General features: G+C 43.4%; 2 protein-coding genes across 3 annotated transcripts; one reads left to right on the top strand and one right to left on the bottom strand.

Annotated features, from left to right (window-relative positions):
• Nucleotides 1-22,292: 22,292 nt before the first annotated feature.
• On the bottom strand, nucleotides 22,293-86,272 carry LOC146074627 (chloride anion exchanger-like). Of its 2 annotated transcripts, XM_083182951.1 has the most exons (19): nucleotides 86,154-86,272; nucleotides 83,791-83,901; nucleotides 81,575-81,747; nucleotides 81,322-81,486; nucleotides 70,355-70,507; nucleotides 69,906-69,988; nucleotides 67,536-67,683; nucleotides 62,262-62,375; nucleotides 58,537-58,614; nucleotides 54,896-54,991; nucleotides 54,104-54,210; nucleotides 52,819-52,888; nucleotides 49,851-49,943; nucleotides 49,659-49,754; nucleotides 40,201-40,437; nucleotides 31,009-31,063; nucleotides 30,421-30,566; nucleotides 25,548-25,607; nucleotides 22,293-24,055 (listed from the first exon to the last, which is right to left on the bottom strand). In XM_083182951.1, exons 1-19 carry the CDS (start codon nucleotides 86,230-86,232, stop codon nucleotides 24,032-24,034), a joined length of 2,088 nt encoding a protein of 695 aa, XP_083039077.1. In that variant the 5' UTR covers nucleotides 86,233-86,272; the 3' UTR covers nucleotides 22,293-24,031. The 2 variants fall into 2 exon arrangements, with proteins under 2 accessions (XP_083039077.1, XP_083039078.1); XM_083182952.1 differs by lacking the exons at nucleotides 22,293-24,055; nucleotides 25,548-25,607; nucleotides 31,009-31,063 and having other exon boundaries at nucleotides 30,426-30,566.
• Nucleotides 86,273-88,371: 2,099 nt separating this feature from the next.
• LOC146074628 (uncharacterized) lies at nucleotides 88,372-93,957 on the top strand. The gene is made up of 2 exons (XM_083182953.1): nucleotides 88,372-88,653; nucleotides 92,206-93,957. The coding sequence occupies exon 2, from the start codon at nucleotides 92,225-92,227 to the stop codon at nucleotides 93,614-93,616; it is 1,392 nt and encodes a 463-aa protein (XP_083039079.1). The 5' UTR covers nucleotides 88,372-88,653; nucleotides 92,206-92,224; the 3' UTR covers nucleotides 93,617-93,957.
• The last annotated feature ends 19,171 nt before the right edge of the window (nucleotides 93,958-113,128 follow it).

Below are 113,128 nucleotides of genomic sequence, written 5' to 3'. Positions count from 1 at the left end.
TATTATGTTATATTATCTTTGTATTTTTTTGTATTTTTTTTAAATCAGTTATGACAGGTGAGGCTCTGCCTCCCCTGACTGCACGTCCCTGGTGTTTGAAGGGATGTGGTATAATACACCGACAGTCGGGATTCCGACAGTCATTACGCCGACGTCGGAATCCCAATTGCACAGCGAGGGGAGTGCAACGAAGCTCATTGCAGGCCCGCTGCGCTCGCCACCTATTTTATTCTCCCTCTATGGGGGTCGTGGACCCCCACGAGGGAGCAGTCGGGATTCCGACGTCGGAGTCATGACTGTCGGAATCCCGACTGTCGGTGAGCCGCCCGGCATCCGTTTGAAGAGAAACGGGCATGTCCAGGTGTTTTTGAGAAGGGACTGTGACATCAGTGCTGACCACTTCCATCCGGTTTCAGTTGCATATTAACAGAATCCTTAGATCTGCTCACATTTGCACAGATGGGAAAGTCTCTACAGTGTTTTGGGAATTGTGGATGGATTTACGATTTGCAATTTATTCACAAATTTGAGTTTTCCTCTTTCTGTCTGGGCAGCGGCTTTCTCTTTACAGCCTACTGCAAATTCTCTGTTTAGCAATCCATGTTGAATTACTGGCTCTGGTTGATAGATATACAGGGTGAAATTTAATAGTATGAGAGATTCAGAAAGTGAGAGATTTGGTAAGAAATCTCCAGTTTTTTTTAAAGCAGCAATCAATTACACTGTAAAACCAGTTTGCTTTTGAAGTGCAAATGATTGCCGCTTTAAAAAAACCTGGAGATTTCTTACCAAATCTCTCACTTTCTGAATCTCTCATTCTATAAAAATTCACCCAGTGTGTCTAGATAGACAGTAAATAGGTCTACCCCAAAATGTTGACAAGTAATCAGTTGACAGGGTCAAAATGTCAAAATGAAAAAGGTCGACATGTAATACTATAGGTGAACAGGGTCAAAAAGGTCAACATGGTCAAAATCCCTGAAGCATGGCAAGGGAAGTGAGCACTAATCAGGGGATCCAAGTTGACAGTTGTCGACATTGACACAAAAATTGAGAAAAACTCATGCTGACCTTTTCATGTGTCTACCCTTTTCATGCCAACATTTTGACTCTGTCAACCTAATGCATGTTGAACTTTTTCATTCACTATCTGCACTTTATATACATATATTGATATTCCTGAGAATTAGAGAACCCACATGGTTCTCTGAACTACAGGCTCTTTCAGCGGGCTGCTGCCATAGAAAAAGCCCACTGATTGGCTGAGAGTGGTCTACCTCTTAGCCAATTACCAGGTTGGCTGCTCCTTGGTCTGGTGTGGGTTCTATCTTGCAGCTGTGCAATTCCATACAAAGGATTAAAAGTTTGAGAAGAATTTAGGTAAAACAAAAATTCTGACCATATTTTTGCTTGTCTAAAACCCTAAAATACATATATTAAATCTCCAATGTGCTGCCAAACAAGCCATATCTCTTCCAAAAGCAACCATATAATTATTTTTTTTCAAATAAAAGAGTACCATCAGATCTAGTTCTGCATGTCCATTTGCTAAGTGTATTTTGCTTGTTTTCACTCAGCATATGCTCTGGAACAAAGCATACGCCACTATGGGCAATACAGAGCCACAGTTAAATCAAATGTGTCTTCGCTTGTGACTGTAGTAGCATATCTGTGTTGTGAGGGGGCATTCTCAAGTAGGCTAAGGCCAGTGTTGTTGGTACATGTAATTACACCTGTTTCTGATAGATCATTTGCAGCTTGTATAGAGTTGGTTCACTTATGACGATGATAATGACGATGATGATGGCTATGAAATCAAATGCACATATTGGGGCATATGTACAGCTTTGCATAGGGCAAATATAAAGTGCTAGTGCGGCTGACTTGTGTTCAACTCTGCAACAGCCCCATTGCTTTGGTCAATAAGATGCACTACCTGTGGTCATGAAGGAGTTAAATATCATACCTGTATGTAAGACTTAAATCTAGTTTGCGAGAAGAATATTTACAAAGCAATAAAGTAAGTGTTACAGATTAGGAAGCAGAGACCAGGTGAATGTCTCGCTGGTCATCTTGTTACATAAGAAAGAAAAGATAGATGGCTGTGCGCTTGAGAGGCCGCAGTGTGAAATATGTAGTTATTCCTATTAAAACTTCAATGAAATGTGGCCACTACTCCACATAAAAATGGAAAACAAGAAAAAAACACTGAACAATGCACCATGATAGAATTATTTTTTAACAAAATTAGTAAAAATTATAAATTGCTATAAATTGTATGGTAATCGATGACAATTAGCATGGATGAAGTGTTTGTATTTACCAGCGTATAGCAATAATTAAAAAACAACAACAAAAAGACATAAACATTTATGTGACCAATTTAGCACAGAAAAAAACACATTTAGCCAAGCATATTACTATTGCCAATAAGTTGTTAATAGCCAGTGCGGTAGATTTGCAATATTTGGCACGGTCATTTAGCATAATGAAAGAGAAAAAAGTTCCTGTCAGAGTTCATGCAGACATTAAGTCCTGCCAAGCAAGAAGGCTTTTAGTATTAATAGAGCTTGTTAGTAATTTTGCCAAGCCAAGTTCTGTGGTTAGTAAAGCAGTTTTGAGCAAAGAAGAAAAGTTTGTTTAAGCAAACAGCTGAGGGGTATAATTACCAAATCCTTGAGGCAATATTTGGAATTTTTCTGTCCATAGATAGTTTTTATACTGATTGACAGGTGACCAAAGGGCTAGCATTCCAACTTCACCATATCTGGGTCTGCCCACAGCCAGGTACATCCAAATGTAGAAATCTGGTACCAGATAGCTCTTTGTCTTGATATATAATGCCCCCCTAGTGCCATATACATAATGCCCCCAGTATTTACGCAATGCCCCGGTATTGCAATATACATAATGCCTACCTGCAGTGCCATATACATAATGCCACTCAAAGTGCCATTTACGTAATGTCCCCAGTAGTGCCATTTACGTAATGTCCCCAGTAGTGCCATTTACGCAATTATTTATTTATTATTTATTTATTAACACAGTTTCTTATATAGCGCACACATATTAGGCAGTGCTTTACAGAGCATAGTTATGAGCAAAAACACATACCGAATTACAGTACAAGACAGTTGTACAAGTACATGGTCAATATGGATAGTTGCATCAGGGGACAGGACACTGAAGCAATCAACAGGGTGGCAGAGGTTTATATATTCAAAGAAAGGCACAAGAGGAGCGAGGGCCCTGCTCGTGAGAGCTTACATTCTAAGGGTGCAATGCTCCCATAGTGCAATATACATAATGCCTAGACATAGTGCAATATTGAATGCCCGCAATTAGTGCCATATACGAATTGCCCCCCCATAATGGCATTTACATAATGCCCCCAATAGTGTCATTTACGTACTGCCCCCCATAGAGCCATTTACATACTGCCCCCCCCCCCTTAATGCCATTTACATACTTGGGGGGGGGGGGGGCGTAACGCCCCCCCTAGTGCCATATATGTACTGCCTCCGTAGTGCCGTATACATAATTCCCTACATAGTATTATATACTTACCACCTCTGCTTCTGTGGATCTCCTTCTGCGCAAGGAGCTCCATTCTCTCTGCCGCTGGTAGCTCTGCTCCCTCTGTTGCTGCTGCCCAGGGCCGGACTGGCCATCTGACAGTTCTGGCAAATGCCAGAAGGGCCGATTTTCTGCACTGCACCGGGTGGCCGTGTCATTTGCATATTGACCTCATAACACGACCTCCGCACATCTGATCCGCCCCCTCCAGTCTGAGCAGCCTGTGTGGGGGGAGCTGAGAGGCCGGCCACGATGCAGCAACTTCATAACGTCAGAAGCGCGCCACCCACTGTGTAGATAGACAGTACCAGGCCTCATAGTACATGCTGCTAACATGCAGGTCACTCACATGCCCGAAGGGAAATTCTGGAGCAGGGGCAGACTACAGAAGCAGAGAATGGTGCCTCTCCTGTCTGGCGGCGCCTCCTCTCCTTGCTGCAAAGCAGCTGTACTGTACTCCGCTGTGCAGGTAGCAGTGCCGGCTCTCACCACCATTTTTGTGGGCATGCCCATGAAACGCTGGGTGTCCACCACGGGATGCCCCCTGCCTGTCAATGTGTGTAAGCGACGCTACTTCTGCGGGTATAATGTGTGTAAGAATCACTACAACTGCGGACATGATGTGTATAAGCAGGTGTACTGAGTGCATAATGTGTAGCATGATGTGTGGCATAATGTGATTTGGGAATTACGGTGTGTTTGGCATATTGTGTAAAGGGCATTATGGTGTGTGGCAGCTACATATGTAATGGGCATTACGGTGTGCGGCATAATGTTTAATGGGCATTACTGTCTGCGTCATATTGTGTAAGGGGAATTACAGGTTTATACTGATTGGACTACAGTATATGTCACGAATGCTGTTAAGAGCTGGCTGTGAAGAGGGATGGATCAGCTGGTGTTTGGGGACGCCCATTGAGTCCCAGGTGAAATTGCCTTCTACAGTCCCCAGCAGCTCTGTGGCCTGTTTGCACCATTTGTGGTCCGAGCAGAGAGGTGGCAGGTAACATGGGGGTTGAATTGCAGGTATAGGCTGGGTGGCAGGGGGATTATTAGGGTGGATGACGTGTGGCAGGACCAGCAAAATAAATATTAAGGCCTGATACACTAATATATACAATGGGGTACACCTCCTTCACCTCCTTGCACAGCTGTCCTGATTGGCTCAGACACTTATGGGGGGGATCACCTACCCCCAAAAACAGCAATCTCCAAATACAGGTATAAGTGGAGTCTACAAGGCGCTTATGAATGAATATAATACATGCAAACTTAACTTCCCTTTTGTTACTGTTGTAATGATTCATGCAATTCTGGATGTTTCAATTATTCTCCAAACTCGTATTCATGTAGAACAGGGGTGGCCAGCTGGTCAGAGGTAAAGAGCCGAAAAATATCGGCAGTCAAGCCAAAGAGCCAACATCATGTGCGCCGAAGGCGCGCCCGCCAAAAAGGGGCGTGGACAGGGAGTGACCAGGAGTGTGGTCATATGACACAAGGGGGAGTGGCTACATGACAAAACTTTATGCCCCCAGTGCCAGATATGCCCCCACAGTGCTAGGTATGCCCCCAGTGCCACACATATACGCCCTACAGTGCCAGATATGCCCCCCACAGTGCTAGGTATGCCCCCAGTGCCACACATATACGCCCCACAGTGCCAGATATGCCCCACAGTGCCAGATATGCCCCCACAGTGCCAGATATCATATGCCCGCACAGTGCCAAATATATGCTGGAGGGCCCAGCTTCCTAACTAAAGGGCCCACCTATTCTCTGAGGGGCCAGGAGGGCCCAACTAACAAATGAGCCACAGGCCAAGAAAGCCCGATTAATGCGCCCACAGGCCGGAAGGGCCTGAATGTGCCCACGGGCCTAGTGTCCGACACCTGGTGGTCTAGGGTGGATGGGGGGTAGGTGGCCAAAGGCCCCTACCTGGTGTTGGAAGAGGCGGGGGGGGGGAGCTTCGTCAGCTCTATTGCATCCCACCCCCGCTGGCCTCTCCGGCCGCCATCTTCTTTCTTCTGGCCAGCGGCGCCGCCACCGCTTGTTTTCTTCTTGCAGAAGGCGCCGGATATCTTCTGTCTTGATCCCGGCATCTTCTGGCCTCTTCAGCGGCCGCCAGACCTTTTCTCCCCACCGTCGTCTTCTGCGCCGTCCTCCGGTGTCTTTTCTGCGCCAGGGGAAGCTGTGTCCCGTGGGGGACACAGCTCTGTCTCTCCCTGTCCCTGCTCCGGTGCTGGGAGCAGGGGAGCTGTCCCAGCACCGGGGCACATCCCTACACAGGACACAGGAGCCGCACATTACAAGAGGGCGAGCCGCATGCGGGTTGGCCACCGCTGATGTAGAAGGTCATGGAAATACAAAATGAAACAACATATATTGTATCAGATTTCATGTAATGTGGCTACAATGAAAAAAGTCCCCATGGTGAATCACTCCTAGGAAGAGGTGTTCTTATAGATATCCTTCCACCGTTGAAGTATGTGAACGATGTCGTACCGAGGACTCACATCAGTGAAATGAAAGATCCCACATATAAAGGTATCTTTGATCTTGGAGATATCGTACCCCCACTCACAGTGTGAACAAGAAGATCTTTCTCATAATGGTATCTTTAAAAGAATTCCCAAAAAGGGGGGTGTACCCCAACTCACTGTGAGGGATGAAAACTCTCACCAAAATATCTTTGTGACACATGTGTTGCGTCAAAAGGTTGTTTATTCAAAATAACTCCAACATATAAAAGAATAAAAAATTGCAATATTGTGATATTCAACAAATGTGATGTTATGATATTAGTGTGATATTCAATTTTTCCCCGTCTTTTAAAAGTTGACAGTTTTTTTAGCTTATTATTCAAATGTTTGGTGATAAGTTTCATACCTTTTTTTTTTTTTATACTTCTTTTTATTAAATTTTGCAAAAAAAGACATTTACAGACAATTACAATTACAAGTGATACAATAATAAATATAAGCTAAACATTACATTGGAAATTGGCGTTTTTTCATCGAAACCGACTTTCTATATCATTTATCCAAGTTTTCGATAGCCCTTAACCGTAGAATGTCACTGTATCTTACAGTAAAACTTACATCACATGCATACACAAACAACAGGCGTCCAGTGCTGATTACCTTTATACCATATTTAATAGCCATATTTATTACTCCTCAATATCTTATACATTCTATATCTAGGTGCTTAATCAGGAATCTATGAACCTGGGAATTTGATAGCTCCACTGTGGCAAATACCGCTTAAGTATCCTTGTAGAGCACAGTCGGTAATGTTAAAAGGTTCACTGATTTTTCGTTATGGATTATACGGTCTTAAATTATGATTAATAACGTGTGTGACCATTATTTTATCAACAAATGTGCATTGTATATATTCTTATTATATTCTCCAAGTGACTACCACTCGATCTCTTTCTCCTCCTTACCCTCACCCTATCCCCGTGCCCACCCCTTCTTCCCTTCCCTCACTCGGCCCTCTTACAACCCCCCCACTCTCTTCCCTCCCTCACCTACCCTCCCCACCCATTTCCCCCACTCTCCCCACTCCTATTTCCCAACCTCAACTCTCCCTCCCCTTCTCTTGTACCCATTCCCCCTACTCCCGCCCCCCTTCCCTAGTGATATTCCCTTTTATAGTATTTATCCATAAATTTTAACCCAACAAGTGCCCATCCCCAAGAGGAAAAAAAAAAGGAGGAGATTCCCTTTCTTTCCCCCTTTCTCTCCACTCAGTGTTCAAGTAAGGATTGTATTAATAGATCATTTCATTAACCATCTGTGCCATATTTTATAAAATTTATTTATTGTGTTTCTATTATTGTAAAGGTGTTTCTCATGTGATGCCGTATAATCCATCAATGCCTTCCATTTCCCATGCTCCGGAGCTTCCTTTGCCATCCACGTTCTAGCTATTATAACTTTGGCTAGTGCACAGGAGTTCATGACAAACACCCTATCCTTCCATTTTGTTATGCTAGCGGCGTCTATGTTTAACAGACAACATCTAGGCGTGAGGCTGTTCTCATTTATCCCCAGGTTCACCAGGGTAGATTTTACTTTATTCCAAAATCTTTGTACAACATGACATTCCCATAGCAGATGATAAAACGTGCCCGAGGCACTATTACATTTCGGACACTTATCCGAGGTTCTTCCCCCAAATTTCATCAGCTTCTCCATTGTTAGATAAACTCTGTGCAATATATACAATTGAACTTGCTGTACCCTGATTGAATTCGTGCACTGATAGACTGAAGACACTGCATTGTCCCACTCTGTACCCTCCAAGGGGCCTAGATCTTTCTCCCATTTTTCCCTTAATTGTGGAGGCTTCCCTCATTCTTTTCCCGCATGAGCTGACTATAGATTTTAGCAATTTTACAGTCACTATTACCTGCTACTAATATTTTTTTAACTGGGGATATCCCGAATTCCGGGGGCTCTCCTCTAAACTGTGTATACAGGGCCCTTCTCAATTGAATATATCTGAAAAAATGAGTTGAGGGGACATTGTACTCTTCCTGCAACTGACTAAAGGGCTTTAGATCTTTATTTACGAATAGTTGACTCACCATCGTGATGCTATATGGTCCCCACACCTTATCAACCTGGAGTTCTTTTAACCCATCTAGCCTTTTAAAATCGTTTAATGGGTGCTCCACCTCCATTATTTGGAATTTAAAAATTTGATTTGCTTCTTTCCAGACTCTGACGCCTGAATGGCCGAGGGGGGATCCTGTTTACTCGTTGATTTACCGGGCATAAAACCCGTCTGGTCACTATGCACGATTTCTTCAATATGACGGTCTTATTGCCAGCACCTTGGCCAAGATTTTAGCTTCAACCGAGATTAGTGATATTGGACGGTAGGAGTCCACTAGCATGGGATTTTTTCCCTCTTTCAAAATAACCACTATTTTTGCCTCCTGCATAGATGCAGGGAGTTTATTTTCTGTAAAGCTATAGTTCAGTGTATCCAATAACATTGGCGCCAGCACCGCAGAGTATTTCTTATAAATCTCCCTGGGTATACCATCCAGGCTAGGAGCTTTGCCATTTGTCAGGGAGTTAATTGCCTCTTTAATCTCCTGTAATGTTATTAAGGCATCCAAGTCCTCCCTGCCATCTGCGGATATCGTAGGGAGATTTATGTTCTTAAGAAAGTTAATGATATCTGATTGATTGTGCTGTGGTCTAGATTCATATGTCTTAGCAAAATAGTCCCTAAAGACGTTTAATATATCACCCCCTGCATAGACTATTTTCCCCGAGGAGTCTACAATTTTTGTTATCGTAGTTGAGGGGCGGTCAGCTTGCGCAAGATACGCCAGGAAACTCACAGATCTATCCGAGCTAGCATAGGTTGTAAATGAGTTGTATCGTAGCATTCTGGAATTTTCTTCCTTCAGCCCTTCTAACCACTCACCCTGTACTATTAACCATGCATTTTTATTTTCTTCTGTAGTGTTGCCCAGATACACTATCTCCAACTCTCTACATTTTTTTTCTAGGTCGGTTATTTTACTCCTACCTTTCCTTTTTACACTACTAATTTATTTCTTTAATAGACCTCTCAAATATGCCTTAAAGGCATCCCATACAACATTCAAGGGAGCTGAGCCCTTGTTTAATTCCCAGAACTCAAGCCATTTCTCCTTCAATCCATCCAAGATGTCTATTTTCTCCAGCCACCTGGTGTCGAATCTCGAAAAGACAATACCTATTTCTTTGTCATCAGACAGTTCTAACATTATTGGAGAATGGTCTGATATCCCTCTAGTCAAGTATTCAACATTTTTAACTCTGGTTATTAATCTTTTGGAGTTCAGCACCAGGTCGATCCTAGAGAAGGAATGGTGTGAGGCGGAGAAGCATGAAAACTGCTTTTCTCCTGGATGCTTTTCCCTCCATGCTTCTACCCAACCCAAATTTTGCACATATGAATCAAAGCCTCCATTCCCTCTACTCGTCCCCACCGGCGATCTGCTCCACCTGTCCAGGTGGTTATCCATAATATTATTAAAATCACTGATGCAGATCACCGGTCGGTCCGGGGAGACGGATATAAAGTCTACCCCTTCAGACAGTACAAGTTTCATACCTTTTAATAGTCGTTTAAACTTGGTCATTTTCTTGTCCTTTTATTCACCTGGGTGTCAGGTAGTGATAAAAGTGTTATTTTTGTAAAAAAAAATGTAAATTAATGTTTTATTTATTGAGATTTCCTTTTTTTGTAAGGAGTTAAGGATAAACTTAAATTTTTTTTAATGCAATAGAGCAGGGGTTCTCAAACTCCCCAGGACCGCACACAGCTCACATTTTCCAGGTCACCCGGCAGGTGCACAGGTGCACTCATTACTCATGGACACATTTTAAAAGATCCAAAGGTGGAGATAATTATCTCACTTGTGATTCTGGGCCTTATTCTAGTTCACTCTTTCTGACAAATTCCTTCTTAGATAGACAAACCCATGTGCACTGCAGGGGGGCAGATGTAAAATGTGCAGAGAGAATTAGATTTGGGTGAGTTATTTTGTTTCTGTGCAGGGTAAATACTGACTGCTTTATTCTTACACTGCAATATAGATCTCACTTTGAAGTAAAACCCCACCCAAATCTAATTCTCTCTGCACAAGTAACATTTGCCCCACCTGCAGTGCACATGGTTTTGTCCATCTAAGAAGGATTTTGTCAGAAAGAGTGAACTAGAATAAGGCCCTCTGTGAGGAGACCTGCAAAACATGCACTGTGTGCGGTCCTGAGAACCGAGTTTGAGAACCTGTGCAATAGAGTATACAGTAGGCACACATCCCCCCATAGAGTATCGTCTCCTCTCAATTAGGTAAATATACAGAATAATTCCTTTTTGTAAAATTGCGCTGGTCAGTAGCTGCTTGAATGAAAGGTTAATGATATGTGTAAAGGCTGTGTAACCACAGTCTATATCCTTGATGGCTAACCTTGACACTCCAGCTGTTGTTGAACTACACATCCCAGCATGCTCTGCATCAGATTAAGCATGGCCAAATTGCAAAACTGAAGCAGAGCATGCTGGGATGTGTAGTTCAGCAACAGCTGGAGTGTCAAGGTTAATCATCAAGGGCCTATATCAAGCACTTGAAGGGTGGATAGACTTAGGAGACAATGGGAGATATAGAGGGTATGAAGTATAATGGAATTATGAGAAACAGCAATTAAGGAATGACTATAAAAAAAAGGAAAATAAATAAGTAAAAACAAAATAAAATAAAAAATAATATAAAAAATAAAAATAAATAAAAATAAAAATGAGTAAGTATCACTTTAATTGTTTACACTCCTTGTGGAAATTTTTGGTTGGGAGCACAGGCTGACCAGTAATGGTGCTCATGCTTTGTAAAAAAGTGTCCCCTGGCTGTGGCATGACACCACTGGCTGTATGAGCCTGGTGCTGGTTTCTGAAAATGAAATATGGGGGACCCCTACTCATTTTGTCCTCCGTATTTTGGGGACCAGGACTGGGCCGCAAAGAGCCTGGTGCTGGTTAAAGAAATACACAGGGACCCCATTTAATCCCCCCCCCCCTGTTTTTCTGCAACCAGGACTGATTATGCTTGTGGGGGGGAACCCACACCATTTAAAAAAAAATATTTAATTATTTTTGTTATTTTTACACAGAGAAGCCTGCACAGATCTAACTGATCTGTACAGGCTTCAACCAAATACAGAACATGTGGAGTATTTTCCAGTAGTATTTTCTGCTGAATTACTGATCGAATTCAAAAGTATGAGTGTTAGTAAATGAGCATACCACTAGATTTATTTATTTCAAGTTATTTATATAGCACACACATATTCCGCAGCGCTGTACAGAGAATGGGGGTTATTTTGGTTAATTCGCAATCCTGCCTGGCGAATGCCGGTACGCCTGCCCCCACCTTGGGGGGCAGTGTGTTCGCACGCACTGACTGCAAATGGATGTTTAACAGAAACATACATTCAAAGGCTTCAAGGGAACACCCACATCATTTGATGGTCGGCAACCATCAAGTTATGGCGAAGGTGCATGCATATAAAAGTGATTCTCGAAAGGAGCTAATTTCTGCAATTGTGTAAGAAATGAATTTTATTAGCAGTCACTTAACTTTTTTGTGCCTCCACAATGCTGCTGAGCACATGCAGTCTGCTGAGTGCTCATACTGTATGGCAGGGGCGCTGATTTATGTTCTTGATGGTGGGTACTTAAGGGGCCTGTCCTTCAGGGAAGGGGTGTAGCTCTGCAATGGGCCCCCACAGACCCCCCCCCCCACCCCCAGTCTGGGATGGAGGCAGCTGGGGATCCGGGCAGCGCTGCAGCGGGATCTTCGCAGCGCTAGGGAGGTAGCAGGGTCCTAGCAGCGGATGGGCATTCAGCAGCAGGGTCCCTGCGGCGGATGGGAACTAGTAGCGGTATTAATACTACTAGTTCCCATTTGCAACAGGGACCCTGCCCAACCGCTGCAGGGACCCCGCTTCTGACTGAGTTTTCAGACTCAGGTTTGGTGGCGAGCGGCGGGTGAGCCCTGGCCATGGCCACTGGGTGCTCATCACTTTTCATGGCTGCTCGAGCCCCGAAGCACCCACGGTATCGGCGCCTATGATTGCTGGGGTCCTGTAATAATTATTATTGGGGAGACAGTGTTAATATCATTTGAGTGATTTAGGGACCTGCGGACCCTTTTACCTCAGATAGTGGCAGGCTACTGGGTTTTTTTTTGTATAAAGGGCAGAGTGTTCGAATATTAACCGAGTACATAGTTAAGCTCTGCCTTCCTGATGATATTATAGTACCAGTTAGGGTAGTATGATATGTTGGCCTTGACATATTCTGAGCAAAACAGGAATACTATAAGTGGGAACAATTATATACTCTACTGGAGAGTATATATGGGGGCGCCTGTTATATGAGAAGTTCCTCTAGGCAGCTGCTTGATAACAGGGGTAGTCATTCCCTGTTGAGACTGTCACTAGGACTGGTGATTCAAAAAAGAAAAAAAGAGAAGCAGCGCTGGTACTACAATGAATGACTACACACTCTCAATGAAGTTAAAAATATGCAGGTAATTTTATATAATAAAAAATATATTAAAACATTGACATATACAAAGACATTAATGATAAATGAAAAAGGAAAATAAGGAGGGGTATCTCACTCTCAGGATGGATGCTTGGTGTAAAGTCCAATACAGGTTGAGTATCCCGTATCCAAAATGCTCGGGACCAGGAGAATTTTGGATAACGGATTATTCCGTATTTCGGAATATTTTAATATTTCAAGTATGTATTTTGAAGTATCTTGCATGTTTGCTGTATAAACACATAAAATACACACAAATATATTTTATTACCACATAAAATACACACAAATATATTTTATTTGTTAAAAAAACAAGGTTTCAAAACATGAAACAAAATTTGTGTACTATCTCAGATATTGAATTTGAATGCCAAGCAATCATTTTCTTGCACATATATAGTGCCAGTTACATATCATGTCACCAGTAGTGCTGTTACAAATGTCCCCAGTGAGTTTTTAGCAAAAAAAATATTTTTTTTTCACTTTCTGGAATGTATGGTTTTCGGAATAATTCGGATAACGGATACTCGGATACGGGATACTCAACCTGTATAGGGTAAGTGCACTTAGCCCAAATAGCTGGTGTTGGGGTCACTGTACCAAGGTGGATGGGGGACCAGTGAGGACCATTTGGGCATTCAAGAAACCTGCAATCCACAGAATCCTCCAACGGCAAAAATGATACAGCTCCGTGTTTGAGTGAGGACTTGTGACGTCATTCCCCCATCCACCTTGGTACAGTGACCCCAACACCAGCTATTTGGGCTAAGTGTACTTACCCTACATTGGACTTTACACCAAGCATCCATCCTGAGAGTAAGATACCCCTCCTTATTTTCCTTTTTCATTTATCATGAATGTCTTTGTATATGTCAATGTTTTAATATATTTTTTATTATATAAAATTACCTGCATATTTTTAACTTCATTGAGAGTGTGTAGTCATTCATTGTAGTACCAGCGCTGCTTCTCTTTTTTTCTTTTATACTATGAGTGGGCCCTGACAATGTTCATGGTCAATTTTCACACATAACACATCATAATTGACAAAGACTACACTTGCAGCTCACTTACCTAGTGCTCCTGATATGTATTTATAGGGTACTACAAGTGAATAGCCTGTCACTGGTTACTAACCATTGCTTTGTGATGGATATGAAAATTGTTGCCTATAGTGTGCATTGTGACTATGAGCTAATCTCCTGTTTATGTAATTCTTTCATTAATGACTGACCTGTATATCATTATTTGGAAGTTACAAACTTTCTTAGTCAGACAAAAGATAACTCCTTTCTCCCCTGAGATTAGTGCGCCATAATAAAAATTCCACTTCTAGGTAATATCTATAGCTAGAAGTGTTCATAGAGATCCATTTAATCAAAGTTACCTAAGATGTTCTCAACTTATCAAAGGTTACATTGATTCTAAGGTCCTTAAACGTAATGGAAAATATAATTCTCTGTATACTTGGAAAGGAACAAACATATGCAAATACTGAGCAGAACAGTGCAAGTTTACTTGAATAAGGGCAACTATTCAGCCATCAGGGCCATATTAATGTCATTGTGGACCCCAGGCAAGGCAATGCAATGGTGCAACTTCTTCCATTCAGCAATTAGCAGGCTTATGGCCATTAACTGTTTGGTTGCAGGCCGGTAGAGAATGTTTCCCAACTCTGATTTTGTGTAATTCACAACCAATGCAGCCAAGTAGCAATCTCTGCTAGTCTCACAAGAAACTCTGGTCACCAGCAAACCCCCGCTCTAAGGCCCCTAGAATTGTGGGGCCCTATGGCATATGAGTTAAGATGGCCCAGTTGGCAATAAAAATTAGATCAGGTATTACAGTGTGTTAAAATTCTATAACAGCTGTAGACTTTTCATGAAAAAGCTTAACATTAATGGATCTTATTGGCTCAAGTATTGCTATTTGACAAAATTTTAAATAATTATTAGAAATACATAATTACATTACATAGGCCCTTATTCTGATCGGTGCGGATATTCCCGCTTGCGTACGGGCCGCCGATGTTTATCGTCTGCGCATGTGCAGAGGTCACTCTGCGCATGTGCAGGTGGTTTCGCCGCATGGATTCTTTATACGCCACACAGGGGGCGTAGAGGGGCGTGAGGGGCTACTTAGCCTCATTACCCTATGCATACGCCCCGTGTTTCATGGGCGTTCCCATGCAAACGCGGGGCGTATGCATGGTAATGAGGCCGTGACGCGTGGGTACGGGGCGGGCATCTGACATCGCCGGATGTCAGCTGCCCGCCCCCATACAAGATTTTACACGGACAAGTGTCCGTGTGGTCTTGTGTTGCGGGACCTGGTGGAGCGTGCGGCCCTGCATTCGATGTTCAGCGACCATCGAATGCAGGGGCTGCTCCCACCATGGAGGAGGCGTATCCCCGTCCACATTCATGCGGACCGCCACATATCCGCATACGGACGGAGGTGGCGATCCGTATGGAAGGCGGGGATTCGCCAAGACGGACATCACCGCATATTTCTGATCGGGCCGCACCGATCAGAATAAGGGCCCTAGTTATGTAGTAGTTAAGGCTGAAAAAAGACTTGCGTCCACCTAGTTCAACCTTAGTTTATTAGCTTAACCCTTGTTTTATGTAGCGAATACTGATATTTTATGTTAAAGACAGATTTTTATTCTTATTTGTACACCTGGAGGTTTTTAATCAGTAAATGTTTGTCCAACCTTATTTTAAATGTATTTATTGTGTATGCCGAAACCACCTCACCAGGAAGAGAGTTCCATAGTTTGGTTGCCCTGACCGTGAATTTTTTTTTCCTTCTAAGGGAACAAAATCTTTTCTCTTCTAATCTAAACTCATGCCCACTAGTTACAAGCCCACCAACATGGTTGAGCAACATAACGTTAATGTCCGCGCTGACAGCTGTGTACGGCCAATCAGAGCATTACCTGATTTGCTATATCAGGCACACAAAACACTTGCATTTCCCATATAGGGGCAAGGAGTAACATTAGCCTTTTATTACTATTTATAGGATTAGCACAGTTCTATACATGGTAGTCCCCAACACCTGGAATAATTGCTTTAGCAGTCATGCAAACAACAAATGCTGTTATATCAGCTTTTCTTTCTTCCCTATAATCAGGGCTATTTTTCAGCAGGCTCCAGCAGGAACTGAGGCCCTTATACTAGTTCACTCTTTCTGACAAAATATTTCTTAGATGGACAAAACCATGTGCACTGCAGGTGAGGCATGTGTTACTTGTGCAGAGATAATTAGATTTCGGTGGGGTTTTACACCTGCCTCACCTACAGTGCACATGGTTTTGTCCATCTAAGAAATATTTTGTCAGAAAGAGTGAACTAGAATAAGGGCCTCGGTTCCTGCTGGAGCCTGCTGAAAAATAGCCCTGATTATAGGGAAGAAAGAAAAGCTGATATAACAGCATTTGTTGCTTAAAATCTAGTAGGTACACACTTAAGGATAATAACATGACAAGTAACAGTTATATTTGATTGTACAAACAAAGAGAGAGAGGGAGATGTTAGCAATCTATTCATGAAAGTACTCTACCCTGTGTGATGGGTGATGCAAATGACGTTATTAATGTGTAGATTTTGGTACAGAACTCAAGAGAATACCTAAAGACAAATGCATGGATTAAAAGGTAATGATGGCTGGCCAGCAAAAAGTTATTTATTGAACAATGTTTGTAGCCAGTCCACAGTGATGAAAACTATCTAGATGTCTAGAAGTTGCCATCCAAGTTTTAGATAGATTTTATGCATCCACTGTTGAAGGATAGCTATACACTCCCATTGCTGGCAAGATTCGCAATACCATTTTTCCCCTCTAGGAAGGCTGGGTAAGTCTTTAAGTTAGCTAATGTTTGTTCATCGTAGTGTGTTGGTGACAATGATGCCCAAGTCGGCGACCATCGAATGATATGGGTGCCACACCGTAGAGTGCAAATGGATGTTTTGCCAAAACATCCATTCGCAGCCGTGCAGGCAACCAGGTGTGTGTGTGTGTGGGGGGGGGAGGGGGATAGCATAGTTTGAAGGCCACTAATGGATCTGGATGATCTCAATGTCAGTTTAGTTCAGTTGAGGTGCAGTGGAAATCCTACTGTACCGGGGAGCCTAAAGGATTAGTCTAAACTGGATTAGGGAAATCTGCATGGCTGAAAATCTACAGTATGTTGATGGGAAAGTAAGCCATATTTTGGTTTGGGTTGTTAATCCTATTTTGAAAATTGATTAAATGTAATCCAACTTCAGTAGGTCTTAATAGCAGACAAACAAATGTGTTAAATCTACGCTGAGTTGGATGGAGGAGTGGGTTCCTAGCCCAACTCAGACTTTTTTAAAGGCTTGTAAATGACAGAATGCCCAAGTTCGTCCAGGAATTTGCCCCTTCAGGGACATTACTTTTTATTTATACCTGTTCTGCTAACAGAAATAGCTCAGTTAATTTTTATTTTCACGGTCCGCATTATGCCCCCACACTGAATGACTAATCCTCACTTCCCCCCCATCACCCCTGTCCCCTTTCATGCAATCCCCCCAACCTGCTTAAATCATTTATTAGCCACTGTACTAATACCCATGGCTGGATTAACAATGGGCCTGATGGAGCTAAAGCTCCAGGCCCACTCTCCAAATATGAGATGAGGACTGTGGCTTTCCAACGATCCCAGCCCCGCGTCGCTAGCCCCTCGGGAACCGGAGATACCGCCGGGCAAGGCTGGAACGTTTTCCCCATAGGATAACATGGGACCCACTAATTCCAACCCCTACCCAGGTCTGATGGCTGCCAGTCCCCCCTGTCCCCCGCCCATGGCATCACAGAAGCTCGAGGTTCATTCGAACACAAATCGATGAGCCTTCAATCTGATACCAGGCTGGTTCATATGGGTTAATTGGTTCCAGAGATATTGCGGATAAACCTAATTTTTTATTTCTGAAATGTAATTTCATGTTCTTTGTATATAGGGTATATGGTGTGGTCAATTTAGGTGACCATATAAAAGGTGCTGAAATGTTGTCTACAAGTTTTGGCTTTCAGTATTTTTTTATGACTGGAGTGCCGCCTCACCCCACAAGTATCTTAGCACATCGGCGTCCTGCAGGTGTCGTAATTTGTATATATGAATTAAACTGCACCAGCACTTTTCTTAATAAATTTGGAGCCTTATGTGTGCAGCCTACTTTCCTGCAACCGTATAGAAAGGACTCACCCCTAAGGGGGTAACCCAGATTATATATATACATTGCACTCTTTGGCTGGACATATATATCATCCGATGCTCTCAGTGCTGGCGATACATGGTTGACACTGAAGCCCAAAGTCTGCAGCTGCTGCTGGAAGGTAAGTATATCTGCAGCTTCTTTTTTCCCTCTTTTCTGTGCCAGGCCCTTGCATATGCCAACCTCTTTGCCATTTGCCCCCTGCCTTTTCCAGCATGCACACACATATACACACATTTTATATATAATTAGTTGAAATTATTTACACAAATAGAGACCCACCCATGAGCAGACCACCCAACCAGAACACTGGTCACGCCCCCCACATTATTAGGTGCTGGCCACAACCCCTATTATTGTGCATAATAGGCCCTTGATCATTTTCAGCTCCAGGCCCATTTAGACCTTAATCTGGCACTGCAATTATCTGACACTCTTCCTCAAACACTAAAACTAGATATTGGTCTGCTTGCTTATTAGACTTGGCACAAGTTATATACGTATGTGCATCTGGCTTTATTACATTTTGCATGAGTTTCCATAACAAACTTTTATATATTTTCAAATTATATTGTCCAGCCAATATTTTTATGATTATTCTATCTAGCACCAGATATACATTTTTAAATCAATGCAAATGTAGCTTAATCTTGTATATTTGGCAGAGGCGTAGCGAGAGTGGTTCTGGTGGAGCTCAAGCTCCAGGCGCCGGTAGTTTGTAAGGCGCCGTCAGTGGTAAAAAAGTAACTTGGAGAGCACTGTGTGAATCGCGCTATGCACTGGCTGCTGAAAACTTACACCTCAGCCAGGGGAGCCCGGCCGCAGCAGCAGCGGAAGCGGCATACACCCACGAAGAGGGGTGTGCAGGCGGCAGCGGCTGGTCTGTATCCCCCTATACACGGAGCCGCTGGAGCTATCAGCCAGGACTTTGCAGCGGAAGTGGCATACATCCTTGGAGAGGGGTGTGAGGGTGGCAGCGGCTGGCCTGACCCCCCCCTTATGTACAGAGCCACCGGCTCAGCTGAAGCCAGGAGCCCGCAGTAGCAGCCGCGGCAGTCATTGACATACTCGCTGAGGTGGGGAGGCTGGCCTGTCTCTTCTTCAGCCAGCGCGGATCACCTCACGATCATCAGCAGCAGTTCTTCACATGGCACTTTGCCTGCTTGCAGGGGGAAGTTCTCTTTTCCTCTGCAACAGGTAACCACAACAGGTAAAGACAATGCAGGTGGGGTGTGGGAGGATCCGGAAAAAATGTGACAGTAGGCATCTGTGTTTATGTGCATACATCTTTTTAAGTGATAGAGGGGAAAGGAGAGTGTGTTTTTAAATGTGCGCGTATTTGGTGAAAAAAACTGTGTGCGTGTGTGTATATTCTAACATGTGACTTAAAATGAATAGGAAACACTATCATTTGATAGAATGTGAAAAATGTTGCAGAAGTGAGTGGGTCATTTGAATTGGGGGTACTATTGTGGGGACACATGCCTATCTAGCAAGGACATGTCCCTTTTTGGTTCTTGACAGTCCGGTGCGCACTGTCCCTATTCTCTTGCTGGCATCCTTTGCTAAAATTTTCATGCTGATATTTGTGAGTTTATATAAATATATATGGGGGGGGCACCGTGACATGAGCTTGCTCCGGGTGCCCTGGCTGCACCCTACGCCTCTGATATTTGGATGTAGATACACTGTATGGGCCAATTTGTGTTCTGGGCATCAAAAGTAGCTCAGGAAATTGTACTACTATACTGGATACAAGGATGTTTTACTGTACTTTGACTTGTGTACTTGGCACCATGTATAGCTCATCTCAAAATCCTACTAATAGCCTCAGCTTTTTCCACTGCTATGACTCCAGTTGCACAGCAAGGTGCATCTGGTAGAGTTAAAACATATAAGCAATGTTTGTGACCACATATATTAGCATAGGAACCTCAGGGCTTTTGCAGCGCAGTTTCAAGGTTGTGACACATAAATACTGATTTTCTCTGTAAGGCCAATATGCCTACTGACTGTATTTGTGCCTTCAGGAAGTAGAGGTCTGCACGTGGATGCATACCTCCCAACTTCCGTCCGGAGGAAATAGGGACACTCGCGCGGCAAAGCCGCGCGAGCGCCCGAAAAGGGGGCGGGGCGTATGCAAATGAGGGCGCGGCTTATGCTAATTAGCCGCAACCTCATTTTCATACGAGAATAGACGCTGTGCGCATGCGCACAGCGTCTATTCTACTAGATTGGGGGGTCTCCCAACTGCCACCCCCCGCAGTGGGACAATGCCTGCCGCGGGTGGGACGTCGGGACAGGACCCGAAAATCGGGACTGTCCCGACGGAATCGTGACAGTTGGGAGGTATGTGGATGACATGTTGATAAAGCCGTAATCCTCCAAGACATTGGCATGGGGTCCAGGAAATGGCACAATTATACGCATCCTTTCATCAGTTATGGCTCAGCATGCAATGACTGATTTTCTTAGACTTTTGATATATTTCATGAGATCTTTTGGTACTTATATGTTAGTTGGGCGCCCCCTAAGCTATTTGCTTAGTTTTACACGCCACCTCGCGGGGCTCGCTGCGCTCGACACGCTTCGGGCTCAATGGCTCGCTGCGCTTGCCACACTATATAAAGTCAACTCCATGCCGACATACTTATATACTTATATACTTACTATAGTGGGTGCCCAACTAACATATAAGTATCAATCTTTTCATACAGTACTTCAGAGACTTTTGTAATGTCTTGCCTGACATGAATAGTATGTACTGTACAAATAACTAATATTAATATTTAATTATGAGAATATGTGGCTAGCTCAGATTGTCAAGTGGAAAATGGTGAATGTCTTTCCCTCCTGCTAAAGTAATTGTAACCATCCCCTATTCAGCTGGTGATAATATGTAAGAAAAGGATACACTTTATTTTAGCTGGCCATACATTGCATGATTATCATTTCAACCGTGCAACTACTGTTGCAAAAAAACAACTTGTTCGTTAAACCAAGCATGTTTGGTTTAACCAACCCAACCAGACAATTATTGTTCCAGTGTAGACGGAACAATAATTGAACATATTTAATGTCTCAGAAGCAGGAGGACACTGTCCACCATCTACTGCAGGGGTGGGGAACCTCAGGCCCTGGGGCCGTATGCGGCCCCCGTAGCCGGTTTGAGTGGCCCTCCCACCCATTCCCAGGAGTCAAGTACAGGGGAATTCTCGCAAGAAGTAGGCAGTTCTTGCGAAATTCCTCTTAATTAACAGCAGCCAGAGACTGTCAGTCCTATTCAGTGGCAGCTGCCAGAGTGTCAAATGGCTGCAGCAGGACAATTTGTAAGAGAAATTTTTACATATGGCCCCCAAAGGATTTTTTCCCCATACAAACGGCCCTTGGCACAAAAAAGGTTCCTCACCCCTGATCTACTGTATGCTAAAAATAACTAAAATGTGTGCAACCCCCCAAAACCACACAAGCAGGATGTATACCCCAAAATCAGGGTAAAAACTTATGTGCAGTCCACCCTGGTTTCAATATAACCAGCACTGAGTATTGCCACCCATACACCCCAGTGCCTCTAGTTTGTTAAGTTCAGTGAAGTGGTGTTTTTTTGTGTGTTTTTTTCACAGCTTCAAATTGGAATATTTAGGACCATTGGACTAGGCAATTGGGCAATGCTGAAACTAGTGGATCACTAGGGACAATATTTACATTTTTGTTTACAATATTAATCAATATCGGGTGCTGGAAGAACAAGTTACCCTCTTTCCCCCGTGTTCCAGCATCTTTGCCTTTGAGGCAAGTGTGTGTGTGTTTATGCATCTGTGGGTGTGTTTCGGCTGCTTGTGATGTAAGAGAGTGTGGGCCAGATGCACTAAGCTTCAAAAGTGATAAAATTGAGAGTTATAATATAAACAACCAGCCAATCAGCTCCTACCTGCCATGTCACGGATTGGGTTTGAAAAATGTCAGGCATTAGCTGATTATTTGGTTGTTTATCCCTCTCCATTTTGTGTGTGTCTCTGCTGCTTGTAAGGTAAGAGAGCAGGGTTGCCTAACCTCCTGGAATGGCTGGGAGGCTCCCTAAAATCAGGTCCCCCTCCCACAGCCCCCCCCCCTCCCCCGGGAAGGTGGGCAACCCTCCCGGATACCGGCGGCACCCCACAAATCTCCCAGGCCGCAGCGGTAAATTACTGTGATTCGTGGCTTTTTGGGGAGGGGGCGGGGCTAAAGATTCAAATACCAAAGACGAAATTGAGACAGTATAAAAGGACTAATGAGAAGGCTGTGGGAAAATATAGGGGTGTATTCAATGCAGCCGGCGAGGGGGTATTTATGGTGAGGATGGCTTGTTTTGGGGAGGATCGCCCAAAACAAGCCATCCTCGCCGTTTAACTCCCACTCCGGCTGCTCACACTATTCAACATTCCGGGGGAATCCTCACTGTCAGAGAACGGCGTGGATTTAGCCAAACAACGAGGTTCGCGGCTAATGCAGGGAACGCGCTGCATTTAGCCTTGCTGTTTTGGGGGCCGCACACGCCGTTTCTACCTCTTTGTAAAAACCCAGCGAGGTGGAAATGGCGGGTGCAGGGGGGTCAGTTGAATACTGACCCATGAGATGTGTCACAGCTCGCTAAACAGCATTGGATATACCTCAAAGAGGGAGCCAACAGTAAGAGACACCAAACCAGCCACCAAATCATATCTGCACTCCTCTCGTGTGTGACTTACTGTACAAGTATTATCGGTTTAACTGACAGGGATGCCCAACATCACGTGTCAGTATCTTTTTTTACTTAATAGTGGATTTAGCACTACCACTTTAGACTACGCGCAGTTCAGTGGTATAAGTGCATGTTGTGCAATCTGCTAGTGGCAATATCTGCAGTGATTAGTGGCATTGTTGTCTCTCAGACATTGCACAGAAATGAACGCTTGGGGGGAAGGTTTGGGAATATGCAATGAACAAAGCAGCAGTACAGTACAGGGGCAGCATTTCATTTTATTAAAGACTGGATATGTAACTTTGGACTACTGACAGCTCAGTGCCACATCTGTATAGATTAGCGGCATATTGTCCAAACTGCTAGCGACAACCTCTGCAGTAATTAGTGGCTTGTTGTATAGCAGATTGTTTGTGCAATATTATTAAAAAGACTAGTTGTGAAACTTATTAGCTGAACAAGCAAAATAAAAACCCTGTTCAAGCAACTCTAATGATTTACAATATGCATGTCTACAATTGTTTATACTGTTTGATTTTCATTGGCCTGTCTGACAGTGCTTGCTACAGTATGTACAAGTACTGCCATCTCCATCCACTGTTATTGTACAATATATTCAGTGGAGCATCTGCCACCCAGTGGTTAAACTGTGTAATGCATGTAATTGATCCTCTTGTTCCTCAGCACACCAACACGTGGTATTTCCATGCCGCAGCCAGGACGCAAGAACGTAAGGGCACATATCTGTATTATGAATGTATGGATTGTAATTATTAGTAATGGTAAGTGCTTTTACCATCCTACTTTTTTTTTTAGGAAAGTTGAATGTTGTATACAATGACTGTAGTAAATATAAAGCAGACAGGAACTTGAACATTTTGCTGCCATGCAATTTGGGGACTAAGTAAAAACCGGACCCGGACAAGGGGTGTCTTGTCCGGGGGGTCCCTGTGATTGTGTTAACCAGGGACAATGCACCACTCCACTGGAGTACACCTTTCCGGGGTACTGTCCGGTCCGGTCCGGTATTTTCCCATACCCTGCAATTTGTCGTTGTGCCTAATGGACTGAGCAGCATTGTCTGCCAGAACAATCAGGATGAAATTAATTTTATTGTAAGTTTGCTAAAAAGAAGTCTAGATGAGCAATAAACTTCTATGCTATCAAGTATCATTACAAAGACCTGTTTTTTGTATTCAAAATATTGTTTAAGGATACAAGTGTCAAAAATATATACAACAGTCTAAAATGTAAAGTCATGGTAATGTTTGTATGACATAGTTTCACTGAGTGATCACATACACATTATAGGGCATCTGGTCTCTGATATCACAATTATCTGTGCAAGATTGCAGTATGAAGTTGAGTCCTCGTGTTAGAATTTTGTTTCAGAGGGCACCTAAAAAAAAGAAATGACATTCAGAAATGAAGATGTACTATCAACAATAAAATATGACCGCCATAACATAATTTGAGTTTCAACTCAATTGGATGCTATATCAGCGTACAGCATTCTGTGTCAAATTACTTTTTTTTTTAACCTTCAGCAGTTTATTGCTTACCTTTGTACCATTTCAGGTAACTTACTGGACTGGAATTGCTTAAATGTTGACAGCATAATTCAGAATGTCAATGTGTTCAGATTGTTGACATTTGACCCTGATATAATGTCTTTAATTAGATTCTCAACAATAGGATTTTGAAGGTAAACCTAACCCTAGGATTAACCCTAACTCTAATTGTATCCTAGCCCTAGCCCTGATTTAACTCAATCCCTAACATTAAACTAAAGGGCCCCTTACACTTGTGAGATTTTGTGAGATTTCATCCAATTTGAGTCAATTTATCTGACGAGATCTGATGTGCCGTCTGACAAAATCTGATGCGCCTGATGTGTAGGACACAATCCACAATCCTGTGCCATTGAGTATAACCAAGAGATTGGAAGAGATTGAACCTCCTGCACATAGGATAAATCTCGAGTCAATCAGGTTCAATTTGTTGAGACAATAAGTTGACAAGTGTAAGGGGGCCTTAACCCTAATTGGGGTATGGTATTCAGGGTCAGTAGGATGACCCAAATAATCGACATGAACAAGTGCAACATAGACAACAGGTCAACATAAGCAAAAAGTCAATATGACAATGAGTTTTCCATGTATTTTTTCTGTCAATTTGTACATTTCATCGTATGGATCCCAGTTGAGTACACCACCTCCCCGTATTCTCTTACCATGCTTTAGGCATGCATTTGGCGCACTTTACCATTACCGCATTGAGACCACATGTATGGTAATGTATGATAAAGTTAAATGAAACCCCAAACAAACAAACCAACAAAAATAGCCATTTCAACCTCTTGCATAGTATGCTGCTGGTTGTGTGTCCACAGGAGTAATACACCTTTTCACCCCCTTGGCATTATTGGGGCATAATTGGGCACAATGCTTGAGGAACTGATTGCAAGGTGCTGACAATCCATCTTACGTAACTTCTGTATTTTTCAGGGCTATCTGTGTGTTTTCACAAGAAAAGTATTTTTTTCTACAGGAGATGCTGGGAGCACTGGTGGCCATGCTGCACTCCACAGCATGTAGCTTGCTAGCGATGCCCTGAGGATGTGTGGGAGTGTGCAACATCAACAATATAGTGGGTACACACTGGACGATGTGCCCAGTATGTCAGTACAATCTGCCGGTTCAGAGGACATGTGGTCTCATGTGTACCCTTCTTTACAGTTGTTGTTCTAAAATCCCTACTTTCATTCCTCCGTCCCATCATTCCACCTAATATTACTATTTAGTACCTTTGTGGTTTGTATTACTATTATATAAAATTGTTTTGAAACTTTTTTCTATATTTTCATTTAGATATTCATATAATTTACTTACTGCGTGATCATTGATGTAAATGGTTCCATTTGTCAATCCATGCATAGAAAAACCTGCATCCTGTTAAAATCACAAAAACTCATTCACTACACAAAAGATTACATAAAATATAATATTATTTACTATTGAAATTTTATTTTCATAAAAAAATGTTGTGGGCCAGATGTTTCAAGCTTCAAAAAGTGATAAAGTGGAGAGTGATAACCAACCAGCCAATCAGCTCCATACTGTTTTTTTAACCCAGCGTGTAACATGACAGTTAGGAACTGAATGCATGCCTCACAACTTTTCCGGCTGCTTAATTTTTACATTGTAATATAGATTTAAGTTTGAACACATTCTGTCCAAATCTAAATATCTCTGTACATGTGACATTTGTGCCCCTGCAGTGCAACTTGGTTTTGCCGAGTTGTGTACTTCTTTGCTTTGCTAACAAAGTTGAATCAGGCACATAGGGCCTTATTCTAGTTCACTCTTTCTCAGGCCTGTAAGTGTGGCGGTACGGGGTGGTACGGCGTACCGCTAAGATATATTTTGCTGGTACCCCGTACCGCCATAAAACTGAACGGAAACGCGATCACTGCGCATGCGCAGGATCGCGGGTGATGTGCCTGCCGCAGCGCAGAGGACTGTCTGTGGCAGAAGAGGAGGAAGAGAACTTGAATGCGGCGCCGGCGCCACGCAGCCCGACCATGCAGGACCGTGGATGGGAGTAAGCTGCGGAATCCTCTGGCTCTGGCAGCAGCTGCCACTGTCTCCGGGAGGACGGCGCGACATGTGACAGGGCGCCCAGTGCGTGCAGGCAGTGGGTAAGTTCTCTCTTACGCTCCTCTGTCTCCAATAGCTGCCTGTCATTTGCTTTAACCAGTCGGCTGGGGGCAGGTGTTGCTGGTCAGTCATCAGCCTGGATGGATGTAAATTAATGTTACTACGCTATCTGGCACTGTAGGGCATATCTGCCACTGTGGGGGCATACCTGGCACTGTGGTGGCATACCTGGCACTGTGGGGGCATATCTGGCACTGTGGGGGCATATCTGGCACTGTGGGGGCATACCTGTGGCACTGTGGGGCATATGTGTGGCACTGTGGGGGCATACCTGTTGCACTGTTGGGGCATATGTGTGGCACTGTGGAGGCATACCTGTGGCACTGTGGGGCATATGTGTGGCACTGTGGGGGCATATCTGGCACTGTGGGGGCATATCTGGCACTGTGGGGGCATACTTAGCACTGTGGGGGCATATGTGTGGCACTGTGGGGGCATATCTGGCACTGGGGGTATATCTGGCACTGTGGGGGCATATCTGGCACTGTGGGGCATATGTGTGGCACTGTGGGGGCATTTCTGGCACTGGGGGCATACTTAGTACTGTGGGGGCATATATGTGTGGCACTGCGGGGGCATATCTGGTACTGTGGGGGCATATATGTGTGGCACTGCGGGGGCATATCTGGTACTGTGGGGGCATATGTGTGGCACTGCGGGGGCATATCTGGTACTGTGGGGGCATACCTGTGGCACTGTGGGGCATATGTGTGGCACTGTGGGGGCATATCTGGTACTGTGGGGGCATACCTGTGGCACTGTGGGGCATATGTGTGGCACTGTGGGGGTATATCTGGCACTGGGGGCATACTTAGCACTGTGGGGGCATATGTGTGGCACTGTAGGGGCATATCTGGCCCTGGGGGCATACCTAGCACTGTGGGGGCATATCTGGCATTGTGGGGGCATATTAGTAATGGGCATCAGTTGTGCGGTGCAATGAGCATTATGGTGTGGGGCATAATGTGTAACGGGCATTATGGTGTGGGGCATATGTATTGGGTGTGTGACGCCTAACAGGCATTACTGTGTAAATTTTGTCCGCACGCCTTAGGCACGTAATATCTCTGTAGTTTATCTGTTCATGTTCTAATGCTTTGTCATGTAGCCACTCCCCCTATTGTCATGACCATGCCCCTGGCCACGCCCATTTTTTGGGCTGCGCACCTTCGGTGCGCAGGACAGTACCACTATGACATTTTTTCTACTTGCACCACTGCTCTTTCTGAAAAAAATCCTTCTTAGCTGGACAAAACCATGTGCACTGCAGGGGGGCATATGTAAATTGTGCAGAGAGAATTAGATTTGGGTGAGTTATTTTGTTTCTGTGCAGGGTAAATACTGGTTGCTTTATTTTTACACTGCAATATAGATCTCACTTTGAAGTAAACCCCACCCAAATCTAATTCTCTCTGCACAAGTAACATCTGCCCCACCTGCAGTGCACATGGTTTTGTCCATCTAAGAAGTATTTTGTCAGAAAAAGTGAACTAGAATTAGGCCCCATGTTCATATTCATATATAATACCAAGCTTCAGTTCAGCTGACGAAAATACATGGTTAATGAGAGAGCGGTCAGGAAGGTGGTGGTAATAGGAATGTCAATACATTACAACAGTGGCACGTAGAAGAACATTTCTGAATGCACAACAGATTGAACCTAAAGGTGCCCACACATGGATAGATATCTATTCAATTTCCTTTGAAATCACACCTGATCATGGAAACACACAGAATGATTGATTAAACAATCAGAGGGATTACTCAATCGTTCAGTGTGGCCATGATCAGGGCCGGTGCAAGGCACCGGAGTGCCCCAGGCTTCCCACGCCGCCGCATAGCCCGGCGGATAGTGCTAGTTATTTCTTATTCACTGCAGGGACCCCCAGCTTTATACACAGTGCCGCAGGTAACCGCGCGGCAAGGACACCACTGCAGGCTCCTGTCAGAAGCCTGTTATATATAATTTACTTGTGTTCAGTGCGCATCAATTGTGAATGGCAGCCTGCCAAGCTATCCCATTTCCACAATACAAGTATCCTGTCAGAAGCCGGCATGGACCCCCCTGCCCGCTCCCCAGACGACGCAGCAGGTACCCCCTTTGCATGGGGGGCGAGGGGCGAACTGCCATCGCACCTCCTCCCCCCTCACTGCTGGGAGACAGAGAGAATTCAAATAAATAGGGCGGCATTGATTGGCTGAGAGAGCTCAGCCCCCCTATTAATTTGATATCTCCTGTATGCTGCTGGCCTCTTCCAGTGGCGGCGGGTGGGCAGTGGGGGGTGATGCCAGTGCCGGAACATGGCAACATTGTTCATCATGCCTACACATGGAATGATGTGGCCATGATCCTGCAGGATGGGTTGTTCATCTTTCCACCTAATGCAAGGATCAGCAGGCTCAATGAACGACCCGCGTGCAGCCGCATATCGGATCGTCATGAAGCCCACACACACAGTAAGTTTTTAAATGATTGACTGTTCCAATCAGTCGGAAATGGCCATATCATTTAAAAGAATCTTACCGTGTGGGCACCTTTACAGTGGATATGCTACAGCAACAGAAGTCACCAAGTTCCTCCATTCAGCTAAGAACAGGAACCTGGCATCAGAATGTGGCATACACAACATAAATCTATGGCTCTAACTTGTCTAATGTCAACAGCTCAGGCTGGTAGTGTAATGGTAGTGTAATGGTGTAATGGTGTGACTTGGCACACATTAAGTCACTTAAAGCTCTGTTTACTAAGCCTTGGAAAGAAATAAAGTGGAAGGAGATAAAGTACCAGCCAACTCGCTCCTCTAATTTTTCTCAAACACAGTCTGTAATATGGCAGCTAGGTGCTGATTGGCTGGTACATTATCTCTCTCCAATGCTTAATAAATATATCTCAGTACTAACTTAATATTGTATAAATGTCACAGCCTACCTGAGTATTGATGCTGAGTATGTGCTTTGCAATATGGCCACAGTGTTTCTATCTGTTAATGGCTGCTTCCAGCATGATAAACCACATTTTATCTCAAGCTGGTTCCATGAACATGGCAGTAAGTTCAGTATAAGTTAACCAGTCACCAGACCTCAATCCTATAGTGTACTTAAGGGAGATCCCAGAAACCTAGATTCTGATTGTGAATATGCAGTTAACAAATCTGCAGCAACTGTATGGTGCGAAGGAACATTCCAGCACCTTGTGGAGCCATGCCATATACAGTAATGTTACTCTCTAGTACTACAGAAGTGTACCTAATAAAATGGTAGGGTACTTGTGTACAATCACGGCTCCCATCGCATGCCATATGTAGTGGCATGCGATGCGATTTTACCGTGTTTTTATGCATTTTTGTTAAAAATCATGTAAAATGCACCCCAAATGTAATTTTTCACACTGTACCACCCCCACTATCAACGTCAACCAGAAGCGAGGGGCGGCGGTACGGGTCCTACGACCTTTTCATACCCCCACTATCCACGTCGGCGTGGAGTTGAGAATAGAAAGTGTGGCGAGCGCAGCGAGCCACTGAGCCCGAAGCGTGGCGAGCGCAGCGAGCCCCACGAGGTATCCTTCACAGGTATCCGCGTCCGCTCGCCGCGCTTCGGGCTCTGTGGCTCGCTGCGCTCGCCACACTTTCTATTCTCAACTCCACGCCGACGTGGATAGTGGGGGTGTGAAAAGGTCGTAGGATGCGTACCGCCACCCCTCGCGGGCTCGATGCACTCGCCACGCTTCGGGTTGGCGTTGATAGTGGGGGTGGTACAGTGTGAAAAATGACATTTGGGGTGCATTTTACATGATTTCAACTCATGTCCATAATTTCAGTGAAAAATGACATCGCATCGCATCAGATCTCATGCGATTTTTCCGTATACGATGCCCATCGTGGGAGCCGTGATTCTACACAAGTACCAATGGTAGGGTACTTGTGTAGTTTTGCGGCAGCAGGAAAATCACATTGCAATGCATGTGATGCGATTTCCCTGCCGCCATGAAACTATACAAGTACCAGTGGTAGTATATTTAAGTCATACCAATGGGATTAGTTACCTTTTCAGAATCATAGTTAAATGCATGTTCCAAGCCTTTTTTTTCAAGGACATGTAAAACTGCATCATGAACAGTAAGAAAAAATATTGACGTTTCTATATCTTTGTCAAAAAATTCACTTCTCTTTAACTTGTCCAGGATAGAACCTGATGAGTGAAAAAAATAATAATATATTACTGTGTATAAGGTTTGGTTTTCAGACGTAAACACCTTTCTACCACCCGTCGGATTTGACTACACCCACAAATGAATATCCCACCACCAAAAAGAGATGAGTATTTGCTTAAATCGTTCTGCAAACAGACAATTTATCTAATGATGTAAACTCCAAATTTGTACAAACTGAAATGAATCTACATGGTGTCCCTAAAGGCTGGACACATAAAAAAATGCATATTTTGAAGAAATTAAGTGAATTAAATATTTAACAACATTTTATTTCATTGGAATATTAGCAAATAACATCTTCAATATGATTTCTTCTTTCAACAAAACCATATTTAATCTGCGGTGGTAAAAATATATAGTTAATAAAATTTCCCATGTGTCTAGACTTTAGGAACACCCTGTACTTGTATTTTTGCTTACAGTCAGCACCAGCAATGTACGTATCAACTTCTATCTTGTAGAATTCCTTTAAAATCTGTATAAAAAAATATATTTTTTAAGTTTTGGAAATGTACTGTACAATAAGCTATTAAATACACATTATGATACAATATTACTACCAAAATTTCAACAAGTCTTTGTGATTATTTATGTAGACAGCTTGTGATTGGGGGTCTGCCGCACAAGACCAGGAGAGTCTCAATGGTCATACAGTATATAAGGGTGGACCCCTGCTAAATATGAATTATAAATATAGATATTAATTGCAGGGGTGTGCTACCATGGACAAAAGTAAGTCACATTTAGATATAGTGACAAACCCTCTTCTCTCCTACTCTAAGTGATTATTTATGTATCTGTATGCTAAAGAAACAGGAAATCTACTGAATGATATACTGTATATCATATGTTGTGTGTGTACCTACCACGCTATTAGGTACAGTAATCTAATTACATGGGCTCCACCATTGAAATATGACATAATATAGGGAGAGAAGCACCATAAGGGAGGAGCGAGCCAGGGTGTGACACCACAATAATGGCTCCTCCTCCTCTGCAGTGACTAGGTGCCAGGTGCTGCACTGTGATATTCTCCTGCAGCACCCATCTCCTGTCAATGCGGAGGAGCTGTCAGTGTGTGCAGAATCTCTGGGGTCAACCCAGCATCTCCAAGAATGCACACCCACAGAATGATGCAATAGGAGGTTCCCATCCAAAACCATGACCCTATGTGAGGTCATACTTTACCTCGTATTGGAGCAAACAGGGTTTCCTGTGAAGCCACAGACCCTCCCCATGAGGTCATGCCCCCCTTTTGTGTAGGGGGTTGGTCATTTACTGCACTGGGAGTCACTGACCCTTGTGTCACCTCTGAATGTAGGCAAGGACTGTCCCATAGGTTAGTACCAGGTAGTAGGTCTAAAAGTGAATATGAATTGCTTGGCTAATTATTTTTTTTCTGTGTGTCTTAATACAATGTGACAAATTGTGCCAGTGTAATGCAAAACACTGAACTTGCTTGAAATGATTCTAGGGAGGACTTTGAGTGAATACAGAGGAATCACCAATCGTTGTGCTATAAATGTACTACAGGTCGGGTCTCCCTTATCCGTGCATTGCAAAAACCGAAATATTCCCCCAAAAAATTGTTTTTGCAGAATATTTCGGTTTCCTCCCACCCCTTTTTTCATACTTACCTCATCCCCTGATGTTCACGGCGGCCTCCAGGATCCTCTGCAGCGGCCTCTTCGGTCCCATGGGTGCATTGCGCGACAGTGCACTCGTACAAAGGGAGCGCAGGCAGCCAAAGATGGCGCCCGGAGCGGCATAGGGGGGCGGGGCTGTTGCGGACGGAGGACCGAACGGCGGGAAGCTAGGGGGGTAGGCAGGTATGCCGACCCCCATTTCACACCTGGCACGCTGGCCAGCCAGTCAGGGGGAGCGGGGGGGAGCCTGGTCGGGAAGGGGTTAAATGCCCGAGCCGGCGGGGGAGGCAGCATTCCTCCACAGAGCACGGCCGGGCAACAGATCACATCCCCAGCAGCAGCAGCACCGCATTCCCGGCAGCAGCAGCAACCAGCTCCGATCAGAGGCAGAACAAAGGGAACACGGAGGCAAGTCCAGCTTACCTGCCCAGCAGCATCCAGTCACCCGGCGGCACATCTTCGTCCTCTCTGCCCAGGACTTCGCAGGGGCTTGCTAGGCAACAGCATTATACAGCCAGCAGCCTTAAGGGTCCGGAAGAGCAGCCACATCCAGGTATCGCAAGGCAGCATGGAGACCCCAGCACCCAGACCGTCCAGAAGCAGGAAGCAGCCCAAGCGTTTCAGGCAGGAAACGGGGGAGGAGCTCAGCAGCAAGGGAGACCAGAGAGCTGCTAGTCGGAAGCAGCAGCAGCAGCAAAAAGGTACACTGCAGGGGGGTGCGCCACCTGGTGGCCGCAATGCAGCAAAGCGGCCAGCAGGAGCACTGGAGAATAATGCTCAAGCACCAAGCCCTGTGCCCAACAGTGTGATTGCCACAATTGATAACGATGTGCCGGCAGTGGCAGAATCGGACAGGCCGGAGTCTGACGGCGGGTCACAATTACCGGGCATCACCTCACACTTGGCCAGCCCCAGCTTACCTCTCACACAGCAGTGGCATCGCATCCGCAGCACATCCGAGGAACGAGCAGCGTGGGTTCAGCAGGCAGCAACGCAGCTATATGCGGCCTTGGCGCAGCCCACCACCACCACAGCCGCATCCTCATCACACCACGACAGGGGGTCGCCACCTTTCCTGCGCATGGCAGGGAGGGACCGGTCACATCAGCGCCAGTCCCCCGCGGCATCACCAACAAGGAGCAGGCATCATCACCACAGGTCCCGCACTGAGCGGACCGGCCGTCGTAGCTGCAGTTGCACACGGCGGCCAGAAAGGCGGGAGCGCACTTGCCACCGCGAAGAGCAGGATTTCCTGCGCGGGGGGAGGGGGGCCAGCAGAAGCCGGCAGAGTCCACAAAGTTCCCACGGCAGCAATCATACACGCAGGTACCACGGGTCAGAGCACCGTTTTAACCCCCGCATGTCACCGCAGAGGAGAAGAAGCCCATATTACAGCACACCAAGAAGGTACCATGACAGGCACTCAAGCAGAAGAGAGCGAGGCCAGCAGCAAAGCACGGGCTCCGCTATGGTCGGCGTGGCTTCTACATTCACGCCCCAGCAGGCGCAACTCGCTCAGTCACCTCCTTGCGCTCTGTCCGGCGCAGGTGACGGGGGACGCGAGAAGAACATTCCAGCTATCAACACAGGAGCGGAGCAGACGGTACATGGGATTGGTAAGACAAATGTCACAAACGATAACCAGCATAGCATGTGTAGTACACCAGGAAATGTATGCAATAGCCAGAATGCTAGCAATGCTGTAGATGATGTTGTTTCACAGAATGTATGTATTACACCAGGGAGGGCTCAGGGAGTTAGCAATGCCACGGGTGATGTCATAGGGGCAACGGGTACGGTTTTGCCAAGTACAAGTATTACACCGGGAGGGGGCCCACACACCAGCAGCGTGTCACAGGGGGACCTTGATTTAAAGGAGGGCCCCGCAGAGTCAGACGAGGACGAGGCGTGCAGGGTTTTAAGGGAACAATTGAGGGCCGCAGTAGCCAAATGGAAAAGCAAGATGGGTAACATCCCAGGGGCGGACGCGGTCAGGGAACAATTGGGCGGGATACAGCCGGATAAGGTGGCATCGTTTGTGCAAGGCAACACCGCCATGGGATACGCATTTGGGTCAGTAGCGGCACACTTGCCAGCCGTGACCAGGAAGGAGATAGAAAAAGGGGCTTTTATAGATATATGTTCGTTAACAGCAGCAGGGCTAGGGGATAAGGAGAAGGCCAAGCCAAAAGGGGGGACACAGGGCGATAGCTACAAAACTTTTGAGCATTGGCTTAGTGGCATGTTCGCCTACACAGCGTGCTATACGGAGGCCTACCCCGAGGCATGGCTAGGCCTATCACGATACACGGATTTCGTCTACAACGCATACAAGGAGCAAGGGGGCTCAGTATGGCGTAGATATGACGAAGACTTCAGGGCGAAGGCTGCGGGCAGGAAGCCCATAGATTTCGGCACTAGGGACGTAGACCTATGGCTTAAGGCACAGTCAGCAGGCCTAGCAGAAAAGGCAGCAGCTCCGCAAAGGGTAGCCGCAGGGAGGCCTAGCACGCAGAAGCAAGACCTTAAATGTTGGGCATTTAATGACATGCACTGCACCCGCACTCAGTGCAAATTCAAACACGCATGCAGCACATGTGGCGCTAACCACGCAGCTAAAGAATGCACCAGGCAAGGGGTAATTACAAGAAAAAAGTACCCACAGTGCCAGGACCTAACAAAAGCAGTTAGTCCTGTCAACATTGACAGGATCCTGGCGTGGCTAGCCAGATATTCTAAAAGGGGGGAAGCCAAAATGCTGCGGGAGGGTTTCAGGGAGGGTTTCAAAATTCCAATCACGAGGGAGGTCGCACCCACGGGCAGCTCAGCAAACCTAAAGTCCATTAGGGAGCAGCCGGGTTTGGTGCGCGAGAAGATTACTAAGGAACTGGCACTGGGAAGGATGGCAGGGCCATTCCTAGCCCCGCCAGTTCCAAGGCTAATCATATCACCTTTGGGGCTGGTCCCAAAGAAGGCAGCGGGTAAGTTTAGGCTCATTCAGCACCTGTCACACCCCGAAGGGGGCTCAGTGAATGACGTGTTAAACAAGGAGGAATGTTCTGTGCAATACCAGTCTTTTGACTCCGCAGTCAAGATGATACGGGCACAGGGCAGGGGAGCACTGATGGCAAAGTTAGACATCGAGTCAGCTTTTAGGTTGCTTCCCCTGCATCCGGAGAGCTTTAGCCTTATGGGCCTAAACTTTGACGGATACTTCTTCATAGACAAATGTTTGCCTATGGGCTGTGCAATATCATGCGCCTTCTTCGAGGCGTTCAGCACTTTCTTGCAGTGGTGCTGGCAGGAGCGCACAGGGTCAGGGGCGATAGCACACTACCTGGACGATTTTCTGGTGGCAGGGTCGCCACGATGCGGGTACTTTCTGGGTGAACTACAGGCAATGCTGGAGGATTTCAGCGTGCCTATCGCGCCAGAAAAGACAGAGGGGCCCAAAGCAGTCCTATCTTACTTGGGCATAGAAATCGATACAATCAGGCAGGAGTGCAGGCTCCCAGGGGATAAAGTTGAAAAGCTGGGTAGGGAGGTGGGGCATTGCATCAGGGCTAAAAAGGTGACCCTGGGTCACCTGCAGTCCCTGTTGGGAAGCCTCAATTTTGCATGCAGAGTGATCCCCATGGGCAGGATATTCAAGAGGCGTTTGGAGCAAGCCACCGCTGGCGTCGCAAAGAAACACCACTTTGTGCGCATTACTAAGGAACTCAGGGAGGACCTGCAGGTATGGGCAGAATTCCTACGGAATTTCAACGGCGTGCGAGTTTGGCCCGACGAGTTTCGGCCCAATCACGCGATGCAGTTATTTACAGACGCTGCCGGGGCCACAGGCTTCGGGGCATACTGGCAAGGGGAGTGGTGCGCCCAGACGTGGCCGCCCGCATGGGAAGCCATAGGCCTAACTAGGAACTTGGCGGCATTAGAGTTATTCCCAATAGTGGTAGCAATTACCATTTGGGGAGAGCGGCTTGCCAATAGACAGATTCAGTTTTGGTGCGACAACCTGGGGGTTGTTCAAGCGGTGAACAGCCAGCGGGCGTCGTCCCCGCCAGTCGTCCGGCTGCTGAGACGGTTGGTAGCAGAAAGCCTGCGGTACAACATTACATTCAGGGCAAGGCATGTGCCAGGGGTTGAGAACGGGATAGCCGACGCACTGTCCAGGCAAAATTGGGAGGCATTCAGGGCAGCAGCACCCCAAGCCAGCCTAACAGGCCTAACATGCCCCTCCTGTCTCTGGCAGGTTGCCAACCCGAGCTAGAAAATCTGGTGGAGAGGTCACTGGCACCAAGAACATGGAAGGCATACAAGGCCGCCTGGGAAAGCAGGCAACAATTCCAAGCGGCGGTAAGCTGCAGGGGTCAAAGGGTCCCGCAACGGATCTTGGGATTCTTAGCAAAATTAAGGAGGGAGGGGGCATCCAAGGCCCAGGCTAGCGCCTTGTTGGCGGGCATAGCTTTCTTCCAGAAACTGGCGGGCGAGAAGGACGAGACAAATTCTTTCATGGTACAGACAATTATGAGAGGTTGGGCAAGGGCAGAAGTTAGGAGACCCGACCCAAGGGAGCCAATCACGCTGGAAAGGTTAAGGACCCTCCTGCGCCATGTCCCCACAATATGCAGGGATCAGGGCGAAGCAAGGTTGTTGCGAGCGGCATTCGCAATGGCTTTTAGCGGGGCATTTCGCATTAGCGAACTCGTTGCGAGAGCTAAGCTCTCGGCAGGAGATGGCCTGCGGTACGGGAACGTGGCGGTAACCAGCAACGCGGTGCTGTGTAAAGTGCATAGATCCAAAACGGATCAAGAGGGTACGGGAAACTGGGTACAGCTGTGCAGACACAGCGAGGCATTGACATGCCCGGTGGCAGCCGTGCGGGACTATTTGGAAGTCAGGCCAGAATGCGGGGAGCAATTCTTGGTACACGGCAACGGGTCACCGCTGACAAAGTACCAGTTTGCAGCAATTCTAAGGAAGTGCGTGGCGGCCAGCGGCTGGGAAGCCGGAAAGTTTAGCACCCACTCATTTAGAATCGGCGCAGCAACATCAGCTGCCGGGGCAGGCCGGGCGCCAGACGAAATTAGGGCTATAGGCAGATGGAGGTCAGATCGCTACAAACTTTATGTTAGGCCAGTCACGAGCAATGCAACAGCAAATTAACATCGCCACCCTCCTCCCCCTTTTCCACAGGGCCCAAAGAGGCAAGGTGCATATGGATCGTGGGCCATTCCTACATACATTGGGCGGAAGTAAGGGCCGCGGTCAGACCATATGGCCAGCAGCTAGGGCTGCCAAGGGAGTTCGGCCGAATCTCCTGGTTCGGAAAAAGGGGGATGAGGTGGGGCGAGCTCAGGGAAGTGCTCTTGCGCGCGGAGAGAACTACGGGCCACCCAGAAGTGTTGGTCATACATTTGGGGGGCAATGACTTGGGCAAAATACAGTCCCTGGACTTTAAAAGAGTAATAAAGGACGACCTAACATGGGTGAAAGGGCGCTGGCCCGAATTGCGCATTATATGGTCCAGCATCATTCCCAGGCTAGCCTGGCGGGGTGCGCGCAACGGGGCGGCAGTGGAAAGGACCAGGAAGAAAATTAACGTAGCAGTCGGGAGATGCGTTGAGGCCTTAGGGGGAGTCGTCATACGACACCCGGATATAAACCAGAAGATGGTGGGTTTATACAGGGGCGATGGGGTGCACTTGTCAGAGGTCGGCATAGACCTGTTCAACAATGCACTGCAGGAGGCGCTGGAGTCATGAGCTAAGGGCAGATGGCAGGGTGGGGGTTTTTCGGCCCAGGCAGGTCAGGGGGGCCTCAGTGGCGGGAAGAAGCGGTGCGCAAGGCATCGGGACAGGAGGAGCCAGCTGAGGTTCGCAGATTCACCCTCGGTCGGGCCGCACGCCAGGCTCTAGCTATCGACGGCAGGCCGTCCGGCTGTGCGCCAGGCAGGGGGTGATCTGCAGGGGCTGGCCCACAGGGGGGGCGTAGCCAAGGGCCTACAGCGTAGGCAGGGGGCACGCCCCTACATCATAAATCAATGAAGGTCATTGATCGGGAGCTTGCCTTGCCCACCGTTCTCTGTCCCTACCCTGCAATATGTATTTAGAGGTATTAATAAACTGTGGCCAATGATTCAATCCCACGTACTGTCTCTGAGCATGATTTCGGTTGGGGGGTTGAGAGGGAGGTCACACGAAGGACACAGCACACAGCCCTCGCACCCTTAAGGGAGCGCAGGCAGCCAAAGATGGCGCCCGGAGCGGCATAGGGGGGCGGGGCTGTTGCGGACGGAGGACCGAACGGCGGGAAGCTAGGGGGGGTAGGCAGGTATGCCGACCCCCATTTCACACCTGGCACGCTGGCCAGCCAGTCAGGGGGAGCGGGGGGGAGCCTGGCCGGGAAGGGGTTAAATGCCCGAGCCGGCGGGGGAGGCAGCATTCCTCCACAGAGCACGGCCGGGCAACAGATCCCACCCACCCATCCCACTTTGCAAGGAATTAGAGGCCAGGACTCAGGCAGGAGCGGGCATCGCAGGGGTATCACAGGTAGCTAAGGGATATGCGACCACAGAATGTGTCAGTAGGGTACATATGAGGGTGAAACAAGTAAGGGTGTGTTTTTCTTTTCTTGTGTGCAAAAAAAAAAAAAGGAAAAAATATATATAAGTAAAAAAAAAAAAAAAAATGGATGACGGGACTATGTATGAATACATTGGAGGGTCAACAAGGATTTGGGAATTCAAATGTGTTTAGGCGGGCGGTTGGTAACCACTGGCGAGGAAATGTAGTTGTAACAATTATGCAATTCTGTCACAGTTGAACGGTTAATGTATGTCGCAGGGCGGGAAGAAGCGGTGCGCAAGGCATCGGGACAGGAGGAGCCAGCTGAGGTTCGCAGATTCACCCTCGGTCGGGCCGCACGCCAGGCTCTAGCTATCGACGGCAGGCCGTCCGGCTGCGCGCCAGGCAGGGGGTGATCTGCAGGGGCTGGCCCACAGGGGGGGTGTAGCCAAGGGCCTACAGCGTAGGCAGGGGGCACGCCCCTACATCATAAATCAATGAAGGTCATTGATCGGGAGCTTGCCTTGCCCACCGTTCTCTGTCCCTACCCTGCAATATGTATTTAGAGGTATTAATAAACTGTGGCCAATGATTCAATCCCACGTACTGTCTCTGAGCATGATTTCGGTTGGGGGGTTGAGAGGGAGGTCACACGAAGGACACAGCACACAGCCCTCGCACCCTTATGAAACCCTGGCACCGGAGATGCCGCCGAAGAGGATCCTGAAGGCCGCCGTGGATGCCAGGGGCCACGATGGATGTCAGGGGACCATCGGGGCACCACCAGAGGACCAGGTAAGTATGGAAAATATTCCAAAAACCGAACAAATCCCTTATGCAAAATGCTTGTGCTTCCGAGCATTTTGGATAAGGGATACTCAACCTGTATTATACAAGGTATGTTTCAATATTAGTATCACAGGGGACTATTGGATGTATAAAATGCAGACAAAGCAACTGCAATGCAATCATAACCAATATTGTCTCAGTCCTATCCTTAATCTCATATTATTGACCAGATATAATTCTATGTCGTTACTTCTGGGTGATAGTTTGTTTGCTGCAAGTCCTTATACTGTATGTATTTCTTATTGCACCTTTGACCCCAAGCTCATCTGATTTCTTACTCTGAACCTTAGATTTATCTAATTACTCATTTCTGCTCTTGTGGCCAGATGTATTAAGCCTTAACAAGTGATTAAGTGGAAAGTGATAGAGTGATAAAGTACTAGCCAATCAGCTACTAACTGCCATGTTACAGGGTGTTTGAGAAATGTCAGTTAGGAGCTGATTGGCTGGTACTTTATCTTTCTTTATCACTCTCCAGTTTATCATTTGTTAAGTCCTAAAACATTTGCCCCTTGGTCCCATGACTCAGTATTATGAGGTGAAGTACTTACTGCTTTCAAAACCTTCATTCCAGACATATCAATAAATGACACTGCTCCAAAATCCAAAATCAGGGTATGAAGATCAATTTTGGGAACCTGGATGTTATTTGGAAGATCTTGATTCCAATCCACAACAATAGGTAGATCATCAGTGTTTGGTCGCTCATCCAACTCTTCTAATCTGTTATTGCTCAGTTCTTCATCATCAGACAGGTCAAAATCATATGAAGTCGATACCAATCCTTTCTTAATAATGAATTTTAAAATTAGTGAATGGAAATTTTCACAAATCAACAACCAAAGAACTATTACTTTATGGAGGAGGGGTATATACATCTGTTGTTTATATTGTAGTGGTCTGTTATCTTTAAATCCAACTACTGGTCCTAATATATATATATATAGAAACATAGAAACATAGAATTTGACGGCAGATAAGAACCATGTGGCCCATCTAGTCTGCCCCTTTTTTTTACCCTTCAGGTAAACTCAACCCTTTTTTAATCCTTATTTCTTTGTAAGGATATTCATATGCCTATCCCAAGCATGTTTAAATTGTTCTACTGTCTTAGCCTCTACCACCTCTGATGGGAGGCTATTTCACTTATATATATATATATATATATATATATATATATATATATATATATATATATATATATATATATATATATATATATATATATATATATGAGACACTTACCCCCTCAGAGAAAGGATGGATCTGGCACACGGTAGTATAGGTGAAGTATATATCTATAGTTCTCCTATGGGATATGAATCTCTGTGCCCGGCACTCACAAACAACCAATGAAGGAGACCTCACTACGGTCAATGGCAACGTTTCGGGAATTTTTATTGATTCCCTTCGACAGGGCGAAGGGAATCAATAAAATCAATAAATAGAATCAATAAATAATCCCGAAATGTTGCCATAGACCGTAGTGAGGTCTCCTTCATTGGTTGTTTGTGAGTGTCGGGCACGGGGATTCTTATCCCATAGGAGAACTACATATGACCCGCCGGGGCACCCTCCCTTCTTGTTTGGTTCAGTTGGAGTACCGGATCGCTTTGTGGCATATATATATATATATATAATGCAGTCAAAATCCCGACAGGGTCAAAATCCCGAATGGGTCATAATACCGACAAGGACAAAATCCCAACATTTAAAATCCCGACAAGGTCAAAATACCGACATATAGAATGTACAGGTGAAACTGTCAACATGACTTTGGGTCGACAGGTTGCGAGATCGACATGGGTTTTTTCATTGTTTTTTGACCCATCATGTGTCGACAGGCGGTATTTCATGCCCTACCATCCACTAGGGCGTGGTGGGAGAATAAAATAGTGTGCCCGAAGCATGCGAGCGAAGCGAGGGGCTGCGGTTCACCTCCAACTGTGTCCATGTCGACTGTGTCAACATTCGGGTAAAAAAACCTTGCGACCTGTCGACCCAAAGTCATGTTGACAGTTTCACCTGCACATTCTATATGTCGGTATTTTGACCATGTCGGGATTTTAAATGTCGGGATTTTCTCCTTGTCGGTATTTTAAATGTCGGGATTTTGTCCTTGTCAGTATTATGACCCATTCAGGATTTTGACCCTGTCGGGATTTTGACCGTCGGGATTTCATACCGAATTCATATATATATATATAGAGAGAGAGAGAGAGAGAGAGAGAGAGAGAGAGAGAGAGAGAGAGAGAGAGAGAGAAAAATAGCTGGCACTTCAATGCTAAAAATCAGTAGCTGCACCCGGTGCCTTCCTCTGCTTGAGCCTGCAGCCAGGCTGGCATATGTATATGGATCTTTAGGCGGCACTCGGATGACTTCTTGAAATAATAGAGACCACACACAGGTTCTTCAAGATCTTTTGGGATTTAATCTCGTCATCAGGATAAAAAAGTTGCATACACACAAGTCATATATAGCCACATCCCTGTGAATCCACCCCTCCCCTCACTGGGGCGTGAAGGATTTTAATTAAGACACCTGTGGTAATCAGGTGATACATAGTGTGTCTGTGTTAGTACAAAATCTAGACAAATATATTGCCTAAAAAATGACATAAAATACATCACCATCACAATTACATTTCAAAAAGTTTACACAAAAAACACATCTATTAAAAAAAGAATCATATACTAAACCAATTTAATTACCGTCATATCATGAAGTTGTTATAGAGCTACCTCTGTAGCATTTCTTAATCAATAATTAAGAAACGAGTATTCAATAACAGAATAAAAATTTGAAAGTGCCAAAAGACGAAAACCCAATATATAGTAAAAGAAGACAGCTAAGGGGTAACAGTCAGCCATTTGTACAGTATCAAGTGAAATAGGTGCATTGCACTAACAAGTAACACATTAGCAATCAGTGCAGGGTTAAATACAATTGGTGCAATGAATCAACAAGGCAGAGAACACATATAACAAAATTTTCAAAAGTAACAGTAAAATATTTTACAGACAATAAGTAGCAGCAGACCAATAAAAAAGTCACAAAAAATGAAAGAAATTAAAGCTTGCTCAGCTCCCTTTCCGAGAAAGTACAAATAATTAAACAGTGACAAGGGATTCTCCGACACCAACTGCCACAAATACCTCATTACATTTATTTTGTTATAATACTATAGAAGTGACTTATGTGATATTGGGGGTAGTTCCTCACAATGTTGAGAATGATCTCTGGATATGTTGAGATATCTTCAGGTCTGTATGCACTAATAATTGTGTTTTAATTGGTAAAATTCAAGTATAATATTAATTGGGGGTACTGTCTCACATTCATAAACTACTAAACAAGACAGAAGATGAATGTGTTGAATGGTGCACAAAGGAACCCAGATAATTTACTTCATCACTAGTTTAATTAAAATTTGGGACCTGGCAGTGACTTCCTATTGGAAGTCCTACCTGCCAGTCACCTGCATGACAGGCAGTCTGATTGTGAGATTTTTTCCTACAATTGGGATTGCGATAAGCAGAGAGCTGGCTTCCTGTAGGAAACCACTCCATGCCTTATCCTCAGTCTTCTGAGTCAACTGGCTTCTTTGGGCTGCAGCCTATACACTCCATAAGGTGCCCATACAAGTTACAATTATTGTATACAATATTGTTTACAATATTGCATCTCATCGCATCTCGGTTTTGCGATGAGATGAGATCTAGTACAAAAAGTATGTGCTCAGATCAGGACTCACATCTCATGGCATGATAGAGGGGCACAATTTAGACTATATAGTGCAGATCTTATAGTGTTGCCTGCCCTCTCTATCTGGCTGCCGATATGCGCTCACACGGGAGCGCGCATCGGCAGCGCATCAGACTCGCAAGCCCTAAAAAAGCATGCGATTTGCATGCGATATGGCTTCCGATGTTCATTATATCGGGAACATCGGAAGCCAAATCTAACCGTCTGTACACACTATTACAGTATACACACACTCTGTCCAAAATAAGAGCTTCTTCCTGGTATCTAGTGCTAGAATTACATTCTTCTTAATACAGCACACTTCCTTTAATGGTATAGCCTTACATCTTTTTAAAGAAACACTAATAAAGGTTATGTATTAAATATAACAGGTGACAAGTGCTAATTAAACCAGTGTTTAACCCCTTAAGGACGTGGCCTATTTGGGCCCAAAGGACGCAGCCCTATTTTTCAAATCAGACATGTGTCAATTTATGTGGGAATAACTTTCTAATGCTTTTACTTATCCAACTGATTTTGAGATTGTTTTTTCATGACACATTGTATTTCAAGTTAGTAGTAAATTTTGGTTCATACAGTCTGTGTTTATTTGTAAAAAATACCAAAGTTTTGCAAAAATGTGAAAAAAATTGCCATTTTCAAAAGATAAAGGTTTCTGCTTGTAAGATAGATAGTCATACCATACAAAATAGTTAATAACTAGAATTTACCATATGTCTACTTTATGTTGGCATCATTTTTTAAACTTCCTTTTACATTTTTAGGACGGTAGGAGGCTTATAAACATAGAAGCAATTTTTCAAATTTTCAAGAAAATTTCAAAATGTCAAAATTTTAGGGACCAGTTCACTATGGATGTGGCTTTGAGGGGCCTGTATGTTAGACACCCCCATAAATCACCTAATTTAAAAAGCTGCACCCCTCAAAGTATTCAAAACAGCATTTTAGAAGTGTGGTAACCCTTTAGGTTTTGCACAGGAATTAAAGCAACATGGAGGTGACATTTTAAAATTTCATTTTTTTGGCAGAATTTCAAGTTTAATCAGTTATATTCTGTAACATAACATATGTTAACCAGGAGACAAAATATAAAATATAATCCTCTGATTCTGCAGATTTTAGAAATACCCCATATATGGTTGTAAAACGCTATTTGGGCAGACAGCAGGCTTCAGAAGGGAAGGTGCGCCATTTGGCGTTTTTGGCGCAGATTTTGCTGGAATGGTTTTCATGCGCCATGTTGCATTTGCAGAACCCCTGTTGTATCAGAGCAGTCAAAAACCCCAACAAGTGATACCATTTTGTAAACTACACCCCTCAAGGAACTCATCTATGGGTATAGTGAGTACTTTGACCCCACTGGTGTTTTGTCAAATTGTTAGGCATCGATACGTGAAAATGAAAAATGTCATTTTTTCCATTAATTTGTAGATTCACCCCATAATTTTATACTTCCACAAAGGGCAATAGTAGAAAAAGCACCCCAAAATTTGTTACACAATTTCTCCTGAGTATGGCAATACCCCATATATGGTTGTAAAACGCTATTTGGGCAGACAGCAGGCTTCAGAAGGGAAGGTGCGCCATTTGGCGTTTTTGGCGCCGATTTTGCTGGAATGGTTTTCATGCGCCATGTTGCATTTGCAGAACCCCTGTTGTATCAAAACAGTCAAGAACCCCAACAAGTGATACCATTTTGTAAACTACACCCCTCAAGGAACTCATCTATGGGTATAGTGAGTACTTTGACCCCACTGGTGTTTTGTCAAATTGTTAGGCATCGATACGTGAAAATGAAAAATGTAATTTTTTCCATTAATTTGTAGATTCACCCCATAATTTTATACTTCCACAAAGGGCAATAGTAGAAAAAGCACCCCAAAATTTGTTACACAATTTCTCCTGAGTATGGCAATACCCCATATATGGTTGTAAAACGCTATTTGGGCAGAAAGCAGGCTTCAGAAGGGAAGGTGCGCCATTTGGCGTTTTTGGCACAGATTTTGCTGGAATGATTTTCATGCGCCATGTTGCATTTGCAGAACCCCTGTTGTATCAGAGCAGTCAAAAACCCCAACAAGTGATACCATTTTGTAAACTACACCCCTCAAGGAACTCATCTATGGGTATAGTGAGTACTTTGACCCCACTGGTGTTTTGTCAAATTGTTAGGCATCGATACGTGAAAATGAAAAATGTCATTTTTTCCATTAATTTGTAGATTCACCCCATAATTTTATACTTCCACAAAGGGCAATAGTAGAAAAAGCACCCCAAAATTTGTTACACAATTTCTCCTGAAAATGGCAATACCCCATATATGGTTGTAAAACGCTATTTGGGCAGACAGCAGGCTTCAGAAGGGAAGGAGTGCCATTTTATCACAGAGTTTGCTGGAATGGTTTTCGGGCGCCATCTTGCATTTGCAGAGCCCATATTGTGCCTGTGCAGTGGAAATCCCAAGCAAGTGATACCTTTTTGTTACTAGCCCCCCTCATGGAACTCACTTATGGCCGTAGTGAGCATTTTGACCCCACTGGTGTTTTGTCAAATTGTTATGGGCTGTGAAAATAAAAAAAAACTAATTTTTTTCCATTAATATGTAGCTTTAGATCAAAATGTGCAATTTTCACAAGGGTTAATAGGAGAAATTGTGTAACATATTATGGGGTGCTTTTTCTCCTGAGTATGGCAATAGCATATATGTGTTTGTAAATTTCTGTTTGGACACATGGCAAGACTCAGAAGGGAAGGTAATGGCATGCAGCTCTTTGTACAAGCTGTGTGGAGTACATCTAAATAAATTTTAAAACATTAAAATTCAAGGGAAGTGTGATATATCTTAAAACAATCTTTGATACACAAGCCGGGTTGTGTGGGGCAGGTTTCACATTGGTAAGTTGTGTCCTTTCTTATCCCCTTTTTGTAGCATACTCTACATCGTTTCTGGGACCTTCCTTTCTTTCCAGTGTGGGGGACTTTACTCGGAAAATGTTGCCCTGGTACAATTCGCGAGGCCTCTCTTCCAGAAGTACTAGGGCCCCCCTGTTCCTGGTTGCCAAAAATAAGGGCCTTTATTACTGCCTCTTGGTACTCCAGGAATGTCCCCCTTTGGCCTGCAAATCGATGTAGTACAAATGCGTTGTACAGTGCCATTTGTACTATGTGTATAGCTAATTTTTTATACCAGAACCTTGTTTTTCTCATGGCACTGTAAGGCTTCAGCACTTGATCTGACAGGTCGACCCCCCCCATGTACCTATTATAATCCAAAATGCAGTTGGGTTTTGGGGTTACGGTACTTGTGCCCCGCACTGGGACAGGGGTGCTGCTATGGCCATGCACTGTTGTCAAGATAAGGACATCTCTCTTGTCCCTATACTTGACACACAGTACATTGTCGCTGCATAATGCCCTGCTCTCGCCCCTTCTAAGTGTTTGCCCAAGCAGCGACCTAGGGAGGCTTCTATTATTTTTACGTGCAGTGCCGCATGCCACAGTACTTCTGGAAGCGAGGCTTTTGAATAGTGGGACGCTGGTATAGAAATTATCCAGGTACAGGTGGTATCCCTGGTCCAGCAGTGGGTGCACCAAATCCCACACTATCTTCCCACTAATTCCGAGTAAGGGGGGGCATTGTGGGGGGTCTATTTTTGTGTCTCTACCTTCATATATCCTAAATTTGTGTGTGTACCCTGATGTACTCTCACACAGCTTGTACATCTTCACGCCATACCTTGCCCTCTTACTTGGCAGGTACTGGTGGAATTGGAGCCTCCCTTTGAAATGTACCAGGCACTCATCTATTGAAATGTGCTTCTCGGGGATGTATGCCTGGGCAAACTTGGTACTAAAATGGTCTATTAGGGGTCTAAGTTTATATAACCGTTCATAATTGGGGTCATCCCGGGGTGGGCACTGTGCATTATCCCTATAATGGAGAAACCTAAGGATCGCTTCGAAAGCGGGTCCTTGACATAGCCACACGGAACATTGGTGTATTGTATAAGATGTCTTTGTTCCAGTAGGACCTAATCGTGGGCTTCTTCACTAGCCCCATGCACAGTACAAGGCCCCAAAATATAACCATTTCATTTTTATGTACAGGGGTCCACTTGCGTGGCTGGGCATAATTAGAGGTGGGGTTTTGCTCAATAAATTGTTGGGCATAAACATTAGTCTGGGTGACCATTAGATTAACTAAATCATCAGAAAAAAAAAAATTAAAAAAGTCCAGCTCTCTGAACCCTGCTGAATTGAATTGTATTCCTGGATTCCCTGTGAACTCAGGGACCTGGGGTACGTAGTTTTCAGTGGTTGTCCATGTGGGGTCAGAGGACTCGACTACTGCAGTGGGAGTCCTGCGTTGCCTCCTTGGGGGTTCATCAGAGTCACTAGATGATGAAGAGGATGACAAACGGAAATTTGTCTCATCCTCGCTAGCAGACTCAGTTTCAGAGGCCAGAAACTCGTATATGCCTCCTCGGCAGTATATGTTCGGTGGGCCATAGTTTTATTGGTGTATGTATTTATGAGGTGCTTCAACACGTGTGGGGTTTTGTAGCACTGACAATTTTCCAGAAAAATTAAGCCACGTAAAGAAAAATTATGGTGTGCGAACGCACTGAAAAATTATGGTGTGCGAATGCACTGAAAAATTATAGTGTGCAAATGCACTGAAAAATTATGGTGTGCGAATGCACTGAAAAATTATAGTGTGCAAATGCACTGAAAAATTATGGTGTGCAAATGCACTGAAAAATTATGGGGTACAAATGCACAGAAAAATTATGGGGTACAAATGCACAGAAAAATTATGGGGTACAAATGCACAGAAAAATTATGGGGTACAAATGCACAGAAAAATTATGGGGTACAAATGCACAGAAAAATTATGGGGTACAAATGCACAGAAAAATTATGGGGTACGGATAAGGTACAGAAATATAGTATGCGGATCACGCACAGAAATATAGTGTACGGATCAAATTATAGTGTACTGATAAAGTACAGAAAAATTATAGTGTACGGATAACTTACAGAAAAATTATACGGATCACAACACACAAAATTAGGTGGTGACCACAGGGAGGGTGATCACAGCACAGATGACCACAGGGAGGGTGATCACAGCACAGATGACCACAGGGAGGGTGATCACAGCACAGATGACCACAAGGAGGATGATCACAGCACAGATGACCACAGGGAGGGTGATCACAGCACAGATGACCACAGGGAGGGTGATCACAGCACAGATGACCACAGGGAGGGTGATCACAGCACAGATGACCACAAGGAGGGTGATCACAGCACAGATGACCACAGGGAGGGTGATCCCAGCACAGATGACCACAGGGAGGGTGATCACAGCACAGATGACCACAGGGAGGGTGATCACAGCACAGATGACCACAGGGAGGGTGATCACAGCACAGATGACCACAGGGAGGGTGATCACAGCACAGATGACCACAGGGAGGGTGATCCCAGCACAGGGTGGGTGATCAAATGTGTATAGGCAGGGGTAATGTGGTGATCGGCGCAATTTTAGTTTTTTTTACACTAAAAACAGCTCTGACACAGCTCTGACACAGCTCTCTCTACGAGTGAGACGGTTAGAGCCCGGGAAGAGAAGCAAAACTTCCTGTATCAATTGAAAGGCTGTGATTGGTTAGTCAGGACTGACTGACCAATCACAGCGATCGGCGGGGCGGGACCACTCTGATTGGTCCGCCGGGGCACTGCAGTGATCGGCTGCTGTCGATGACAGCAGCCATCTTTACTATGTCACCTTGTCACTTGACAAGGTGACATGACACGGCGGGGACGTACCGGTACGGCAAGTTGCGCGAACTACCTCGCTGCAGTGACGTACCGGTACGTCTCAGGGCGGGAAGGGGTTAAAAGGAGCAGTCTAGATGTGCCATGTGATTCTTTCCTGTTGTCAAATTCTATGGAGTAAATTTACGAAGATGAGAGTTCTATTTCAGATGGGATGTTGCTACAAGCAACCAATCAGATTCTATGTATTATCTTCTAGAAGGTGCAAAATAAATAAGAAGTAGATTCAGATTGGTTGCCTATAGCAACAACCCATGTGAAATAGAACTCCCATTTAAACACATTAATTTGTTGTGTTTAGTAGTTTATGTGCAGGCAACATGATACGTGCAGTATGTTACTTGTATATCAACTTTGATTTCTACAAAGTAGAATGTTCTTATTATTGCATTATATTTACCAGTGTCATACGTAATTGTCCCCTTTTCACTAGTTTGGTAATCTTTTGTAGAGCCTTATTGCGTTTACGAAGGATCCACAATGGATTAAAGCCAACCTAAAATAAAATAAATGAATAAAAAAATGTTAGCAATTAGTTGCTTTCAGAAAGTAGGATATCAAAATAAACAAAGGAGTAAAACAATAAACTTACTGAAGTTATAAGCTTTTCTCTGAAGGTGTAAATGTTAGCAAAAAAGATAGGAGATGGACATCTGAATATCTTAATGCCCTCTGGCTCATAAATCTGTGGACAAGGAGTTAATCCATTAAAAAACACGCATACAGGTTGAGTCTCCCATATACAAAATGCTTGGACTCAGAAATATTTTGGATATTGGATTTTCCCTATTTTGGAATATATACATACCATAATGAGATGTCTTGGGGATGGGACCAAAGTCTTAACACGGAATGTAATTTTAAACAATATTTCGAATAATTTTGGGTACTTGTGTATTATCACGGCAGCCATGATCGCAGATCAAATCGTATGCAAATCGTATGAAAATTGCATGTAATATCATAAACGATTTGCATATGATTTGCATACGATTCGATCTGCGATGTGATTTAGCACACCACCACTATCCACGTCAGCCTGAAGCGTGCCGAGCGCAGCGAGCCCCGCAAGGGGACGTGGTATGCGTCCTCCTGACCTGTTCATACCCCCACTATCCATGTTGGCATGGAGTTGGTTCAGTGGCGTAGATAGTGTAAGGCAGCCCCCGCTGCTGCTTGGGGGAGCGGGGGCTGCATGGGCGCCGGGTGCTGGCACCCGCACTGTGTGTGACAGACAATCATCTCTGAGTTTGTCACACTATAAAGAGATGCTGCTGAGCTGGCTCCCGGCTGCAGTGAGCGTGTGCTGTGGATCGTGCGCCGCGGCGCTGAAGAAAACCCAGCACTGGGTTGAATGCAGGCTGCTGTAGTTAGAGCCGGCGTCTGCTGTGCCAGGGACGGAGCCACTGCCAGAGCCAGTGCGCAGCACAGCATGAGGCCCGGCACCGGTAGATACCTGTGATGGAGCAGGAGGCCCTGCACCATCATTATAGGGTGAAGCAGGAGGCCCCGCTGTGGCAATACAGGACGCCCAGCGGAAGTCATGGGGAGGAGACCTGCGGCACAACATGAGAGGCCCGGCGGCAGCAATCAACAGGGAAGGAGACCCGGCAGCGGATCAGGAGGCCTAGCAACTGTGGTCACCTGGGGAGCAAGAGGCCCAGCTGCTGCAGTACAGGAGGCCCGGCGGCGCTGTGATCAGCGGAGGAGCAGATCGCAGGAGCAGCTGAAGGTACACAGCTTTTCATGGCATCGGAGAACAGGGGTGCGGAAGGGGTTCATTAGGCTCTCCCCCTATTCCCTGTTATCCCCTACCCCTCCCTTTCCCCTCCATAAACCCCTCTCCTCTATTTCTCTCTCCCCTGCCTCTTTATTTCTTTTATCACCCCAGTCTCTCTCCCCTTTTTTCTCCATTCTGTTCTCTCCCATCTAATCCCTTTCTCATAATCTCTCTGCCTCTCTCCCTGTAGCCTTTTTTTCTCAACCCACTCTCACCAATTTATCTCTTTCTCTCTTTCTGCCCCATGTCTCCTCTGTCTCTGGTCATCACACTTCCCCATCTCACTTTCTTCCCCCTCTCCCTCTACATTGGCTTCCGAGAGGGGACGGATTATGGGGTGGTTGGGGGTAGACAATTACAAGAAAAAGAAAAGGGGAAAAAAACTTCAAAAGGGTGCAGGGGAATGCCTTGGGCCTCTCCAAGCTGCCGGGCCCCATAGCATTTGCACCCCCGTGCTGACTGTAATTACACCACTGCAGGCTTGTCCATGTAATCACCCTGGAAAACGTGCATGTAATCCCCCTAGGAAATGAGCATGTAATACCGCTGGACAATGAGCATGTAACTACCCCTGGCATCTAGCATGTAACTCCTGGCAACAAGCATGGAGGTTAGCTCTTTTTTTGTGGCAAAATATGTAATGGGCCTTATGGTGTTTGGCGTAATGAGCAATACGGTGTGTGGTATACTATGTAATGGGCATTACGTTATGGGGTATAATGTGTAATGGGCATTACTTGTGTGGGCATAATGTGTAATGGACATTATGGTGTGTGAATGTGTAATGGGCATCACAGTGTGTGACATAATGTGTAATTGGCTTAACCATCTTGACCCTAACCTGGTATACTTACATTCTGGATATCGTCTGTCGGTATTCCGGCATTCGCATCCTGATTTGTTTTGAAGTCCTGGCGCCAGTGTTCTGACAGCAGTCAGGATGCTGGTGTCGGTATACTGAACATCAACATCTTGACTACCCGAATGCTGACCACATCCCATATATAACAGGCATTACGATTTGTGGCATAATGTATAAGGGGCATTACGGTGTGCAGCACATTGTGTAATGGGCATTGCGGTGTGCGGCATAATGTGTAATGGGCATGACAGTGTTTAGCATTATTTGTAATGACCATTACGGTGTGTGGCATAATGTCTAATGGGCATTACCCCTTAAACCGAGGCCACACACCCTTTTTTGTAATGTGCACATTCTTTTTTGTATATCTATTGGAGGGGCACATTTTTAATGGGGGGGGGCGGCAGAATTTTTTTTTGGCTTGGGGGAGCAAAATTCATAGTTACGCCACTGAGTTGGTTATATAAAGTGTGGCGAGCATAGCGAGCCACCGAGCCCGAAGCGTGGGGAGCGGGCGCACACAACGAGCCCAAACAGTGAGCCTCGCGAGGGGACACGGAATACACATCAAGTAATCTGCTGCGCTCGCCACGCTTCGGCCTTGTTTTACGTGTCCGCTCGCCATGCTTTATAAAATCAACTCCACGCCGACGTGGATAGTGGGGGTATGAACAGGTCAGGAGGAAGCGTACCATCGCGGGGCTCAGAATTCATATATATGTATATACATCTTATACACATACAGTAGCAATAACTGAATACAATTTTTGTTAATAATTGTGTGCATTAAACAAAGTTTGAGTTAATTGAACCATCAAAAATCAAAGGTTTAACTATTTCGGTATTTTGGAATTTTGGATATGGGAGATATATCTATAATGATTAGGGCAGTTTGATGATAGATATAGGTATACTTACATCACTATAGTCTTTTCTGTCTTTATATATGTCTGTTCTTCCAATATTAGCTAGCACTGCATACTTGGGACTGTAGGGCAGAATTAAGGAAGCATCAACATTAATGCCTAAGTTAGATCATAAATATTACTGCTGATGTGTCGGAGCTGTGACTCTGACAAGTTGCTTAACCCTTTGAGTGCCAACATCTCAAATAAAAAATGTGTAATATATATACAGTAAGGTAAACATTACAGTTCATTATGATGAATAAAAATGTTTATTTGGCAATTTTCACGCCTATTTTGTCAAATTCACTTTGCACTCAAAGGGTTAAAAATAGTAGTTTTTCTAATACAATACAAATATCACCAGTGAGACTCAAAAATGGGGCGGGTTTAAAGGTCCATACACACTGGGCGATTATGCCCATCGTGTATGGACAGCGATGATCGCTATCATCGCTGGTGGGAAAGCCGCTCAGTGCATACACACTGAGCGTCTTTCCCCTTGCCCAGTGCCGACAGTGGGGGGAGGACGGCTTTGCATAGTGCAGCACTATGCAAAGCCGTCATCAAAGCCACTCATCTGCTGGTAATCCAGCACATGAGCGGCTTTCCTGGTGATGATGCAGGAGCACGCAGCAGCGGTCACCGCTCATCGCGGGACATACACACTGGGCGGCTTTGAGCTGAAAGCCTCTCAAACTTGCTGTTTTGAGTGGCTTTCAGCTCAAAGTCGCCCAGTGTGTATGGGCCTTATGTAGACATTGAAATTGTTGTGAACTTTTTTTGCAAACAAAGTTGCATCTGCAGAATTTAGATTTGATAGAACTGGAATCACATCTATCAGTTGTATTCTTCTACATGGTATGACTGGGGTAGGACTTGGACCACTTACGGCAAAAAAAAAATGAAAAAAAAAAATTCTACCAATGTAATATGAAAAATTGATAATGAGGATCACATTCTGTGGAACAGTTTGGAAAATTGTACTCATTTCTACCTGTTTGTATATTTAGGAAGCTACATTTATTCATTCTAGCTCAGTACAAAAATGCAAGTAGTTTGATCATTACTAATGTTAACTACAGTTATCTGAGTAAACCAGGAATTGACTTGGAAATATGACATTTATTTCTCATGGTATTGATTGAGGTGTTTAATTAGAGTGTTTATTTCTTAATAAAGAGATAGATATCCACTTATGCACACTAGAATAACATTTTGTAAAGAAATTAAAATGGATAAGTAATTGGTTATAAAAATGTGAGCACACTGGTTTTTAGATCCACTATATAACTTACAATTGCACACGGAATACAACTGTTAGCAGCTCAATTCCGACACCCACTGCCAGCCCAAGGTCCAAGCCAAGAATCACTGAACCCAAAAATGTTCCAACCCATACAACCTGTGAAGGAAACAAAGTACATTTTTCTTGTGCTGTGCTATTGTCTTTTATTGTCATGAAGAAAATGATGTACTTCAAAATAGTGTTAAGTCAGTTTATAGCACCAGCTGGTAAAATAATGCCGGGGAAGTTGGGACAAATCTTCTCAAAGCCTCATCTCCATTTAGAGCTTCATCAAAGTAGAAGACGGTTATAGTATAGAAGCAGCCCAGCTAGTTCAGGTGCTTGTGAATTTTTTGTAATGTAATACAATACTGCCTTGAACTCCAAATAAAAAATATCCTTATAAAAATATATTATTAGAAAAACAGAAACAACCAGATGGTTTGTCAAAATGAAAAGTAGTATTATTCCTCATACTGTTCCCTTAGCTGGACTATTAGTAGGAAGACACATTGTTTATTGTACTCTAATAATAGAGGAGACAGGATCAGGATCTACTGTCAACATTTTTTGTATTAGATGTAGCATGCATGTAAAAAAATAAAACAATAGACAAGTTAATAGTGTGCATTAGAAAAGTTGAAATTAATCTTGTTTTGTAGAATAAAGTGAACATATCTCCAAAAACTAAAAACATTTATGTGTTTATCAAAGGAATATATCATTGGTGAAAGATTTTTAGAACATTAATAAAATACTTGGGCATTTGTGTGCAAATATTTTAAGACAATACCGTACTTACTAAATCATATCTGTCCCTTCTGAACAAAAGAGGAAGTTTATTAAAACTCATTAACATTTCTTTCAAGTTTATGATGATAATGGATGCTAGGACAGCCTGAAAGAAAAAAAAGGGGAGAAGCTCACGGTTGGTTGTCTGGGCTTGAGTCCCAGGCACTGAATGTTTACAGAGGCTCTGACTGGGGAAAGGTATGATGAGGCTAATGTGACTCTACTGATCACCATAATACGACACAACAAAATCAGGCACAAAAATAATAATAGTTGTTAGTCTATCTACAGCCCCTTAAAACCAGGGCTGTGGAGTCGGAGTCGAGGAGTCTGAGTCTGAGGAAATTTCGAGTACCTGGAGTCGGAGTCGGCAAACAATGCACCAACTCCGACTCCGAAAATTATAAATAATGACTTCTCTACTGTAAGAATAAAGACCAATGCATGCAGTGCCTCACGTAACCGCAAAATGAACACGTTACGTGACCGTGAAAAAGCATGCTTTTCATGTACTTCACTATATGGCACGCAACGCACAATTCGGAGCACCAATACTTATAAATGTATTCTCCCTTGTAGTTTACAACTTATTTCCAACGTTCAATAAGGTTTTCAATACCTTGTTGGTAGAAATCACCTGGTGTAGACTCAAAAAATTAATTCAACCAAGCTCTCCCACCATACGCACAACATCTTTTTACGCGGATTAAGATATTGTTTCATGCGCGGGGTCGTTTGTTTACCTTGGCTAAGCCATTCCTTTCGCTGGTTCATATTGATGTACAGGCACCATTTTTCGTCGCCAGTAACGATTCGGTAAAAAAATCATTCCTTGTGTCTATGAATTGAACGGTGACGAGCAAGCAAACCAGCGGAGATTGTGGCTCGTTGATTTTTGTTGTCGTCACAAAGCATGCGGAACTCATGCTCCACACTTCTGAACATTTCCTATTGAGTGAAGATTCTCCTCTATAGCTAGAAGAGCTAAGAAGGACTTGATGGAACAGCTTCTTGGATTCAACTGTTAGTGTTTATATATATATTTTAAAACCTGCATGCCTGCTTGTCTGTATGAGGGAAGACATGTGTACATGTTTCTGGAGGAAACTGTCTATCCTAAGTTTTTAAGTGTGGTGCAAGGAATGTATCAAATACATTTGCATATTAATACAGAGGAGTCGGAGTCAGAGTAGATGAGTCGGGGTCAGAAGTACGAGGAGTCGGAGTCGGGGTCGGAGTTGGAACATTTATCTACCGACTCCACAGCCCTGCTTAAAACACTGACTAAGAATACAGTAAATTCGCAGCTCCTATAGAATAGTGTGGAATATTCAGCAATTTTACTAAGGAGTTTAATTCAGATGAATGACAAGGAACGCTTCAATTCATTTAATTTTATTCTAATACACATGAATATGGAATACAGTAAATATTAAACAATGATATATACATAAAAACAAATAATAAAACCTCATATATGACAATGTGCAAATAGCAATTTATGATAGGTAAAAAATTATTATCCTCATCATATAAAAGAACAGTCATTGAACTGACAGAAGTTCAGGTACCCAAGGAAGATTTGTAAGTCTCCACTGAAAATATTATGTCAGGTTTAGCACCTGCTCAATGTGGCAATGATCGCTGTGCTCAAGGGGAGGTATCCACAGACGCCAGTGTCTGTACTCACCGACCGGGCGCCACCAAAGGAGACAGATTCGCAGAGCAGAAGGGCAGCATAGGGCTGGCTGGTTAAGCAGAACTCAGATGGTATGCATGCAGCTCGTTTTCCCGGGAGCTTGCTTTGGCAGTGGTGTGTTAAACAGCAGCAAATAAGAACGCCAGGTTTAGAAGATAGCTGATAGGAGGGAGCACCTTTTCTTTGGAAATAAAGTACCTGGGTCTGGACTCAATCAGAGGAGCTCTTGACACGTTTCTCCCCTGTAAAAGTATAGGGGTTTCAATGAAGATAAATAGATATCCATAATGCTGGATATTTATTTGCCAGCCATCTAATAAATTAATTTCTCCACAGCAGGATCTTGTTTGGATGCAATTAATGTGGGCGCAGATAGACCTTTATTAAATCAGTCATACATAAGATAAAAGCATTAGAAATCATCATTAGTATCGGTACTTGTTTCCTATCTGGGCGCCCAGGTTTTCTACGTACGGCACCGTAATGAAATCGGATCGCATCGCATCGTACACATACACGATATTGAACGATGCGATGCGATGCGATGCGATCCGATTCGATTTCCCATAGGAAACAATGTGAAATGGCTCAATTTAGCCAAATTCTCATAGGAACAATAGTAAATGGGCCAAAAACACCCCTGGACATTGAAATGTCCCCCCAAAAGTAGTTGACGCCACCCCGCCATCAACGTGAACCCGAAGCGTGGCGAGCGCAGCGAGCCCGCGAGGGGCGGCGGTACGCGTCCTCCGACCTTTTCATGCCCTACTATCCACGTCGGCGTGGACGCGTTTACCTGTGAAGGTATCCGCGTCCCCTCGCGGGGCTCGCCACGCTTCGGGCTCGGTGGCTCGCTGCGCTCGCCACACTATTCTATTCTCACTCCACGCCGACGTGGATAGTAGGGCATGAAAAGGTCGGAGGACGCGTACCGCCGCCCCTCGCGGGCTCGCTGCGCTCGCCACGCTTCGGGTTCACGTTGATGGCGGGGTGGCGTCAACTACTTTTGGGGGGACATTTCAATGTTCAGGGGTGTTTTTGGCCCATTTACTATTGTTCCTATGATAATTTGGCTAAATTGAGCCATTTAACATTGTTTCCTATGGGAGATCGAATCGGATCGCATCACATCGCATCGCATCGTTCAATATCGTGTATGTGTACGATGCGATGCGATCCGATTTCTCTACGGAGAATAGCATGGTGCGCAATTAACTTAGCGGGCGCCCAGATAGGAAACAAGTACCTTAGTATCTATTCTAATCGCTGTATACTATATATATAAATTAATTAAATTAAAGCGCTCCTTGTCATCTGACTTAAACTTTTCTGATCACCCATTGGTTTCACCGCACACAACCGATGTTTAGGCACATATGTGAATATGATTTAACTAACTGAGAAGGTAGAAAATAAAGCACTAGTTAGCCAAGGGCCAACCTTTGTTGTATCTCAACTGAGTGTGGGAGGATAGGAATGTATTAAAGGAAACAATTATTGTTGGAACAGTTTGGGAGTAAAGTAGTAAAAAGGAAGACTCACATTTTACCTACGTACAAAGTAAAAAAAAAGCCAGATAGAACAATGGCTCAGTAGGGAGTTACAGTAACAAAGATCAGTCTATTGGACAAAAAGATCTGGTAATTTTAAGTCAAATCAAAGTATATATAGCTGATGGCACAGGAATGGGTCAACATTCCTATTCTTGAGAAAAGCTTATGGAAAAAACTCTTTGGTTCTGTTTTTGTGAATGCAATTTTTCAAAAGGCGGTTATTCTTTCTGTCTGGATGGCAACTTTTTGATCACAGGCAACAGCTATTTCTCTAACTAGTGATCCATAGTGAATTAGGACCATTGTTCGCTAAGAAATAATTTCTTGTGGATGTTCATAGAAAGGGTCACAGTGTATTTATATATATACTAGACAATAAGAAAATAGGGTGAGTCTTACCTTTGGAAGTGGCTCCAGAAGAAATCCAAGGGCCAGTGTTACAATTAAAACTATTACACCGGATAATATACCAGCAATCTGTAATAATAAATAGAAATCTGTACATTACTATGAAATGTCTTCACCATGACCACTTATCCTATTTGGTTTATCAGAAACAATAGAAAGGCACTCATTTAAGTTTTTGAGTGTGATTTTGTAAGCTTCATCACCTGTGACCACAATTACTGTAAAAGTGTACCCTCACAGCCTCACTTCGCTTGCCACACTTTGTGCACGGCGCCTCCCTCTGCTGCACTCGACACAGGTTACAATTCCTAATTGTATGTCACATGGATGGTAAACTGAGCAAAAGTAAAAAAATTGGGGGAAAAACTGGTGTCCACAATTTGTGTGTTTAACACTGATATGTTGACCTTTTGAACCTGTTGACCTTAGATACTTTCAACCTTTTACCTCTTGTACTATTGACCATATTGACATTTTGCAAGTCATCCATATGGCATTGACCTTTTGGAAGTTGGACTAACTGTAGGTTGATGCAGCTCCCCTTTTTTGCTTTTAGACTGCCCTGCAGCTCCACCTCTGCAACTACCACTGGCAAGGAAAATCAAGGAACAGAGCATCTTGTACGAAATGGAATGGGTCATGTTGGAGAGTGTGCACAATGTTATCTGCATGGCATGGCAGTCACATAGAATTCTATGTATGGTGGTCAGTGGCATTGTGAATATTCCTTTCTTTTACACTGGTAAGGAAAATAAATTTTGGTACTTGTGTAATATCTGGGCGCCCGATTATTTGATTGTATGCCTTAACTTAAGGCATACAATCAGATGCGATGCGACGCGATTTTGCGGTAAAATCGCGTTGATCGCATCGAATTGCGACCAAATCGCATGCGATGCGATCAACGCAATTTTCCATAGGATTCAATGTTAAAATGGTCCTGTTCATTTCCCCACTATCCAAGAGGGCATAGAGTTGATTTTATATAGCGTGGCGAGCGCAGCGAGCCCCGCGAGGGGACGCTGATTACTTAAAATGTATTCAGCATCCGCTCGCCACGCTTCGGGCTCGGTGGCTCGCTACGCTTGCCACACTATATACAATCAACTCTATGCCCACTTTGATAGTGGGGAAATGAACAGGACCATTTTAACATTTATTCCTATGGAAAATCGCGTTGATCGCATCGCATGCGATTTGGTTGCATGCGATGCGTTTTTTTCCGACCCGATCTCAAAATCGGGCGCCCAGTTATTACACAAGTACCTAAATTTTAACCCTACCTACAGTATTTTTGCGTTGGAGCCACCTTCAGTTGAGTTGATCCTTGATTATAATTTTTTCCAGCACCACTTAAATTCCCATTCCTTCTCTTGGTCCAGATGCAATCATAAAATCAGAAGTAGCTACTGATCTTAAACATCTTCATCAGTACATATTATGCTCCAATTGTTAAGCACCCGCAAGAGTTAGGCCTTCTGGCAGGTGGATATATATCTGTGTCCAGCTCTACCACTTGCATTTATGTGAATATTTCTTTGTTATATCTGCTTGCCCTCACTTCCCATCCCTATTTCACCCTTATATAGTCATAAGAGAGATATTCTGCATACGGAGGATGAGCACTATTGCAATGGCCATTTAAATCCATTTTTTGTTATGTACTGCTTTGTAAGCACCCTAGTATATAACTGGACTGCAAACGTCTATGTTTTCATTTATTTAGCTGCAAATGGGAAATACTATATATGCAATAAAACATTTTTTTTATGTGTAAATGTCCTGCATGTATAAATACAGAGATTTGCATGTAGCTAACCATATTTTGTTACTTATTATTAAAAACTAAGTCATAGTGATAAATGTGTTTATTTTATTTGCCCAATGGTAATTTTGATAAAAATCAGGGTACTCTTTACTTAGAAGGGCGCCCATCTCGGCCATCTCGGGCATTGAATGCACTAAAAAATCAGGTGCGATGCGACAGACGAGATGCCCGAGATTTCCCATAGGGAACAATGTTAAATGTCTCAATTGACCCGATTTTCCTGTTCAATGCCTCAATTGACCCAATTTTTCCATAGGAAACAATGTTAAATGGGCCACAGAGGCCAAATAGGCACCCTGAAGTGAATAATGGGCACCCGAATTGTTAACGCCACCCCACGATCAACGTCAACCCGAAGCGTGGCGAGCGCAGCGAGCCCGCGAGGGGCGGCGGTACGCGTCCTACGACCTTTTCATACCCCCACTATCCACGTCGGCGTGGAGTTGAGAATAGAAAGTGTGGCGAGCGCAGCGAGCCACCGAGCCCGAAGCGTGGCGAGCGCAGCAAGCCCCGCGAGGGGACGCGGATACCTTCACAGGTATCCGCGTCCCCTCGCGGGCTTCACAGCTGTCCGCGTACCCTCGCGGGGCTCGCTGCGCTCGCCACGCTTCGGGCTCGGTGGCTCGCTGCGCTCGCCACACTTTCTATTCTCAACTCCACGCCGACGTGGATAGTGGGGGTATGAAAAGGTTGTAGGACGCGTACCGCCGCCCCTCGCGGGCTCGCTGCGCTCGCCACGCATCGGGTTGACGTTGATCGTGGGGTGGCGTTAACAATTCGGGTGGCCATTATACACTTCAGGGTGCCTATTTGGCCTCCGTGGCCCATTTAACATTGTTTCCTATGGAAAAATCGGGTCAATTGAGGCATTGAACAGGAAAATTGGGTCAATTGAGACATTTAACATTGTTCCCTATGGGAAATCTCGGGCATCTCGTCGGTTGATCGCACCCGATTTTTTAGTGCATTCAATGCCCGGGATGCCCGAGATTTTTTACTAACGATGCCCACGATCAAAATCGTGGGCGCCCTTCTAAGTAAAGAGTACCAAAATCAGAAATGTTATGCTGAGGCAGCAGGGTTACACTCAGCATCCCTGTAACCCTGGTTTGGATTGCTAAGGGTCACTGGGGTGCCAGATGATGCTCCAATAGTTCCAGAAGATCCATGACCCCCATAGAGGGAAAATAAAACCTGTGGCAAGTGTAGTGAACCACCGAAACCACAGCGATTGCCATGGGCTTCTTTGCGCTTGCCACGCTGTCGAAGTACCTTAGTTATGGTACCTATACCTTAGGGTGATTCACATGCAATTTGGCCACTTTTCATGCAATTGTGGCGATAAATAACATGAAAATCATCCAAATCGCATGTGATTTACATCAAGACCAATGCACATTCTTGTGCCCATAGCATCGGAGTCTGAGGGCTGCAGGTAAAATGTGTTGTATCGCCAGCCAAACCAGGTAGGCTTGACTGGGATTATATGCAAAATGACTGCATAAAGTGTGTCATATGTGGTCCTGCTCAAGGGGGGAATCACGTGCCACTTCTCCCCCTCAGAGAAGTTGCACAAGTGTATGGCCTCCTTTAGGTAGGATAGATACTTTTTTTCTGTTTTTATTACTCCTTCTCCAATCTCACATGTTACTGTGGCTTATTTATTGCAAATTCAATTATTCTTACTTTACCTAAAAAATATATTTGTTTGTATTTTAAAAAATTATCAAATGACCAAAAGACCATGTTTCCAACTATGAATCTGTCATCAGCTTTAATATTTATGAATATTTTTTAATTGTTTCTAAAATACTGTAATTAAAAAATACACCCACATTTCTAAACAGTATTGTCCAGATTTCAGATTGCTAAAAAGTTCATACAGTACCTGGGTTTTGCCTCCAGAGCTTTCTTGTACTGATGACCTCGCTAAGGATGTGCTTGCAGCAAATCCTTTGAATGCGCCACATACTACGTTACTTAGTCCAAATGCTATTAATTCCTGTAACACAGAATACTATGAATATGATTTGATTTCTGAGCACAAGTAAATTGCAACATTCTGTATTGCTTTCTTCACCCATTTTCACATCTACTTGTTAAAATGGGATACATATGGATGACAGCATTAAGAATAACGACATCCTTACAGTGATCAGGAAAGTATAATTATTCTACCAGTACATTTGGTGGATCTGTCCTAATTTTACACTAATTCCCATTTCTAAAAACTCAATTCCTTATATTGTGCTGGAATTCTGAAGGCCTGGTTCATTTGTAAACCTAAGTAAAATAATTAACAATAAAATGTAATGTATGTAATTTTAGGGATTGAAAATGTGACAAGTTAAAACAAACGTAGAATGTAATATAGAAACATAGAATTTGATGGCTGGATTAAGGTTCTCACCGACTATAAAATGTTTTAGGGCCTATTATGAGAAGTTGAGGAGATGAAGCCAATACTATGTATTATAAAGTACAAAATTGCATAATTTTGTTTGGAAAATAGAAATACAATTTTAATTCTTGATTTATGGGCAAACATGTGGGCAGCTGGTGATCATCATGCTGTCATGATGATGGGCCTATTTTCAGGAGGAGGCCTGGAGCTGCAGCTCCATCCACCCATTGTTAATCTGGCCTGCACACATTACTGTTATTTTATGTAGCCATGTTCTGGATTGTGAGATGAATCCAGAGTATCCAGAGGAAGATTTCCTGAGAGACTGTAGAAACTTCACACAGTTCACGGCTTTGGCCAGTATTCAATGCTCCCGATCAGGGCCGGCGCTGGCTGCTCAGCAGCTCCTGCAAAGCAGGGAGGCGCCATGGTGAAAAGGCGCACTCTCCCTGCTCTGCTGCTTAAGCTGCCTCAGCCGGCCCCTCGCCTTCACTGCCTGCACGCAGCGCTTGTCTGACAGCGCCGGGTGGGCGGCAGTAATATGGAGACACAGACATGAGTATACAGACACTCACAGTCACAGCAGTAATGGATGCACCGGGTGCGCCCCGCTGTGTGCGCACACAAACCCTCCAAGTCCGCCTCCTATGTGTAACCCCAGCAAAGAGCGGTCATGTGACGTGACGTCACTCACGGTCACGGCGGTGCCCGGCTTTCCCCCCTGCACCAGTCCTAGTACAGCCTGCGCGTGCGACGCGTCGCGCTCGCTCGGGCTCGGCTAATAATAATGATTGGCTACTACTCACTGCTAGTTAGCTGCTGGCTGCCGCAGCCTGTCAAATATTATGACAGGCAGCCAGCGGCACCAGTAGCTCCCCTCACTCACTGACACAATGCCTGCAGCCCCGCCCCCTACCCATTGCTCCCCAGGCTGTCAATCAAATGAGCAGCACTGCAGAGCCTTCTGGGTCTGTGTGTGGAGTGGCCAGTGTCTACACTCCGCCCCCTCTATCTCCTCCGTCTCTCCCCTCCTTTCCCCCTCAGTCACGAGAGGGGTGTAATGGTGTCCTGGTCCTGCCTGCGCAGATAGAAGAGGAGGGACTGTTCTGCACAAGATTGAAACAGCAGTGAGTCTTTTATAATACATGTTATAACATTTTTTTAATATTCATTTAGACGGATAAATTATGTACTTAAATCATACTTGTCTACCTGAAAATGCTCTGTTCCTGGACTTCCCTGGTAATGTAGTATTGCCATCACCTGTGGTGACACCTTTCTTATCAATTACCTAGCTTCCCACAGGTGATGGCAATCCTACATTACCAGGGAAGTCCAGGAACAGAGCATGTTCTCCCGCATGGAGAGGGTCAGGTAGGCAAGTATGACTTAAATAATGGGCTGGGTTATATTCTAGTCCATTCGTTCCTCTGTGCATTCGCACGGAGGACGGTTGGTGCGCACCTGCGCAGGTGCGTATCTGCGCATGTGCAGACGTAGGGTGCGTGCACCCACGCCAAACTTTCAGTTCGCCGGGTGCACGCACCCATGATGGCGTGCAGGGGGCGGAGATTACCATATGGGAACTCCCAGCATTCCATGGGCGTTCCGATGAGAATGCTGAGCGTTCTCATGGTATTGAGGTGGTGGCGCGGGAGCAGGGGACTGGCAGCTGACATCACCGGATGTCAGCTGCCCGCCCATTTCCTGCCAGCGTGCACGCATATGTAAGTGACTTAAAAGTCACTTATATGTTTGTACCTACCACATCTTTCGATGGTTGCTGACCATCGAAAGATGTGGACGGTTACTCGAGGCATATGAATGGATGTTTATGCTAAACATCCATTTGCAGCCTGTGCGGGCGAACCCGCAGTGCGACGGGGGTGGGTGGGTGGGCGTTCATTCGTCGGGAGGGGTTTAGTGAAATCGCAAGGCTGTGCTGCCTATCTGTAAAGCCAGACACAGACCGGCCATGTGTCGGTTTGTGTGCAATGTCACCCAGGTGTTGAGGCCCTCCCCTGACGTGCCTGAGTTGTCTTGACCGGTCACGTGAAATGCTGAAGCGATGGCCCCACAACAGGCCATCGGTGGTGGGGAGGGTAGGCGGTGACAGGGTTTTGCATGAAATGCTGAAGTGATGCCCCCGCAACAGGCCATAGTCAGCAGGGACGGTGGATGGCAACTGGGCCCAATGGCTTTGCTTCAGGATTTCATGTGAACGGTCGAGACAACGCATGCATTTCGGGGGAGGGCATTGATGGCTGGGTAACATCACACATAACCCAAAACATGGGCAGCCTGTGTCTGGCTTCACAGCTAGGCTTCGCAGCCAGGGTGCAACCGGTACTGTGCACACATTGCACTGTGTAGCAAACTATTCGCATCTCAGTGCTCTGTCCGCAAATTGTTGTAGGCATGTCACGGGTTGGGACCAGGCGAGAGGAACAGCCTTGTCCTGTGCTGGGTATAGTATTATATATGTGCGCATATTATTATGATTAATTATAGTTTTGATTGTATAGATTAATTATAATACAAACTTTGTTTTGTGCGTTGTAGATATTGTCACATGTTGATGACCTCTCACTGTCTGGATGGAGTCAAGTGATTATAAGGTAAGCTTAGGGTTATTTTATTTTTATGTTAATATTTATTTTTCCATTAATGTTAATATTTGTTCTAACAGCCTATCATCCTCTTCCCATTGACTCACACTGCCTCTACCTGGCCATCACCCTCTTCCCGGCCATCACCTTTTTCCCATCTCTTCTCTACTTTCACCCACTGCCCGTCATCTCCCATTGCCGCTCCCAGGCCATCATCCCCTCGCTGTCACCTCTCTTCTGTTATTCTCGCCCTGTCACCACTGACTATCACCACTGCCTTTTCCAAGTTTTACCCTCTGCCAGTCATCTTCTACTGCATCTCTTCAACTGTCTTCTGTCACCAACTGACTCACCCAAGCTTCACCCTCTGCCCAACGTCTCCCACAGCCTCTCCCTGGTCATCACACTCTCCCTATTACCTCTCTCCTGTCACCCACTGACTGTCACTCACTGCCTCTATTCTTTGTCACCCTCTGTCCATCTTCCGCTGCCTCCTCTCTGCCTTCAACCTCTCCCCATAAACTCTCTCACCTTGCCTTGTCCCCCTTATCCTCTCACTCTGGGCCAGATGTATCAAGCTTCAAAAAATGGTAAAGTGGAGAGTGATAAACAACCAACCAATCAGCTCCTATCTGTCAGTTCTCAAACCCAAACTGTAACATGACAGATAGGAGATGATTGGCTGGCTGTTTCTCACTCTACATTTTATCACTTTTTGAAGCTTGATACATCTGGCCCTTTAACCTTTGACTTCCACCCCCTGCATCGCTCTCTGCCCATCCATCTCTGCATCTCTCTGGTAGCCACACTCTACTTCTCTTCACTGTCACTCACTGCCTTTCTCCATATCGCCCACTGAAGTCACTGTCTCCCACTGCCTATCCCATCATAAATATATTATTTTGTGCAATTGTAGGTCTGCCGCACGGTGATTACCTTCTGCTGCTAACTGATTGGAGTCAAGTTATGGTGTGGTAAGCTTACATTTATTTTTTGTTATGTTACTATTATTTTTCTGACTACTGCAGTGTCCCAAACTTACAATTAGCATGCAAGCAGGTGTATGGATACATGCACCAGAGATCCTTCATAGGATTCCATGGTGCATACGCTCGCACAAACTGGCTGCAGCTTGTTGCAATGGCAATGTGAAAGGGCGCAAAATTTATGGTTTGCAGGAGGGCGCCGGACACCCTAGCACCGGCCCTGCTCCCGATTCACCTTTTTTTTCGGTGAATCGGGCTGTTTTCACTCCTTGCAGTGAATTTTTTTCACTGAAAATCTGATTCACCCTATTCAATGTTCCCTGTTCGCCGAAAGCGAACAGTGAATGCCGACCAGTTCTCCGTTTCATGCTCGCTGCAATTCACTGGTGTATTTCAATGGGGTTTTCACTGGGATTCGCCGAGAGTGTATTCAATGCTAGGATGGCGAATTGTTTTTTCCCTGATTTGTGCCATGATTCACCATTTTGCATTCGACATTTTTTTAAGGTGAACTGGAAAGTGGTCTTTTAAAATAAAGTTTTTTTTTTATGTAAAAAAAAATCATTTTTATTCATGTGCTTGTATATATTTAATTTTTATTTAATTCTTTTAAACATTGTTTTTTTTACACTTTCACCAGCAGGGGGCCGGGAGCCGCTCATTAGATATTCATTTATTCACTTCACTCTGGTCCCGGCTTGTTACGTGCGGGACCAGAGGAGCGGCTCCCTACCCCTGCCTACCCCTGTCCCGTGCCAGCATTCCCGGGGGGGGGCAGCCTCTGCTGCCTGTGCCCCGTGAGCCCTCCCCACAAATTCTGGGGCAGGCAGGGAGGCTTACATCTCCCTGCCTGCCTCCGTCCCCCCGGCGAATGCCGCAGGGGTTAAAATTCGCCAGCAGGGGCAGCGAGCCCCTACTTCATTGAATAGGGGACAGGGAGGGCTGGCAGCGAATCCTCCGGAACCCTACGAATGTGCAGCGAATCCTAAACAGGATTCGCTGCACATGGAGAAAAAAAATCATTGAATACTCCCCTTTGTGGGAATTGAATGCATGGCATCAGTGTTATGAGGCAGCGGTGCTAACTACCACACCATATTCTGTATAAAACATGCTTGGTCCAAAATCATTTTAAAATGAAAGAATATGAATAAAATATTTACCTGGTTACCATTAATGGTATAATTATGCTTCACTGCATACATTTGTGCCACAGAAATAGACATAGCAAAACCAACAATAGCAATAGCGATAGAATTGGCAATGCTTGCTTGGAAAACAGCCACACTTGGGGTAATAGGCGGTTGAAAGCTGTTAAATAATAATAATAATAATAATAATAATATTAATAATAATAATAATCACAATAATAATAATAATAATCACAATAATATATCCGACTTGTCAAAATACTTGCAAAAACATAATATTTGCTAAGCTAATAGCAATATGAAATGAACACAACTAATTACCTATAACTTATAAAACAAAATGTAATTTTACGCCTACTGCATAGGTTTATAGAGTACGGGATATAATCCCTGATAAAAGCCCCCTGGGGTGAATGTTATGTTATCTAATAGCCTGTGCACAGGGGGTGATGCCGGCCTCCATGCTGAGTGACACGCTAAGTACAGATCGCTCAGCACACATCGCGGCACACAAGCAATGCTCACATGATGTGTGCTGAAGGATCTGTGCTGAGTGGGGTTTTGCCTATGTCATGCACTGTTTATCTCCGTGGGTGATAGCGGTGCGCAGGGACATGCATTGCCAATGCCCGTGGACATACACAAGGGCGATCCGTGCTTTATTTGTAAGCGATCCAGTCAGAGCCCTGTCTCCTGCGGTCTCCTTTATGCAATCAGATAATTTGCAGATTGTATAATGTATATATGTAAACATGTCCACTTAACTATAACCTGCCCAATGCCTCTTCATAAACTTGTCACATAATCTGTCCTTAATGTACAGTGGATGCTTATTGCCTAATGGAGCTAATAAAAAATGATAATGATAATAATGCTCCATCTGCAAATACTAATGTACTGTATGCATAACGTTTGTCTACAAGCTGGCTGTGGGGCCTGTAATAGTACTATGGAGTGGTTTAGTGAAATGTTTATAAATATTTGCAATTTCAATCTTTAAATTGCTCCTCTCTGGGCTTCTCCCAGAGAGAAGTAATTTGAAGTAGGTAATATGATTTAAGCTAATAACCTGAGACGTTTCATCAGACTTCGGACGGTGGGTCTGGGTGCTCATGATGTCATTGAGCTCTGTTAATCCCATCATCCTGCCCACCTCAATAAGAAGCGTCAGGATATGGTAGAGGAGGCTTCTCTGTACTTACAGTGCTAACCCAGCCTGCATTGTGCTATTGACCTGTGGGGTGGTAGTAGTGCGGGTGGGCAGGTGGGGGCAGGTGGGGGTGCAGCCACCGCTTACCGGCTCCACCGCTCCGGTGCCATGCTCACATGCTGGAAGCTGTCACTGGTGACGTGATGACGTCAACTAAGAGCGACCAGCGGCCGGCCGCGGCCATCTTAGAACTGGTCAAAGCCGCGGCCATATTTACTGTGGGTCAACATTAGTATTAGTACAAGAGTTTGGTGTTGATTGGAAGCATAGAGGTTATTGCATAGTTTCAGGTACACCTAATGCATATTCACAAACTATAATAACATTGATGAAACATAGGAGGTTTGCAGTTATTAATCCTTTCCCTATCTTGCCCTACTAATATGTTAGGTTTAAGATTGTTTTTCTTTTTTGCTTAAATGGTAGACATACATATTAAAGTGGGTATCTTATTAAGTAAATTACTGCGCTAATTGATCCTCTGGTAGCAATACAAGTAGCCCTGACCCCTGGCAATTCTTTGGTAATATGCTTTGCATGCCTCAGGCACATAAAGCAAAATCCCTGATAGCCACTCCTATCAGCATCTTTTCCAGGATATCACATAGGTCTGGGAATATATCTCATAACCAATGTGGTATTGCATGAAAACGGGTAATATACTGCACAGTAAAAACAGGCTATAACTAGATTACCTATTAATACCTTTGGGGTAAAATTGCGATATTAGCTCATTTTTGACATCGGCAATAGGATACCGTTCAAAATGTTTTTTAGACATCAGAGTAAAGGGGTGATTTTGGGCATCACGCAGCGGGATTGAATCGGCATCAAATGCAACTGAAAACAGTTTGATGTCGATTTGAATTTGATTTGATTTTGCTTATATACTGTAAGCAAAATAGAATATAAAAATAGACCAAATCGAACCGTGTGTACGGGGCATACTGTATGCTGGTGCCTTTCATGTATTTATCAATTGCACTGGCTACCTGAATCCATACAGAAAAAAGAGAAAACGCAGATTCACACACTATAGTACTGATCACCCCTCATATACTTGAAGCAATGGTAGAAAACATGACAAAGTATGACAAAGAACCTATATACATTTTGCTTTTTTATACAACACACTTTCTTTCTGTTTAATCTAATAGTGTAATTATACTTACCCTCTCTGAATTGTTCCTACAATGGGTACACCATATCTGTTTTGAAAATCAAATCCATATGAAACTCCAGCGCCAATTATTGTCTGTGATGTAGGAAGAAGTCATAATACACTATGATAAGGTGTGATATATTATCAAACAATACATTCTGTACATACACTTGCATTTTTGCTCAAAGCTTATGCAGGAAAAGATGTACACAAGACAAAGCACATTTATAGTACATATGTACATATACAGTATTCGGTGTAACGCATCTTAGGTTTAAACCATCTTGCGCCTAGATTATCTATATGATCTATATAGCCATAACATTTTCACTAATATTTGTATACAGTATGTCCTCGCAACATAAAATGGCTATTTATGAAAATCCCCAAGTAGGTATTTTATAAATTTCATATACTGTATGTACCATTATTATCACCCTACAATAATATTATACTCACCAATACAATTTCTATTGGAATGGGTACAGGCATTTTTGCTTTGAAATAATCATTGATCTCTTTCACAATATACAGTACAACCATTACTATGATTGATATAACTAGAGTAGCAATATTTGTCATTCGCAAATTGGAGAAAATAGCTTTGAGCGCCTACAATAAATAAAGAGGTAGAAACAAAGATTAAGTCCATTCAAACACTGAAATTCGAAAAAGCAATATAGTGCAATATGGAAAACTAATACAGCACAAAGTTATTGGCAAATACATAATTTGTTTCTGATAATACTTTAGGATTTTTATTAATATAATGTAATTAGTTTAAATGGAAAATTATACATATACTGTTTAAAATGAAATATGCTATCTAGCATCATTTATACACATTTATTTGACAAAAAAATTGACACTGTAACCACTTCATTTGTAATGAGATGAAGCAGTCTCTTGAGGTAGATGGCAATTTTTTTTAAAAAGCCATGAGTTATCAACACAAAATCCAGCAGAGACTGCAGAAAGACTATGCAGTTTGCACTTTATTTGTGTATGATAGATGGTAGCAAACAGCAAAAATGGGTGAGCCTAGGCCTGAGTCTACCTTTCTACTTCTTGCCTAGTCTACTTAAAGGGTGACATTTAATAGGATGCAATTTTTAGTAAGGTTCTGAAATCGCACCTTATCAAATTTTTTCATATCGTAAATTTAAAAAACCCAAAACGATTATTTAATGGGATGCGAATTAGCAGCTGAAAATGCGATATGGTCCGATGTGGTGCGATTTTGAGTCATGGAAATGTGTGCATTTTAGTCATGAAAATGCAAATTAATGCAAATGTGTGAATTTTGTAAAATAAAAAGCGACGTGGGGTCCCCCCACCTGAGCATAACCAGCCCTGGGCTCAAAGAACCGGCCCTGGTGTTAGAAATTCAGGGGTCAAATAAAGTCGAAATATCTCATCCTAAATGTCACCCAAAGTGTTGGGGTTTGTGAACAGCGTTCTTCCAGACAAGCACTGTTTCATATAAAGATGCAGCTGCAGTGCTATTACAGGTTGAGTATCCCTTATCCGAAATGCTCAGGACCAGAAGAATTTTGGATAACGTAACATTTTTATATTTCAATGAGGTAGCTTGAGGTATCTTGCATTTATGTTGTATATACACATCAAACACATGAAATACACACAAATATATTTTATTTGTGAATAAAACAAGGTTTCAAAGCATGAAACAAAGTACTATCTCAGATACTGAAGTTAAATGCCAATCAAACATTTTCTTCCACATATTTAGTGCCAGTTACATATAATTTCCTAAGTAATTGAGAGAGCGCACTGAATTGATCAATTAATTATTTATTAAGAGTAAAAATCGATTAAATTAATAAAGACATATTTAAAGAAATTGCACATATCATAAAATCAAAATTAATGATGTCCAACATTAACCATATAGATTATCGATCTCCGCAGTCTAACATGGGTTGACGGAAGTACTTAGGGAGGGGGGGGGGGGGGGGGGGGGCGGATGGGGTGGGGGAAGGAGGAAGTGTTTCAACTATTTACAAAGGTGGGGGGAGGGTATGTGTAGAGAAAGGGGGGGGAGGGAAGTGTAATTTGCATACATCTTAGGTTTATTCAAGGTACTGTTTTTCTAGTGTACATGTATCTGCAGGTCTGTATTATTTAATCGTTTAGTCCGTGCTTGTCTCAGTAGGAAGGGGGGGGGGATTTGAGGATGGGAGTGGTATTGGGTATTCTAGTGGTCTCCGACTTGCTTAGTCTTCTATGTTTCCTATCCGGCTATTTTTTCATGAGCATCTCTTTATATACATCACAGTCAAGGTACAATAAACAATATGCAAGGTACAATAAACAATAGACAGTATTCAGGTTACATTTTGAGTGGTACGATGTCTGTCAGAGGTCCAGTGCTGAAAGAATGCGTGTTTGGAACTCTGGGGGTTTCGATCGGATAAATGGTTCCCATTTTCTCATGAAACTAGTGGATAGGGTTTTTGTTGCACATAATGAGTTGTATCGTTCATATGACATATGTTTCAGCAGAAGACCCTCCAAATCCATAAGATTGGGGTTGTGTTTATCCAGGATGCTAGAATCACCTTTTTTGCTGCGGTAAATAAAGTGGTTAGAAATGGCATTAGATGACATTGTGTTTCATCCAACTGCCATGCCGTGAAGTCTAGGAACAACATAGGTATGGGGTGTAGCGATATGGACAAATTAAATGTGGAGTTCACATAGCATCTTATTTTGTTCCAATACTTTTTTATGTGCCCGCAGGTCCAAAAGTTATGAAAGTAACATGCCGAATGGTACCCACATTTGAGGCATCGACCTGATTCATCTGGATCGAAGTAGCTGCGTTGTCTTTGCGACATATACGCTCTGTGAATGAATCTAAAATGCACCTCTTGTAACACAGATGATTGAAGTAAGCGCATTGAGGATTTATATCTGTCATACATGTTACTTGTGTCTAATAAAGGGATGTCTTGTAACCATGAGAGTTTGGATTTATTCCATATATTCTGTGTGTCTTGGAGTAATAATGTTTCATAGATGATCTTGTGTTTAAAGGTACCTTTCAGTAGTTTGTCGACCCAAGTGTTAATCGCTGTGTGTGGGTGTGAAATAATTTGGGTCGTGGATATTGATAAGACAAAGTGGTGTAGCTGCATAATCGGGAATAGACTGCTGTGTGGCAGTTCAAATTTTTCTCTGAGAGCTGAGAAGGGGATTAGTTTACCTCCCGAGTCGAGAGATCAGCTTCAAGCCTTTGGCCTGAATACGATTAAAGGTAGGGTTGTTCACCGCTGGGGGGAACATAGGGTTGCCACATATAGGTATCCACTCAGTGTGGGTACTGGAAGTCCCTATTTTTTTACAAATCTGTCTCCATGATAGGTAAATATCCTTAAAAAGGGGGTTGTTCATGATGCTTTTAGGTATGTGCTTGGGGTCGGAGTGTAATAGGGCTTTCGGGGTGTATGGGAAAAACATCGCACTATCAAGTGCGTAGATTGAGAAGGTGTCAGTTTCCGCGAGCCAACCTACTGCAAATCTTGCTAAAAGGGAGCTAGAATACTTTGTCAAGTCCGGCAGTCCCAATCCGCCTCCTTTTTTTGGGAGTTGTAATTTGGGTAGGGATATCCTTGCTTTTTTGTGATTCCATATAAATTTGGAGCATGCCTGGTTTAATATTTTTACTTCCTGGGCTTTTATTTTTATTGGGAGCATTTGTAATGCATACATTAGTCTCGGCATTATCAACCTTTTTACTACTTCTACTCTTCCCAAAAGTGAGAGGGGTAGGTTCTTCCAATCTTGTAGTGTTTTGAGGAGTTTTTCAATTATTGGAGGGAAATTGACTTTGTTTAGGTTTGGGATCTGCACTCCAAGGTATATTATGTGGCTGGAGTTTAGTTTTATGGAATTAAGACTGTCTCCTGTCGGGAAATTTGGGGTTCGTCCCTGTATAGTTAGGAGTTCTGATTTGTCGGTATTCACTTTATATCCTGCAAATTCTCCGAAAGAGTGTAGAATTTGGAAGACAGTCGGTATGGCATATTGCGGGTAGGAGAGAAATAGCAGCATGTCGTCCGCGAACAATGAAACCCGCAGGTCGACATGTCGCAGCATAATCCCCTGGAACTTGGGGGATTCTCTGAGGGTGATTGCCAGGGGTTTTAGTGCTAGTACAAACAGCAGAGGGGACAGGGGGCACCCCTGCCTCGTGCCTCTTAGTATGGGAAAAGGGTCAGACAGTAGGCCATTACAGATAATATTAGAGGAGGAGCCTTTATACAATGTCATTAATAGTTCTATAAACTGTTCAGGGAAGGCAAAACTTCTTAATGTGTGAAAGAGATGGTCCCAGTGTACCATGTCGAACGCCTTCTCAGCGTCCAATGACAGGATAGCTTTCGGGCAGTCCGACACAGCACACTGGGCCCCAGCCAATGCCGCTAGGACTCTTCTTATGTTTATGGATGAGTTGCGGTTTTTAACAAACCCTGTCTGGTCGCTGTGTATGAGGGAGGGGAGCATTTCCTTCAGACGTTCTGCCATGATTTTGGTGAGGAGCTTGTAATCTAAGTTCAATAGTGAAATGGGTCTGTAGGAGCTGGGGGAGGAGAGGTCCCTACCTGGTTTGGGTATTACACGTATGTTCGCTGAATTAAAGTATGTGGGTATAGTTTTGGAGTGTAGTATAGTGTTAAATACTTTTGTTAGCACTGGGGTGATTTTTGTAGTTAATAATTTATAATAATCTGAAGATAGGCCATCTGGCCCTGGTGCTTTTCCTGATTTTAGTCCAGAGATAGCTCTGGATACCTCTTCTAGTGTGATATCCTTTATTAAGGCCTCTGAATTTTCGGGGGATAACTGAGGGGTCGTTAGGCCATCCCAAAATTGCTTCTCAGAGTCTGGGTTAGTTAGTGGCTGTGAGTAAAGATTTGTGTAATAGTCACAAAGTGTTTGCGCTATTTGAGAGTTTGATGTGGCTAGGGTACCTTTGGTGGTTTGGAGAGGGTGTATCGTTGCGGGGGTCCTCTGACCTTGTAGTAGGGAGGATAGCAATTTGCTCGATTTGTTCCCAAATCGGTGAAAGCGGGATGCTTTTGTAAATGAATAGATGGATTCTGATTTTTGATTTGGTGTTCAAAGAGAGCTTTAGACTCTAAGTATTTTTGTTTGTTGGCTGGAGTGGGGGTGTTGTTATATGTCTGATAGGTTTCTGTTAAGGTTGCTTGAGCTTTTATATAGTCGACCTTCATGGTTCGTTTATATGATGACATGCAAGATATTATTTCGCCTCTAATTGTGGCCTTGGAGGCCTGCCAAAACAACAGGGGGTCGGATTGCAAGGTAGATGCATTATTTAGGGCATATTCATCCCACGCCTTCACCACAGCATTTCTTATTTTTGTAGATGTAGCTAATGTTTGTGGGCATCTCCACATTGGTGATGTATTTTGTGAGGGGTTTAGACATAATTTGATGTGGACTACACCATGATCCGAGATAACAATTTCAGCCATGTCTGCATATTCAATCCGGGGTAGCATAAAATGTGATAATAATATGTAATCTATACGGGACATGTGTCCCGTAGCTGCTGATAGGCAGGAGTATCCTTTTTCAGTAGGATGGAGTACTCTCCAGGTATCTAAGAGGTGTAGTGTTTCGCATAATGTGGGAACTCCGAATTTTGGAAGCTTCCTGGGTTGTTTGGGAGGGCATTGCTTATCTAGCTGAGTTGAGGATACTAAATTTAGATCACCACATAGTATGATAGGGTCGTTAGGGTATGACGATAAGAGTTATACTAGCTTTCTCAGGAAGGATTCTGAATATTGATTGGGGGCATATACATTTAGGCACATCAGGTTTTGTTGTCCCAATTTCAGGTGACACAGCACATACCGACCATTTGGGTCTGCAACAGTCTTAATTACATTCACATCTACATGACTTTTTGCTAGGATTATAACCCCTCTGGCCTTTGAATTATAAGACGCTGAAGCTAATAGCTTCCATTTTAGTATGTTTAATTTTGCAACCTCTGAGGGGATCAAGTGGGATTCTTGTAGAAATACTAGATCTAAATTCAATTTGTTAAAATAGATTAAGATCTTCTTTCGTTTTATGGGGGAGTTAATACCCCCCACATTCCAGCTTCCTATGTGCAGTGCCATATCAACTCACGGTTGGAGTAGGGTAGCTGAGGTCCTGTGCTAATCCAGGGGCCTGAGCAATTACACATAATTTAGTAGTTTTCGGGGGATTTACATATCCTACGTAGACAAGTGCATGTAAATTTGAGGGGGAGGGGAGGAAAAAGGGGGGGGGGGGAATAAAACATAACAAAACTGTAATATAACATCTTTGTGAGACTTCCTCGTCTCGTTCCAGGGAGACTGAAGGTCTCTCTCGTGCGTAGTCTTTTCCTAGTGCTCCTGAGCCCTACCGGCTTCTTAGCGGGTTTTTTTTTTAAACTAAACACCTTAATCAAACATACATGTAAACATATTAACTGTAACATAGTCCCATACGACCTGTAACTTGAGTATCGTGATGGCTGTACGGCATTAAAAGGGGACAGGCTGTAAGTAGCCGAGTCTTTGGAGGCTTTTCAGCATGTCGGCGGCAATAAACATGACCTTCTCCTGTTAAGTAGGAATAGTCCATTTTCACCCGATTCTTCATGATGAAGCTCAGAGATCTTCTTAATCCTTTGCGTGGGTTAGGCTGAGTCTGGTGTGGGAAAGTCTGGTCATGTATTCAAACTTGCAGGCGGGAATGTTCTTGGCAGGGAGCCGGGCATTCCTATGGGTCTGTGAAGGCTGTTCATTCGCAGTCAGACATTCCGCCTTGATCATCAGGGGGGGGATTTCCTCGTTTATAAAGCATTCTGCATCCACTGCAGACATAAAGTCTTTGAAAGATGTGCCTTTGTAGATCCTCAATTTAGCTGGGTATAAGAGTGCGAATTTGCGCTCTATCTTAATAAGCCTCGAGTATATTGGGGAAAACTCCTTCCTCTGCTTGGTCAGCTCAGCTGAGTAGTCTTGGAAGATCAGTATGGAGTGATCCTTCCATTTAATATTTCTGTGCTTTCTAGACGCCGCACAGAAAAGTTCCTTGTGCAAATAGTTGAGTGTTTTAAAAATCACTGTTCTTGGTCTGGATTCATTTTGTGGGCATTGGGGGCCGAGTCTGTGTGCCCGTTCAATTACCATGTCGGTGCATCTGTCTTGGATCTCTAGTAGCTCTGGTAGCGTGTTTTTGATGAAGTGGAATAGTTCTGGTCCTTTTATGGTCTCTGGGATACCCACCAGACGGAGGTTATTCCATCTGGATCTGTTCTCCAGATCTTGTATTTTATTGTGGAGAGCCAGGAGCTCTCTGGAGTGCTGGGACACTGCTGGTTTAATCTCTGCCATGTCCTGAAAGCATTCTCCCAGTCTGCATTCGGTGTCTAGCACCCTTTTTTGCATTTGGGTCAGTTGTTGATTTATCTTTTTTGTCTGCTCCAGGAATAGGGGTAATATAGCAGCCCTGATTGCCCCCACCATCTCCCCATAGGTGACCGGTGCGTGCAGGTCAGGTATTACCTTGTCTTGTGACAGAGGTGCAGCTAACTGGATTTCCTCATCAGAGGGACTTGCAGGGGAGGCAGCCTGTGAGTTGGCTGGGGATCCCTTGGTGCTTTGTGTTAGCGGCGTAGACTGGGGTTGCTGGCGCGTGGACTCCGTGATCGGCGCCATCTTGGATGTGGCAGGCGTCGCGGTTTTTGGGCGCTGTGTGCGGGGTCTGGATCCTGGCATGTCCGCCAATAATTTCTCCATGCGCTGCCTGGCGGGTGCTGGAGGGCGTCTGGGGATGTCTTTCTGGCGTGTTTGGAGGCTCCGGTAGCCGTGGAAAGGTATGTTAGGAGCCGGTGGGCAGCGGAGCTGAGGTGCACGCTTCCTCACATCAAGCCACCAGAACCGGAAGTCTTTTACATTTAATAACAAAGGTGATATTATCTAATCTATATCTTGGAACCTCTCTTCCCTCCATACCACAAGTTTAATACATTTGGAGCTCCCCATATCCAATTGGACTTGGACTTCAATCTGCTTTAGTGGATAAGAGCATCAAGGAGCATCAATTTAATACAAAAATGGATTAATTTGTTAGACTGGGGAGATCGATAATCTACAGATGGAGCGCCCCTGGTCCCTGTCCGGGGATCGCCAGCATGCCTACACTGGCAATCGTCGGCGCAGAGGAGCTCCATCTGACTGGGATGTGCGTGTGTCTCACACGCACATGCGTCCCAGTTTCCGGATGGCGCCGCTGTGGGTCCCTGCCCGTCTCCACTTCAGGGAGAAAGGCAGGGATAGGGTGAGGGGCACCAGGGGAGGTGGCGGGTGGCGGAGAAATCACCATAGCCACGGGGCACGCACGAGCGTCTCGTGTGCGTGCACCCCTGGCGAGAGCCGGTCACTGGCGGGGGCTGGCGATAGAATCGCCAGCCCCTGCAAGAACTAGGCCGGCTCCATCTGTATATGGTTATTGTTGGACATCATTCATTTTGATTTTATGATCTGTGCAATTGCTTTAATTATGTCTTTATTAATTTGATCGATTTTTATCCTTAATAAATAAGCAATTGATCAATACAGTGCGCTCTCTCAATTACTTAGTTTTTGTTTTTAGAATGCCAGTTATTCCTTTGTCAGCAACACAATATTTAATTGGAGCTGTGGTCATTATCTACATTTATTTATTTAAATAAAAAAAAAAAATTTGCGCCCGATATAAGTATAGTATATTTGTTTTCCACATATCATATCCTCAGTAGGGCCAGTTACAGATGTCCCAGAAGTGGTTTTAGCAAAAAAAAATAAAAAATTACATTCTGAAAACTATGGATAAGGGATATTTTGGATAAGGGATATTTGGATAAGGGATACTGAACCTGTAGTAACTACCTTTAAATCAAGCCCAGTGTACCATACAGTATATCTCATGTACAGTACACTTACAGTGTGACAATTGTGGTGTGCAAAACAGTAAAAACTACAGAATCAGATCTTGCAAATCTGCAAAAATATGTTAAGACAAGCACCAACGCCATCTCCGATCCTCTACTTGCACCATCGGCCCTCTGAATAACGATATAGTTTCTCAGAGTGTCCATCACAACTAAGCCACTGTAACCTTTATAACTGCATATGAAGACAAATTGTCACAACAAGCCTGTATTGGAGTTGTTACCCCTATAACCTCCCACAAATGCTCACTACCGTTCATTCACTAATCTATCATCACACATACATCTGTGATTCATGCACAGTACAGAAACACAATGGCACTGCATCCACCTCCCTGAGTATACCGTTATTTATTTATTAACAGTTTCTTATATAGCGCATACATATTCCGCAGCGCTTTACAGAGTATAATTGAATATTCACATCAGTCCCTGCTCCAGTGGAGTTTACATTCTATATTCCCTACCACATGTACACGCACACACAGACATTCTAGGGTTAATTTTGTTGGAAGCCAATTGACCTACCAATACATTTTTGGATTGTGGGAGGAAACCGGAGTACCTGGAGGAAACCCACGCAAGCACAGGAAGAATATACAAACTCTGCACAGTTTGGGCCATGGTGGGTATTGAACCCATGACCTCAGCGCTGTGGGGCAGTAATGCTAACCACTACACCATCCATGATGCCAACTGCGGAAGCTTCTGATGTGTTCACACAGGCAGAGAAACGCGTTTTGGTATCTGAAATACCGCTGCACCCACAATCATTGAGCGGTTCCTACAAATATCGGTACTTGTGAGTTATCTGGGCGCCCGATTTCTAAATCGGGTCGGATCGGGCACATCGCATCGCATCGCATGCGACCATCGGATGCGATGCGATGCGATGACCCGATTTTTCCATAGCAATCAATGTTAAAATGGACGGAGTCCATTTTAACATGGAATTCAATGGGAAAAAGGGGTCCTTTTCATACCCCTACTATCCAAGTGGGCATGGAGTTGGATATAAACCTGTGGCGAGCGTAGCGAGCCACCGAGCCCGAAGCGTGGCGAGCGTAGCGAGCCCCGCGAGGGGACACAGAATACCGTCCCCTCGCGGGGCTCGCTTCGCTCGCCACGCTTCGGGCTCGGTGGCTCGCTACGCTCGCCACAGGTTTATATCCAACTCCATGCCCACTTGGATAGTAGGGGTATGAAAAGGACCCCTTTTTCCCATTGAATTCCATGTTAAAATGGACTCCGTCCATTTTAACATTGATTCCTATGCAAAAATCGGGTCATCGCATCCGATGGTCGCATGCGATGCGATGCGATGCGATATCGCATCGCATCTGATTGTATGCCTTAACTTAAGGCATACAATCAAAAAATCGGGCGCCCAGATAACTCATAAGTACCCAAATATCTTTGTGGCTGCAGATCCATCCCTCTCCAGCATCCGGAGCGGACCTCTGGTAACAGAGGGAGGACTTTTTACTTGGACACTGCATATATTGGAATAGGATCCAAGATCAACAACATATATAGCCACTGGAGAGATTGTATCTTATATGCGGGACTAGTAATTTTAAAGGTTGATTGCCTGTTAATGCATTGAAATCTGATGCGTGATAGTTTGAGCCATTTCCAGCCTCACATTAGCAAATATATATTCCAAGCCATTTATGTTATATGTTGTCTGTTTTGTTGTGTCTGATTAATGAATTTTGAATGAAGTGCACTTCAAATATTTATGTATTATTTTATGAATTCTTTTAAAATAAATTTCTATATTGCTAAAGAACTGCATACAATAATTATTATACTGAACAGAGCTGCGCCTCTTGACAGTACATGCAAGCTCATGCTGCATGTGTTGTATATATACTAGTTGCTCAGATTGAGGTACACATCCTCTAACAATGGGGAAGCAACAGAGCTCAGTTACTTTCTTCTTTTTAAAGTAATTGAATAGCTATATTGTGCTGTTTAGAACCAGCGCTTCTGAGAGACCTTAAGGAGCCCACACACGTACCGTTGCCGGCGGTGCGATGCTGTACGATGGGGTGCGCGCTCCTGCGGCACCTCATCGTACAGTACAAAAAGTATGTGCTGCACATACTTTTTGTACTAGCTTTTTCTAGCATAGCATCGCATCGCATGCACATCGTATGCACAAGGCATACGATGCGATGCTATGTGTGCTAATTAAGCCCACAATGCACGCCGGGATCGGTGCGTGTGTGGGCTCCATTAGAGTCACAACGTTTTTGTTCTAATGCTGCTCTTGAGTACATTTGTTAGTAAAAATAGCACATTTCTGTTCATTTTAAAGTTTATTAAGAACACATTTCCTTATCTTCAAATAATGCTTTCAAAACAATATTATACTTACAACAATTATACTTACAAAAAAGTTGGCAAGTGGTCCATTAAATGTAGGGACTGTAAGTCCAAAGACAAATCTTAGCTGTGATATGACAACTTGAATGGCTGCAGCTGTTGTGAACCCATTCATCAATGGATCTGATAAATATACGACTATAAATCCCAACTGCAGAAATCCCATAATCAACTAGGTGACAAAGCAAAAAAATAAGTTTGAAAAGACAAATATAATATAGTGCATTAGTCATTTGTGAACTTATTTAAATTGTACTGACCTGAATAATCCCCACAAGGAATGTTAGAGATGCTGCAACCATAACTTTTTGTTCATTTATCAATGTTTCATCAGTGCCATTGGCTGTGGTAGAATTGCCAGAAGTTGTAGATGCAACAGATACTAAATTAGACACAACGGACCCTATCATCAGACATGTAACAGGAAATGGACCTACAAAAGAATCACCATATTAGAGGCTTCAAACAATATCTCCAGTTCAATATGAAAATGGCAATAGGAGTTGATGGCTTTCATTCAGTAAAATGTTTCCTTTTGCAGGTAGGATACTGGGAGATCCAGTCTGTAGGAGCTCCAGTAGGGAGTGTGTGATTTGTGTCATTGCAGCACCATGTTGTGATGTTATGGAACTGTAGAAAAAAGACTAAAGTTTTGGAACAAACTAGTGACTTATATTTATGTGGGGTTTGGATTTAGTTTATTGCTAGTTGTCACAGCTTATCCTCCTGGCGACTTCAGTCCCAGATTGCTCCTCTTTTTGCATTTTTTAATGGTGTTGTTGCATCAGTGTTTCTGTTGCAAAACAGGAGATTTTTAAATAGGCTACATTGCAATGTTAGGTTAAACCCACAATAACATTCTGCTATTTTGCACTTGTTCTCATACTCAAACAGTTCATGTTTTACTGGTCACATGCGAACAGGGCCATAACAGGGGTATGCAAGCAATGCCACCACACAAAGTACATGGCTCTGTGGTGGGCACTGTCATTGCCCCACAGTCTGTGCATCTGGATAGCAGGACACCATGCTGTCAGGATCTCTGTTGCAGTACCATCTTTAGGCACTCCAGGCACACACCCTCAGTTTTTTGCTGCCCCCCTGAGGACACTGGTACTACTTGCTTCACCCCTTTGCGATGCAACCTGGGAGAATGCTTGAGAGTGTGGTCTACACAGGGCACAGTGTAGCCCTGTTACGGCACTGGCTGTGGATCGTTACATTGATAACAGCCAATAATATACCTTTGCACCTACTTAGTGGTTAGTAAATAAAACTGTTAGAGGTAATGATGGTTGGCTTTAAGAAACAGCAGACTAGTTAGCACAGTATGTAGCAGGGAACAGGTGTATGATCCACTTTCACAATTTAAAAATCTACAGGCGATTTGTTAAACATAACCTCTTTGGGGTCCTGAAAACCGAGTGTGAGATGTACTGCTTTAGTGTACACACGCATGCTTATAAGAAATAGAAAATAAAATAAAAAGTTGACTTTTAATAAAGATAAAGTAACGTGGTAAAACATTTGCTTAATGATATTTTCCATCTCTCTGCTTACACTTGCATACAGTACTTCTAATCTGTGTAGGTGTAAAACAAGAACGGAGACTAGGTCTATGCTTAACATACAGTATGCTGGGTGGACTGGGTTGGGATCATTTGGTGTACAGCATGATGGTCGACAGTCATTAGGTCGACACCATTAGGTCGACATGTGAAATGTCGACATGTGTTTAGGTCGACATGGGAAAAGGTCGACATTGTTATAGGTCGAAAGGTCATTAGTTCGACAGGTCATTAGTTCGACAGGTCATTAGTTAAACAATGTCTAGGTCGACACTCAAAAGGTCAACATGGGGTTTTCCACTGTTTTTTTTACCTGAATGTCAACACAGTCGACATGGGCACAGTTTAAAATGCACCGCATCCCCTCGCATCGCTCGCTGCGCTCACAATGCGTCGGGAACGGTGCCTCGCTACGCTCGGCACACTATTTTATTCTCCCACCATGCCCTAGTGGATGGTAGGGCATGAAATACCGCCTGTCGCACATGTCGGCTCAAAAAACAGAAGAAAAGGTGAAAAAACACATGTCGACCTTTTGACTGTTGACCTAGACATTGTCGAACGAATGACCTGTCGAACTAACGACATGCCAAACTAATGACCTTTTGACTTAGAACCATGTCAACCTTTTCCAATGTCGACCTAGACCCATGTCGACATTTTCCCATGTCGACATAATGGTGTCGACCTAATCACTGTCGACCATCATGCTGTAGACCAAATGACTGCATCCCATCTTCATATTGTAGCACAACTGTATCTTATAGGTATTTCCTATTTAGAAAATATAAAATAAAGCTTGTGATTTTGGAGGACATACAGTATCCGATAATATCTAACTGAAGACCTGGAGAATATTGCTTATGACTTCTAAAAGTATTTTTCCCCAATTAGATGTTCACACTCACCAGCAGATAAGTGTCTAGATGTTCCAAAGAAAAAATAGACCACAACTGGGAAAAAGGCTGCATAGAGTCCATATCCTGGTGGTACATTAGCTAGAAGAGCATATGCCAGACCTAAATAAAACCAATACATTACTGATTGCATATACAGTATTAACTACAACCTTTATGGACAAACATCTACTGTTCAAATGTAAATAGAACTTTTACTGCCAGTCTTTCACTTGCCATTTGGCCAACTTTTCTCAAGCTCAGCCATTACAGTCCAGGTTTTAAGGCTATCCATGATTGAGCACAGCTGAGGGTTTATTTATTATGTCTTGGAGAGTGATAAAGTGGATGGAGATAAAGTACCAATCAACCAGCTCCTGTCATTTTTCAAACACAGCCTCTGAAAAGACAGTTAGGAGTTAATTGGCTGGTCCTTTTACTTTATCTCTCTTTCTGGGGACAGCAGCACAAGCACATATCAAGTTCATGTAACACCATATGGTCACCATACATATGGACTACACAAGTGGCAATTGATGACACATGAAAAGGTCAACATGCGTTTTTGAAGTTTTTTTTATTTTTAGACCTTTTTATATTTTTCCATCAGCGTGCTCTTCCATTGGGAACGGTAAAGTTTGCTGAGTGCAGCAGTAGTGGAGCAAGGTACCTGACCCAAAGCATGGGGAGCAAAGCGAACCATGCAAAGGGGTGTGGTTACTAATTGGGGGTTCATGTGTTTCATTTTTTTACATTGATAACAATAAAATGTCAAGAACCCATGTTGAACCTTTCATTGTCTCAAACTTTTGTCAGTGTCAACAGCAGATCATTTAGACCATCGGCTAGCCATGTTGAAGCTCAATATTATGTTCTTGTACAAGTAAATGTTATGAAATGAGTTTTGCACTGAAGAAACACTACTGTGAATTTCTGTTCTCCTGTCTACTTTTATTCAACTTCAGAATGCCAAAAGGGAGACAAGATGTCATATTACACCACAAACCATGTTGCACATTCAAAATGGAGTGACCTGCTTACAGGGCAACATTTTTTTCTCAAAATGGGCAAAACCATGTGCACTGCAGGTGTAGCTGATATAAAATGTGCAGAGAGAGTTAGATTTGGGTGGGTGTGTTGAAACTGAAATCTAAATTGCAGTGTAAAAATAAAGCAGCCAGTATTTACCCTGCACAGAAAAAAAAACCTCTCTCTGCACATGTTATATTTGCACCACCTGCAGTGCAGCATGGTTTTGGCCATTTTGAGAACAAATTTATCATGCAATCAGGTCTGAAGTAGGCCCGATGATGATTTATTACACTGCCAATTTTTACGGTAGCCAAACATCAATAATTTTACTCTGCCCCTCTACGTGGGTATAAGGTAAAATGAGTGATGTTGCTGCTGCAATGTACCTCCAGTAAAAGCTTTTCCGCTACATTGCAATAGCACATGAAATGGCTCCATTATAATTCAGGGTTGCCGACTTTCAAATGCTCCTCTCCATGAGAAGCCTGGAGAATTCCGGGAGACTCCCGGTAATTCCGGGAGGGTCGGCAACCCTGTTATAATTTCACATAATCAGCATTGCATAAATAGTTAATGTTGCAATATAAGTAATATAGTATAACATTCTAACAAGTGCATATCACATATACTGTACATTATATAGCACATGAAAATTGATCACACATTTTATATATATATATATATATATATATATACTGCAGTTTACATTTACATTAGTACCGCACTACACTACATACAAAATAAGACATGCGGCCAATACAGTGTATTCAGTCATATAGATGTTAACAGCAGTAAACAAACTCTCTACTGCATCTTCTGTATTGTCAGTGCAAGATCCTGGATAATAAACATATACATTATTGTATCTGGGGAAGTCGTTAATGCAGTATATAATTTTTTTTGTTTACAGTATGTTTGTACTGTCATTTTCTTACACAACTATACTGTACATGTACAGTACACTCTACAACTGCTAAATATATTAACTGTGTCTGTACTGTATATATGAACTGACCATAAAAAGAGCATGGCAGACTCCTTAAATAAATGCATGTTATCATTTTGTTCTTTCATGCAACAAAATAGCATAGAATGTTCACATAAAACCTCTTTAGGGCATATGCTGGCTTTGTGCTACTATACTTTGTCTAATTAACCTGTACAACCAAAGACAGACACAAAAATTTGAGGAAACTGTTTGGTGGAAACGAGAAAAGTATAAGCAGCTCATACTATGTCAAAGAGGCTCTGAGATCCAGCATCTGCCTTCAGTATCCCCAACAGTGCATACGATGGTACAGTATATGCCTACTCCCTCATATCACACCTAATAGATGACTCACCAGGCAGAGTGGTGTTGCTGTCTGTCAGCAAAGGGCTGTTATGTAAGCCATTGCACTTCTGAGAAGGAGAGTATTCCATTCTTAGCTTGGCTCATTTCTATTCTGAATAATGTAACCGCTCTGCTTTACTTAAACCAAAAATTGACAGTGGAATGGTTACAGCTAAGCTGGTGGTGCAAAGAGCTGAGCTATAAGGTTGCCATGGAGACTGTACATGAGCCAGGATGTTTGAGGGAATTTGAAGAGTCACCTGGGGTACCCGGCAAAAGAACTATCAGTACAGTGAAAAAGAGAGAAGGCTGACTAAGAGCGAAGACCAGCCTACAGGTGTGAACATCAGCCATCACACCATGGTGAAGTTCATCGCTGTCATTGCCAGCAACGGTAGGACTTCCCTGCGGGTGGGCATAGCACTGGTGTCCCCACCCCAAGCATTCAGACGTCAGACTTTTCCAGTTTACAGGGAGGAGGTTCGGGGAGCTGGCGAAGTGAATAGTGCGGATTGAGTCCCTAGCAGATGGTGAGCAAAATGTGACAAAGACTGTACACCTTCCCATCAGCCACCGATGCAATAAAGCACCATTCATAACTATATCCTATATGAATATAGCTATATTCTATAAGGCAGTTAGCCAGCTGAAGCAACCATCTGAGACACTCATTAGCCAACCGCAATGTATTTGGACCAGTGGACAGATACAGGAGCTTAATATATATATATATATATATATATATATATATATATATATATATATCTACAAATAAAACATGAGTGGAGACATTTCAATGTACATGTACAGTTATGGCCTGGTACATCGTGGCTGCGTTGCGCATACAGTGCGCCATGCAAATCGCGCCTGGATCGCGCCTGCTCCTTGCGCTATAGTCCCGTTATAGATCGCGTTATAACGTAACGTAATCTTGTAAATGTAACCTGCACTTACACTCATTGACCACCAGATGTCACTTTTCCCAAACAGTACAGCGCATGCGTAAAAATCTCTTCTACAAAACAGTGGCCGCCACGACTTTTCACTACGGATTTTGTCCTTACTTTACGGACAGATTGTTTTGTATTTATTCGCAGAAGCAGCTACGTACGGTCATTTATGTAATTGGTACAGAAGCCATGCTAACCTTTGCTATTGCTGGATGACTACTTAAAACATTATTTGAGGACCTACAGTATCATACTTTACACTACGGATTTTGTCCTTACTTTACGGACAGAGTTCTTTTCTTTTATTCGCAGCCGCAGTGACGTACTGGATGGTCATGAACTGTATTTGATTGGTGCAGAAGCCATGCTAACCATCTGCCAGGAGTAAAATCACAGGCAATAGTGGCCTAGCGGGTAGAGGCACGGCTTCACTATCTCATTATCAGTAGTTCGATCCTCAGTTGATTACATTATATTTTTATTTTTTAAACGTTTTTTTTCGCAAAATAGATTTAGCTTTTCAGGTAAAACTCCTTGCCTTGAGGACCGTGTTTCGGGATTAAATTCGCTAACCATTGCTAACCAGCCACTTTTCACTACGGATTTTGTCCTTACTTTACGGACAGATTGTTTTGTATTTATTCGCAGAAGCAGCTACGTACGGTCATTTATGTAATTGGTACAGAAGCCATGCTAACCTTTGCTATTGCTGGATGACTACTTAAAACATTATTTGAGGACCTACAGTATCATACTTTACACTACGGATTTTGTCCTTACTTTACGGACAGAGTTCTTTTCTTTTATTCGCAGCCGCAGTGACGTACTGGATGGTCATGAACTGTATTTGATTGGTGCAGAAGCCATGCTAACCATCTGCCAGCAGTAAAATCACAGGCAATAGTGGCCTAGCGGGTAGAGGCACGGCTTCACTATCTCAGTATCAGTAGTTCGATCCTCAGTTGGTTACATTATATTTTTATTTTTTAAACGTTCTTTTTTTTTTTTAAACTAATACAGTTACAGTAGTTGGTGCTTATCAAAATCTTTCGGACTTTTCCACAAACAAAAACGATAGTTAATACCCATACTGTACATACTGTACTGCGCTACAGAGAACGTTTTTTTTCAGCAACAATAGATTTCTCCAAACTCAGACACAGACCGACACCTCAGACAATAAGATGTTGATTGCAGTCATACTGTATGTTAATTTCAGTCTGCCTTTTTGTTTCGCTGGTAATTGTACATACTGTAATTCAAATGCACCTATCAGCTTCATGAAGGATTTCCTTTGTCTCTGCCAGCATAAATTCAGCTACAGTACATTAAAATTGTCAAACAATCCAGTTTGTTTTTCTGCATCTAAACCGTGTAGAATTGCTACGGATCGTCTCTTCATCTCTTGCCTGTATACAAGCACGAGATTCTACCTGTACACCTGGACTATTCATTCTGCTGAATCCAAAGTCAAGTTGTTGCTGCTTTCGTGTTTCTACCGTTTTACCATCATACTGCCTTCCTTCCGCAAGAACACTACTGTATCTTCTCGCTGGAGCAGTAAGTACACTATACAGTAGTACAGTCATTTGTACATTTCACTGATTGCTGCATTACAGTATACAGTAAGCAGCACTACAAAACGGTCCCTGCGCGGAAGCGCTCGGTTCCCACCCTTCCCTGAATGAAGATGTTTCCCTTCTTTCCCTACTGTTCAAATGCACCCGGTGCAGAATACTGTATACTGTACAAGTGCCATTGAGAATATTGTACAATGTGTTAAAATTGCCTGGTGTGTATGGGCCGCAAATCCCCGACTAGCGATGACAGTACTCTATTAGGGTGGGCTACTGTAGGCTGCTAAATACTAGTTCTCTTCGTAATACCATTGGTGTAATACCGTAAAACACGTATTTTTTCCTCAAACGAGGGGACCGGTGTTTTTCTCATGTTTACAGACTGTTTCGCAGAGTCAGTCAGTAATAGGAGCACATGTGATACAGTATCGTGATTTTCAGCCATGTTGGGAATCGAGATGGCTGCACAGTGCAGTAGAGATAGCGCCATGTGGAATATTGTACAATGTGTTAAAATTGCCTAGTGTGTATGGGACGCAGATCCCCCGCTACATTTGCGAGGGCAGGATCAACTTTCCCTCCCCCTTACTGCACTTCTGCTTCAGGTACTGTACCATACAGTAAGTACCATAATGAACAGTGCATGATTCTCTTGAGGATCATACAGTACACACTAAACGTTTTTCATCTGAAAATTGCCTGGTGTGTATGGTCCAGAGTTCCCCGACTAGCGATGAGAATACTTTATTAGGCTACTGCAGGCTGCCGCTATGGGTATTGTCCGTATAATGTGTAATAAATCCTGGATTGGGGTATTGTCAGTAATATTGTTGTAATACCGTAAATAACGGATCATTTGGCATTTTTTCCCCGCATACTGTACTTGTAATTGAAGTAGTCACAGCAATAGGATCACGTGGTGTCGTGATTTTCCGCCATTTTAGGGATCAACATGGATGCCACATACAGTACAGTGCAGTGCAGTAGAGATACTGTAGCGCCATTTAGAATATTGTACGTGTTAAAATTGCCTGGTGTGTATAGGCCGCAGATCCCCGACTAGCGATGACAATACTCTATTAGGGTGGGCTACTACTGGCAGGCTGCTACTATGGGTATTCTCGTATAATCTGTGCAACTGTAAATACTGTTGGTGTAATACTGTAAATACTGTATACTGTAGTAACGTATTTTTTCGCAGTTTGGGGATTTTTGCGCATATTAATAGACTATTTCGCAGACTCAGTCATACTGTTTGTGTAAAAAATCCCCTAGCTGTGTACAAAATCCCCTAGCTGTGGGTGTTCGTATTGTAATACTGTACAGTAATTACTGTACAGTAATACTAGATTACAGGTATCCGGAGAACCAGAATACTGTACCAGTTTATTTTTTTATTTTTTTTATTACATTTTTTATTAATTCATTGCATTATTATTATACAGCAGGAACAGCATGTGGTGTCATTGCATTATTATTATTACAGTATACAGAGGGAGCAGCCTGTGGTGTCATGGCATTACTTTTATATTATACAGGGGGAGCAGCCTGTGGTGTCATGGCATTATTATTATACAGAGGGAGCAGCCTGTGGTGTCATGGCATAATGCCATGACACCACAGTCTGCTCCCCCTGTACAATAATAATTATGACACCACAGGTGGCTCCCCCTGTATAATATACAGTAAAATGAATGCCATGACACCACTGGCTGCTCCCTCTGTATAATAATAATAATGCAATGACACCACATGCTGTTCCTGCTGTACTGTATAATAATAATGCAATGACACCACAGGCTACTCCCGCTGTATAATATACAGTAACAATAGTAATACCATGACACAAATTATTATACAGGGGGAGCAGCCTGTGGTGTCATTGCATTATTATTATACAGAGGGAGCAGCCTGTGGTGTAATGGCATTACTTTTATATTATACAGGGGTAGCAGCCTGTGGTGTCATGGCATTATTATTATGCAGAGGGAGCAGCCTGTGGTGTCATGGCATAATGCCATGACACCACAGGCTGCTCCCCCTGTACAATAATAATGACACCACAGGGTGCTCCACCTGTATAATATAAAAGTAATGCCATGACCACAGGCTGCTCCCCCTGTATAATAATTTGTGTCATGGCATTACTATTATTAATAGTAATGCCATGACACAAATTATTATACAGGGGGAGCAGCCTGTGGTGTCATTGCATTATTACAGATACTGTATGTCGTTTTAGATCATGTTAACTTACTACTATCCTGTGTTTTATCCTCGACCAGGCTCCTCCTGTCCTGCTGCGGCTCCACAAATTTCTGTTCCCCTCTCTGCGGCCTCCTGAAGCGTCCCCCACGAGTTGCTCTGCGGGCGGCCCCAGCCTTCCTCCAGTCTCTGAGTGCAGACGCGTGGGTGGGAGGCGTCAACGTCATGACGTCCACACCGCACCCAGCGTCTGCCGACTGCCACTGGGGATAAGAGGGAACAGGCTGCCGGCCGGAGCCCTCCTCCACGTAGCCGTGGAGGCCGGCGGCCATGTTGCTGTGGCCTCAGACATCATTTAAAAAACCACAGTAACATGGCCGCCGGCAGTGAAAAAAAAAAAAAACGGCAATGCGGCCTCAGAAACGGGCGCGGCGGCGCGGCCCGCAGCACACCTGCCAGAGCGGCCTGGGGGGCAGATGGCATCCTGCCCCCCGGCCCAGCCCGCCCCTGCCTCCACCCCTCCTAGTCTGTCTGTCTAAGCCCCATCTGTTAACGTACTGTACTTTTGTTTATCGCTTCATCCCTTTTATTGAAAAAAAAAGCTCATGTCTATGCAGTACGGTCACATAATTTTCGGTACTTGTGACTTACAGTATCTGGGCAGCCAATGTTGAAATTGTATGCCAGTACCCTAAGCATGCAATTTGATGCGATTTCCCTTGAAATTCCTTTGAAGAGAAAATTGCTGTTGCATTGTATGCTATTGTATTGCATGCGATGCGATTTGATGCGATTTTAATACTGTACTGTACAGTATGTACAGATGTACCCAGATGCCTGTTTCATACAGTATGTGAAATGGCCCCCCAGACCCCATTTTTAATTGTATTCCCACCCTGATGGCTAAATGCCCCCATTGTTAACGCCACCCCACTATCAACGCCAACCCGAAGCGTGGCGAGCGGCGGCGTTACGCGTCCTCCGACCTTTTCATACCCCCACAATCCACGTCGGCGTGGAGTTGATTTTATATAGTGTGGCGAGCGCAAGTGGGGTGGCGTTAACAATGGGGGCATTTAGCCATCAGGGTGGGAATACAATAAAAAATGGGGTCAATTGTATAATTGTATGCGATGCAATTTGACGCGATTTTAGGTGCGATGAAGAAAATCAGGCGCCCAAATAAGTCACAAGTACTGTACCTACTGTAATTTTCACTACTGTAATACCATAATACAATACTGTATGCTACTGTATTGTACTGTAACTAATGTACTGTACTGTACAGTATGTACTGTATTAACTTGAATCTTATTGTTGTGTATTGTAGAGTGCACTGCCTACTGAAGATGGTGAAAACAAAAAAATTCTATTCTGGAGAACCTACACTTGCATGTCCCAAGAGAATGGCTGCATTAGTGCCAAACATTAAAAATAATATCGTTAAGAAGAAAGCAGGAAAAGAAAATATTCCTGTTGTCAAACTACGGAAAAATGCCAAGGCCAAGAACAAGTCTTTGTTCGCGACTATAGGAGAATCTCACGATGACTGTCTGGTGCAAGACATTAACACTGATGCACAGCAAGACATTAACACAGTGACAGATGTGTCAGTTCCCGTAGATAATGACTTGCACCCTTTGGAGCTTCACATTACACCTCTGGAACAAAAATCTCAATCACCGTCCCGTAGGAAACTTAACTTTCTGGATCACAACCCACCACAATGTAGCTGCACAGGGCTGGTGAGAGACATTTTGGGCAAGATGACCCACCTGGAAACCCAAAACAATGGACTGTCTGTACATGTGGATGAACTGAAAGCGGAAATTCATGTACTGACAGGACAAATTAAAGTGCTGTCAGGAGGTCTGATTGACATGCTTGCTCAAGCCAAACAATGGCAAGCTGCTACAGGGCCACCCATTACACCCACAACATCTAATCCAGTACAATCACAATTTGACTGCCCTGATGCATTTGAAACAGAGGATTTTGACTTGGAAATGACCCAACCAACCACATCTTTCCACTTTTCTGATTTGGAGATGACACCAGCTTCATCCAACCGATTGGCCAGCCCTAGCATGGACACAGAAACTGTTTTACCAAATGAATTGGTGAACATGGACACAACACCAGTGTCATCTCACTGGTTGCCTGCCACACATAATGCTTCAGATACACAACAACGTCAGACCAACTTAACAAGTACCCCACTGACATCTCACTGGTTGGCTGACAGACACAATGCACCATCCCAAGCCTCTAACAACATGGACACTGCAATGGTTGCATCATCCCAATTGTCCCCTGGAAATATGATCGTCGCAACCTTACCTCAACATCAAAGAACATCACCTCTACATGAAAGAACACCTAGAATCATACCCAAAGAATTGTGCGCTGTGGGGATTTCCTTGCCTGACATGCCGCTCAAAGTCATCACAGCTGAGGGTGTCAACACTCTCTTTAAAGCAGCGAAGATGGAAATGCACCGTTATGCACAACAGATTTTCCAAGAGCATGTTTCTTTTGACCTGTATAAGAATTGGTGCAATCGGGTCAATTATGATGGGCAACGTAATAAATTTGCAATCCCAGAAAATCTGCGCCTCGATATAGTGACACGGCTCATGGGGAAATTTGAGCTTACAAAGGCTGATTGTACAAAGATAAAGGACACTATAAATGGATTGCTACGGATGCCCAGAGTTACACGCTGGACGTGCTTACTGTAGCACAGCAACTGGAGACGTCTCTTCAAACTGGCATCTACTGTACTCACAGAACAAAGGACTGGCAATGAAATGGAAAAAAAGTACGTTTATGATCTTACTGTACTGTATCTCTCTCCCTCTCTCCCATCCCCTTCCAACATACTGTATCTCTCTCTCCCCCCCCCCTGACATCCTTGTGACCATTCAGTACTAACGCTATTCTCTTTTCTTCTCTCCCCATGCCACTCTACAATGAGCAAAATCAAGCGAGTTTGGGACCGAGAACAAAGGACTGGCAATGAAATGGAAAAAAAGTACGTTTATGATCTTACTGTACATTACTGTATCTCTCTCCCTCTCTCCCATCCCCTTCCCCTGCCAACATGTTTCCCCCCCCCCCCCGAAACCCTTGTGACCATTCAGTACTAATGCATGTAATACATCTAATACAGTAAGCATTTTCTCCCTACCCCTGTTCCTAATCCTGTCCATAACCCTCCCTTCCCACAGCATAATCCCAAAGGGGTGTACAGATGATGCGATTGTCTTGCTATTTGATCAGGATTGAATCACAGGGCAAGGCAAACGCATTCAATTTGGATATATGTTACAGATCTGTACTATATAGTCCTGCCTGCACAGTCTATTTTTCTATTCAAATTCAATGCTGTGGCCTGTGGGGTATCGAATAGAAAAATAGAACACATTGAATCGTGTGTATGGGGAATAACACTCCCCTCCTGCAGTCTACCACTAACCACCGCCCTCCCTGCTTCCTAATCCTAACTGCCCCACCCCAATAGACTAAAGGTGGCCATACACACACAGATTTATCTTCAGATTTGTCTGTTTGGAACAAAAACATGGTTATTGATGAAAGCAAATGACAGTTGACCATTTGCTTGGAAATGCTGGAAAACTGACAAACTGTCACTCATCCATAACCATGTTTTTGTTCCAACCAGCCAGATCTGAAGATAAATCTTACTAGTGTATGGGCACCTTAACACTTCGCCTACTGTCTACAATCCTAGTACTTACCTCCAGGACGTGTTGGGATTGTGTCTATCAGAATGCCACTGATGGTGTTCTTACTCACTATGACACTACGCCAGTAGTTTGACAGCATCCAGCTTCTCCAGTATGTTTGATGAATGTATCGGGGGTGAGTGGTGCGCTATCAACAGCTGCTGGCACTGGGTTGTCAGACCCAAAGAACAATATAGGAAAAAAAGAGAAATGTGCCAGCGCTGGCTGAATAATTATGAAGACCAGACGGTATCTCGAAATTAATACAAATTTAATTATGCATATAAAAACATGGAATAACAAAAATTATAATAAAAACAATGAATAATTGTTAAAAAAGAGAGCACAAGATGCTGGACTGATATATGCGGAGCTCCACAAATGTGGAATATGAATTGAGATTTGATAATATTACCATCTGTAGTAGGCTGGTGTGGATGACAAACAGCAATATGAGTGATGTTGTAGTCCCTGTTGATATGGTTCCCTGTGAAGGGATGAGGGTAATTCTCCCTATTTGGCATCTTCTCCTTTTGTGAATGGATCTTTTTAGGAACTATGCTGAAGTCCCAAGCAGGTTTTTGTAATCCAATGAATTATGTGGAGATGGTGGACGTCTGTGGGAGAAAGGGCATCACTTGGACAGATGGATGAGATGATGATGGAAATATAACAGCTCAACGCGTTTCCCCGGATGTTTGCTGTCCGGCTTCCTCAGGAGCATTGTTTTTATTATAATTTTTGTTATTCCATGTTTTTATATGCATAATTAAATTTGTATTAATTTCGAGATACCGTCTGGTCTTCATAATTATTCAGCCAGCGCTGGCACATTTCTCTTTTTCTCCAGTATGTTTGTCTTATATGGCACTGCGGTTATTACCATACTGTGAGTTGTGGCTACTGCTCTTCAGTTACAGTGAATAACCTATAGACATAACAACCCTGCCTAGGTTACAGAAGAAAAGTGCTATTTAGGATTAATTGAGAGAACATGTGGAATGCACAGCATACTGTACCTGGTGGGAGAATATAGATATCATATATATGGCGCATTATGTTTTCTTGTTGCTGTACTGTTAAATCTGCCTCACAGAGCAAGCAACAGAAATGTTTTTTTTATGTTCTTTGATGTGAGATATGAGTCTGCCCCATACAGAATCATCAGAAGCGTAATTTCCATGTCAGATAAGACAGGTACAGTACAGATCAAAAAACATAATCGTTCATTAGATTTACAATGTGATATTTCCATAATAGCTTTGAGCGAGAAAATTCACATAAGAATGTATGAAATCAGTTTGCAGGTTTAATGCAGTTTATAATGTGATATTTAATTCTGAGGCATGGAGAAGCTCTCCAATAGCACATCACACTACAGTACATCACATTCTAGTCATACTGGACACACATATATTCGGTAAATCACTTTACAGGAAACATTATGTAAAACTATATGAATTTACAGTAAGTTAAAATTGACTTTAACAGTTTGGGAAGGGCCAGAGGTTTGATTAACTAATCAACAAGTCAGCAAAGACTAGCCTAGGTGTGATGCTCTGCTGATAAAATGCCTGAGCACCTTTTGTTCTGGGTTGAATCAGGAATCGTTGTTGGCATTGAAGTTTGTAAACTGCAGTTCCTGCATTTCCTACCGTTCCTTACGGACAGATTTTGTGCATGTTAACCGGTAAGTTTTGTTCCGATTTTATTTGAAATTGTAAACACATGTATGTGTGATTGTGGTGCAATCTATGTATTCATATTACTGTGGTCTGATCATGGCTGGAGTGCACCTCGTCAGTGATACTTACTAAGGTTCCTGGCATGCACCAAGGAAACAGACAAAGCTTGGCCAAGCTAAGAAATATTTACTCATATGTTTAATTGTATATGAATATATCTGCATATTTGTATTTGCAGTAATAATTACATTTTCAAGTAATTATTTACAATGTATTAACAATATAGTTTGAGTAGGCAGAGGTGTGTGTTGGTGTACAAATAGGGTTTGTTTCATGGCTTTTAGGATTTATGGATTAGGTTTTACAATATACTGTACATTAGCCTTGGGGAAGTATATTTTTTCCATGTAGTACTCAAGTACATGGGTTTGGTTATAATAAAATAGATATTCCTTTGGAGAATGGAATTAAAAAGAATTGGGTTTGTACGCTGTGTTAAATTTATTTAATCCTAAACTCCATGACTTTGTTGGATTCCCAATTTCCATGTCTTATAAAATAGTATTTTTTTGGGGGGGGGACCTTTCAAGTTGTAGTATCAATTTGTTGGGTGTGGAAAATCAGGATAATCCACCTATTTTAGAGCTAAAGGTAATAGGGATGAGCCAAGACAGCCCCTAGTGGATTAAACAGACTAAGGGGGTACTCAATCCTTGAAGTTTTCAGCTGGGACATCAGATTCAACTTTTTTTAAATCAGCATTTTTGAAAACAGACGCTGGATTGTTGAATCGTTTCAATCCATGGGCTTTCCAACTGTCGGACCTGACATTACATAAGTCAATGTAAATTCGACCTATTCATGTAGAAAATGGCCAATATTTCCGCCTGTTGGAAATATTGTTCCAGATTGAATACCCTCCTAAATGGAAGCTTGGTTTGTGGCACTGAAACTGGATTAAGAACCAATGACCTATTGGAGAGCCCATCAGTTCCAGGTAAGACAGGACTTTATTTTTATATACTGTAAAAGTCTTTCTAAAAGGACAGATGGTGAAATTTCCTATAGCAGCCAGTATCGATGTACTTAAATTAAATTAAATATGTCCCATTTGGTCAAATTCAACTCTAAAATTTTCGATTGTTTTAAAGTGAGAGCAATTAGAAGCTTTTAATAAAAATCTAAACTTTACTTTAATGTGTCAAAATGTTGTAGTAGATAATAAAAAAACATTTTAAAGACATAAAAAATATTCTTACAAATTTATATAATTGATGTTTTCTCAAATAAGGTTCCCATCCATTGTTGTGGTGTGAAACACTTCTTCACACCTATGTCAAATTATTCATTTTATTCTGTGATTCATCAATGTTAAACTAATGTACAAAATTTAGCATTAAGACTTTATGTAGAATCTGTCTGATAAGCCAAGTGTACTGCAGCTAAGATTATTGAATAGTCTCTATGTCATTCATCATTGCATGCATATATTAATGTAACAAAAGCAGCCTGGTATTGTGTCCTGGCACACTGGTTTATATCCTTTGGGCTAATGCATACATAATCTGATAAGTATCTCACCTTGTAACACCGCCACAAGCCCTGTGGTGACCCCAGAAATGATGTCATTGAGAATCCACTCTTTAAATGTATATTGAGGAAGCCAGGAAAGGATTGGGAAAAAGGTGAAGATAATACTCTTTGCTTTCTGAGCAGAACACCTATAAGGGAGACAGTATCCACTTACATTAAATGCATCATTTCTATACCTATTTTTTTGCCAGAAAGGTGAGAGTGATAGATAAGAAAAACTTTATTTATAATGGAGCCAGCATGATAATATAGCCATGGATGTTTCTGGGAATATACAGTATACCAGGCCTGATGACCCTATATGCAGGGCCGGTGCAAGGCACCAGAGCGCCCCAGGCAAGTCGGGGTGGGGGCACCCCGGTGTCTGCCGCCCGGGTACCTGTCCTGCGGCGCTGTAAAGCTGGCGGCGGCGGCAGCGGGGGGTCCCTGCAGTCAATAAGAAATAACGAGCGCTATCCGCCGGGCTATGCGGAAGCGCTTCTGTTTTGGAAACACCAAGTCTACCATGAGAAAATAACCCCCAAAACAAACCATCCCAAAAAATTGCCCCAAATAAACCTCCCACATAACCCCCCACCCTGTACAACCCACCCCCAACTCAGGTGTACTGTACTTCGATCCCTTAAATCTTATTCCTCCTATTCCTATTTTAAACTATGCTAATCTAAACAGACCCCCCCCCTCACTTTCAGGATATTATACGAAGGATATGTCCAAAATAAACCTTCTAGATTAATTAACTATTTTGGTCATGTCGGAGAGAGAACCTATTAAACTATAGAAGGAGTTAAACTAGTGGTCTTAGCCAAAATCTAATTAAATCCCACAGACAGGATATTAGTAACACAATTTACGCTAACCTATACCCAAAAGCTAGTTTATCCCTCCCATCCCACTCACCCACCTACCACCCACCTGACTAAAGAATAATTGCCATATGGACAACAGGGGCAAAGGATTTATACAGATATAATGCGACAGACATAGTGTTATAATAAAATAATTTGAACAGGGCAGTTTAAACTATACCTAGTTTACCATTGAATGCTCTAACAAACAGGAGTAACATAGCAACCGCCATAATTAGGCCAAAACAAATACCCTCTGCATCATTTATTATATATCGGTCACATATTACAGAAGAAGCATGAAAACAGCAAAAACTCAGCATAGAGTGCATTTATGGTCAGGCAAAGACAAATAGTCCCAAATTTAGTAGTCCCTCCATCATACACCCAAAAATACTCAAAAAGGAGCTTGGAGTACTGGGGCAAAAAATCCAAGGAAAGCCCTCCATCCAGGAACGTAGAGATACGAATAAGCAATGTATGAGTAAGAATTTACTTAGTTCCAGAACTGTCAGCAAAGCCGTAGGTCGGATCTTCAGAGAGCCCACAGGGTCTTGAGCTAAATTAGTAGCAGGTATATGTAGCAATGCCTCCCCATGGCAGGGTAGATCCAAATTGGTCAATGGTGTGATCAGCACTGGAGTCACAGGATGTAAAGAAGCAATGTTGATTTTTTCAAATGTAGCAAGGATCCTCTGTTTGGAAGCAGTAATAGCTTTAAATATTAGAAGAAGAGAGGCAGACATCTTTAAAATAATGTATCAGACGTATATTCCAGAAGAACAGCAATGAAATGCAGACCAGAGTCTAAGTGTCCCAGAGGATAGTACTGAAGTGCAGAGCTGTAAACAATACCACAGTAGCCAGCAAGTAAAGTGTTAATGGTGTCAATTTTCCAGGTGCTCACACCATCATAGCAACTGCCCAGAGTCCTTTTGTGAAACAAAGGAGTAATGTAGGAAAAATGTGTTAAAATGCCTGGGTGACTTCAGTAATGGATAAAAGGGTGCACACAACAAAATAAGGATCCACTGCTATCACAGTCTGGCAGCCAAAAGTAACAATGTACAGGGAGGCATATAAAATGGCGGCAGTTCCCACCACACAAGATACCCAGGGTGCACTTTCAAGCTCCTTCCTCACCCTATAGCCCTCAGGGCAAACCTATAGCCCTCAGGGCAAACCTGAGGGCTATAGTGTGGACCAGATAGCAACAGCTGTCCCCAACAATAGGCTGGGGCACAGCACAGTGCCACAGCTCCCAGCGGCCTGGAAGGCAGGGTGGGGGTGGCTGGCGGCATCTCGCCAGGCACACAGCAGATGGAGTGTGCAGCCAGCTGCTCTCACCCGATCAAGTGGCAGTCATAGAGCAGCCCGGCAGTGACCCTTCCCAGCACCGCGTCTCCCGTCAGTGAAAGAGATACACAGGGCGCGTGTGACAGCAGTGCCCAGCCAAGGAAAGGAAATGGCACCGGCGGCTACCAGCATGTTCTCCGGCGGGTCTCTTCGGAAATGAACCAGGCTGCATTCCAAGTAGGGCCGAGATATGAAGCTCAGATTGTTCAGGGGATATTTCCCCACCAGCAGCGGGGTCTAGGACCTGTGTGAGTGTGGGTAGGATTTCAATACAGGATATTAGGATGGAGAGCTCAGGCTGCAAGCAGCTACTCCATGTCTGCCAAAGCCACACCCCCCCCCACCCCCATAATATTTATGCGCTATGCAAACGCATTTGGTGACTATCACAACTATCACAGTTGCTGAAGTGTCCACACAGGGGGGCAGACAGGGGGATGGAACATGGGGATGCTCAGCATTTCATGTCTGTGCCCCAAAAATACGATGGGTGCGCCTAGAAAAACGCTGGGCATCCCCTTGCAAACGCAATTGTGGCAAAGCCTATACAGGGTGGGCGGCTGACATCACCCGCCCCCTTTTCGGCCATCTCTGGCTCAGATGAAAGTCAGATCAGACTGACTTTTATCTGCGAGCGGGCGAAAAATACTTTGATGGTGTTCATCAAAGGATTTTCGCCCTTACGGCCGTGTCTGAATTTGCATGCAAATGTGGACATTTGGACAGCGATGGGGTTTGGGCGGAGTTTAACCATTCTTAAGCATTTGTAATTTATGCTGCTTGAGGAGCCATCATGAATTACCAAAAATATTCCTAAAGAACATTATGCATGACATGTCTTGAAAGGAATAGACTGTGAGTTACGATTTTTAGGAGCTTTTATTTAGTCCACAGTTAAACAGTGTTTTATCATGCAGTTAGTTTATTTTGTTGATACAGTAAACTTTATTTTGGCACTTATTGGGCAAAATAAACATTTAAAAACAACTTCAGCAGTGCTTTGGTACGGCTATTCCCTATCTCTTAATTACTCAAATTTATATCGGAACTTTCTCATTGTATTCTGCTCTAGACAATTTTTAAGTTGATTTTTTTTTTTAAATAAAAGCAATCTAAATACTATTATTACATTTTATTTATAATGGGCCACATGTGGTTCAAAGCGCCACACATAGAGCACACAATACATGGTACACAGAACTAAACACTACAGTGATTGGGGCAGTATGGATGGTGTAATGGTTAGCATTACTGCCTCACAGCAATGAGGTCATGGGTTCAATTCCCACCATGGCTCTAACTGTTTAGAGTTTGTATATTCTCCCCGTGTTTGCGTGGGTTTCCTCTGGGTACTCCTGTTTCCTCCCACAATCCAAAAATATACTGATAGGTTAATTGGCTCTCAACAAATTAACCCTAGAATGTCTGTGTGTGTGCATGTTCATGTGGTAGGGAATATAGATTGTAAGCTCCACTGGGGCAGGGAGTGATGTGAATGTTCAAATATTCTCTGTAAAGCGCTGCGGAATATGTGTGCGCTATATAAGAAACTGTTATTAAATAAATAAATAAAAACTAAAACAGCACAGGTAACAATTAGCAATGTATTTCTTAGTACACAATACAGCTGAGATGTATTGAGAAGAGATGCAGATATAAATGGCAACTGAGCAGGAGACAGCTGTAATTGAAGTGCAGAAGAGGGTAGGGAGAACAGAAGGCCAGAGGGCCCTTCTTTGAGGTGCTTACAATCTAGAGAGAGGGGGAGATAAGGAGGTCTGATGGATGAACGTGAGCATGGCAACGATTGCCAAGACATGAGGCAGCAGGTAAGGAGAGCAGTGCTCGTTTGAAGGTCAGTGATAGTTAAAAAAGTGAGGGAGTTAGTTCAAGTGAATGGGGGTAATTATTGGTTATGCACATGGGACCAGTGTAGAGGCGAAGGGACGGTCATTGGACGGTCACTGGCTGACATGAGAGAGTATGTAGAGGAAGGATGTTGAAGATGTAGGGAGCAGTGGAATTAGAGAGGCCCTTCTTTGTGAAGGTGAGGAATTTGAAGAGGATTCTTAAGGGAATGGGAGTTAGTGCAGATTTTCATGAAGGGGGTTGGCAGAAGTGGAGCCTTGGAAAACAATTTTAGCTGAAGAGTTGGGAACAGACTGGAGGGAAGCAATTTGGAAGCGTGAGAGATTGTTGCAGATTACCAGTGAATAACAAGTTTGGTCAAATTCTGGGATAGGAACGGCCTAATGCGATGTTGCATAGCTGGAACCAACAGGATTGAGCCACAGATTGGATGTGGAGGGGCAAAGGTGAGGGAGGAGTCAAGAATTACAACCATGAAGTAGAGTGGTCTAACGGGGGACTGTGGATGGAGAAAAGAAGATGAGTTTGGTTTTGTTAATGTTGAGTTTCAGAGAACAGTCAGGTATTCAGGAGGAGATGCCAGAGAGGCAGCTGGATACCTGAGAGAGGACATACGTGGAGAGTGTGGTGTGCTGCCTCCTTTCCTGAATCCCTTATAGCCCTTGCCTCTGCCATACATTCTCCTCTCTGATCCCCAATCTAACTGTGCACAAAGAGAAATTGTATAATAAAACTGGTACATACCCACATGTCCTTTTTATATGGTCTAGTATTGTGGTGTGATGTCTCTGCACTAGTTCATTCTCAGCACTAAAGTTATCCTCAGAGTAGATTGGTCTTGCCACCAAGTATTTATTTTCCATAGGTATCCTCACTCTTTCATCCAGTGGTTCTTCAGTAGGATTCACATTTCTTTTTCTAAACCTGTTCAGTATTGTCTGGAAGGTGAACATTTTGCGATCTAAAATAAAATAAATGTTAATAATCATTAGTATGATATACTGTATACATTTTTGTTTTTCTGTTACAAGAATTATTACTTTTACAAGTATTTCTGTGACGGATTCAGCGGTTTTGCTGTGCCTCATTTTATAGATAGAATTACAGGCAAGGTGCTTCTTTAGCATTTCATGTACCTTTACACATTTCAGGGGAAATGCATTCATGTTATCACAATAAAAGTAGCTTATAAAAGCTAATATACTGTAAGAACCTAAAAGTTACAAATAGCATATCAAAGTACAATGCTTTCTGTGGTCCTTCCAGGCATTTCTGTGGGCAGCCACATGTGGCAGATGGAGGGGCCCTTTGGAGCATGATCCAGCTATTGTATCCTTTTGCAGCACAAGGCTCCACTTCCTGGCGCTCTGCATAGTATTTTCATTTTTTATTTATGGAGGGGGGTGATGGGCATGCCTTCAACATGTGGTCGCTTCCTGAAATCCTTGGCCCTGTGGCTCTCTCAATGACCTTACATAAAAATACAATAGCATGCAGCCCATGCTACACAGATGGAAATATGGAATGCTTCATTCACTCAGTAAGCCATAAGCTGGGTACACACTGGAGCGATGTCGAGCTAATTTGCTACTTCATCACATCAAGTTGCCTATATTGTTCTTCAGGCAATAATGATAGACACTAGAGGCCAAATGTCATAGGGTGTGAGAATCATAAAGTGAGATATTTTCTGGCAATCATTTACATGGCAAAACCAGGTTGATGTAATTGATTGCCGCTTTAAAAAAAAAAGGGAAAACTCTCCCAATATCACTCACTTGTTTGTGTTAATGATGATTAAATCAATGCTGGCGATCTTGTTTGTGCTGATAATTGAACAACATGATTCTTGCATCTTTCATTAAAGTTGTCCCACTGTGAACACAGAATCTTTGCATTCGGATCATGGACGGTGTAATGGTTAGCATTACTACCTCACAGCGCTATTCTCCCTGTGTTTGCGTGGGTTTCCTCTGGGTACTCCGGTTTCCTCCCACAATCCAAAAATATACTGGTAGGTCAATTAACTTCCAACAAAAATTGACCCTAGTGTGTGCATGTGGTAGGGAATATCGATTGTAAGCTCCACTGGGGCAGGGACTGATGTGAATGTTCAACTATACTTTGTAAAGCGCTGCGGAATGTGTATGCACTATATATGAAACTGTTAATAAATAAATACATTTGCTCGGATACAGGTACAAATGCTGTCACTCTATTGTGTACCCAGCTTTATTTATATACAATTTAGGCTATATACAGCATAATGATGTATCATTTCCAGTACACCACAATGCAGTTGAGACTGATTGGAGAAGGCTAAATCCATGACAGCTACAGTAATATAATTATATCCACAATATATAACGTAGGACAAGGAATCACATACACCAGTTAAAGATGAAGCCTGGTTCTTTATTCACAGCAAGTAGACAGCATTCCAGGGTAACAGATTGGTATTTCTTAAGTTACAGCATGGCAGTTGTCAGGTTACAGCAATGGCAGTTCTCACAATAAGGGTACTTCCAAAGAATCCCTAACGTAATCCCCAGGCTCCCGCAAGCCTATTGCCCAGGCACTAATTTACATTGGGAACCAACCTTTTGTCTTGAACATACATATCACAAAAAAAATCCCAATACATCCTAGGAAAGCCCAGGTTGTATTTCCCTAGCCCTGCTGCTGCCATTCTAAGGGGCAGATGTATTAAGCCTTAACAAGAGATAAATGCAAGGGTGATAAGGAGAGATAAACATCCAGCCAGCCGTCTGTAACATTGCAGTTAGCAGGTGATTGGCTGGACGTTTATCTCTCCTTATCACCTTGGATTTATCTCTTGTTAAAGCTTAATACATCTGGCTCAATATCCTGGACTGTATCTTCCACATTACCCTCATGTGGAACTTTGCTGTCCCTGCCACACACGGTAACCCCAAAAGTCTATAATTAAAGTATACACAATTGGGATATAACACATATACGTTCATGGTGGTCATTGGCAATAATGAGTCACATGGCTGTATGTATCACAATGACTAATAGCCGTAACCTATTGGCACTCATTTGCAGAAGCATGCGCAGCATGCAGCTCTTTGGGTCATGGATGTATATGCACACGCATGTTCAAAAAAAGACCTTTGATTGCCGTGACTTGCAACATTGATGACCATGGATAGATCTGTAGCATCACTGACAATATTGACACACCTATTTAAACTTGCCTTGTCATGGTTTTACATGAATCATTTTCATTTCGCTTTCATTTCCAAGACTTTATTTGTCTCTTATACATCTTTATGAAACTGTTCATAAAGCGCAATATTTATGTGTTACTATTTACTTTGAAATCTTCTCACAAGGTCGTACAGTCTGTAAAAAACATACATACTTCCACAATAATGTTTGTACTTTACAAATAAGGAGAATAAGAAATGGGTCATTTTTCTTTCTTTATATTGGAGATAGTATTACAAAGAAAGATTGCACCGCACATTCCAGTGCATATAGATAAAATACCTTTACTTAAGACAAGAGCTTTGAAGTCTTACCAAACAAAGATTTCTGTCAAAACTGAAAAGAGTAAATGTTAACTAATTCTACAAAATTCAGAATAGACTGGCTAATTAGTGTGCCCGTATTTACTTTTCAGGCTGCAGTGTAGGTGCTCTGATATAAACCTGTCACTTAGTAAACAACCTAAATGACGGTCTTCCGGTGCATACACATCAAATACCCTTACCTGAAATAAGAGCTTTGGAGGCTTAGCAATCTTATTTAAGATTTCTTTCATAATTGATGAAAAGTAATATTAACCAATTCAACATAATTTGATTGGGTAATTAGTGATACCTTATTTACTTATTGCAGTGCAGATGAGCTGATACAGGTTGAATATCCCTTATCCAAAATGCTCAGGACCAGAAGAATTTTGGATAACAGATTATTCTGTATTTTGGAATATATTTATATTTGCATGAGGTATCTTGAGGTATCTTGCATTTATGTTGTATAATCACATCAGACCCATGATATACACACCCAAATATATTTTAGTTGGGCATGAAACAGGGTTTTAAAACATAAAACAAACATTGGGGCAGATGTATTAAGCCTTAACAAGAGATAAATGCAACAGTGATAAAGGGGCAGATGTATTAAGCCTGGAGAAGAGATAAACTGGAGATAAAGTGGAGATAACTTGGAGGAGTTAACGCACCAGCCAATCAGCTGTGTTTGAAATATGACAGTTGGGATCTGATTGGCTGGTGCGTTATCTCCTTCCACTTTATCTCCAGTTTATCTCTTCAACAGGCTTAATACATCTGCCCCAAAGAGAGATAAACGTCCAGCCAATCACCTGCTAACTGCCATGTTACAGGCTGTGTTTGAAAAAAGTCAGTAAGGAGCTGATTGGCTGGACATTTATCTCTCCTTATCACCCTTGCATTTATCTCTTGTTAAGGCTTAATACATCTGCCCCTTTGTGTACTATCTCTGGCACTGAATATGAATGCCAAGCAATCATGTCCTTGCACATATTTAGTGCCAGTTACATGTTATTTGCCCACTAGTGTCAGTTACAGATGTAGCCAGCAGGTTTTTAGCAAAAAAATGTAAAATAAAAGTACATTTTGGAGACTATGGTTTTTTGGAATAATTTGGATAATGGATATTTGGATAAGGGATACTGAACCTGTATGAATCTTTCACCTGGGAAATTCCCTATATAATTAAACTAGCCAAGTATTAGTCCACGTGTTTTGGTAAATATTCCTTTTAACATGCTCTTTGAATATGCACAAGCAAAGAGTTCTTTGACATTGTATCATGTTTAATGTTGTACAGTATGCTTTAGTTAATACTATGCATATAAAGCAATGCTATAAAAGGGTGCTTTGTGGATAGATGCCCTCTAATTAGGACAATGTGTATAATGTACAGTAAAATAAAATGCGTAATTAATATTAATAATAGATTACCTATTGCCTTATTCACAATGCAGTATTAGCAAAATGATTCCAGTGCTACTAGCTTACTTTCCTTACCGTTCTCTGTATTTCAATGAGTAATGTCTGTATAACAGCAGTCCCATCATTTAATAAGCATTTCATATCCCTAGAGGTAGAGGTGTTGACATATTTTGTCAGGAGTAATGATTAAAGCTCAGGTCTGGCTGGTTGGAACATAAACCTGGTAATGGATGAGAGCAAATACTGTAACAGTTGACCATTTGCGTCAAAATGCTTGAAAACTGACAGTTAGTCAGATATTTCCAGGTTTTTGTTCCAACCAGCCAGATCTGACAATACATCTGTGAATTTATGGACAGCTTTTCTTTAACTATTTAACATTCAAGAAACTTGCTTGTTATAACCTTTGAATCTACAAAGTTGTGAAATGTTTTTTTTTTTTTTTATATTTGAAGTGTTAATACCAGTTTTTGTCTGGTATTAAATAATGGATAAGTTTAGTAATCCCTATATATCTCTGAAAAAAATTAGTCTATTTTGTGACTGATAAATCTGCTTATAAATACAGTTGGATAAGCTGCCAATAAGCAGAATATTAATTAATATGACCGTTTATTAGGAAAACTCATTTGGTTTATATTACCCAATAATTACAGTATGACCAATAGCCTGATTAGAACTGGTTATTTAATAGGAACCACAGTTTAACTATATAATCTTTAAATATGATTGTAATTCAGCTGGGGAAATCTGGCAAATAAATGATCGGCCTCAATCACATTCATTCAAGAATAAAGTCTGTGTGCATGATGGTTAGATGGAGTTTGGCAAATAAACAAGAAAAAAAATTAAGCGTTTTTTTCATGCAGTACTACTACGCACGACAACTCTCTTCTACTACTTCTGATATATTGATAAGATATTCAATATATCAGCAATACACATATATTTAGAACAAATAGAAATTAACATGGAGCAGGATTCTTTTTATCTTTTTATTTTCACATTTCTTTATCTGCACATTATTTACACAATTTTTGTGTTTGTTTTTAACCAATAATGTGCTTGCATTCCTCATTCTTTCATTAATATACATATATTATAAGTTATGTTTCAATAAGTAATCTACTTTCTTAAGTTTCTCTTTGTTTACAAATACTTTCAGTGGTTGTAACAGGCTGTACCCCTGAATATGAATATTATAATCAAGTTAAGAATTCATACAGGGTTTTGGCTGATATTCATTCATTTAAACATGGTGCAGAGATTCACTTCTTTTGTTTTTTTTCAGATCTGGGCTTGGATCTGATAAAGAGGCAAAACACTTGTTTTAGTTCAGAAAGCTGGGTCTCACCTTGCCTGTCAGATCAAATCATTGGCCTCTGCTATGGCAACAGGCTACTGGTAGGCTGAGAATGCCTGTCTCTCAGCCAACCAGTGGGTTGTTAAAATGGAAGCGGACACTGATTGAAGCCAACAGGAAAAAGTGTAACAGAAACCATGAAGGGGACATCACTACACCCAGCTGCCAGTGTAATCTTACAAGCACCCACTGTGCTCTATATAATACTAATATATACCTGGGCAGGAGACACCCAGCTTCTGTGTGTGCAGTCAGTTAGCTCTGCCTCCACCAGCTTCCACAGGGACTCAATTATAGCACCAATGACACTGGAGCTTAGGTAAGCAGCAGTGCAGCTCCCTGGGGTGGGGATGGGTGGAATTATGAGGAGATGAAGGTTTGAAGAGGAGGAGATAAAAGTGATGATGAGGGGGATTGAGATAAAGGGGCACTCTGCTGTCTGACATAATGTGTATAAGCGCTTTGTTGATTGGCATAATGTGTATAAGAGCTCTGCAGTCTGGTATAACGTGTATAAAGAGCTATACTGTGGTGTAACATGTATAAGGGGTAATACGGTGTGGCATAATATGTACTAAGGGGCTCTACTGTGTTGCAACATGTAATGAACACTACTGTGTGGTGTAATGTAAATAACAGATACTAGAGATACTTTCCTACACTTGCTTCACACAGTGTTTTGACTCTCACAACTTATTGGACCCACTTTTATTCTTCACACTCCACAAAGACTAAGATGATGATTCATTTGATCAATGCTTTGTCTAAAGGCCATTACTCACTTATTCTCCTTGGTATTTATGGTGCATTCTACATTGTTTTTGACAGAATCTGGAGTGTTGTGGTCTCCGGACCAGTGACAGAGCTGAAAGGAGACTAACTAGAGGTGTGTTGGAATTCTGAGGGTTGGATGTACTTCCTATGCATCAAAGAGCTCAGTGGGCAGCTGGGTGTGTATCAGGAGAAATACACCAATAGTAAGAAGGAAAATGTGGCAAATTTGTGCCTATGATGAAAGAATAGAAAGGGTGGTAAAAGCACCTTACAAAAAGGAAGCGATGTCACAGTCCTCATTAAACCTGCTGGATGCATTGTCTGTAGCTGATATACCTACTACATTCTATGGCCTGACAGTATTTTAGCCAAATCAACTCCTCTTTCACCCAATTTAACAAATTCTACTGCTTTAAAGGTAAGTTCATTCAGGTTAGAGTCACAATGCATGGGGAAGTGTCTAGAGCAGGCATGTCCAACGTTGGCCCTCCAGATGTTGTGAAACTACACATCCCAGCATGCTTTGCAATAGTTTTAGCATTCTCTAATAGCAAAACTGTGGCAAAGCATGCTGGGATGTGTAGTTTCACAACATCTGGAGGGCCAATGTTGGACATGCCTGGTCTAGAGACTGCGTAATTCTCCAATTTGTTTTTGATATTGTGGATATACCCCATGGTTCTCAATTTTATGAGGTCTTTTTGTTTTCCCCCCACATATTTTTTTTGCATACACATTCCAGTAGGTATATAACCAATGAGGTATTATAATTAAGTACATCTTTTATTCTGTATTCCTTAGTGTTATCCGTGTTGCTGAATGTGGTCCCAAAGGGGTGTAACTATTTGTAGATGTTACATCTCCCACATTTGTAAGTGTCTGTGCAGTTTGGCATGGAGCAGTTTTCAGTCTCTCTCTTTGTCAGCATGCGGGATGCTGGTACAGATGGAGCAGCTCCCATTAGAGCTACTCCTGTTGATAGAATCACCATCCACTGCATTTGTCAGCCACCAGAAGGGGGCGTGCACACACAAGATGCTTGTGCACCCTATTGTGACGGAGCCTGCCGCTGCCCTCTGACACCTCCCCTGTTCTCCCCTGTAGCTACCCGCACCCCCCACTAACATTGCCCATCTCCCAGAAGCGGAGACGAGCAGGGAATCTGCTCCCCGTCACCGTGTGAAGGGGACGCATGAGCTTGTGAGACGCTCACGCATCCCCATCAGATGGTGCGCCTCTCCGCCAGCCTGTGCCAGTGATTCCTGAGCTGGCTGAGAGGCGCTCCATAAGTCAGCTTTTTAGGTTTTCTAAAAATATTATTTCTGGTTCTTAGTCCATATATTGCAATAAATATTCTCTTTCCAAACCTCTGGTCTTCTCTACGGCCTCCTGAAGAATATCTATTGGGTATATCTTCTCTTCAAACCTTTTCTTATACAGCTCAAATAATTCTTCGCAGTCCTCCAGCTCACTACAGTTTTTTTAGATTATGGGAAACTGGGAATAAGGGCTGTTGTTCTTCCATTTTTCTAAGAAAATATTTTAGTGATCTGCACTAGGGTGGCCATCCCGGGATTTGGCCTAAAAACCGCTGTGATTTGAATCCCGGGATTGAATCTTCCAATCCCGGGATTTCGGGATAAGATGTGCATGCGCATATCTAATGCCGTGCAGCGTCTGAGCAAGTGCAAGGGCTCCTTTTTTGCATGTTTTTTGCTTAGAGATGTCAATTGAGCATTTTTCAATCCCGATTCCCGGGATTGAAAAAATGCCCCGGGATTGGCATCCCTAATCTGCACTAATCTTTTTGTGTATATATGTTTTGTTGTTTGCTGTTTGTCCAAATTCCTTTATGTAGTATTTTCCCCTTATGGGGAATGGGGATAGTGCTCTCTATCTCAGAATCATTATGTTTGTTTTAAGAAAACATCTAATTATTACTTTAGTAAAGTCTCATTACAAGATTCCAGAGGGCAATGGACAATTCTAATTTTTTTCCCTACATAGCTGGATGATGTAATTATTCGATCTCTTTAAGTGATTACTCTTTGTGGTGACGTTCCCATTTTCTCCTCAGGTCTAGAAACCCGATGGAATCTTTGCTTTTGTTGGCGGTGAAATATAGTAAGTTTAATTTATATAGTGCACTTTCTCCAACAGGACTCAAGGCGGAAAGTTATGGGGCGAGATTCTCTATCACAGAAATGCGGTAAAAACCCCGTTATCTGGGTTTTTACCGCATTTCTGTATTCTCTAACCCCCCTTCGCAGTATCAGCGCTGCGGAGGGAATCGCCAGAAAAAGCTGGCGATCCCCTGCAGAAGCCTATGGGCTTCTTACCGCAGCGCTGTGTGAGGGATCCCTCCCAGCATGCCCCGCGGCCAGAGCGTTGGTCTGCGCATGCGCAGACGGACTCCCGGGTCATAGACCCGGAAGTCCAGCAACAGCGCCGCTTCGCAAGGGACAGCTCTTACCGCAAGAGCTGTCCCTTGCGTTAATGACCGCATATTTTAGAGAATATGCGGTCATTAGAAATGCGAATGCCGGCGATACTGGGCTGCGGATTTTAGAGAATCCCGCCCATGTTCATTTCATTGTTTCAGAGATACGTAAGTAATTGGTTACAAAGATCTCTTATTCTGGGGGTTATTTTGGTTCACTCCTTCTGGCAAATTCTTCTTAGATGGACAAAACCATTTGCACTGCAGGTGGGGTAGATATTACTTGTGCAGTTAGATTTGGGTGGGGTTTTACTTCAAAGTGAAATCTATATTGCAGTGTAGAAATAAAGCAGCCAGTATTTTCACTGCACAGAAACAAAATAACTCACCCAAATCGAATTATCTGCACATTTTACATCTGCCCCCCCCCCCTCCCCCCCTGAAGTGCACATCCCCCTCTGTTCCAGATATTTAAAATGTCATGTATGTAACATTTGTAAAGACAATATGATCCTAAAATGTATATGGATTTTAGGAGGTTAATTCTTTAACCTATGCATTCATGGAGATATGCACATATTTGGTTTGACATAAAGCAAAAATGAGGGTAGTGGGTTTAGACTACCATTAGACTGTAGGAGGGGTTGGTTAGTGTTAGGTATAGGGTAAAAATATGGTACTTGTTTCCTAGCACGGCGCCCATCGCATGGCATCGTGTACCTTATTTAGTGGTGTGCGATGCGATGCTATTCTTGTACAATTAAATATCGCATAGCATCGCATGCCAGCAAATGGGATGCAATGCGATTTTTAAGTGTACAAGCACCCATGCCATGAGATGTGATGGGTGCTTACAATGAGATGTATCCCCCAGTATCCACGCCATCCAGAAGAGTGGCAAACGCAGCGAGCCCCGCTTTAGGCCGCGGTACGCGTCCTCTGACCTTTTCATACCCCCACTATCCACGTCGGCGTGGAGTTGATTTTAGATAATGTCGCGAGCGCAGTGAGCCACCAAGCCCAAAGCGTGGCGAGGGGATGTGGAATACGAGCCCGAAGTGTGGCGAGTGCAGTGAGCACCACAAGGGGACGCGGAATACATCTAAAGTCATCTGTGTCCCTTTGCGGGGCTCGCTGCGCTCGCCACGCTTCGGGCTCGTATTCTGCATCCCCTGGTGGGGCTCTCTGCGCTCGCCACGCTTCGGGCTCGGTGGCTCACTGTGCTCACCACACTATCTAAAATCAACTCCACGCCGATGTGGATAGTGGGGGTATGAAAAGGTCGAGGACACATACCGCTGCCACGCTTTGGGATGGCGTGGATACTGGGGGTTACATCTCATTGTAAGCACCCATCGCATCTCATGGCATGGGTGCTTGTACAATTAAAAATCGAATTGCATCGCCTTGCATCGCACGCATCGCATGCCGCAATATTCCAGGGGGATGGGATGCAATGAGATTTTTAGGAGCCCATACGATGGAAATTGTGGGCACCGTTCTAGGAAACAAGTACCAAAAATATTTACCAAGAAGTGTTGTGATTCTGGCCATCAGGATCTTGTTGTTGGTCTTCGGGGTTGGTCTTTGTACCTAACCTGTCTCT

The sequence above is a fragment of the Crinia signifera genome, chromosome 4 (genome assembly GCF_055691185.1).
Source record: "Crinia signifera chromosome 4, ASM5569118v1, whole genome shotgun sequence".
Taxonomy (NCBI): Eukaryota; Metazoa; Chordata; class Amphibia; order Anura; family Myobatrachidae; genus Crinia; species Crinia signifera.
The sequence above is the reverse complement of the archived record's forward strand: the minus strand, read 5'-3'. Positions and strand labels throughout refer to the sequence as shown.

Excerpts from the sequence above, each read along its gene's own strand:
- LOC146074627 (XM_083182951.1), bottom strand. The coding sequence starts at position 86,232 with ATGGAATACTCTCCTTCTCAGAAGTGCAATGGCTTACATAACAGCCCT. Across the intron at positions 81,748-83,790 it reads ATCTAGACACTTATCTGCTG|GTCCATTTCCTGTTACATGT; the intron begins GTGAGTGTGAAC and ends ATTCTTTTGTAG. Across the intron at positions 58,615-62,261 it reads GCTCTGGAGGCAAAACCCAG|ATTGCTGGTATATTATCCGG; the intron begins GTACTGTATGAA and ends TTATTATTACAG.
- LOC146074628 (XM_083182953.1), top strand. The coding sequence starts at position 92,225 with ATGGTGAAAACAAAAAAATTCTATTCTGGAGAACCTACACTTGCATGT.